Genomic DNA, 144,179 nt, shown 5'->3' on the forward strand with positions numbered 1-144,179 from the left:
CACTGTTCTCACATCACTGCAGTTCAGTAGAAACATCTGCAAGCTTCTGTTAGCACAGATTCAATATCAACTCTTATTACTTTAGCATTCAACACAACTGACTGCAGCACATCCAGATGTAGCTGATTACAGAAATATTCATTGTTTAGCACAAACACACAGCAGCATTCGTCTGGATTTTACATCAGCACCAGTCACTCGTACCAGTTTACACCAAACTTCATCAACCAGAGACCAGCTTTATATTTACCATCAAAAACACCTGCACATTTATTCAATCTTTAATATTCAGAAACTGTAAGTATTTAGTAAAGGTTGAATATTTAGTAATTGTATATACAATGGTACCTTAACTTAATGTTATTTGTTTCTGGGCGTGGCACTGAGTTTCAAGGTATTTTTCTCATAAGGCTGTTTGTGAAACCTGTTAATGTGTTTCATGGTTCTGTGGAACTGCATATATTTCATTATGTGAATATTTTATTATATATATTAAAAATAATATTATAATATTATATTCCATTACCAACAATTTATTCCTGTAGCAAATGTTGTTTACAATCACCATATTACATTTTTAGCTTCTAACTAATTCTGATTTGGAGTTATAGAAGTAAAAAGAGTCCATGTTGGTCTCCAAAAGTCTCCAAGAAGAAAAACAAGTGGATTAAATCCCTGATGTAATAACACACTGATGTAGATTTGGTCTCAATTTGAAGAAGAGAAGCTCAGGTAAGCAGCGGTTATGATTTTATGATGCTCTGTGGTTGATCTGGGTCGCGGTGCTGCTGTTTATTGTGCACTTTACTTTTGCAATGATAGCAAAGCATTATCATGATCACGGACAGCATTAATGTGAACAAAGCGACAGTCCCACACAGTTCGAGTTTAAGCTAAAAGTCGAGTTTAAAGGTACAAATTTCTCCATGAAAGGCGTCAAGTTTCAAAGATTTCAAGTTTAGGAGACGTCGAGTTACAAGGTACCACAGTATTTATTGAAGATTAAATATTCAGTTACTGTTTATTTATTGTTATTAATACTTATTTTTTCTCTTGTTTATATGAAGATTAATAAATGATATTAAAAATAAAAATGTTTTTAGTTTAGAAGAAATAAAACTACTTACTGACGCTGAGTTTGGTTCCTCCACCAAAAGTGTAGCACAGTGATACATTCCAATGAAGCCGTCGTACAAAAACCTCTGTTCCACTCCAGTGATTCCACACACACACACACACACACACACACACAAACACACACACACACACACACACACTACATGCTTCAGTGCTCTGTCAGTGTTTAAAGCTCTGTGAGTTTAACACTTCATGACTGAGAGCTGCTGACCAGCATCTTCACCCACATCAACCATGACATTCATCTCCATCTTCATCTGCACACTGGCTCTCTGCACTCAAGGTAACACGATGCTTTATGTTCTACTGGTGAGGAGGCTCTGCCATGTGGAGAAGATCCACTGGATGAACTTCAAACTCCACATGGTTCTTCATGTAGTGAACGTCTTTATTCTTCTTATTGTTTTCAGGATCCAGAGGTCAGGTGACTGTGACTCAGAGTCCTGCAGTAAAACATGTTGATCCAGGAGCTTCAGTCACCATCAACTGTAAAACCAGTCCTGCTGTTGCCTTTGGTGGTAATTTTTATTATTTAGCCTGGTATCAGCAGAAACCTGGAGAAGCTCCTAAACTCCTGATCTACTGGACTAGCAACAGAGCATCAGGTATTCCAGATCGTTTCAGTGGCAGTGGATCTGGATCTGACTTCACTCTGACCATCAGTAGAATTAATACTGGAGATGCAGGAGATTATTACTGTCAGAGTGCACATCATATCAGTAGCAGCTGGATCTTCACACAGTGTTATATGGTGGTACAAAAACCTGGGTGAGTGGAAGTGTACAGTAACTGCACTGCTGCAGCTGGGACCGACTGCAGGTGCTGAGGGGGAGGATGTGATACAGTACAATCATTCACTCTGTACAGGAAACACCTCACTCACTCACTACTTCTCCTAAATACAATCTTTATTATTATTAACATAATAACAACCACTTTATAGGTACACATTGGACTCACTGTGACCCTGATCAAGATAAACACAGAATGCAGGCAGCATTAGACTTTAAATCTACACTGTCTTTCATTTAAAGTAAAAGTAAACTATGGGTAATACACCTGCATTTTATAGTATGAGAGAGAGTACACAGAAGAAACCTGCACATGAAGAGCGTACCCCCTGTGGCACAGAGGCAGCATGAACGTTAGAGATGTGTGTGCATCAGGGCCATGAACAAGTAGGCCCTTGACAACTGGGACGCATGCACCTTGAACAAAGGACGTAGCCCCAGAACTGACTCAAGCTCATCATTGGAGATATTGTGTTTTACTGGATTGGTGGTGTAGAGCCGCATTCTGTGAATGGCCCTTAGTAGCCCCCCCTTTGACCTAATGGCCAGCAAGGCTGTTGAGATCCAGGTCTCACTCAGGGATTATTAGTAATGCTGATATTCACATAGTTGGAGTCAGCGCAAATCAGTAATGTTTTGATCCCCTTTTCTAAAGATAACTGGAGTGTGATGAGTATCAGAATCACTTTACTTGGCCAGGTATGTTACTCACATGTTGAATTTGTTTTGGTGATACACATAATAATACACATAATAGTACACACAATACACATGTATGACATATAAGGTATTTAACAGACCAGACAGCGCACAGACTGTTAACAAGTATTTAACCAAGGGAATAACTTCCAGTCACCAGGGGAGATTTTCTCATCTGTAGATGGTCTCTGAGAAATACACAATATTCCAGACACCAATAATTATTGTGTAATAAAAAATGTCTCAGTCTAATCCACTTTCAATCAACCCCTATTAAAGACTGGTGTCTGTTTTTCTTTGTCTTGGTTAAAAGGGTTGTGCAACAGCAGATAAAAGGTTTAGGAAATGCAGGCACAAGTCCTTGGGTTGAGGAATAATAAACTTTGAAAAAAGAAGCTGTAGTTCCAGAGGAGAGGAGAATTCCCGAATCCTAATGTCCGTAGGAAAAAGGTCTGGTACACTACATCTCCCCTACTCAGGTCAATGCTCTACCCACAGAAGAGGGTCGGACCGCAAGCAGGTGGAATGGCTGTGGATGTCAAGTGGTTAGTAGACACATTTTCTTGCTCACATCAATGGCTTGGTTCTGATAAGTTGCAGTATGAGTTATGAATCTATGCCAAAATGTGAGTGTGGTACTGTTAGGATCACCTACTCCTGTAGCTCTATGAGAACAGGGGTCCCATTTTCTTTCTTCTCTTCAGTGGAGTTAATGGGATGGTCTCGCTCACGTTTCTTTTGTCTAAATCTGACCATCCGTTTGCAGCAGTTACCTAATTCTGTCTGCAGCCTCTGGGTGCATTTAATGTAAATGTAGGTAATCGCACCAGTGAGTACATACCCTAATCCCACCATGGTTGCTAGGATCGTGTCTAAGAATGACCAGGAATGGAGGAGGGATTGGCTGGGTGTTCGAGGCTCTCTTTAAGAATGTTGTTGATAGGGTCACCTCTATGGCCTGTGGTCCATCAGTCTGGACAAGCTGCTCCAATTCCAAAGTATGCTTGGGTATTTCAAGCTTGCTTGCATACTGATCAGGTTTAAGGTGGTATAAGGCCAAATCATCGACATGCAGGATGGCATTGTTGGGTACGCTGACCCACAAGGTTTGGCTGGGCAATGTCATGCAATCAGTGGTGTCATTCGTTAGGAGTGCCTCCCTGGCTGGGGTTTTGACCAACCAGCAACTTCTGACTAATTTAGCTACTTGATGTTGGTGAGTCACAGTGGTTGCACAGCGGGCATCATTTATTATGGGCTTAAGGCCACAGATGCTGCTGTTGGTGCCATTATGGATAAATGGTTTGCTGGGACAGAAATAGTGGATCTCTTTGGTCAGGGTGCACATGCTTAAAATTGGGGCCAAATACAATCCTGTGTTATTGTCATGATAGGCCACAATTGGTGGAGTCTGGACTTTTATATGGGTCTCGCCTTGCCAAAACCCGACAACCACATAATTTAACCAGTAAATGTTTTTGATTGAGACTATCGGTAGGTTAATAAAATGTCAACTCACGGTCTTGGGGATTGACGTAGAGGGGTACAGCACTACCCAAGGTAAAGGCTAGGTGCGCTTGCAAATCAGTAACCATTTCCTAAATCTCCTGAGTCTGCAGAGAGAATACCTTGTACCAGGGAGAGGGATAACAAATAGGCAGGAATCCTACCCATGGCTAGGTTATCTATAGAAGATGCGATATCTTGCAACATATCAGACATTAACATATTCAGGAGGTGATTATGTTCATGATCAACCTGAAGCACAGACAGAAGTGAGTTTATGGTTTGTATGGTTTTGTTTAAGGCGGCAATATGGGTGTTTAAACAAACTAATGTTTTGTAGCTGTGCCCTTTGTTGGAGCAACTGGAGTCAAATATCAGGAATCTCAGCCTGCAATTCTCCAACGTGATGTTTGACACTGGCTACAGTAACAACGTTCACAGCCGAGGTTCCGAGGCCTAGAATTGATCCGATGGCTGTGGCTGCAGTTAACAATCCCCCAATTAACCTTTTGGATCTCATGTTTTGTCCACTCAATTCGGACTGAGTTACTGTAAAATCTTTGCAGCTGTTGTAACATGTGGGAGGTGTCTGTCTCTCAGTGTGCTTTATGGAAAGACATATTGCCCTGCGAGTGGTCTGCTTAAACTTTTTAGCTACTGTGGTACATCTAAACCCAGATATGATCTATTTAGCTAACTAGACCAATGACTGGGATTGAGGGATTAAGGCTCCCTTTATGTATCAGGGTTAGTGAGAATGTATTTACAAATTTAAAATGGTCGTCTTACATGAGAGATCACAACTGTAACTTGCCTAGAAACCCAGTTACCAGGTGACACTATTAACCCTGTGGAAGCGCTCACTGTTTGTAGGCGTTGGCCTCAGTCCAGTGTAATTGAAACCTCTGGGAAAGCTCCAGTGGTTACTTTTTAATCGCTAAATTCAAAAGTAAAGCAAGTTTGTGCCTGTTTGAAATGTAAATAACTTTGGATGCCTTATATGAAAATCACAATTCTAGAAGGGTGCAGCACTAAATTTATGAAGTAAAACCAACCAACCAAAAGCAGCTAATTATAATAAGTAGAAGTGAGAGAACATGGAGGTGGAAGTGAGATTTGCATGAAGACGGCTGAGTGATCTGCTTTCTCCCAGAATAGAGCAGCACTTTCACCAGATGTTCAACTTCCTTCATCCAAACTCACTGAAGCACAACACACAGCACTGAATCTCCAGCTAAAGATCTTCTCTCCTAACACTCATCATGATGATGAACTAGAAGAAAAGACCAGACAATGTCCAAAATCAAGCTTTATTTCAGCACAGCAAAACTACAGGAAGAGCAACAGGACACTGAACAGAGGAAAGACAGAAATGCAGCATTGTGTAGAACTGAAACTCCATTGTAGAAGCATGTGGAAGTGTCTCCATGTTCAGTTCTATCTGGGAGCTGCTAGCCTTCACACTGGTTCTTTCTGAATACGACGGGATGATCGACGCCACCGTGAGAGACCTTACAGCCAAACTCCTCCCCCTTTTCCCACTGTGCTTTGCTGAGGGTCAGGGTGCTGCCACGCCTCCAACTGCCCCCTTTCTGTTCTTCTGCTCCGGTCACCACCCCGTCCTCCAGCACTGTGCCGTCCACCGTCCAGCTCACCAGCGCCCCCTGTGGAGAGTAACCAGACAGCAGGCAGAGCAGCGAGGCCGATCCCTCAGACAGCTGCAGAGAGGAGGGAGGGAGCAGAGACACGGACGGCTTCACCGTGGGACCGGCTGTACAGGAGAAACAGAACAAAAAGTCCCATTTAGAAACGTTTCCACATCATTTCCTCCTTACTGCTTATTAAGCATCCAGACTGGAAACCTTCATCTGTGTTCAATCATCAATGCAGTGCTGCTGCACACTGTTCTCACATCACTGCAGTTCAGTAGAAACATCTGCAAGCTTCTGTTAGCACATATTCAATATCAACTCTTATTACTTTAGCATTCAACACTAGATGTACAGTCATGTGAAAAAGTTAGGACACCCCATGAGAACTTCTGTACTTTTGAACATATTTAAACAAATGGACATTTGAGCTTCATTTGAACAGTACTGAGAGATGGAGCTCATATCATTAAACAAATAAAACAACAAAAAATACTTTTAAACACAAGCTGTAAAATATAATGAATAAAAATGAAATTCATTGTGAGGAAAAATTTAGGACACGCCCACATTTATTACTACTTAAAATGTCTAAAATTAGAATCAGGTCACCACATCAGCTGTAATGATTAGAACATTGTTAGAGAACACTGGAGTTTTATTTAAAGCTCTTGATTGTTGAAGTGAGTGGTATCACCATGGTGAGATCTAAAGAGCTCTCTAAGGCCTTCAGAAGACATGTTGGGTGCAAACCAAACACAGTGTTTGAGCAGAAGAACCTCATATTAATTGTGGAGCATGGAATGTCATGGTTTGGGGCTGTTTTGCAGCAGCAGGGTCTGTCAAGCTCTCCATTATAGAATCCATGATGAATTCTTCACTGTATCAGAGGGTGATTGAGGAAAATGTAAGACCATCTATCCAAAAACTGAAGCTGAAGCGGAGGTGGACCAAGCAACATGACAACGACCCAAAACATTCCAGTAAATGTCTAACTGAGATTGTTTCAGACAAAGGGGGAAATAAACAGCTAGCAGGTTGTCCTAACTTTTTCCTCACAATCAATTTCCGTTTTTGTTCATTATGTTTAAGTGTTTAAAAAGGCAAAGGTTCTAATGGGGTGTCCTAACTTTTTCACATGACTGTAGCTGATTACAGAAATATTCATTGTTTAGCACAAACACACAGAGACCAGCTTTATATTTACCATCAAAAACACCTGCACATTTATTCAATCTTTAATTTTCAGCTGTTAATAAACATACTTAATTACAAAATATTAGGTACTGTATATTTATTATTAATAATTTAAATAAATGGAATAAATAAAACTACTTACTTTTTACAATGAGTTTGGTTCCTCCACCAAAAGTGTAGCACAGTGATACATTCCAATGAAGCCATCGTACAAAAACCTCTGTTCCACTCCAGTGATTCCACACACACACACACACACACACACACACACACACACACACACACACACACACACACACACACACACTATAAGAGCTGTAGTTCTGATCAGACTGGGTTCAGGACTTTCAGAGTCACTGAGACGCAGCACAATGATGAAGGTTCTGATTCTACTGCTGAATACACTCGGCCTCCTCACTCAACGTGAGATTCACTGTTTATTTACTATCTTCATATCAGTCCTCCAACATCAGCGCTCACCATCACCGTCTCTTTATCACCTTCAACTTTTCTCTCTTCTTCTCTTTAGAGTCGTTTGGAGAAATCATCATGACTCAGACTCCAGGATCTCACTTGGTTTCTCCAGGACAAACTGTTACCATCAACTGCAGAGCCAGTCAGGGCATTGGCAGCAGCCTCGCCTGGTTCCAGCAGAAACCTGGAGAAGCTCCTAAAGTCTTGATTTATTATGCAACTTATCGTCAGTCTGGGATTCCTGAACGTTTTAGTGGAAGTGGATCTGGTACAGAATTTACTCTAAAAATCACTGGAGTCCAGGCTGAAGATGCTGGAGATTATTACTGTATGCAGGAGTATAGCTTTCCATTCACACAGTGTTATTTACTGGTACAAAAACCTCCCTCAGCTGTAGAGGAAGTTCTCTGAAACACACACTGATCTGAGAACATCTGCAGAGCTGCTAAAGCTGCACTCCACTGAACATCATCATCTACAAAGCACTACAGTACTGAGCATGTTCCTCTCTTTGTGGTGTTCTCCTCACTGTGGAACAGGGATTCTCATCAGCACATGGAACATCTCACTAGTAAAATGAAGGTTTGAGATGAAGCAGCAGTGCTAGAAGAGATGATATGAATGAAACCATCATGACATGTTCAGTACATTCAGATAGATGTGATTAAGGTAAAGGTAAAATATGACCATGTGCTTGTTGGACATCCCAGTCCAAATCCATGTTCCCATAAAACCCTCCCCCTATTTTGCAGTTTTAACAGTCTTCACTCATCTGGAAAGTTTTCCACAAGACGTCAGGTTCTGATGCTGGACATGAAAACCTGCCTCACAATTGATGTTTCAACTCAGTCCAAAGGTGTTCAATAGGGTTTAGATCTGGACACTAGAGTTCCTCGTCATATCACGTCTTTATGGACCTTGCTTTGTGCATAGGGACATAGTCATGCTCAAACAGGAAGGGGCCTTCCCTAAACTGCTGCCACAAAGCAATAAGCATATCATTCATATAACTGGTTTTATACACCTGTTCGCAATGAGTGTGGCTGAAACACATGAACCTAATAATTAGGAGGGGTGTCCACATACTTTTGGTCATATAGTGTTCGGTCTGATCAATTCAAGTATCAGTTCATACAAACAATAAAATGTGCTGAGAACGATTCATCACTTAGATCAAATCTCCTGATTGGTCGTTTCATGATTGAATCGATTCCTTTCTACCCCATAAATCACTGAACACATAACACTGTGCAGAATTACAGATGAGCTACAGTCAGTAACAGTATACCTACAATGTGAACATATGGTAGATTCACCTAATAGTGGATATGAGGAGGAGGAGGAGGATCTTCATCTACACTCTCTGTACTCTGAAAATAAAAGCTGATCATCATTTGATGTGGTTTTAAACATAACCAGTTCTCACCAATATAAAATGAGAGCTGATGATCAGATGATCATGAGGATTCTACAGAATATTTAAGATGAAATACTGACTGGTTCCAGTTTCTGCTGTTGATGGTTAAAATGGTCTGTTTGTTCCACAGACCAGCATCTCAGTTCCAGCTCAGTTCAGCTAAACCTTGTAACTCTTTCTGATCATTTATTACAACTTTTATATCAAACTATCATCTGTCTTTATTTAGATAATATAGAGTATTTTAAATTATGTGGACACCCCTCCTAAATACTGAGTACATGAGTGCAGGCCACAATTACTATAGTAAATAAAGGGAGAATAAGAGACAGTACAGGAGATACTTCCATATGTAGCAGCTGATTGTTCTTTCACCATAAGGTGGCAGTATTGCATCTCTGAGTGACACATTCACACTGTTCCATTCCAGTGATTCTACACACACACACACACACACACACACACACACACACACACACACACACACACACTACATGCTTCAGTGCTCTGTCAGTGTTTAAAGCTCTGTGAGTTTAACACTTCATGACTGAGAGCTGCTGACCAGCATCTTCACCCACATCAACCATGACCTTCATCTCCATCTTCATCTGCACACTGGCTCTCTGCACTCAAGGTAACACAATGCTTTATGTTCTACTGGTGAGGAGGCTCTGCCATGTGGAGAAGATCCACTAGATGAACTTCAAACTCCACATGGTTCTTCATGTAGTGAACGTCTTTATTCTTCTTATTGTTTTCAGGATCCAGAGGTCAGGTGACTGTGACTCAGAGTCCTGCAGTAAAACATGTTGATCCAGGAGCTTCAGTCACCATCAACTGTAAAACTAGTTCTGATGTTGCACACTATAGTTCCAGTCAATATTATTTAGCCTGGTATCAGCAGAAACCTGGAGAAGCTCCTAAACTTCTGATCTACTTGACTAACAGCGGAGCATCAGGTATTCCAGATCGTTTCAGTGGCAGTGGATCTGGATCTGACTTCACTCTGACCATCAGTAGAATTGAGACTGGAGATGCAGGAGATTATTACTGCCAGAGTTACCATAGTAGCTGGATCTTCACACAGTGTTATATGGTGGTACAAAAACCTGGGTGAGTGGAAGTGTACAGTAACTGCACTGCTGCAGCTGGGACCGACTGCAGGTGCTGAGGGGGAGGATGTGATACAGTACAATCATTCACTCTGTACAGGAAACACCTCACTCACTCACTACTTCTCCTAAATACAAGCTTTATTATTATTAAAATAATAACAACCACTTCATTCTGATCAGGGTCACAGTGGTGTAAAGCTGGTGTAGATCACAGACACATTTACTTGCTCATTTAGTCCCAGGAGGATTTATAGCAGCCAATCCACCTTTTGCATTACAGAAGGTGAGGAGAATGTACAAGTACACAGAGAAAGCCAAACATAAAGAGAACATGCTAAACTGATCAAAGTGCCACCATAAAGAGGTGAGAATTGAATCCAGGTCTCCACAATACTAGCTGCACCACCATACAGCTTCTATAATGAAATATTAAACATTATGCTAAAACAGGCACGAGGAAGGAAAAACCTTTTATTATTTATTTAGCTCATGTTAATTAAAGATGTTCCAACACTGAGAGGACTTGAGTTTAGAAGAACTCTTAAAAGAGAATTAAACTGACAGCAAGTTCCAAGATGAAGCAGTAAACCAGAAGATGGTTCAGTTTAATCATACTGCATACTATAGTACACACTACTATAGGATTAGTATGCAGTATATACTGGGGCAGTAGGACATTTTGAACAGAGCTGCTGGCTTTGGTTGGGATTGGGGGCGGGTCTGGAGGTGGTAACTCCTGCATTGATAGGTGCACACCTTCATACCAAACCAATAGGATTGAACTTCACCTTATTACAGCTAACAATCAGCAGCTGGAGCTCATCTAGTAGAAACTACTTTATCTCCATGTGCTGTTTGATTCAGTTGGTTTGTGACTCGCTGCTGAATTGGGGAACTACAAGTTACAACCACATTAACATAGGAAACAAAAATCATGAAGAAAAGAATATGACTTATGTTTATTTGTTTTCTTTCTCAGAAGCTGGTTTATGGTGTTAGTTTTGGTCTCTACAGAGTTAGTAGTTTGGAGGTTTTGCTCAGATGTGAATAACATGAATCTTTATAGATTTAGTGCTGATTATTCTGAGCCCAAAATCTCATGAGAGTAAATAAGGAGGTTCAGTTTGTTCTCCACCATTTGCTTCATTATTGTGTGTACTGGTTTTACTGGTTGTGTTGGAGCTGAGGCACAACTGCTAAAAACTAAATCTGACATTATCAGCTCTATTCTTTCATATTTGTGAAGTGTTGCATAATCACACAATCTTCTTCTTCCTAACACATTACACCTGCTAACAACAGTAATGCTAGTGTTGTCGTGGATCTTTTGTTAGAATCGATCCGAATTCATCAGGAGGCAAGGTGACGTCCTTTTAAAAGTTTTATTCAGAAAAAGGTTGGTTCGTCCTCCAAGCCACAAAGCAGCTGCGTTCTGAAGCCTCTGAGTGAAGAGATGCAACAGACCACGTGTAGAGCGCGCACCCCCTAGTGGCCAGGTGTAGTACTACTCCATATAAGGTATTCCTTTTGTTCCAGGCTTCCACTCAGCCAGTTCTAACCGGTTTTATGCCACGTGGCGGTTTGGAACAACTCCAATCACATTCCTTGAATACCTAAATGTTTTTAGACCAATATTGTAATGCCCAATAATAATTTATATTATAACACTAGCTCAGCTCATATGAAAACATAGAAATTCAGTGTATTTATGACTGGTGTTTGGATGAAAAGTATTGAGTGTAAGGATGTCCATCTATTTAGCTTTAAACTCGTCCCTTTTTTTTGGACATCATGGTAAACGTAGGATGATGGTACTCACCTGTGTACTGCTGAGTTGTGAGTGTACAGTGGTACCTCGGTATACGTCCTTAATCCGTTCCAGAACCTTGGACTTATACCAAACAGGACGTATACCAAACAAATTTTCCCATAGGAAATAAGGGGAAAATGATTAATCCGTTCCCATGAAAAAAATCCTATTGTTATTGGCATATAATACGTTGATGGGGTTGTATAAAATAATTCATAAAACGGATAGTTCCGGTCCTAAAATCTGATTGGCTGAGCTGCGTTCAAAGCCGTTGTAAAATCCCAGATATAAGCGCACCTGTGACCACCTCACATCATTCCATATTAATACGCCACTGAAAAGTAAAAGTTCAAACTTGGTTGAACACTATTTAAGTCATGTACTATACACGGAAATGTCCAGATTAATATAAACAGTAATCCTGGTCATTAAGCAGGTGTTTCGTCCAAGAAATAGTGTAACAGTTTGCGAATGTAATGTTCGCCCTCATGTTGCCTAGCAACACGGGACACCGTTAACGGGACTACAGTACCTGTAGTACAGTACCTGAAAATTATATAACGCGTTATAGCTATAGAGTTATAGCGCTGTTTTTTTACTGAATGGTAGCAACTGGCATAATGACACTCGTGGCTTTGTCTCGGGAGAGGTAAACAAGGGTCGCATGCGGTGTCGTGACTGATTTTGACCCGTACAAGTTCTAGCACGCGAGTCGTATTCCAAACAAATGTCGTATACCAAGCTACATTTTTCACATACAAACAGGATGTATACCAAGTTGGACTTATACCAAAGCAGACGTATACCGAGGTTCCACTGTATTTAAAGAAATCAGGGAAATATCATTTTTTCTTATTTTTAAATCACGTGGCTTTAGCAATAAAAATAAGCTTCATTATGTGATAATATGGCGGAAACCGGAAGATAATTTCGACAACGCCACCCCCAGTGGGGTATAGGCCCCCGAGGGAAAAAGAGTTTTTAATTACAAACACCCCAAATTAATCACGGTTCCCACAATTCACATGATACCCGCACAATAGCTAACAAGTTCGTGCAATCAAGACAGAGACAAGGTTCTATTTCTAATCATATACATATTTATTTACTTTCGAACGTATTCCAAACATATTCTTAAATCTTTTGTTAAAATGGTTGCGCCCAAACACACACACACTCACTTAGTTACACACTACTGCGGGTATGGTTAGAGGTAGACCCACTAGAATAACACATCAAAATAACCAAACATAAAAGACATAAACCCACATACTAGAATAACACATCAAAATAACAAAACATAAAAAGACATAAACCCACATCTAAAAGATCAAATAAACAATATGATTAATACTATACAATACCCGTCAGGAATAGCTGAGCCCACGGAACCGGCAGTAAGGCAATTTACAAAACGGTGACAACACACACGCACAGTAAGCTATACACCCCAAGAGGGCACAGCAAAGCAGCATCACCAACCCAATAACTCGTGAAAACCGACAGGGAGGCCCACACAGGCCCCGTCAGCCCAACTACCACCCCACAGGATGTATATAAAAATCAAAAAGGAAATCAGCCAACAAACAATAAAATAAAATAAACCAAATCACCAAAACAACGTGCTCAATAATAAGCAGTTAATACCCACTTACCACCCCACACCCTCGCACAGACACTAATTAAAGTCAACCCACACACGCTGCCGCTTGCTATGGCGGCACACGGCCTCTCCCAATGAGGTACCGCCACCATCCAAAACGAGCGGCAGTGTGAAAATGTACTATAATAAAACACAATGGAAGCAAAACAGCAGCCGGAGTGAAGCCCGACGATGCAAAGCTGGTTATAGGCCCAGTAGAAGAGAGACGAAAGCACCTGGCATCCTACGAGGAAACAAATATTTCCAAATTAGCTAAGCTCATTAATAATTACTCTAACTCATAGTAGCAGCGATATAACAAAACTGCACTACTTACCCAGAGTCCGATACTAATATACACCAAGCCCGAATCCACGGCAAAACCAGATGAAGCCCAAAAGAGCCACTTCGGAACACAGGCCGCCGAATACAATTCCCTCCGAAGAGAAACGTGAAAGTCCCTGTCTTTGTCTCCACAAGAAAATCGCTCGCAAGCGAACAATCGCAACGAAACCAATCCGGATAGCCAGGCGGAACTGCGTGAGACAGCCCAAGCTTGCTCTACTGGTCGTGTCTGCTCCGTGAATTTAAAGACTACCGCTAACGCTGGACAACAAGCCAGCGTAATGACGTAACCCGCGATGCGACACGGCTGCAGCACACTTAAAGGTGCCAAAGCACCACCACAATCTACCCCCCGCACCTTTTATCGTCGACCCGGCGATACCACATATACGTCCCCATATCCAAATTAAGGTAACATCAAGAATTTGGAATCGCCCCGCCAGGCAGCCGGTACGGGTTGGAATGTTGCCCCGCAGTGGCCCGGGTGGTACGACGTGGCAATTGCTCACCCCGGCAAGGGCTGCGACCTGGCGGCCCAATGGCCGACGGGCCCGCAGCTGAACTACTAAAAGGGGCATCCTGACGGTTCCAACCCAACCCCTCACCTCCCCCTGGAGCATAACCTTGGGGGGCATAAGGCCCAGCTGGAACGTATGGGCCGATGTTACCTGCCTGCTCCCCAAGAAGAACATCTTCCTCACTAGACAGCTCCCCTAACCCAGTGGGAATTGATTCTCCAGGGTGGGTCAACCCCAAATGATTATCAGGGGCCTGAGGCCCCACCAGTTCTTTCAGCATACTGCGATGCACGTGCTTCAGTTTCGTCGGATCACCGACAGGGGCAATGGTATACACGGCCCCAGCTTCCAAAGGAGCACGCACAACCGTGTATACCAAAGAGCTCCACCGGTCTTGGATTTTATTTCGACCCCGCACGCTAAGGTCACGTACGTACACCGACTGTCCTACTTTTAAAGCAGGGCTCCGCACCCGTACATCATGCTTGCCTTTGCGGTATTCCGCCGCCGCTGCCAGACGTTCCCTAGCTCCCTCAAATGCCACTTGAAGCCGGGTCTGATGTTCCTGTATCCAATCACACACTCCTCCCTGAGCCGACGGCCGAATTCGGCCCAACAGAAAGTCCACTGGCAGTTGCGGCTCCTGTCCAAACATTAGGAAGTGTGGCGATTCTCCTGTGGACTGATGCGGAGTGGTGTTATAGCAGAATAGTACGTGTGGCAAACAAGTAGCCCAGTCGCGCTTACGAGAGACCGGCAGGGTGCGCAGCAAATTGTGCAACGTACGGTTGAACCGTTCGCATTGCCCGTTCCCAGCCGGGTGGTACGGGGTTGTTCGCGACTTCTGGATCCCGTACATACTGCACAATTGTTGGATTAATATGCCCTCGAAACAGCGCCCCTGGTCAGAATGAAGCCGACTAGGGATCCCAAACCTATAGAACCACTCCGTGATCAAGACCTGGGCCACGGTCGGGGCCCGCTGATCCCGTGTTGGAACTGCAATGGAGTACTTACTAAAGACGTCGGTAATTACCAAAACGTTCTCCACCCCACCCGTCGTAGGCTCCAGGACTGTAAAATCAACGGCGACTGTTTCGTTAGGCCGAGATGCCAACAAATGGCCCATAAACGTGGAGGCTGGCGGAGCCGTCTCCTTAGCCACCTGGCATCTAGGGCACTCCTCACACCACTGGCGCACCTCTACAAACATCCGTGGCCAGTAACACCGCTGCCGGACCAACTCGAGGGTCCGATTAACCCCTTGGTGGCCATGCTGTTGATGGAGTTGTCGCAGGACCTCTGACCGCAAAACAGCTGGCAGAAGCAACTGACGGCACTCCTCGCGACCACTGGGGTGCAGAACACGTCGATAAAGCACCCCTTCATTCTCAACTAACCGATCCCACTGGCGCAACAGGACGAGAGCCAAAGGCGAAAGGGCTTCCCGTTCTTCACGAGTTGGCCGCCTACGATCCTTCCAGAAGACCAGAACCGACTGAATAATAGGGTCACTCGCCTGTAAAGCACACAAATCTGGAGAAGCATGAGATGGCAATACCGAGACCACCAACTGGGAAGCTATAATGCGGTCTCCACAAGCTGCTACCTGTTGCAGCAACCTGGGGACCGCAGTCCCTGAGACCAGATCACCTGCCCCCTCTCCATCAGGTTGGTATTGCCGCGAAAGCGCGTCGGCATTACGGTTAGACTTTCCTGATCGATATTTAAGCTCAAAATCGAACGAGGCTAACTGCGCAGCCCATCGATGTTCTACGGCCCCTAGCTTCGCAGAGGCGAGATGGCTCAACGGGTTATTATCTGTATAAACTAAGCACTTCTGCCCCAGTAGATACTCCCGGAATTTCTCTGTAATCGCCCACTTTAGGGCGAGAAACTCAAGTTTCATCGAGCTATAATTGCTCATGTTTCGCTCCGTCGGCCTCAAGGTCCTACTGGCGTACGCCACAGGCCGAACCTTTCCATCCACCTCCTGAGAAAGTACCGCACCTAAGCCACTATAGCTTGCGTCTACTTCCAGGATGAATGGCCGGCCGAAGTCCGCATACGCCAGTACTGGCGCAGCAACGAGCTTATTTTTGAGCCCATCGAAGCTCACCTCGCACTCCCCCGACCAGGCGTCCTGAAACCGCTGTCCCGAGGCCCGTCTAGATCGGCTCCCGCTTAATTCAGCTACCAACCGATGTAATGGGGCTGCCAATTTTGCAAAGCCTTCGACAAAACGCCGATAATAGCTGGCGAAGCCAAGAAATGAGCGAAGCTCAGACGCATTGGTAGGTCGCCGCCATTTTGAAACTGCTTCCACCTTATCAGGGTCGGTAGAAACCCCCCGCTGGGAAATCACATGCCCCAAGTAACGAACCTCGGGCTTGAAAAATGCACACTTCCCCAACTTGGCCTTCAGTCCCTCTGCCTGCAACCGGGTCAAGACCATCTCCAGGCGTTGTAGATGTTGTGCTACAGTAGACGAAAAGATCACAATATCGTCAAGATACAGCAGAACAGAATGACACTGTTGGTCGCCAAACATACGTTGCATCAATCTTTGGAACGTGCTTGGCGCATTGCAAAGCCCAAACGGCATTCTGTTCCATTCGAACAACCCGAACGGAGTACAAAATGCCGTCTTGGCCCGATCCCCCTCCGACACTGGGACCTGGTTATACCCGCTGGCTAAATCCATTGTGGAAAACCAGCGGGCACCCCCCAACATGTCCAACGTCTCCTCAATTCGAGGAAGAGGGAAGGCGTCCTTCCGAGTCTTCGCATTTAACAAGCGATAATCCACGCAAAGCCGTAAGCTTCCATCCTTTTTCCTAACTAGAACCAGGGGAGAAGCAAATGGACTACTGCTCTCCCTGATGACCTTCGCCTGGAGAAGCTGGTTAATGTGAATTTTCACCGCCTCATAGTCGGAGGGGGCAATGCGCCGATAGCGCTGTCGAACCGGAGTCTGATCTAGCAGTGGGATATCATGGGAAATTAAGGTAGTACAACCCAAGTCTCCCTCATGGGCAGAGAAGACTGAGGAATACCTCCAAAGCAGTGCACGAACCTCTGCCTGTTCCTCAGCAGACAGAGGCGACAAATCCACAGCCCCAATTTGTTCCTCCACCGACAACAAGGCAGGCGGCTTGGAACAAATGGCGGCAGTAACCGAATGAACCTCCACCACATCTCATGGCAAGCTAACAATGGACACCGTGCTCAAAACTCCCAGCCTAGTACGGGGGTAAAGCAAAATGTCCGTACAACCAACGTTGACTACAGGGACCTGCACGGAGCCACGCGTCACTTGCACAAGAGCTGGAGAAACCAGCAACCCCCCTGGCAATCCCCAATCTGTGGGCTCAAAAAGCGTGCCAAATCCAGAATAAGACTCGGGACAGGTAGCCGGGATCAACTTCATAGTCCCCCCCGGAACCCGCCACGGCCTTCGACCCCCTACATTCACAGTGCCACTGGCCCCGATCATAGGCTGGACTTCAGCCTGATGGCAGTGCTGCAACGCTTTCACCACCAGCTGCGGGGCTGTAGACACAGATGGAAGATCGAAAAGCATAGGACCATGTTGCCCGAACAGTTCCTGGTAACACCTACTAATCACATTCATGCCAAGAACCCCTGGAATCTTAACGGCCATGCCCCCCGGGGGATCACGAACAACCAAAACACCGCAGCCACGCATACTTTTCCCACAGAGCTCGACATCTAACTCCAAGTAGCCCAAATATGGAATCTCTAGACCATTAGCAGCTCGAAGTTGTAACCAATGACATGATTGTAAGTGTTCCTGTCCCAGAGGTTCAAAATGGGCCAAGAAGAAACTTTCGGTGATAGTCGACACCATAGACCCTGTGTCAATAAGACATGGAACATAAACCCCACCCATCAAGACAAGCGAATGTGGACAGTTGGAAAGTAAGGCATTAGCAACGGTAAGAGGATCAACCGCAATGCCTGAGCCAAGAAAAGCCCCCTCCGGACTGTGACTCTTCAGTCCGGCGGGCGTCAGTTTTCCGATGGCTGATTCAGGTGGGGAGGTCGATGCTCAAGAGGCCTAGGGCCCCTATTAGGAGGGACTAGTGGGGGCCCCACCACTCGCTCCCCGTCACAGTCCCCAGCATAATGGCCTGATTGACGACAGCGTCTGCAGATAATAGATCCCTCCCGGGGGGATCGACCACGCCTCTGTGGCTCCCCCCGTGCAGCCACCCCGTAAGAAAGATTCTGAAGCTGCACCTGTTGTTGTTGCACCAATTCCATAAGCTTTGCCACATCAGCCTGTAATTTTTCCATGTCAGACCTTGTCGGGGGCCCACCGCGAGAATCACTACTCACGGAACAAGATGTACCAGGGACCCCAAAGACTCGATCACTGGAGGGTAAGGAGCAACTACGCGGCCGAAGGGGTCCAGCCAAACCCTCCCGTTCCCAACGCATGGCTTCCTTACGAACCTCAATCAGCGTGGCCAACGGTTTAACCCGAAGGAAGCTTTTCAAATCACGACGCAGAGCACCCTCACTAACATGTTCCACAAACTGATCACGTAGAATGACATCTACATTAAGAATCCCCTCAGGCGCGCTCCGTCTAACCTTATCCATTAGGGTCATCAAAGCGATTGAAAACTCAAGGAGCGACTCCCCCTCTTGCTGTTTTCTGGAAAAGAATGCCTCCTGCAAGGCAACATATGACTGTGGACAACCGTAAAGCTCCTGCAAAATGTCAAAAATGGCCTACCGGTTTTCCTTTTCCTCCCTGGACCTATATCGAATCTCTTCCCGCGCCTCGCCCTCCAAATGATCAAAAAGAAAATAGGCTTTGTCAACAATAGACAGGCAACGAGCCCGCATACAGGCCTCTGCTTCCTCCTTCCACACCTCGATACTTATACCTACATTTCCCCTAAACAATGGGCACTTCTTTTCCCTAGGGATAAAGACTAGACGTTCGGTAGTGGATACAGTTGGAACACTAGCCCTGGACGTACTCGCATCTATAGCTTGATCAGAACGAGCCGCCTTTAAGCGCTCGTGCTCAGCTCTCAACTGAGCCAACTGGTCCCTAAGTTGTTGCGTTTCCTCCGACATATTGTACAAAGGCACCCACCAATTTTAACGTATTCGAAAACTCACGAAAATGACCGAGCAGAGCTCCAAGAGGCTACAGGCTCCCAATACCGGCTGCTGTTCTGCTTCTAAAAAGAAAACTCACACCGCTCACTCAGCGATGGTCATTCATTCAACGCTCCTACACATACACTCATTCCTACACCAACCATATAACGACTTTATATTACAAAAAGAAAACAACAAATAACAGAACCAATGTCTCTGCTCTCATGCATATCCTGCCGACCAACGCCAAATGTGATAATATGGCGGAAACCGGAAGATAATTTCGACAACGCCACCCCCAGTGGGGTATAGGCCCCCGAGGGAAAAAGAGTTTTTAATTACAAACACCCCAAATTAATCACGGTTCCCACAATTCACATGATACCCGCACAATAGCTAACAAGTTCGTGCAATCAAGACAGAGACAAGGTTCTATTTCTAATCATATACATATTTATTTACTTTCGAACGTATTCCAAACATATTCTTAAATCTTTTGTTAAAATGGTTGCGCCCAAACACACACACACTCACTTAGTTACACACTACTGCGGGTATGGTTAGAGGTAGACCCACTAGAATAACACATCAAAATAACCAAACATAAAAGACATAAACCCACATACTAGAATAACACATCAAAATAACAAAACATAAAAAGACATAAACCCACATCTAAAAGATCAAATAAACAATATGATTAATACTATACAATACCCGTCAGGAATAGCTGAGCCCACGGAACCGGCAGTAAGGCAATTTACAAAACGGTGACAACACACACGCACAGTAAGCTATACACCCCAAGAGGGCACAGCAAAGCAGCATCACCAACCCAATAACTCGTGAAAACCGACAGGGAGGCCCACACAGGCCCCGTCAGCCCAACTACCACCCCACAGGATGTATATAAAAATCAAAAAGGAAATCAGCCAACAAACAATAAAATAAAATAAACCAAATCACCAAAACAACGTGCTCAATAATAAGCAGTTAATACCCACTTACCACCCCACACCCTCGCACAGACACTAATTAAAGTCAACCCACACACGCTGCCGCTTGCTATGGCGGCACACGGCCTCTCCCAATGAGGTACCGCCACCATCCAAAACGAGCGGCAGTGTGAAAATGTACTATAATAAAACACAATGGAAGCAAAACAGCAGCCGGAGTGAAGCCCGACGATGCAAAGCTGGTTATAGGCCCAGTAGAAGAGAGACGAAAGCACCTGGCATCCTACGAGGAAACAAATATTTCCAAATTAGCTAAGCTCATTAATAATTACTCTAACTCATAGTAGCAGCGATATAACAAAACTGCACTACTTACCCAGAGTCCGATACTAATATACACCAAGCCCGAATCCACGGCAAAACCAGATGAAGCCCAAAAGAGCCACTTCGGAACACAGGCCGCCGAATACAATTCCCTCCGAAGAGAAACGTGAAAGTCCCTGTCTTTGTCTCCACAAGAAAATCGCTCGCAAGCGAACAATCGCAACGAAACCAATCCGGATAGCCAGGCGGAACTGCGTGAGACAGCCCAAGCTTGCTCTACTGGTCGTGTCTGCTCCGTGAATTTAAAGACTACCGCTAACGCTGGACAACAAGCCAGCGTAATGACGTAACCCGCGATGCGACACGGCTGCAGCACACTTAAAGGTGCCAAAGCACCACCACAATCAGTAAGAATGAGAAACTATCTATGAAAGATTGATTGAACTTTTACCATGAAAAGATAAAAATTTTGCCACCTTGAGCAACAATGCTCGGCGTCACTCCTTCTTTAACAAGATGATTTAACATGAAGTAGGAATTCTTTCTGTTGTGCTCCTGCAAAAGTTCACCAGTAGTTTCTGTGGTAGTTTGGCCTTTTTCAGCTTCTTTGTTGAAACTTCTTAACCAGGCGTGAGGTGTTAACGTCCATGTCAGCTGGTCAGACACGTAGACTCAGAGGAACTTCAGGCTTTTTACCATCTCCACTTCTTCTCCATGGATGTGTAGGGGGAGGTGGTCTATGTCATTTGTTCTTTAAAGGTCAATGACGATCTCCTTTGTCTTAGAGGTGTTAAGAGCCAGGTTGTTGTATCTACACCATTAAGACAAATAAGCTACCACCTGCCTGTAGGCCATCTCCTCATTGTTAGAAATCAGTCTGACTATTGTTGTCACCTGTGAATGTAATTATTCTGTTGGAATTATGAATGGGGGTGCAGTCATGTGTAAAGAGTGTAAAAAGCATAGGGCTTAACACACAACCCTGCAGAGTTCCTGTGTTTAAGATGAGGGTGGAAGAGGTGTGGTTGCCAATTTTGACCTTTTGTGGACGTCCAGTGAGAAAATCCATAATCCATGTACACATTGAGGAATTCAGGCCCAGGCCCACCAGTTTGCTGACCAGTTAATGGGGGACGATCGTGTTAAATGCGGAGCTGAAGTCCACAAATAACATCTTCGCATAGCTGTCAGGTTCCTCCAAATGTTGCGGTGTGGAGTGCTGTTGTGATGGCGTCCTTTGTGGAGCGATTTGGTCGGTAGGCAAACTGATACATGTCCAGGCCAGGTGGGATGACTGTTCTGATGTGTGAAAGCACCAGCTTCTCGAAGCATTTCATGACTATGGGTGTTAGAACCACTGGACAATAGTCATTCAGGCATGATGAAACCGATTTCTTGGGTACAGGAACGATGGTGGGGGATTGTATCCTAGAACTGAAGCAGTGTATTCCTCCAGGTCTGTCCCCTCTGCAAACAAGTCCCAATTTGTGCTATCAAAGCAGTCCTGTAGCATTGAGGTGGCTTCCTCAGACCACACTTGTACTGTCCTGATATTTGGTTTTGTTCTGCAGATCTTTGGTCTGTAAGCTGGGATCAGAGTAAGAGAAATATGATCCGATTGTCCTAGATGTGCAGATGGAGAGGCTTTAAACATCCCTGAGATGTTTGTGTACACTTGGTCCAGAATGTTGTTCTCTCTTGCCAGGAAATTTATCCCAACAGAAACCCTGCATGCTGAATTCTGTAGAATGATTCTGTAGAAGTACAAAGAAAAACATCAACCATTGCTGCAGGGTAGAATTAGGCCGATTTCTAATTTTTATGAACATAATAATAATAAATACATTTTATTTATATAGCACTTTTCAAGATACCCAAAGATGCTTTACAATTTACATAGAAAAAAAGCACCTAATCATGAACATAGAAAAAACATAGAAGGTTAACTGGAGTCCCAGAGCCTAAGCAATGACTTTGTAACCTATTCCAGACTGGTAGATTTGAGTGACTTTGTTTCAGATCTGTATTTAAAGCTCTTTAGAATGTTACATCATGTGCTGCTTTTTGAGACCTTCTACCCTGCTTCACATTATCAGACAGGTTCTAGTTAAGTCATGTTTAGATTAAACAGGTCTGGCAGTAATTGTGTTAGTGAAATTCAACCAAGTTGTCAACTGAATTTAGTTAACTGGTTGATTTAGTAGCAAAGAGGACAATTACTTCTTCAGTGTGATATAGCTCTTGAATTAATCTTCATCTTTGGTAAATGAAATAATCAATTAAAATCTGCATTTTGTGTTTACTATTGTTGTATATTTTTACACAAACTGGCAAAATAGAAGAAACCTGACACCTGTTCGGGACTGCTCTCGGACGGCAACCTCAAAACGAAGGGTTCGTCGTTGTCGTTCGAGGACTCTTGCGGACTCACGATTCTGACCCACTTGCTTTTGGTGGGCCGTGAGTCTCCGGAGCTCTCCTCCTGGGGTGCAGCGGGGTCCTCTCCGGAAGAGTCTGTCTCGCGTGTCCCAGACTCATCGATTTCCTTTCGGAGGCTGCGGCGTGCGGCTTTGCGGACGGGTCAGACGCCGCTGCAGTGGGGGCGTTCGTCGTCTGGCTCCTCTCCCTCCTGCAGCCGACGGACCTGGGCGGCCTCCTGCACGTTGTTCAGAGGCACATAAAATTTTGCGGCCACCGCCTCTAAATGGCACATCGCCCGGTGGACAGCCAACCGCTTCTTTGGGCTGAGGTTCTTGGTCTAAGAACACGACGAAAGAGAGGAAAACAGACAGACAGACGGATACAGATGAAACTCTGCGACATGGTCACACGTGCATCGCGAAATCTCGAACGAGCGTGTACTCACGTGGTGCACCATGGACGTACGGAGGTTGCGGAATGTGAATTTTCCTCCGAAACCCATCCTAGTCCACTCGCTCTTGAAATATGTCAGTAGCTTCTCACACCTCCCACCTGCGGAGTTAAAGAAAAAGTAGCGGGACTCTGACCCCGCGAATTTATCCCGGGAGTGGATGACCCCTTCGAGCCACTCCAGCTCGGCATGGCTCAGGCTCAGCTGAGCATGACCGTAGGTGGAGGCCAACTTGTGTTCTTCCACCTGTGGAGAACAGGAAAACATGTTAGCGAGCCTGACCGTAGCATGCCACGGACCGGTCGGCCCTAGGAGTACCCCGACATGACACTCACGTCTATGGTGACATGTTCCCCCTCCACCTCGGCGTTCAGGACCTCCTCCACCTTCAGGTTTTTCATTACTCCGGCCCGGTGACCGGACACGGACACAAAGTATCCGGTCAACAGGCCGAATACCTGGTGGAGGTTCTGGTGGAACCGTCCTTGAGAGACTCTACGGAACAAAAAAAGAAACACTTCAATAGGGTTTGTTTTTGTCTCTCTCTCACATCTCGGAAACGATACGTGGGACCGCACTGACCGATCTTGGCGGGGAGGATGACACGGGCCTCCCTGCGGAAGCTCTTGAGGTCATCGTTGGACACGATGCTTTCTGTGGGGCAAGACGAGCAAGAGATGGTTATCGCTACTGTTTCGACGACCCTAGTGTAACGTGTTCTGACGCGACACTCACTGGTGGCTGCTTTACGGACGGCTTGTCGGTGACAAGTCACGTCCCTCTGAATATCTCTTAGGCGAAGCTTCACCTCATTCTTTAACCATATGAAATTCACACCGCTCAGTATGTTTGTCTTCCTGGATATGTACGACAGAAATTCAAAGAATTTCTTGAGACTCATCAGGTTCGAGCGGACGGTGGTGGACTTCAGCTTGTCACAAAAGTTCTCATGGGGTGTCCTAACTTTTTCACATGACTGTAGCTGATTACAGAAATATTCATTGTTTAGCACAAACACACAGCAGCATTCGTCTGGATTTTACATCAGCACCAGTCACTCGTACCAGTTTACACCAAACTCCATCAACCAGAGACCAGCTTTATATTTACCATCAAAAACACCTGCACATTTATTCAATCTTTAATATTCAGCCATCAATTGACAAACACAATTACTAAATATTAGTTACTGTATATTTATTATTAATAACATTTTTGATTTAGAAGAAATAAAACTACTTTTTACAATGAGTTTGGTTCCTCCACCAAAAGTGTAGCACAGTGATACATTCCAATGAAGCCGCCGTACAAAAACCTCTGTTTCCACTCCAGTGATTACACACACACACACACACACACACACACACACACACACACACACACACACACACACACACTATAAGAGCTGTAGTTCTGATCAGACTGGGTTCAGGACTTTCAGACTCACTGAGACGCAGCACAATGATGAAGGTTCTGATTCTACTGCTGAATACACTCGGCCTCCTCACTCAACGTGAGATTCACTGTTTATTTACTATCTTCATATCAGTCCTCCAACATCAGCGCTCACCATCACCGTCTCTTTATCACCTTCAACTTTTCTCTCTTCTTCTCTTTAGAGTCGTTTGGAGAAATCATCATGACTCAGACTCCAGGATCTCACTCGGTTTCTCCAGGACAAACTGTTACCATCAACTGCAGAGCCAGTCAGGGCATTGGCACTGAACATGACTGGTACCAGCTGAAACCTGGAGAAGCTCCTAAACTCCTGATCTATGCTGCAACTACTCGTCAGTCTGGGATTCCTGAACGTTTTAGTGGAAGTGGATCTGGTACAGAATTTAAAAATCACTGGAGTCCAGGCTGAAGATGCAGGAGATTATTACTGTCAGCAGGATTACAGCCTTCCACTCACACAGTGTTATTTTGCTGGTACAAAAACCTCCCTCAGCTGTAGAGGAAGTTCTCTGAAACACACACTGATCTGAGAACATCTGCAGAGCTGCTAAAGCTGCACTCCACTGAACATCATCATCTACAAAGCACTACAGTACTGAGCATGTTCCTCTCTTTGTGGTGTTCTCCTCACTGTGGAACAGGGATTCTCATCAGCACATGGAACATCTCACTAGTAGAATGAAGGTTTGAGATGAAGCAGCAGTGATAGAAGAGATGATATGAATGAAACCATCATGACATGTTATGTACATTCAGATAGATGTGATTACAGTGAATGTAGAATTCACTAGGGTTTAGATCAGGACACTAGAGTTCCTTGTCATATAATATCTTTATGTATCTTGCTTTGTGCACAGGGACATAGTCATGCTCAAACAGGAAGGGGCCTTCCCTAAACTGTTGCCACAAAGCTATGAGCATATAATTTATATAACTGGTTTTATACACCAGTTTGCAACAAGTGTGGCTGAAACACATGAACCTAATAATTAGGAGGGGTGTCCACATACTTTTGGTCATATAGTGGTCGGTCTGATCAATTCAAGTATCAGTTCATACAAACAATAAAATGTGCTGAGAACGATTCATCACTTAGATCAAATCTCCTGATTGGTCGTTTCATGATTGAATCGATTCCTTTCTACCCCATAAATCACTGAACACGTAACACTGTGCAGAATTACAGATGAGCTACAGTCAGTAACAGTATACCTACAATGTGAACATATGGTAGAGTCACCTAATAGTGGATATGAGGAGGAGGATCTTCATCTACACTCTCTGTACTCTGAAAATAAAAGCTGATCATCATTTGATGTGGTTTTAAACATAACCAGTTCTCACCAATATAAAATGAGAGCTGATGATCAGATGATCATGAGGATTCTACAGAATATTTAAGATGAAATACTGACTGGTTCCAGTTTCTGCTGTTGATGGTTAAAATGGTCTGTTTGTTCCACAGACCAGCATCTCAGTTCCAGCTCAGTTCAGCTAAACCTTGTAACTCTTTCTGATCATTTATTACAACTTTTATATCAAACTATCATCTGTCTTTATTTAGATCATATGGAGTATTTTAAATTATGTGGACACCCCTCCTAAATACTGAGTACATGAGTGCAGGTCACAATTACTATAGTAAATAAAGGGAGAATAAGAGACAGTACAGGAGATACTTCCATATGTAGCAGCTGATTGTTCTTTCACCATAAGGTGGCAGTATTGCATCTCTGAGTGACACATTCACACTGTTCCACTCCAGTGATTCTACACACACACACACACACACACACACACACACACACACACACACACACACACACACACACACTACATGCTTCAGTGCTCTGTCAGTGTTTAAAGCTCTGTGAGTTTAACACTTCATGACTGAGAGCTGCTGACCAGCATCTTCACCCACATCAACCATGACCTTCATCTCCATCTTCATCTGCACACTGGCTCTCTGCACTCAAGGTAACACGATGCTTTATGTTCTACTGGTGAGGAGGCTCTGCCATGTGGAGAAGATCCACTAGATGAACTTCAAACTCCACATGGTTCTTCATGTAGTGAACTTCTTTATTCTTCTTATTGTTTTCAGGATCCAGAGGTCAGGTGACTGTGACTCAGAGTCCTGCAGTAAAACATGTTGATCCAGGAGCTTCAGTCACCATCAACTGTAAAACCAGTTCTAATGTTTACTCTGATAGCCACGGTCAGCGTTTGGCTTGGTATCAGCAGAAACCTGGAGAAGCTCCTAAAGTTCTGATCTACTTGGTTAACAGCAGAGCATCAGGTATTCCAGATCGTTTCAGTGGCAGTGGATCTGGATCTGACTTCACTCTGACCATCAGTAGATTTGAGACTGGAGATGCAGGAGGTTATTACTGTCAGAGTGAAAATAGTGGTAACATCTTCACACAGTGTTATATGGTGGTACAAAAACCTGGGTGAGTGGAAGTGTACAGTAACTGCACTGCTGCAGCTGGGACCGACTGCAGGTGCTGAGGGGGAGGATGTGATACAGTACAATCATTCACTCTGTACAGGAAACACCTCACTCACTCACTACTTCTCCTAAATACAAGCTTTATTATTATTAACATAATAACAACCACTTCATCCTGATCAGGGTCACAGTGGTGTAAAGCTGGTACAGACTACAGACACATTTACTTACTCACATACTCTACACAGAGAAAGCCAAATATGAAGACAACATGCAAAACTGATCAAAGTAGCACCACCAAGACGTGAGAATTGAACCCAGGTCTCCACAATACTAGCTGCACCACCATACAGCTTCTATAATGAAATATTAAACATTATGCTGAATCAGGTACGAGGAAGGAAAAACCTTTTATTATTTATTTAGCTCATGTTAATTAAAGATGTTCCAACACTGAGAGGACTTGAGTTTAGAAGAACTCTTAAAAGAGAATTGAACTGACAGCAAGTTCCAAGATGAAGCAGTAAACCAGAAGATGGTTCAGTTTAATCATACTGCATACTATAGTACACACTACTATAGGATTAGTATGCAGTATATACTGGGGCAGTAGGACATTTTGAACAGAGCTGCTGGCTTTGGTTGGGATTGGGGGTGGGTCTGGAGGTGGTAACTCCTGCATTGATTGGTGCACACCTTCATACCCAACCAATAGGATTGAACTTCACCTTATTACAGCTAACAATCAGCAGCTGTAGCTCATCTAGTAGAAACTACTTTATCTCCATGTGCTGTTTGCTTCAGTTGGTTTTTGAATTGAGGAGCTACAACCAAATACAAAAAGTTACAACCAAATAATAAAAAAAAAAACACAAATAAGTCACATTCTTTTACTTGTTTAATAGTTTTATGGTGTTAGTTTTGGTCTCTACAGAGTTAGTAGTTAGGAGGTTTTGCTCGGATGTGAATAACATGAATCTTTATAGATTTAGTGCTGATTATTCTGAGCCTAAAATCTCATGAGAATAAATAAGGAGGTTCAGTATGTCCTCCACCAGTTGCTTCATTATTGTGTGTACTTTGTTAAGTCAAACACACCACTACTGACTGTGTTGTACCATACCATACTATACTCTCAAACTCTTTTCTGTCTTTGTCATTCATTGTGTCATAGCCGTAAAAACTCAGACTCAGCTTTATTGTCATTCAAAACCATGTACATGATTAGAACGAAATGCGGTTACTCAGGTCTTGATGTGTGTAAGATAATGAAATATGAATAACAAAAAAGTATAATGTTAAGTATAAAATAAAATTAAGACTTAAAAAACTGGAAGAAATAACTAAGATAAGGTATTTTAAATATTTACATTTACATTCACAAGTATTGCAGAAGAACTACAGCAGCTTTATGTGGAGCTAAAGTGCATGATTTCAAAATATAGCAGCAGCTCAAAGTGTATAGCAGCAGAAATGGCAGCACAAGTTCACAGGTGTTTAAGGTAATTGGTGCATAGACAGTTTATTAGGGGTGGAGCAATTTAGCAGTCTGACTGCATCCGGAAAAAAGCTGTTTTTCAGTCTTGTTGTTTTTGCTTGGATGCAGTGCAGCCTCCTTCCAGAGGGAAGGGGGGTGAAAAGTCCATGTGCGGGGTGGGTGGGGTCACGGAAGATGCAGGCGGCTCTTTCTTTAGACCTGATTGTGTATATGTCCCCGATGGGTGGTAAGCTGCATCTGATGGTCCTCTGTGTGCAGACTTTACCACTCTCTGCAGCGCCTCCTTTTCTGCCACAGTGCAGCCAGCATACCACAAAGTGAGGCAGGTGGTCAGGGTGCTCTTCACAACACAGCTGTAGAATGACCTGAGGATGTCTGTCATAAGGAAAGCCAAACAACGCCTGTATTTCCTGAGGTAGCTGAGGAGGGCAGGTCTTCACACAGTGTTGGTACGCCAGGTGAGCATGACAGACAGGTTTACCCTGAGGTACTTGACGAAGGGGACCATCTCCACAGCTACTCCATCAATGAGTAGAGGAGGAGGGGTTGTACCAGTCCTGCGGAAATCCACAACCATCTCCTTGGTCTTCTGAACATTGAGGTTGAGGTTGTTGTCTCTGCACCACCATATTAGGTCCTCCACCTCCTTCCTGTAATACCGTGTCATTCGCGAACTTGACCACAAGGTTGATGGAACAATAAAATTATCTTGAAGTATCATAATACTAACTTAACTCATCAAATTCACAGAGTCAGGAAAAAATAGAAGAATGGGATGTGAAAGCAATCCATAATAAATGCTACATGTTCCATGAGCCTTTAGAAAAGAAAATAATAGATTGCCTTGCAAATTCTCATTAACCTGTGGACCCCCCAAGGTCCACCTCCAAGCTACAAAGTATAATGCTGCAAGCAGTAGCAACATTCCAGCCTTTATTTCCACCAATTATGGTGAAAAGCTTGAGACAGTCCAATCCAGAGATGTAGGCCTCCAGTCCAGATTTTCTTTAACTCTTACTGGTAACCCCCTCAATTATGTCACATGTAAAAAGGAAGCTAGTGGTAATACCACTGTAGAAAATGAATTAAAATCAGAACCAACACAATTCTGAACTAATAACTAATAAGAAATAATTCAAACAACACAATATAGAGCAATGAGGAGTGAATAAGGACTTTTCTTTATCAGGAGAAAATCAGGCCCATCAACTCTCATACGACGAATTCAAATTAAAAACAGGGTTGTTCTACATGAGAAATCCCAAAAGCAACTTGTCCGGAAACCTAGTTTCAGTCAAACAGTTCAGTGACACCTGCTTTCGTGATTGCTGGGACAGCTAAGAGTAACTACAAAGTACCTTAACCCACATGGGAGAGACTCAACGATCAGTTAGAGACCTAAACTGTTGTGTCAACATTTCGACACCCTGTTAAGGTGGCACTAGGCTCAGTATTCTACCTTGGGATAGACTCAAAATTGACTAGCTTGAACTTTAAAAACTGAGCATTTTAAAGATTGGCCCCTTGAACCTATACCACAGACCAAGGTGTACCAGGTGACACAGAGCACTTCCAAAGGGTTAATAGTGTTGGTGTGTGTTGACCTTAGTCCAGTGTAATTGGAACCTCTGGGGAGCCTCCTGTGGTTATAATGGCTACGTGTTATAAGTGTAACAGTAGCTGAAATAATACTTTTAAATTCTTACAGACACATTTATTTGAATCCGTATATGTTTGACATGATTTATATTGTTTGTCGGTGCACATTTAATGTGTAACACCATCCTAGTGTTTTAATGGTGGCACACTAAAAGCTAAATGCAGAAATGATGTAAGTTTGTGCCTGTTTGAATTGTAAATCACTTTGGATGCAAAATAAAAAATCACAATTCTAAAGGGGTGCAGCACTAAATTTATGAAGTAAAACCCACCAACCAGAATCAGCTAATTATAATGAGTAGAAGATAAAGTGAGAGAACATGGGGGTGAAAGTGAGATTTGCATGAAGACGGCTGAGTGATCTGCTTTCTCCCAGAATAGAGCAGCACTTTCACCAGATGCTCAACTTCCTTCATCCAAACTCACTGAAGCACAACACACAGCACTGAATCTCCAGCTAAAGATCTTCTCTCCTAACACTCATCATGATGATGAACTAGAAGAAAAGACCAGACAATGTCCAAAATCAAGCTTTATTTCAGCACAGCAAAACTACAGGAAGAGCAACAGGACACTGAACAGAGGAAAGACAGAAATGCAGCATTGTGTAGAACTGAAACTCCATTGTAGAAGCATGTGGAAGTGTCTCCATGTTCAGTTCTATCTGGGAGCTGCTAGCCTTCACACTGGTTCTTTCTGAATACGACGGGATGATCGACACCACCGTGAGAGACCTTACAGCCAAACTCCTCCCCCTTTTCCCACTGTGCTTTGCTGAGGGTCAGGGTGCTGCCACGCCTCCAACTGCCCCCTTTCTGTTCTTCTGCTCCGGTCACCACCCCGTCCTCCAGCACTCTGCCGTCCACCATCCAGCTCACCAGCGCCCCCTGTGGAGAGTAACCAGACAGCAGGCAGAGCAGCGAGGCCGATCCCTCAGACAGCTGCAGAGAGGAGGGAGGGAGCAGAGACACGGACGGCTTCACCGTGGGACCGGCTGTACAGGAGAAACAGAACAAAAAGTCCCATTTAGAAACGTTTCCACATCATTTCCTCCTTACTGCTTATTAAGCATCCAGACTGGAAACCTTCATCTGTGTTCAATCATCAATGCAGTGCTGCTGCACACTGTTCTCACATCACTGCAGTTCAGTAGAAACATCTGCAAGCTTCTGTTAGCACATATTCAACCATGACCTTCATCTCCATCTTCATCTGCACACTGGCTCTCTGCACTCAAGGTAACACGATGCTTGATGTTCTACTGGTGAGGAGGCTCTGCCATGTGGAGAAGATCCACTAGATGATCTTCAAACTCCACATGGTTCTTCATGTAGTGAACGTCTTTATTCTTCTTATTGTTTTCAGGATCCAGAGGTCAGGTGACTGTGACTCAGAGTCCTGCAGTAAAACATGTTGATCCAGGAGCTTCAGTCACCATCAACTGTAAAACCAGTCCTGCTGTTCCTAGTAGTAGTTATTTACACTGGTATCAGCAGAAACCTGGAGAAGCTCCTAAACTCCTGATCTAGCAGACTAGCAGCAGAGTATCAGGTATTCCAGATCGTTTCGGTGGCAGTGGATCTGGATCTGACTTCACTCTGACCATCAGTAGAATTGAGACTGGAGATGCAGGAGATTATTACTGTCAGAGTTACCATGAGATCAGTGGTAGTGGTGTCTTTACACAGTGTTATATGGTGGTACAAAAACCTGGGTGAGTGGAAGTGTACAGTAACTGCACTGCTGCAGCTGGGACCGACTGCAGGTGCTGAGGGGGAGGATGTGATACAGTACAATCATTCACTCTGTACAGGAAACACCTCACTCACTCACTACTTCTCCTAAATACAAGCTTTATTATTATTAACATAATAACAAACACTTCATCCTGATCAGAGTCACAGTGAGTCCAGTGTGTACCTATCAACACAGTGTAATTTCTAAGAATTTTTAAGGTCTAGTGCTCCCTTCATTCTGTCTTTCTTTTAAAGTAAAATTTAAATGTGGGTAAAACACCTTCTGCATTTCATACAAAGTGTGAGAGACAGTACCCAGAAGAAACCCGCACATGAAAAGAACATGCCAAACTGCAGAATGACTCAGAGACTTACTGTGAGAAATGTATGAATAGACTCTATAGAATCAAAACTGGGTGGGCCGAATCAAGAAAAAAATTTGATTAATCAGAAAGTAGGTCGTAATTTGGCTGTTCCATTCTTTTATATTTTATATATTTTGTGAACGTGCAGGGCTCGGTGAGGAGGTATTTCTTACCTCTGGTTGACTTGCAAGTCAGACTATAGGACAGCCACTCCCCTTTTTGTAGTGGGTTGGATTTGCGGGTTGGAATTTGAGCCTTTGATCTAATCTGTCATGTTTTTTCTTATGTGGGGCCAGTATATCACCTGTGTGAGTGCTTGGTAGGTTGCTGTGACACCTCTATAACCTACGCATGGGGAGTCATGGGCATATTATTGCATCATCCCCCTGTGGCACAGAGGCAGCATGAACATTAGAGATGTGTGTGCATCAGGGCCATGATCAAGTAGGCCTCTGATGACTGGGACGCATGCAGTTTGAACAAAGGATGTAGCCCCAGAACGGAGTCATCTCATCATTGGAGATATAGTGCTTCACTTGATCTGTGGTGTAGAGCCGCAGTCTGTGAATGGCCCTTGGTAGCCCCCACTTTGGAATGCCCTTTGACTTTCTTTCAGTGTACTAGCATATTGTACTTGTCTACTATGTGTTCACAAGCCTTGAAAAGTTCTCTATGGTTGACAGGCTTTCATACAGCTAAGTGGCAAGTAGTTGGAGTCTGTGCAGATCAGTAATGTTTTGATCCCTTTTTCTAAAGCTAAATGAAGTGTGATGAGTATCAGAATCAGAATCACTTTATTTGGCCAGGTATGTTACACATACGTTGAATTTGTTTTGGTGATACACTATCACCAAGAAGTGTTACAGCTCTAGGAAAAAAAGCTGTTAGCATGTCTGGTTGTGTTCGTTTTGATTGCCCCGATGGAAGAATTTTAAAAAGGTGATGTCCAGGATGAGAGGAGTCTGCTGTAATTTTGCCAGCACGCTTCAGCACTCTGCTGTTGTAGATGTCCTGGAGTGTTGGAAGACTACATCCAATGATCCTCTCCGCTGTCCTGATTATATGCTGGAGTTTGGCTCGTTCTTGTGATGTGGAGGAATCAAACCAGATGGTTATGGAAGCTGTAAGGATGGACTTGATGATTGCTTGCTGTGTAGAACTGGATGCAAGTGAGGCCTGCAAATCTTTAGATGTTTGGTTAGAGCAGACACTCTTGGGAGGGTTAAACACTGTTCCAAAATTTCTCCATTTGTGGATAATAGCTCTCACTGTGGTGAACTGGAGTCCCAGCACATAAGCAATGGCTTTGTAACCTATTCCAGACTGGTAGTTTTTAGTGACTTTATTTCAGATCTGTATTTAAAGCCCTTTAGAACGTTACATCATGTGCTGCTTTTTAAGGCCTTCTACCCTGCTTCACATTATTAGACAGGTTCTAGTTGTCATGTTTAGATTAAACAGGTCTGGCAGTAATTGTGTCTGAGTGTGGCTAGTGAAATTCAACCCAGTTGTCAACTGAATTTAGTTAACTGGTTGATTTAGTAGCAAAGGGGACAATTATTTGTCCACACAGTGATATAGGTTTTGAATAAATCTTTATCTTCGGTAAATGAAATGATCATTTAGATTCTGCATTTTTTTTTTACTATTGTTGTATCTTAATACATATACTGGCAAAATAGATGAAATTGGGAAGAGGGCAAATACCTTTTTCTTAGCCGTGTATGTTGCTGAAACACCTGAACTAGGAAATAACTAGGAGGGGTGTTCACATATTTTTGGTAATATAGTGTTGTGTTGCTACAACAGAACATGTATCAAGTAAAATCTAAACTTAACTGAAACTAAAAACAATCCCAAAACCGGACAGAAGCTTTCACTAATCAATCATGAGGCCGAAGGAATAAGGTTCTATATGGCTCTGCTCCCAGACCGTTATTATGGGAATTGTTGATAACATCTCATAGTTTTCCCAGAACCTTCAGTTCACCAAGATACGCAAAAGCAAGTTTAACTGGTGACCTGCCTAGACCAGACTTGACCGCTAAAATATGCAAATAGCATCTAATAAGTAACATCTGTGTTAATATGTAAAAAACAAGTTTCTTAAGCGGGTCAGGGTGACCCAGACTGTTCAAGTGAACAGAAAAATCAGCAAGCAGGTTAAGATGAGGTGACAGACAATAAACTCCTCATATTCCAATACAGGTGTTAATAAAACTAGGACGGATTTTGGACTCAACAGAAGATGTGTGGAGTTTAAGGGTAACAGCCTTTAAGAAGTCGTTTCTTTTTTCCACACTAACACAGATATAAAATGATGGCAGATCTGGAGCAAACTTTGCTGAACTAGAGATGAAGTGAAATATACATGAATATGAAAGTTCTGCTTTGTTCAAAATTATCAAATTCAAATTCACTTAAACATGAGTTTCATCATCAGAACTTTAGCCAGAATCACCTACTAGTGCTTGTAAGCATCTCAACACAGGAGCTGCACCAACTTTTTCCTCTTTGTTTACCTCGAGATGTTCAGTCCTCACAGCTGGAATATTTGCTAGAAATCCATCAGATTATTTTAACACGTTTGATGCATCTAAAACAATATCAAGTGGTGTAGCATAAAACATAATCATCTAATACATACTGTATGTTCACATGTACTATGTATGCTTTGTCTGTTATATTGACTTGTGACTTGACTGTATTTTGTAACTTGTGAACATCTCTGCTGTGATGGGTGTGTGGGAGACATTTCAAGTTAATGCCTAAATCTTCAGAATTGACGTCCAACAAATGTATGTGGAGGTGTCTACATACTTCTGACAATGTTTAACCACCCTAAACCCTTATGAAATAAATCAGCTCTTGTTGAACATCAATGCCTAACAAATGCCTTTTAGCTGAACTGGCAGAAATGTTCAAAATCAAACTCCATTTGTTTTGTGGAAAACCTTTCCAGAAGAGTGGAGACTGTTATTCCCTCTCTATATTGATGACTGTGGTTTTAAAATACATTGTCCTGCATGGACATGATCAGGTGTTCACATACTTTTGGTCATGTAGTATATTTTTAGTTTTTCTTTATGTAAATCTTCCATGTGTTTTAGCTGACAGTTCTATGACCACAAGGTGGCAGTATTACATCTATGAGTGACACATTCAGGAATTTCATCATTCTAATGAAACCACAGATAAAAATGACTAAAGATCAAAGACTTCTGATAGATGCAATTTTAAAGGATTTTCTAATGTTCTTCACACCTCAGACAGAAGTGTAATAATGAATGAAGGAGCATAAATATGTGGACGTGCTGTTTGAGAGTGGAATCACCTCTGAACTTTAACTTTTGGTTTGGAGAAAATATCTAGTGTTGGTGCTACTGATGTTCTCCTTATTCACATGTATTTACTCTGAGGTCTGATCTTTCCTCCTGAAGGTGAATAAAAGAACGTGTGTATGTGTGATGACCTGCAATGCTTCATTTCTTCATGATTTCTCAGTGTTACAGCAAGAAGTGTTTATTCACATTTCTAAAGGGGTGCAGCATTAATTTAAGAAGTAAAACCAGCCCCCCAACAACCAACCAAAATCAGCTAATTATAATGAGTAGAAGCTAAAGTGAGAGAACATGGGGGTGAAAGTGAGATTAGCATGAAGACGGCTGAGTGATCTGCTTTCTCCCAGAATAGAGCAGCACTTTCACCAGATGTTCAACTTCCTTCATCCAAACTCACTGAAGCACAACACACAGCACTGAATCTCCAGCTAAAGATCTTCTCTCCTAACACTCATCATGATGATGAACTAGAAGAAAAGACCAGACAATGTCCAAAATCAAGCTTTATTTCAGCACAGCAAAACTACAGGAAGAGCAACAGGACACTGAACAGAGGAAAGACAGAAATGCAGCATTGTGTAGAACTGAAACTCCATTGTAGAAGCATGTGGAAGTGTCTCCATGTTCAGTTCTATCTGGGAGCTGCTAGCCTTCACACTGGTTCTTTCTGAATACGACGGGATGATCGACACCACCGTGAGAGACCTTACAGCCAAACTCCTCCCCCTTTTCCCACTGTGCTTTGCTGAGGGTCAGGGTGCTGCCACGCCTCCAACTGCCCCCTTTCTGTTCTTCTGCTCCGGTCACCACCCCGTCCTCCAGCACTCTGCCGTCCACCATCCAGCTCACCAGCGCCCCCTGTGGAGAGTAACCAGACAGCAGGCAGAGCAGCGAGGCCGATCCCTCAGACAGCTGCAGAGAGGAGGGAGGGAGCAGAGACACGGACGGCTTCACCGTGGGACCGGCTGTACAGGAGAAACAACAAAAAGTCCCATTTAGAAACGTTTCCACATCATTTCCTCCTTACTGCTTATTAAGCATCCAGACTGGAAACCTTCATCTGTGTTCAATCATCAATGCAGTGCTGCTGCACACTGTTCTCACATCACTGCAGTTCAGTAGAAACATCTGCAAGCTTCTGTTAGCACATATTCAACCATGACCTTCATCTCCATCTTCATCTGCACACTGGCTCTCTGCACTCAAGGTAACACGATGCTTGATGTTCTACTGGTGAGGAGGCTCTGCCATGTGGAGAAGATCCACTAGATGATCTTCAAACTCCACATGGTTCTTCATGTAGTGAACGTCTTTATTCTTCTTATTGTTTTCAGGATCCAGAGGTCAGGTGACTGTGACTCAGAGTCCTGCAGTAAAACATGTTGATCCAGGAGCTTCAGTCACCATCAACTGTAAAACCAGTCCTGCTGTTCCTAGTAGTAGTTATTTACACTGGTATCAGCAGAAACCTGGAGAAGCTCCTAAACTCCTGATCTAGCAGACTAGCAGCAGAGTATCAGGTATTCCAGATCGTTTCGGTGGCAGTGGATCTGGATCTGACTTCACTCTGACCATCAGTAGAATTGAGACTGGAGATGCAGGAGATTATTACTGTCAGAGTTACCATGAGATCAGTGGTAGTGGTGTCTTTACACAGTGTTATATGGTGGTACAAAAACCTGGGTGAGTGGAAGTGTACAGTAACTGCACTGCTGCAGCTGGGACCGACTGCAGGTGCTGAGGGGGAGGATGTGATACAGTACAATCATTCACTCTGTACAGGAAACACCTCACTCACTCACTACTTCTCCTAAATACAAGCTTTATTATTATTAACATAATAACAACCACTTCATCCTGATCAGGGTCACAGTGGTGTAAAGCTGGTGTAGATCACAGACACATTTACTTGCTCATTTAGTCCCTTATGATGTTAATAATCTATTGGTGGACAGATGGAGACACGTTGAGCTGCATTAGTTTATTTGAGAGTCGTTCAGGGATGATGGTGTAGAGAGAAAAGCTGAAGTCCACATACAGAATACAGGTGAACATGTGAGAGCTCCAGATGCTGTAGGATGCAGTTCAGGACCAAAATAATGGTACTCAATAATGGGTGGAGTGGGTCGTGCAGAGCATCAGTCATGGATTTCAGATCATCCAAGATCATGTTTTTAAATCACTTCATGATACTTCAGCTTTGTTGCTTTAGTACACTTTTTAACCAAAGTGTAGAAAATACAGAATATTCAGATCATATTAACATCAGAAGCTCTAAACCTGAGAGGACTTGAGTTTAGAAGAGCTCTTAAAAGAGAATTGAACTGACAGCAAGTTCCAAGATGAAGCAGTAAACCAGAAGATGGTTCAGTTTAATCATACTGCATACTATAGTACAAACTACACTGTAAAACCAAATAAGTTCAGAAAACTCAAAACTTTTGTTTAACTGATTACCTAAGAAAATTTAAGTTTATGTAATATATTTTTTAAGTATACTGTACTTAACAATTATATTTTCAGTGAACTCTTTTTTAGTGTTCATTTTAAGTTTTCTGAACTTATATATAATATTTACAATTTACAATATTTTAAGTTCTACATACTACATTAGTGTTAGTAATATAATTTGATTAAGGTCCACCAACTTAACCATAACAAAATATATGATAGTAGACAACTTATTGCTTTTAGGAAAAAAAGATAAAAGTGTGTCAAACTGCTAGTCAATCTTAGTCAAGATCATTTAAACCAATGAATTAAAAAATGAATGAATTAAAAATTTTAAGCATGTAATTCACAAAACATGAAATAACACCAATGTAAGAATAAGTTATTTATTAAAGTTATAAAACACTTTAAAAACAAACTGCCATTCCAAAGGCAATAACACAAAAAATAGGCTGCCATTCCAAGGCAATAACAACTGTTAGAGCTCGAAATATCTTCTATAATTAAATATTTCACAGTAAACACTCAACAGATAATGACACTGAAAATGTGAAAGAAATTATCTTGAGGTAAACACAAAAGAGCACTTCTCCCCCCCTGAACATCATTTATACCTACACAGTTGTATTGAAAGCAATCAATATATAACCTTAACACCACCTCCTTATTTCTACACACATTGTACATTCTATTAGCTCCACTTACCATATAGGAGCACTTTGTAGTTCTATAATTCCAGACAGTATCCATCTGTTTCTCTGCATACTTTGTTAGCTTCCTTTCATCCTGTTCTTCAATGGTCAGGACCCCACAGGACCACCGCATAGTAGGTATTATTTAGGTGCTGGATGATTCTCAGCACTGCAGTGACACTGACATGGTGGTGGTGTGTTAGTGTGTGTTGTGCTGGTATGAGTGGATCAGACACAGCAGTGCTACTGGAGTGAAACAGATGGAGAAACAGTCTGGAATTGTAGAACTACAATGTGCTTCTACAGGGGTTGGACAAAATAACTGAAACATCTGGTTTTAGACCACAATAATTTATTAGTATGGTGTAGGGCCTCCTTTTGCGGCCAATACAGCGTCAATTCGTCTTGGAAATGACATATACAAGTCCTGCACAGTGGTCAGAGGGATTTTAAGCCATTCTTCTTGCAGGATAGTGGCCAGGTCACTACGTGATGCTGGTGGAGGAAAACGTTTCCTGACTCGCTTCTCCAAAACACCCCAAAGTGGCTCAATAATATTTAGATCTGGTGACTGTGCAGGCCATGGGAGATGTTCAACTTCACTTTCATGTTCATCAAACCAATCTTTCACCAGTCTTGCTGTGTGTATTGGTGCATTGTCATCCTGATACACGGCACCGCCATTGGATGCACATGGTCCTCCAGAATGGTTCGGTAGTCCTTGGCAGTGACGCGCCCATCTAGCACAAGTATTGGGCCAAGGGAATGCCATGATATGGCAGCCCAAACCATCACTGATCCACCCCCATGCTTCACTCTGGGCATGCAACAGTCTGGGTGGTACGCTTCTTTGGGGCTTCTCCACACCGTAACTCTCCCGGATGTGGGGAAAACAGTAAAGGTGGACTCATCAGAGAACAATACATGTTTCACATTGTCCACAGCCCAAGATTTGCGCTCCTTGCACCATTGAAACCGACGTTTGGCATTGGCACGAGTGACCAAAGGTTTGGCTATAGCAGCCCGGCCGTGTATATTGACCCTGTGGAGCTCCCGACGGACAGTTCTGGTGGAAACAGGAGAGTTGAGGTGCACATTTAATTCTGCCGTGATTTGGGCAGCCGTGGTTTTATGTTTTTTGGATACAATCCGGGTTAGCACCCGAACATCCCTTTCAGACAGCTTCCTCTTGCGTCCACAGTTAATCCTGTCGGATGTGGTTTGTCCTTCTTGGTGGTATGCTGACATTACCCTGGATACCGTGGCTCTTGATACATCACAAAGACTTGCTGTCTTGGTCACAGATGCGCCAGCAAGACGTGCACCAACAATTTGTCCTCTTTTGAACTCTGGTATGTCACCCATAATGTTGTGTGCATTGCAATATTTTGAGCAAAACTGTGCTCTTACCCTGCTAATTGAACCTTCACACTCTGCTCTTACTGATGCAATGTGCAATTAATGAAGATTGGCCTCCAGACTGGTCCAATTTAGCCATGAAACCTTCCACACTAAAATGACAGGTGTTTCAGTTATTTTGTCCAACCCCTTGTATGTCTTTATCATAAATTGTGGCTATTCCTCCACCACGACCGCTAAGACGTGGCTTATGTTCATAACTGTAACCCGGAGGAGATGCTTCATTTAAACCTAGATACTCATCAGGTCTAGCCCAGGTCTCAGTTAAACAAAGTGCACTAAGACTATTATCTGTAATTATTTCATTTACAATTACTGTTTTGCATGCAAATGACCTGATATTTAGAAGTCCTAACTTTAGTTTAGCTTTACTATGGTTTTCATGATGCTAATTTAGATAAATTTTAATTAAGTTATTATGACATACTTTTTGATTTAGTTTTGGCTTACACCTGCCACGGTAAATAGACACTGTCTCAACGGTTTGTGACCTAAGGATTCCGGGTGACGTCCGATGGCGACTCGCAGACAGTTGGTTAGGCCTGTTTGTCTGCTGCCTGGTCTTGGCTCTGGATAGTCATTTAACACTATCTGCCGCTACACTAACGCGGTGGTAAAGCCTGTCACCTATGCTGCAAGAAATGCGAGCAGCACTCTCCCACGTGGGGTGGACACCATCCCGCTTCAAAAGACCAGGCCTTTCCTCAAAGGTGGACCAGTTATCTACAAAATCAATGCAGTTTTCTGAGCACCATTTAGACATCCAGCGGTTCAGCGACAACAACCTGCTGTAGGTTTCGCCACTGGGTCGAATCGGTAAGGGGCCAGAGCACACTACTGCCTTAGACATCGACCTAGCTAACTCACACACCTCTTTAACATTACTCTTAGTAACCTCAGACTGCCCTAAGCGAACATCATTAGTGCCGACGTGGATAACAATCTTCGAAAATCTACGATTAGCATTAGCCAGCACTTTCAGATTTGCTCTGATGTCAGGCGCCCTGGCCCCCGGAATACAGGTGACTATGGTCGCTGGTGTCTCTATGGGGGTTGCAATGCGCACGTGTCGGAGCTGAGAATCTCCTATAACCAGAGCACTTACATTAACAGGCTTCTCAGCGGGTGGGTCACTGAGTGGGGAAAACCTGTTGGACACGTGCAACTGAGATGGTCGGTGCTTTGCCCTACGACTATGTCGCCTAGACGTCACCCAGTCGCCCCGCTGTGAGGGCTCTAATGCCGGAGTCTGGGGTTCTACACCTGAACTGCTGGCATTCGGGACTGCTACAGCTGAATCTAAGCACTCACTAGTAGTAGTCTGTTCTAATGCCCGAATGCGCCCTTCTAACACTGAGATCTTCTCCGTCAGACTAACAACTAATCTACACTTATCACATGTAAAGTTATCACTAAACACGGAGAAGGAATAACTGAACATGTTGCACTCGGAACAGGGATATAAAGCTCCTGCTGGGGCCATAATAACAGAGAAAAGTACTTAGCTTTAGTAGATGAGTTGAAGTTGATGTTTATGTTGGTTTCACCGGCGCTTCTGCTGGTAGTCACAGAAAAACGGCTTTAATTCCGGACGAAACAGGCGATGATGAGCTGGAATATAAAACCAACAACCAAACAACACAAACGCGCTTCGTTCGGACAAAACGGCTGTAATTCTAAAGGAAAACGGTGTTTATGCGCTCATGTACAAAACAAACAAACAGAACGCGGTTCCTACAGACAGAAAACGGTTATAACTCCCCACAAAACAAAAGGTGTTTAAGCGCTGAACTACAAAAACAAACAAACACGCTTTGTTTCCGACAAAACCGGCTGTAATTCTAAAGGAAAACGGTGTTTATGCGCTGGTGTACAAAACAAATAAACAGAACGCGCTTCCTAAGAACAGAAAACGGCTTTAATTCCGGACGAAACAGGCGATGATGAGCTGGAATATAAAACCAACAACCAAACAAACACAAACGCACTTCGTTCGGACAAACCGGCTGTAATTCTAAAGGAAAACGGTGTTTATGTGCTGGTGTACAAAATAAATAAACAGAACGCGCTTCCTACGGACAGAAAACGGTTATAACTCCCCACAAAACAAAGGTGTTTAATCGCTAAAATACAAAACACAACCAAACACAAACGTGCTTCGTGCGGACAGAAAGCGGTTTTAATTCTGGATGAATAAGATGTTTATTCGCTGAATTACAAAACAAACTAAAACAGGCTTCGTTCGGATGCCGGTAGCAGAAGTTTTCACAAGCAAGGATTTATGTTAGTAAACACAAGCGCTTTTTTACGATAGACAAAATAACACTCTATATCAACTACGCGCGAAAGATTAACGTTTAAAACATACGTATATAAAAAGTTATTTAGTCACGGTGTCGTGACTGGAATACGACTCGCGTGCTAGAACTTGTACGGGTCAAAATCAAACAAAGGTCGTATACCAAGCTAAATTTTTCACATCCAAACAGGACGTATAACAAGTTGGACTTGTACCAAAGCAGACATATACCGAGGTTCCACTGTATTTAAGGGAAAAAAAACCAGATCTTAGATGTCAATACTGTGAAATAAACATATGGGAGATTTTTTTTAACTAAAGTCAATTATTGATAATTACATTTGATTTCCAATCACTTGCAATGCGTGTTTAAGACAAAGTTTCTGATTCTCAGTGTTTCACATGACAGTGATTTATAAGAGTGTAAGAGACGAAAATCCTGAAAAAAATGGTGTACAGATTTTTAATTGTGTCCATGTGATATAGCCACCACAGTGAATATAACGGTGCTTTATGGTAAATGTCTCAAGTCATCTCATGAATCTGACACAATACAGATTACAGACAGTATAACTGGCATTCTATATCTCCAATAACATTTTACTGTGTTTATTTTATGATAAATCACTGTCAGATGTGTGTAATGCAGGTCTAGGGTCAGTGTAATGGGAGCATGGTTGCCAGACACCTATGGAGGTCATCTTACAGATGGCAACAACAAAAGCGCTTCAATAACCAAAACTAAAAAATATTAACTACATTGGGATTAGCTAAACACTTAAAGCAAACATTAAGAAAATTTATTCAATTTAATATAATCCATTGTCATTTTATTATATATTCATTCATCAAACTCAGATTTTATTGCAGACTTGGCAACCCTGAATATTTGGAGACACTCCCACATGCAGTGACAATGAGCTACTATTGGATATATTCAAACAGACTCATTTGAATAGAATTTTAACTAGTAAAAAAATATTTTCTGATATCAAAAATTGAATTCCTGATATCGAGTAAAGGAGGATTTAAAGCTAAAACGACTTCCCATATTATCCTGCTATAAGGTTCATTTTTTTCTTACACTTGTGAGCACATTTCACTCTAAACTGCTCTGATAAGCCTCTGATTTTATTGTTCCTGTAACACGTTTCCCTGCCTGGATCCGGTACAATTTGTACTTGACTTTTTTATTATTTTTTTATTCCCTTTTTGACTTTTACTAACAATGTTTATTATTTATAATGTTACAAATATTGATTCAGTATTGTTTTCTGTTTCAGAAATGAACAACCATCTCCACGATCACATGAAGAGCTGCAGTGATGTTAAATATGATGCGCTGGTGAAGATTAAGACTGAACGTGAGAACCTGACGCCCACCAGAAGCTCCAGTAATCAGCAAACGTCCTCTGGTCCTGTCAGCATTAACACGTCTCACCAGGGGAAACAGCAAGAAGGAAACATCTGCTCACAGTGTGGGAAGAGCTTCAGGTTCCAGAGTGATCTCAAACAACACCAGCGCATTCACACTGGAGAGAAACCGTATCAGTGCTCACAGTGTGGGAAGAGCTTCAGGTCCACGAGTAATCTAAAAAAACACCAGCGCATTCACACTGGAGAAAAACCGTATCAGTGCTCACAGTGTGGGAAGAGTTTTAATCAACAGAGTAATCTCAAAACACACCAGCGCATTCACACTGGAAAGAAACCGTATCAGTGCTCACATTGTGGGAAGAGCTTTGGTTTCCAGTGTGAACTCAAAATACACCAGCGCATTCACACTGGAGAGAAACCCTATCAGTGCTCACAGTGTGGGAAAAGTTTTAATAGTCGGAGTCATGTCAAAACACACCAGCGCATTCACACTGGAGAGAAACCGTACCAGTGCTCACAGTGTGGAAAGAGTTTTAATAGACAGAATCATTTCAAACAACACCAGCGCATTCACAGTGAAGTGAAACCGTATCAGTGCTCACAGTGTGGGAAGAGTTTTATTGCACAAAATATTCTCACAACCCACCAGCGCATTCACACTGGAGAGAAACCGTATCAGTGCTCACAGTGTGGGAAGAGTTTTAATCAACAGAGTAATCTCAAAATACACCAGCGCATTCACACTGGAGAGAAACCGTATCAGTGCTCACAGTGTGGAAAGAGTTTTAATACACAGAGTTATCTCAAAACCCACCAGCGCATTCACACTGGAGAGAAACCATATCAGTGTTCACAGTGTGGGAAGAGTTTTAATCAACAGAGTGGTCTTAAAACACACCAGCGCATTCACAGTGGAGAGAAACCATATCAGTGTTCACAGTGTGGGAAAAGTTTTATGAGACAGAATTATCTCCAACAACACCAGCGCATTCACACTGGAGAGAAACCGTATCAGTGCTCACAGTGTGGGAAGAGTTTTAATCAACAGAGTGATCTCAAAACCCACCAGCGCATTCACACTGGTGAGAAACCCTATCAGTGCTCACAGTGTGGGAAGAGTTTTAATACTCCGAGTGGTCTCAAAACCCACCAGCGCATTCACACTGGTGAGAAACCATATCAGTGTTCACAGTGTGGAAAGAGTTTTGCTAATTTAACAAATTTTAAGAAACACAAGTGTGACACTTTGAATTGTACCGAATAAACAAACGGTAATTTCTTTGGGAATGTGGTACAAACCAAGTGTTCCTATTAATGTAGCAGCAGCTGTAATGTTTAGTATGTGCAGCTGTTTCTTTTTATTTTAATAAATGAACCCACAGTCTCTGCAGTCGGGTGGTACAGTGGCTTAAGAGGGTTTCCTCACACCTCCCAAAAACATACCAGTATGTGGACTGACTGATATAAATCCTTCTTGTGAGTGAGTGAAAGTTTTCCTTTAAAATTCTACATGTAAAAGCTCCTTTTTTTTACTTTAAATAATCTTTAAAACATTTTCTTTTATAAATGTGGAATATTTTGTGGTCACTGATTTTTTATGTTTTTATTGTATTTAGTTTTTCTATTGAAATAAACATTAGTGATGTTGCAGGTTTATAATGAATTAATATGATTGTAATGGTAATAATAGCAGTTTTATTTTAATAAAGAGATATTTGATATGTTGCTGTTATTAGTGTCACTTCTCTATAAATGTGGCTATGAAATAAAAATGCTTTAGCCTAACTGCAGCGGTGCTAGCACACAGACTTAGGCTAAGCATATGTTTCTGGCTGGTGAAGGCGTCAGGCTCTTTCAGATTGCTGAAATCAAACTGGAGTAAAACTCTACTGAAGGACACCTGAGAGGACTTCTAACTGTAGTGACCAGCTTGAAACAGCAACTTACAGAGAACTTAGACTTGTGAAGACGAACACTAAACCGAGTCGTTCTAAAGGTTTAAATTTAATTCGGTGGATCTCGGAAGATTCTTTTTTTCTAGACCTCAACTTCTCTTCCACACGTTTCTTTTCCTTTCTTCCCTGAACTGGGTAAGGTATTTTTGTTGCTCTGAAAGAGGGCAGACTTTTGGCATCTCTAGCTAAAGAAACTAGTAAAAAGAAAAGAAGGTAAGAGCCAATAAAAGAGCACAAAATAAAAAATAAATAGCCAAAAATGGCCAGAGCAGATGTGGTGGCAGCCTACCTCACTGGCATCAGCTTCTAGAACCAAGGATTAGATGGTTAAAAGAAGATCGTAATGGTAAAAGGGTGCCGTACAACTGGGATATGACCAGTAAAGTGGCAGAGGAATCAGCTAGTAAAATACTTGGTGTAGACAGAGGAACAAAGTAAAAGAGACTTCGAGGTGGAAGTGCAAAAAAAATTAACTTGCCAAAAAATAACTGGTATCTCCAGAAAGGTGAAGAGAGTGGACAGAAGTACGAGGAGATGTGGAGTAAGGCAGAGAGAGGAGTGATGAAGGCTGAGTAAAGGATGTATGGTGAGCTGAATAAGAAGTTGGAGACTAAGGAAGGTAATTGGAGGGATTTACCAGACAGTAGAACAGAGTTAGAATAATAAAGGATGCAGACGGGAATGTGCTGATAAATGAGGACAGTGTTCTGAGAAGATGGAAGGAGTTTATTGAGATGATGATGAATGAAGAAAGCTGGAGAGAGAAGGTTGGAGAACGTACAGATAGTGAGCCAGAGAGTGCCTTGGATTAGCAAGGAGGAAGTGAGGGCAGCTAAAAAGAAAATGAAGAGTGGAAAGGCAGTTGGCTCAGATCACATGGTGAAGACATGAAGATGTTTAGGAGAGATGGTTGTGGAGTTTTTAAGCAGATGAACAAAATGATGGAATGTACGAGGATGCCTGAGGAGTGAAGAGGAAGCGAAATTGTTCCAGTTTTTAAGAATCAGGGTGATGTGAAGAGCTGCAGCATCTACAGAGGAATAAAGTTCATCAACCTCAGCATGAAGATCTGGAGAAGAGAAAAAAAAAACTAGGTTGAGAAGATAGGTGAGGATTTGTGAGCAGCATTATGGTGTGTTGATGGAGAAGTAGTGGAAGGCCGGACTCAGAGCTGGTCCATGATGCAGTTCCCCCTCCACTTTGAACCTCACTGCTGGTCTTCATATGATACGGTGTTAAGGGCAGGAATGAGGAAGGACGGACTACATGACTGGTGAGGTCTGGTACGGTGTAGGACCTGAAGGCGGTGGCACTGACTAAAATACAGGAGAGGGAGTTGGAGGTGGCAGAGATGAAGATGCTGCAGAGATGAAGATGCTGCAGAGATGAAGAACAAGTTCATTAGAGGTGCAGCACAGGAAGGATATTTCAGAGACAAAGTTAGTGAGGTGAGTTTGAGATGTTTGAGATGTTCAGAGGAGAAATAAAAGTTACATGAGGAGAAGAGTTGTGAGCATGGAGCCACCAGGCAGGAGTAGTAGAGGAACACCAAAGAGGAGGTTTTAGGGTGTGGTGAAGGAGGAACGCAGGAGTAGTAGAGGAACACCAGAGAGGAGGTTTTAGGATGTGGTGAAGGAGGAACGCAGGAGTAGTAGAGGAACACCAGAGAGGAGGTTTTAGGATGTGGTGAAGGAGGAACGCAGGAGTAGTAGAGGAACACCAGAGAGGAGGTTTTAGGATGTGACGAAGGAGGAACGCAGGAGTAGTAGAGGAACACCAGAGAGGAGGTTTTAGGATGTGGTGAAGGAGGAACGCAGGAGTAGTAGAGGAACACCAGAGAGGAGGTTTAGGATGTGGTGAAGGAGGAACGCAGGAGTAGTAGAGGAGCACCAGATAGGAGGTTTAGGATGTGGTGAAGGAGGAACGCAGGAGTAGTAGAGGAGCACCAGAGAGGAGGTTTAGGATGTGGTGAAGGAGGAATGCAGGAGTAGTAGAGGAGCACCAGAGAGGAGGTTTAGGATGTGGTGAAAGAGGAATGCAGGAGTAGTAGAGGAGCACCAGAGAGGAGGTTTAGGATGTGGTGAAGGAGGAACGCAGGAGTAGTAGAGGAGCACCAGAGAGGAGGTTTAGGATGTGGTGAAGGAGGAATGCAGGAGTAGTAGAGGAACACCAGAGAGGAGGTTTAGGATGTGGTGAAGGAGGAATGCAGGAGTAGTAGAGGAACACCAGAGAGGAGGTTTAGGATGTGGTGAAGGAGGAATGCAGGAGTAATAGAGGAACACCAGAGAGGAGGTTTAGGATGTGGTGAAGGAGGAATGCAGGAGTAGTAGAGGAGCACCAGAGAGGAGGTTTAGGATGTGGTGAAGGAGGAATGCAGGAGTAGTAGAGGATCACCAGAGAGGAGGTTTAGGATGTGGTGAAGGAGGAATGCAGGAGTAGTAGAGGAACACCAGAGAGGAGGTTTAGGATGTGGTGAAGGAGGAATGCAGGAGTAGTAGAGGATCACCAGAGAGGAGGTTTAGGATGTGGTGAAGGAGGAATGCAGGAGTAGTAGAGGAGCACCAGAGAGGAGGTTTTAGGATGTGGTGAAGGAGGAATGCAGGAGTAGTAGAGGAACACCAGAGAGGAGGTTTAGGATGTGGTGAAGGAGGAACGCAGGAGTAGTAGAGGAACACCAGAGAGGAGGTTTAGGATGTGGTGAAGGAGGAATGCAGGAGTAGTAGAGGAGCACCAGAGAGGAGGTTTAGGATGTGGTGAAGCAGGAATGCAGGAGTAGTAGAGGAACACCAGAGAGGAGGTTTAGGATGTGGTGAAGGAGGAATGCAGGAGTAGTAGAGGATCACCAGAGAGGAGGTTTAGGATGTGGTGAAGGAGGAATGCAGGAGTAGTAGAGGAACACCAGAGAGGAGGTTTAGGATGTGGTGAAGGAGGAACGCAGGAGTAGTAGAGGAACACCAGAGAGGAGGTTTAGGATGTGGTGAAGGAGGAATGCAGGAGTAGTAGAGGAACACCAGAGAGGAGGTTTAGGATGTGGTGAAGGAGGAACGCAGGAGTAGTAGAGGAACACCAGAGAGGAGGTTTAGGATGTGGTGAAGGAGGAATGCAGGAGTAGTAGAGGAGCACCAGAGAGCAGGTTTAGGATGTGGTGAAGGAGGAATGCAGGAGTAGTAGAGGAACACCAGGGAGGAGGTTTTAGGATGTGGTGAAGGAGGAATGCAGGAGTAGTAGAGGAGCACCAGAGAGGAGGTTTTAGGATGTGGTGAAGGAGGAATGCAGGAGTAGTAGAGGAGCACCAGAGAGGAGGTTTAGGATGTGGTGAAGGAGGAACGCAGGAGGTTGATGTGATGGAGGAGGAGGTTCAAGACAGGACGAGATACCGAAGTGCATCACAGAAATGATCCTGATATTCATCACAGCTGAAGAGACTCGATATTCTCTAAACTCTCTCCAGTTTAAAGCTGCAGCTACTTTCTTACCTAATAGCATCTGAGTCCATGATGATGTAAAGCTTGCTCGATTGTGGACAGTGTCAGTCATGTTTCAGCAGCTTCTAACTCATGGCAGACTCATTATTATTAATCTGTCATCATATCTGAGGTAAATGTTAATGTTCCCAATATGGCTGACCACACTGAATTGTGTTAGCATACATGCTAAGTCTAAATTCTGTCATTGTAGCTAAATAAAAAACATTAGTTATCTGTCATCATATCTGAGGTAAATGTTAATGTACTCAATATGGCTGACCACACTGAATTGTGTTAGCATACATGCTAAGTCTAAATTCTGCTATTGTAGCTAAATAAAAAACGTTATTAGTTATCTGTCATCATATCTGAGGTAAATGTTAATGTTCTCAATATGGCTGACCACACTGAATTGTTTTAGCATACATGCTAAGTCTAAATTCCGTCATTGTAGCTCAACAAAAACCGTTATTAGTTATCTGCCATAAGATAATCCTTTATTAGTCCCTTAGTGGGGAAATTCACAGTGTTGCAGCAGCGAAGGGACAGTAAAGCACAAAAAATAGACAATAAAAAGTACAGTGTATAACAATAATAATAAAAATAAATATATTTGAAAAAATATTTACAAATAATTACAAATAATTGCACATGGGAAAAAGTTGCACATTGTTATGAATAATAATTTAAAGTGTGTGTGTGATCTGTCTGGAGCAGTGCTGGTTATACAGTCTAACAGCAGCTGGAAGGAAGGACCTACGATACCGCTCCTTCACACATTTAGGGTGAAGCAGCCGGTCACTGAAGGAGCTGCCCAGTGCTGCCAGAGTCTCATGCATGGGGTGGGAGTCGTTCTCCAGCATGGATGCCAGCTTGTTATAAAGTTATAAATATGCTGAAGTTATGAATAAAAAACAGTTTTTTTATTATGTAATACAAAGTAAAAGTGTCAGTTTAAAAGTTGTAGTGTGTAATGTGGGTTACACTTGATAAAATACAACTTGTTTTGGAGCAATTTGATGAATATTTTAAAAGCTATTGAAGTTATTAATATGCTGAATACTTTAAATTCTATTGAAGTTATGAATAAAAATCAGGTTTTTATTATGTAATACAAAGTAAAAGTGTCAGTCTCTGCTTGTTAAGTGTGATGGCACGAACGATGTTAGGACCATTTCTGGGGCCAAACGCAACTTTACTCCCAATCGCAAACGACTATGGCTGAACCTGTGAACCTTTTTACCTTTACTTCTTTCTTTAGTGAGGCACCTTTGAGGGTTAAAAAAGGTCTAAACTCTTTTAACTCACTCAAATAGAGTGATGAGTGTAAGTGTTCTTCCAGGTGGTATATTCAAGGGTAGAGTCCAGGCATCCATGAAAAAGATGATTTACGAAGTTGAGCTGAGTTAGAAGGTAGACGGATTAGCCAGGTTCGCTAATTAGCATTTAAAGATGATATGTCATGTTCTGACTGAGGTATTTGTATAATAAATGCACAGGACTGCTATAACTTTGGACGTAAATGATGAAAACCTAAATATGAAGGCTTTTGTGGGATTAGTAAAGTTAATAGCTAATGATCTGCCACTTCGTAGCTAGGTAGTGCTAGCGCTACAGAAATATCTTTAGGCTGCTATTTTAAATACAGCACTGATAAGGTCTTGAAGATGTGTTAGAGACAGCGAGGATTAAATTTTGTTCAATATAGGTGCATGTTGAGGGTCAGTCAGTGAGGTACAGCACCTGCGAGTGCCCAATCGGCAGAGACAAGTGCCCTCATATGGCAGCCTTGTTGATTTGGGTTGAGAGAAACGTGTCCTGCACTGACCTGGAATGCTCGTGGAAGAGGGCGAAGACATCGAAAACGGACGAAATTGCAGCCAAGCGGGTGTCTGAGATGACACCATCCACAACACGAGGTTAGTAATTAATTTGCAAGTGATGCTGATGTTGCGTGGTTTATTTGCTTAACGCTAGGTGGATTAAAGCAGTGTTTTCCCTAACCCGGTCCTAGAGGACCCCTTGCCCTTCACATTTTAGTTTTTACCCTGCTCCCAACACACCTGATCCAACTAATCAGCTGATTAACAAATCCCTTTTGGAGACGAAGCTGGTATGGTAGAGCAAGAAACTACTAAAATGTGCAGGGGTCCTCCAAGACCACTGGGTTAAAGCCGTTGTGAGAATAAATAGTATTTATTAAACAATGCTAACATAGTCACATTGTTCTGTGGTATTACTGAACAATCATGAATTTAAGCTTTATCTTCATATTGACATTTTAGTTGGCCAGACAGAGATCTTTTCTGAATCCTTAAAATATTGTTAATCTGATATACTGCATGAAGAGTGTGGTGTACACTGTGAGTTTAAAAGACGGTTGGTAGTATTACTTATTTTATTTCAGCTGGAATCAAAAGACCTGTCACACAGGAGGACAAAGAATGGGCACTGGCATCTTTGTCACAACTTGGGCGTTTCATTGGAATGGGGTGGATTTTGAGTCCTGAACCGCCTCAGGTACGAATTCTGTCTCTTGCAGTTTGATTTGCCCACCATGTTTCCAGAAACATCACGTGCTATGTTAAGTCATTAACGATTTGGTCATTATGCAATTTAGCAGATGATGAGAAGCAGCAGATCGAGGCAGCAACAGTTGGGTAAGCAAAGAACCCTTTATGGTAAGAAAGTGCATTAATAAAAACTGCTGTGGCCCTGGGAACTCAATGCACTGCAACATACAATGTATGCAGATAGACAAAACACAAATTAAGAATATATCAATTTGACAACCTATGCACTTCATTTAGAAAACATGCTGCAAATTCATATGTTGTGATGTGTTGTCTGAATTTGCTGCAGATTTTCTAAATGCTTTGTATGGGCTGTCGGGTAGATGTTTTCTTGATTTGCTTTCATTTTATGTCTAAAGTATTTGCATGTTTTCTTAAGTCATAATGCATTGAGCTCTTAGCATCACTGTACAAAATAAGATACAAGCTGAAATAATACAAAACTAGTAATTGCAACTTGCCTTTTTTTAAAATAACAGGTCGGCATTTCGCAAGAAACGTATCACGGCAAGCAACTTTGGTGTGGTCATGGCAGCAGTCAAGCGGAAGTCTTACCCCCCCCCCCCCCCCCCCCCCTTATTCAAAACCCTGCTTGGCCATTACAATGTCAAAGACGGATCTAAAGTAAGAAGTGGATAAGTGATTTAACTTATCAGTGTATCTAAGATTAAGTGACAATTTTTGTGTTTTTATTAAAGGCATGTGATTGGGGAATCCTCCATGAGCCAAAGGCAAAGCAGCAGTACACAGAGCGCACTGGTGTCGGTATCCAGGAGAGGGGACTGTTCCTGTCTGATAGAGGCCTGCTTGGTGGATCTCCAGATGGGACAGTATCTGGAGATTGCATTATTGAGGTGAAATGTCCATGGTCGGCCAGAACCAAGACTATTCTGCAGGCAGCAGAGAGTCAGGACTTTTTTCTGGAGTTGGAGGAGGTGACTGGTTCCCTAACACTAAAACCAACTCACCACTATTGGCATCAGATCCAGGGCAACCTACACCTGACTAGAGCTAACTGTTGTCATCTGCTTGTATGGACTCCTTTTGACTTTGTGATTCTGCCAGTGCTCGTAGACCCAACATGGGTGGTTAACATTGACATCCTGGAAACATTTTATAAAGAGTGTTTCCTACCACACATTCTGTCACAGACTTAATTAATTTGCATTTGTAATTTATTGGACAAATTGATTAATTAAATTGATTAATTTATAATTAATAATAAATTATGTATTGTATAATTTATATATGTTTTATATATATTATTATAATTATAATACTTAATAAATAGACTTTAGCACTGACCTGTTGAAGCAATATGAGACACAGCACTGTGTTATATTGATAATACGAGGGACCCGGATGTGATGTTTCATGAGGTCGATACATCACGTCTTAACAAGCCCATAGGCTAGGCTTAAACTTAGAAAGGTTTTAATGTAAAAAGGTTTAAATTGTGGCTGAAATCGAAGTAAAAATAAATAAACAGACACAAGGAGAATGGTTTTACTGTTGTGCTTTATTAGTTTTATTAGTGCACACATTGATCTTCAGTATTTACCCAGAACACCTTTCTGAGGTCGACGTGGAGCTTTTTCACGTTTACAGTAAACAGCACCCGGTTCTGTTCTTCTGATTTTGCGGCCGCGATCTCGAGTGCCTTGTGTGATCTTCTTCTCTTGCATTGTGTCCTCTGGGTCACCTCGACCTATCAGCTGCTTTCTTTCCTCATCCAGAGGTTGGTCATGTTTCAGCACAACAGTGGTTGAGTCCTTCTCATCAGGGTGGACATTCTTCATCTCAACGACCTCAGCTTTTGCTTTCACGTGCACCTCGTTTATCATTTCAGATCCTAAAATAAAATAATGATATAGATCAGATCCCACAGTGGCTTCAGTATGTGGACGCATGTTGATCTTTTTTACTTTTATTTACCGTAATTATCCTTCTTTTTGTAATTTATCTTCCGGCTGCGTCCCCGGGTTCCTCTCCTGGTCTTTTTTCTCCTGCCGTGTTCTCTGGTGATACCACCATCATCACCTTTGCTGAATAAATCAGCTTCAGTGTCTCTTCCGCTCTCCTCAGACTCAATCAGGCTGGTTTTCTCCAGGTTCTTTAGGGCTTCAGCCTCAGCCTCGAGCTCTCTGACAGGCAGAAGCATCTCAGCAACGTCCCCAGTTTCATCCAGGCTGGTGTTAACCAGGACTTCAGGCTCAGCTTCGAGCTCTCTGACAGGCAGAAGCATCTCAGCATCACCCTTGGTCTCATCCAGGCTGGTGTTAACCAGGGCTTCAGGCTCAGCTTTGAGCTCTCTGACAGGCAGAAGCATCTCAGCAACGTCCCCGATTTCATCCAGGCTGGTGTTAACTTCAGGCTCAGCTTTGAGCTCTCTGACAAGCAGAAGCATCTCAGCATCACCCCTGGTCTTACCCAGGCTGACATCCATGGTCTCATCCAGGCTGAACAGAGAATTGGCCTCAGAGTTGAGCTCTTCCTCAGGCTAGAGCATGTCAGTTTCAATCCTGGTCTCATCCAGGATGACGTCTCTAGTCTCATCCAGGCTGATATTTGTCAGAGATTTGGCCTCAGCTTTGAGCTCTTTCTCAGCCAGGAGCATCTCAGTATTGCCCCTGGTCTCATCCAGGCTGGAGTGTAGCTCCAGACCCTCGTCCCCTTCTGGCTGCTGGGGCACTTGGCCCTCCAAAGCCTCCTTCAGCATCTTTCTTGCTTTGGGCTTACGGTTCTTCTTAAAGATATTCTTCCACTTTTTCTTTCCCTTTTTCTTGTCTGCAGAAGAAAGATTATCATCCCAGGGTTTATCCAGGCTGATATAACTGGGCTTATCCAGGGGATGTATATCAGAGAATCGGCCTCCGAATCGAGCTCTTCCTCAATTAAGAGCATGTAAATATTGTGCCTGGTCTTATCCAGGCTGGAGCATAGCTCCAGACCCTCATCCCCTTTTGGCCCTCCAGAGCCTCCTTCAGCAGCTTTCCTGCTTTAGGCTTACGGTTCCTCTTGAAGATGTTCTTCCACTTTTTCTTCTCTTTTGCCTCGTTTATGTTGGGCATCTCCGGCTCGGCGAAGCTGGAAGAGCCCTGGCAAAATATCGGAAACCAAGTGAACAGATGATCTATAATCGCAACTGTTCTCTTCGCTGTCTAAACACAGAATGATGAGAATGCAGTAGCGCGCTGCCTTATATACACTTCTACAGGTATGACATCACAGTAGAATAAATAAAATAATCATTTAAAACATATTTCTGATTACATGTAACATTTTCCAAACAGATGAGACGCTCGCAGATTAAAAAGTTAAAGCGTGGTTTATTAAAGAAGATGATCTGTCAAGTGGGGGCTGATTGGTTGGCGTAATCACATAATCAGCAATTGTATTTTGGGAAATGTCGTCCAGAAAGTAGGCAGATCCATGCTTGAAGACTGACTAGGGGCAGCTGCTTGGTTAAGAGGCGTGACATTACACAGGGTGTCTTTGTTTGTACTTTTTAATGTGAAACTTTTAAAACAAAATTTGCATTAATTTTTCACAGCCCAATAATACATGAAACTGTACCAAATAGATAATTCAGTTCATTTAAATTCTTACTGTCTCTCAGAGTAATTGTACTGTGTTTTATTTATCAGTCCAATCTCAGTACAGAGATCAGATTCTCCAGTACTCAGCTGTATCTCCATGAAGAGTGATAGATCTATGGATCTTCCTCTGTGGTTTAGACATATAGATCCTTTATCTGGACCCATGTAAGAGCTCCTCACAGTTCAGTATATAATGTGTATAGTGTGTGTGTGTGTGTGTGTGTGTGTGTATTGTTTATATAATCTAATCTATACAGTGGGGAAAATAAGTATTTGATACACTGCAGATTTTGCAAGTTTTCCCACCTACAAAGAATGGAGAGGCCTGTAATTTTTATCGTAGGAACACTTGAGAGACAGAATCTTAAAAAATCCAGATAATCACATTGTATGATTTTTAAATAATTAATTTGCATTTTATTGCATGAAATAAGTATTTGATACAATGGAAAAACAGAACTTAATATTTGGTACAGAAACCTTTACAGAGGTCAGACGTTTCCTGTAGTTCTTGACCAAGTTTGCACACACTGCAGCAGGGATTTTGGCCCACTCCTCCATACAGATCTTCTCCAGATCTTTCAGGTTTCGGGGCTGTCGCTGGGCAACATTGAGTTTCAGCTTCCTCCAAAGATTTTCTATTGGGTTCAGGTCTGGAGACTGGCTAGGCCACTCCAGGACCTTGAAATGCTTCTTACGGAGCCACTCCTTAGTTGCCCTGGCTGTGTGTTTCGGGTCATTGTCATGCTGGAAGACCCAGCCACGACCCATCTTCAATGCTCTTACTGAGGGAAGGAGGTTGTTGGCCAAAATCTTGCTATACATGACCCCATCCATCCTCCCTTCAATACGATGCAGTCGTCCCGGGATTACACATCCCCTTTGCAGAAAAGCACCCCAAAGTATGATGTTTTTCAAGGCTGGAATGGGCTACATTTGGCAGCCCTTTATTACTTACTTTAGAGATCTCCCCGAGTTGGTGGTTGGGGGGGTAACCCCTTTTTATTGTATGTTTTTTTATTGTATGTATATTTATATAGATGTCTGTATTTGTGTTTCCAATCTTACTTCGAAAAGAGATGACTTTTGTATGACTTTGATATGTATTTTATGCTTTTGCTGTTCATCAATAAAAAGATCGGGGGGGGGGGGGGGTTGATATGAGTCATTTCTGAAATGTTTTAGCTGGAACTGATTTGTAGGTGTGGATGTTTGTGTTTGTTTTTACTGTGTTTGTGTGTGTGTGTAACCTGTTCTACCTGAAACTCGACTCTACATGTTTGTTTTTGATACTGAAAGTATTTAAAGCGTCTCTGAAATGTTTTCGTTGGAAGTGTATTTATTATAATTTATTATTTAGAAATAAATAATTTATTATTAAAGTATTTACAGCATTTCTGAAATGTTTTCGCTGGAACTGATTTGTAGGTGTGGATGTTTGTGTTTGTTTTTACTGTGTTTGTGTCTTGATACTGAAAGTATTTGGAGCGTCCACACCTTCACACAGAACATTTTTATAACAGAGATACAAAAAAGATCTGTAATTATTGTACAGAGCAAATTCAGATAAATAAAAAAATAAAGGTGGTCCTATAATGTTTTGATTATGAGTTATTATATATGGTGCTACACTGTTTATATATATGTGGCTTTCTCCCTGTTATAAAGGGTTTGCTTAAACTTTTCAGTAGAATTTCGGAAGGATTTTCAGGATAGATATTTGGGATATGGGGGGTGGGGAGATTTATCTGTTATGTTTTTTTTTTTGGGTGCCCCTCCCCTTGCTCTCTCTCTCATCATCTGCCAATTTATCACATTTGTCAGATTACCTTGTGCCCAATTAATTTCCTGATCAGTTTTTATAATGAACCGGAAAGTAGATCACGAGGTTAGGTTCATTTCCTAACATGTTAAGGGACTGCAGTCTCCTCTTAAAAATGTGAAAGTATTTTCCCATCTTAAACAGATGAACGCAGACATTGTTTTTCTCCAGGGAAACACATCTGTCCAAAGTTGAACACACCAAGATTCTGCGCTAAACTTGCTCCTCTTTTATTGGAAATGTTTAATGAATCCTTTCAATATGGTAGACTACCGCCAACAATAACTCAAGCTACTATTGCAATTTTGTTAAAGAAAGATAAAGACCCCACTTCTTGTAATTCTTACAGACCGATAAGCCTTTTGTGTTGCAAACATAAAATTTTAGCCAAAATACTGGCCAAGTGTATTGAAAACATCTTACCGTTGATTTTTTTCATTGAGTGGGATTATATGTTTTTCATTTTGGTTGAATTTGGGTTTGGAGACCGGCTTATCTCCTGGGTTAAATTGCTCTACACCTCACCACAGGCAAGTGTAAGCACTAATTCGATTTGTTCCCCTTGTTTCCCCTATATCGTGGGACTCGCCAGGGTTGTCTTTTATCCCTGTTGCTTTTCGCCTTGGCATTGGAGCCCTTGTTTATTGCCCTTTGGTATTCTAAGACAAGATTTAGAGAGTAAAATCTCCCTTTATGCTGATGTCTTATTGCTGTACCTCAGAGACCCCCTGGAAACTATTCCAGTAGTTGAATCCATACTGAAAGAGTTTGGCGCTTTTCAGGATATAAATTAAACTTTCAAAAAAGTGAGTGCTTTTCCTTTTTTTAACTCATGCTGCCATCCCTTTCCGTGTTTTACCAGAGGGTTTTAGGTACTTGGGTATCAACGTCACTGATAACATGCCCACCATCCTGCGTGCAAATTTTTCCCTTAATTGCTAAAATGTACGGCGATGTTCAGAGATGGAATTCTCTCCTGCTTTCTGAGTTCAATGTGAAAAAAAAAATAGGTAGGATATTCATTTTTAATTTTAATGCCTTCCTGTATACCTGCCCAAATCTTTCTTTAAAGGTATTGATGAGACCATCACCAGTTTTCTTTGGTCAGGAAAGGTTCCTCAGATCAGGAGGTGGTCTATCCTACAGAAACCCAGAACGGATGGCGAATTAGCACTCCCCATTTTTTTTTTTCCATTACTACTTGGCTGCCAATGCCCAAAAGATCTGCTTTTGGCTTCATTTACCAGATACAGGATGGTGTAGACTAGAATCTTTGTCCTGCCATTCTACCTCCCTGTCTGCCTTGGTTTTTTCATCTCTGCCGTTGTCCCAACAACGACACACAAGACAATCCTGTGGTTCTGTTGACGTTGAGAATTTAGGCTCAGCTTAGAGGCTTAAGCAAATCTCAAGCTGCTTCAGAGCTGACTCCTATTAGTCAAAATCACTTGTTTACTCCTTCTCTAACTGACTCCACCTTCTTACAATGGTCTAAAATGGTTGATCACTAGCTTTCGTGACATGTACGAGGACAATGTTTTCTGTAGTTTTGAAAAGTTAGGTACCAAATTCAACCTCCCCCCCACAAATTTCTTCCGCTACTCACAAGTCCGCCCAAACACTTTTCACTTCTTTTACCCTAAAGCCAGAGAATAGACCCTGGGAGGCGGTATAAAAACTGAAACCTGACTCAAAAGGCTTGCTATCAAAAATAAATAATTGCATAGCGACTCCCCGTCTGGAGGTGGATTTCGATTGTTATTAGCCAGACGAAGGATTCTCTTGAGCTGGAAGTCGCTGTGGCTAAAGGATATAATTGTTTCTCTTAATCTGGAGAAGATTAAGTTTAACCTGAGGAGCTCTGCAAATAAATTTGATAAGATTTGGCAGCCCTTCATTACTTACTTAAGAGATCTTCCTGAGTTGGTGGTCGGGGGGAGTGGAGGGGTAACTCTTTTTTATTGTATGTTTTTTTTTATTGTTTGTATATTTACAAACAATGATAGCTCGGGGCCAGTGATAGCTCGGTGGTTAAGGTACTGGACTAGTAAGCAGAAGGTTGCCGGTTCAAGCCCCGCCACCACCAAGTTGCCACTGTTGGGTCCCTAAGCAAGGCCCTTAACCCTCAATTGCTCATCGTGTTCCGCTCATTGTGTAAGTCGCTTTGGATAAAAGCGTCTGCTAAATGCTGAAAATGTAAAATGTATTTATATGTATGTCTGTATTTGTATTTTTAATCTCCCTTTGAAAAGAGATGACTTTTGTATGACTGTGATATGTATGTTATGCTTTCGCTGTTAAGACATCAATAAAAAGATTTCTGAAATGTTTTTGCTGGAACTGATTTTTAGGTGTGAATGTTCGTGTTTGTTTCCTTCTGTTTTACTGCCGGAAGTGTTTTCTTATGAAGCTTGACTCTACCTGTTTCTTCTTAATACCGAAAGTATTTGGAGCATCCACACACAACATTTTTATGAGAGAGATACAAAAAAGATCTGTAATAATTGTACAGACCAAATGCAGATAAATAAAACTATAAAAATCTTGTATGATTTAATTTAAAGATGCAAAACATTTACAGCATTGAGCGGACGCTTTTATCCAAAAGGACTTACAGTATACAGTCTAAGCAAATGAGGGTTAAGGGGCTTGCTCAAGGGTCCAACACTGGTGTGGTTTGAACCAGCAGCCTATTATTATAATGAGACAGAAACATGGGTAATAGATTTATTTTAAAATGTGAGGTGTAAATAAATTCAAGTATCCAAAACTATTTATTTACTGCTGTCAGATGTTTGTGTATAAAATTTTAACCGCTGTAATACCAGATTCATATTCAAGGTTCTTTCTTCTCGTTCTCAATAATTAAACATAAATTAATAAAATTTCAACTCACTCTGCAGTGAACAAGAAACAACATCAAATTAAATGTTCTTAAAAAGTTCCTCCGTGGTTTTCCGGGTTATGTCAGAGCCAGAGTAGACGTGTGGTGGCACCGCTCCTGCAGACTGCACACATTTCGTTAATATAAAGCATCTTCTACCTGTTTTTGAATAGTAACAAGTAGGAGATAAGTTACAGAATTATATCTGTATACGTGATGTAACGCAATTTGAAAGAAAAAACTACTTTGAAAACGACTTCTGGAACCCAAACATCCGCCATTGAGCGAATGTTTTCAGCTAAAACAGCTACAACGGGTAATGCTAATATGGGCACAGAGCATCATTGCTCTCCTTCAGGGGGCCCGATGTGTCCCCGTTCCGCTAGTACAGGGGTGTCAGAACTCACGGCCCGCGGGCCAGATCCGGCCCGCCACGTCATTTTCATCCGGCCCGCGAGAGGTTTAACGACTGTATGATTGTTGTGATGGTTCGAGTCATTACAGAGACGCACTTATAATTTAATGAGTTTAATTTAACTCCTGCGCCTTTAAGAGACAACTGGTGTCATCGTAGTCATGGCAACTAACTTTAACCTTCGCTGAGAAGCCATGTGACTTTTACGCCAGAAGAACGCAGGGTAGCGTAGTCAGTAACGTAAACAATAATAATAAATACAGATAATTATTTTGCTGTATAATACAGAAGCATTGTTTGTAGTGGCGTTTATATTCTCAGTTGTTTGTAAATGTTTACTGAGTATACCACAGTGTTTTAGTTACAAATTTACCGTAATTAACTGTTACCTTTACTATAGCAATAAGTATCTTATTAATAAGTATCAAAATGCTAACTCATTAGCGCTATTTTATGTTTGGTTAAATCTTATAGTGTACCAGATGTAACACTTAACTACAGCTGTGAGCTTTTACTGTATTTGTATTTTTGTACTGTATTGTTTTTATTGTTTGTATTTTTACTTCATTTTGATGCACACAGTGTATCACACAGCTGGGAAGCAAATAAAACCGACTGTATTCTGAAGAGAGCTGTCTGTCTGTCTGTCTGTCTGTCTGTCCAGCTGAGAAAGGGGGATAAGTTATTAGTGAGTGCAGAATAATTGTCTTAAAATACACTGTAAAATCCTAAATAAACTGCATCTTTCAAAATGCATGCTGATTTTGTGACCTGCAAAGTGACACAGCCGGCCAGTAGATGATGCTAAGAAATATTTACACATAATTCTAAAATGTACAAGAAGATAATTATGAAAATTAAGCAGAAGGAGAAAATTTTATGAAAGTGAAAACAAGTTTGTGCTTTAGGAAGAAAAACTGGTGCATCTCTTGTGCTATGAGGCCGTGTCTGTGGTAAAGGAGGACAATATAAATGCAGAATTCAGCCTCTAAGACAGACTGCAATCACAGAAGGATACGTTACAGTCGGCCCTTTGAGGGCCACCATAATGACGATGTGGCCCTCGGTGAAAATGAGTTTGACACCCCTGGGCTAGTACATCAGAGGAAGAAGCCTTTAAAAAAAAGCCTTCAGTTTAAGCCTTTAAAAATCTTGTTCTAGATCACAATGGCAGCTCCATTATTTTTTTCAGGTTTTCTTTTTCAAATTCCTGTTTTACTTGTCAATGTTTACGCCCCAAATTGGGATGATGTAGCTTTTATGAATGGGCTTCTCTTTCCTGACCTGGATACACATAAAATTATTTTTGGAGGTGATCTTAATTGTGTTGTGAATCCCTTGCTTGATCTTGCACTATGATCTCTAACTCAATTGATTTTTTTTAGCTACTAATAAATCCGAACTAATATCCAACTCCATCTTGTGAGAATCGCTGAAGGCAATTTTAAGGGTTAAAATTATTTCATATGCGGCGTATGAGAGAAGGAAGAGATTAAAACGGATGGGGGACCTGTCCATATCTATATCAACAGATTATATATATAGATTATATATAGACATATATATTATATATATTTATAGACATACAGATAGTGACTCCCCGTCTGGAGGCAGATTTCGCAATCAGGGCCAAATGGGAAGAAGTTTTGGGGTGGAGTTAAGAGAGGAGTGGTGGTCAAGAGCCTTAAAAATGAGCCGTTTCTGAGATGTTTGTTCTTGATACTGAAAGTATATGGAGCGTCCACACCTTCACACAGAGCCTTAAAATCATAAAAAATATTTTGTTTCTACCTGAGAGAAAACAGATTTATTTCTTACAGCAGACCATTTTATTATAAAAATAAGATAATTAATGAAGGTTTTCAGTATCAGGACATAGTTCTGGTAACTCTCTGTCTTCAGTAGCATCAGTTTATATGTTTAATTATTGTACAGACACTTATTATCAGCTAAACACATTATGGTGAATAATATATTTAACTGAAATGTACAGAATATGTTTTATAAAATCATGTCACTGATCAGTACAGGTGAAATTTCATTCTTACAAAAAAGTATATTACTGTTTCATATACAGTGGGGCCAAAAAGTATTTAGTCAGCCACTGATTGTGCAAGTTCTCCTACTTAGAAAGATGAGAGAGGTCTGTAATTTTCATCATAGCTACACTTCAACTATGAGAGACAAAATGAGAAAAAAAAATCCAGGAAATCACATTGTAGGATTTTTAAAGAATTTATTTGTAAATTATGGAGGAAAATAAGTATTTGGTCAATAACAAACAAGCAAGATTTCTGGCTCTCACAGACCTGTAACTTCTTCTTTAAGAAGCTCTTCTGTCCTCCACTCGTTACCTGTATTAATGGCACCTGTTTGACCTCGTTATCTGTATAAAAGACACCTGTCCACAGCCTCAAACAGTCAACCATGGCCAAGACCAAAGAGTTGTCGAAGGACACCAAGAAGAAAATTGTAGACCTGCACCAGGCTGGGCAGAGTGAATCTACAATAGGCAAGCAGGTTGGTGTGAATAAATCAACTGTGGGAGCAATTGTAAGAAAATGAAAGACCATAAAGACCATTGATGATCTCCCTCGATCCCGTGGGGTCAAAATGATCATGAGAACGGTGAGCAAAAATCCCAGAACTACACGGAGGGACCTGATGAATGACCTGCAGAGAGCTGGGACCAAAGTAACAAAGGGACCATCAGTAACACACTACGCCGAGAGGGACTCAAATCCTGCAGTGCCAGGCGTGTCCCTCTGCTTAAGCCAGTACATGTCCAGGCCCGTCTGAAGTTTGCCAGAGAGCATATGGATGATCCAGAAGAGGATTTGGAGAATATCATGTGCTCAGATAAAACCAAAATGGAATTTTTGGTAAAAACTCGTCATGTTTGGAGGAAGAAGAATGCTGAGTTGCATCCCAAGAACACCATACCTACTGTGAAGCATGGGGGTGGAAACATCATGCTTTTGGGCTGTTTTTCTGCAAAGGGGACAGGACGACTGATCCGTGTTAAGGGAAGAATGAACGGAGCCATGTATCGTGAGATTTTAAGCCAAAACCTCCTTCCATCAGTGAGAGCATTGAAGATGGAACGTGGCTGGGTCTTCCAGCATGACAATGATCCCAAACACACCGCTCGGGCAACGAAGGAGTGGCTCCGTAAAAAAGCATTTTAAGGTCCTGAAGCGGCCTAGCCAGTCTCCAGACCTCAACCCCATAGAAAATTTGTGGAGTCCGTGTAGCCCAGCGACAGCCCCAAAACATCACTGCTCTAGAGGAGATCTGCATGGAGGAATGGGCCAAAATACCAGCTACAGTGTGTGCAAACCTGATGAAGACTTACAGGAATCGTTTGACCTCTGTCATTGCCAACAAAGGTTATGTTACAAAGTATTGAGTTGAACTTTTGTTATTGACCAAATACTTATTTTCCACCATAATTTACAAATAAATTCTTTAAAAATCCTACAATGTGATTTCCTGGATTTTTTTTTTTCTCATTTTGTCTCTCATAGTTGAAGTGTAGCTATGAGGAAAATTACAGACCTCTCTCATCTTTCTAAGTAGGAGAACTTGCACAATCAGTGGCTGACTAAATACTTTTTGGCCCCACTGTACTGATGTAAATGTAAACATACTTACAGTCTACTCTACTTACTTCCATGTGTACTTGTGTTATATTTAAGCTGCTGGAACAATGTAATAAATGTTATCTTATAATTTCATAACAGAGATACAAAAAATCTGTAATAATTGTACAGACCAAATGCAGATAAATACATTTATTAAAATCTCATCTGATTTAATTTAAAGATGCTAAACGTTTACAGCATTTAGCAGAAGTTTTTATCCAAAGTTACTTACAGTACACAGTCCAAGCAAATGTAATTAAGGGGCTTGCTCAAGGGTCCAACATTAGTGGGGTTTGAACCAGCAGTGTGTGTGTGTGTGTGTGTGTGTGTGTGTGTGTGTGTGTGCACTGGTATTCATCACATTGAGGGGACATGAATCTGTTTACACAGTCACGTCGTGGGGACCTCTTGCAGTGTGGGGACCTAAAGTCTAGTCCCCATAAAGGAAACCTATTTTAAATGGATACAGGAGGCCTACTAATGGTGCCTGTGTGGTTTTTAGCATTGGCTCAAAACGCATGTTTTTCGGTGAATGTGTGAGTGTGTGGGTTGTGCTCAGTTGCGCCCCCTTTTTTTTATAGCCGGAATCACACACACACACGGATTCCAAATAAGGTTGGGAACCACCCACTTCCTGGTCCCCATTAGGAACGATTTCAGACATTTTCAGTGTTAAAGATGGATATTCACACAGTGGACAAAAAAAGAAGATTATATGCAGGAGAAACCAGCTAAGAAGCTAAGAACTTATATAGAGGACCAAAAATGAAACACAAGGTAAGCATATTTGCATGTCAAACCAGTATAACAATTGTTCAACCGTCAAATTATGTTAATTAGTTCTGTTAGTGAATAGTTATTTGTTCTTTAATACCAGTTCTTCTCCTTCTCCAGCCATAACATTAAAACCTGACCTGTCCTGCTATTAAAGAACATGTAAATGTATTAAAGAACAGCATGAAAGGGGGTAACAAAGCATGTAGAGAAACAGATAAACTACAGTCAGTAATTGTAGAACTACAAAGTGCTTCTATATGGTAAGTGGAGCTGATAAAATGGACAGTGAGTGTAGAAACAAGGAGGTGGTTTTAATGTTATGGCTGATCGGTGTAAATGAGTGCAAATAAAGCTTCTTGTTTATAATTGGGCTGTGACAGTGCAGTGGTTAAATAACAATGACTGCGTGTTTTTAGATATATTTAGATATTTATATTAATTTTCCATTAAATAAATTTAAAAATGACAACAAATTTTTGGTAACTTAAAAAGACAGAAAACTGTTAGTTTGAAATGTCTGTGTGCGGCTGCAGTCTCCATTGGGGCCTTTAATTTGAAACAGGTGTAGCATTACTTCACTAATGAACCTGGTTTTCAGTCTCTGTTCTGTGGGTAGAAGTAGAACTCGGAGCTTTAACTGTAAGGCAAGTTTGTTACAAAATGAAATTAAATGCTTAAATGTTTGGGCAGGAAAAGTGAAAGCAGGCATTCTTACGCGTATTACTGCCAGGCAGAGAAAAAAACTTCAGTATGTCGTTTTAACAAGGACATTATAAATGATTTCGTTACAACATGTGTTCTACAGCGAGTGTTAGTAGTTTATGTTTATTTGTACAAAACTAATCTGTGTGTATTGTGTTGGTTTCTAGCGCGTTTCAGTGTGTTCAGGTGTAGTTTACAGAACAGGTTGTTTGGTGCGCGTCTGCAGACGCGTCACTAAGTCCAGTGTGATGCGCTAATAAGTAAAGATAAGTTTTATACCCACAAACCTAATAAACAACATGAACATGATCGAATGGACTTTAAGATAACATTTAACCTTTTTGGCCAGACTCTGAACAAGAGTGTATCTGCAGATGCACACTATATACAAACAGATTTGTACTGTACTGTATAATTAATGCAAAACCCTAATAAATAACACATATAAATAATATATTATTATAATTTTAGTTTTTGTCCCTTTTTCTTGCATTGTTGCTTAATTGCACCTCATATTTTAAAAAACTTTTTATATGCATATTATATGCATAAGGCATATAATAATAACTTTAAAGACCTAGACTTAATCCAGTACAATAATTGTTTTGTTTTTTTCTGCAGTTTGAAATGAATGTGAAGACTGCTCATGGAGAACACGAGTATGTTGCACAATACATGGTGTACAGACTGGCTCATATTGCAGGATAAGAATAAAAATTAAAATGCTTAAAGAACCAAAATACCAAATGCATTAAGTCTAATTATCTATGAAAATATGTTTACAGGTGGCTACAAAAGCACCCAGTGATATAAATGTAGAAGATATCAGCAAGTCCTGCCATTTAAAAGTTCATATGCAGAAGCACAACGGAAAAAACTGACCAACAGGTACATTGACCAGTCAGGCATTCTGTTAAAAGTTGTCATAAAGTGTTTAATTTGTGTGATTACTTAAGGGAGCCCAATAAAAATAAATATTTAAAATTTGTACAGACGCCCAGCATTGCAGCTAGAGCCGTGGTGGAGGACGACTCCCAATCCTCTGTCCTGTCCAAGACTCTAAGATCCAAGATGAATGATGCTTCTGTTTTAAACAGCACTCCTCTACAGGTACATGCACATCCACATCATCACTTTAAGTTAAAACTACAGGCTCTCTTTTGTCATATATTTTAGTATTTTGGGGTTTTAATTAATTAAAAGAATGTAATAAGTTAATTGTGATGATAATCTAGTAAGAATAATTGTTTATTGTGATGTATCTACAAGGTAGGTTCTAGGGGAACATATAGGGCAGATTTTAACTTTCACAGGGATTTTTGTCTTGTATAATTATCACTTTATTCTGAACACTTACGGCGTCCCCACAACACACCTTCAGTTAGTTTCTGAGTACAAACTGTGTGTAGAAACTGACTTGGTCCCCACAATGACTGTAACATTGTGTGTGTGAAAGGTCCCCGCAAAGCCTGTTTTATTTAATATGTGTGAACACAGACTGCTTGACTGGGCAAAAGATAATTTTTTTATTATTATAAAATTATTTTCTAAAGTCTGGTGCATGTTTTTTGATATAGTTATTTTAAATTGTGTTTACAGACACCCAGCATTGCAGCTAGAGCCGTGGTGGAGGACGACTCCCAATCCTCTATCCTGTCCAAGACTCAGATGGATGATGCTTCTGTTTCAAACAGCACTCCTCAACAGGTACATGCATGTCCACTACTTGACTTTTAGTTTTACAGCGTCTCTTTTGTCATATATTTTAGTATTTTGGGTTTTTAGTCAGTAAAAAGAATGTAATAAGTTAATTGTGATGTAAATCTAGCAAGAATAATTGTTTATTTTGATGTATCTACAAGGTAAGTTCTAGTGGAACATTTAGGGCAGATTTTAACTTTCACAGGGATTTTTGTCTTGTATAATTATCACTTTATTCTGAACACTTACGACGTCCCCACAACACACCTTCAGTTAGTGTATGAGTAGAAACTGTGTGTAGAAACTGAACTAAACTGGTCCCCACAATGACTGTAACATTGTGTGTGTGAAAGGTCCCCACAAGGAATGGTAACATTGTGTGTGTGAAAGGTCCTTTCACACACACACACACACACAATGTTACAGTCATTGTGGGGACCTGTTACATACACGCACAATGTTATAGTTACTTGTGGGGACCTTTCACACACACAATGTAATAGTCACTTGTGGGGACCTTTCACACACACAATGTTATAGTCATTGTGGGGACCAGTTTAGTTCAGTTTCTACACACAGTTTCTACTCATACACTAACTGAAGGTGTGTTGTGGGGACGCCGTAAGTGTTCAGAATAAAATGATAATTATCCAAGAAAAAAATCACTGTGAAAGTTAAAATCTGCCCTATATGTTCCCCTTGAACCCCTTGTAGATACATCACAATAAACAATTATTCTTGCTAGATTATCATCACAATTAACTTATTACATTCTTTTAAATAACTAAAAACCCAAAATACAAAAACATGACAAAAAAGTACTTGTGTATTTGAGATCATCAAACATACAGTGGGGCCAAAAAGTATTTAGTCAGCCACTGATTGTGCAGGTTCTCCTACTTAGAAAGATGAGAGAGGTCTGTAATTTTCATCATAGGTACACTTCAACTATGAGAGACAAAATTAGAAAAAAAAATCCAGGAAATCACATTGTAGGATTTTTAAAGAATTTATTCGTAAATTATGGTGGAAAATAAGTATTTGGTCAATAACAAACAAGCAAGATTTCTGGCTCTCACAGACCTGTAACTTCTTCTTTAAGAAGCTCTTCTGTCCTCCACTCGTTACCTGTATTACCGGTTTGACCTCGTTATCTGTATAAAAGACACCTGTCCACAGCCTCAAACAGTCAGACTCCAAACTCAACCATGGCCAAGACCAAAGAGCTGTCGAAGGACACCAGGAAGAAAATTGTAGACCTGCACCAGGCTGGGAAGAGTGAATCTACAATAGGCAAGCAGGTTGGTGTGAATAAATCAACTGTGGGAGCAACTGTAAGAAAATGGAAGACATACAAGACCATTGATAATCTCCCTCGATCCCGTGAAGTCAAAATGATCATGAGAACGGTGAGCAAAAATCCCAGAACTACACGGAGGGACCTGATGAATGACCTGCAGAGAGCTGGGACCAAAGTAACAAAGGCTACCATCAGTAACACACTACGCCGAGAGGGACTCAAATCCTGCAGTGCCAGGCGTGTCCCCCTGCTTAAGCCAGTACATGTCCAGACCCGTCTGAAGTTTGCCAGAGAGCATATGGATGATCCAGAAGAGGATTGGGAGAATATCATGTGGTCAGATGAAACCAAAATGGAACTTTTTGGTAAAAACTCAACTCGTCGTGTTTGGAGGAAGAAGAATGCTGAGTTGCATCCCAAGAACACCATACCTACTGTGAAGCATGGGGGTGGAAACATCGTGCTTTGGGGCTGTTTTTCTGCAAAGGGGACAGGACGACTGATCCGTGTTAAGGGAAGAATGAACGGGGCCATGTATCGTGAGATTTTAAGCCAAAACCTCCTTCCATCAGTGAGAGCATTGAAGATGGAACATGGCTGGGTCTTCCAGCATGACAATGATCCCAAACACACCGCTCGGGCAACGAAGGAGTGGCTCCGTAAAAAGCATTTCAAGGTCCTGGAGTGGCCTAGCCAGTCTCCAGACCTCAACCCCATAGAAAATGTGTGGAGTCCGTGTTGCCCAGCGACAGCCCCAAAACATCACTGCTCTAGAGGAGATCTGCATGGAGGAATGGGCCAAACTACCAGCTACAGTGTGTGCAAACCTGGTGAAGACTTACAGGAAACGTTTGACCTCTGTCATTGCCAACAAAGGTTATGTTACAAAGTATTGAGTTGAACTTTTGTTAATTGACCAAATACTTATTTTCCACCATAATTTACAAATAAATTCTTAAAAAATCCTACAATGTGATTTCCTGGATTTTTTTTTTCATTTTGTCTCTCATAGTTGAAGTGTAGCTATGATGAAAATTACAGACCTCTCTCATTTGTCTAAGTAGGAGAACCTGCGCAATCAGTGGCTGACTAAATACTTTTTGGCCCCACTGTATATGTAAATTTACTGATAAATTAAGTTTTAAATTTAGGATTAAGTATTAAAGTTTTTCTTATTATGATTTCTTGTTTTGTAAATGAAAGACACAAATCTTGACAATTCCAGTGAGCTATTTGATTCTTCATCAGAAAGTGCAGATGATTACATACCTGATACGACTTGTGATAGTGACATTGACACTAGCCTTAAACCAAACCAAAAAACAAAGCACAATACACTGGATGTCTCTGGCTCAGAGAGTTCCACTGTCTGTGACTCCACAACATCAGACAAAATGACCTTTGACGGGCACAGCTTTACACCTGAAGCCACTGGAGCAGAAGAAGAACTTGGTTCAAGTAAGAACATAAATGATCTAATAGTTGTTAGCGCAAGTCAAAAAAGTGGTGGACGAAGAGTGTACAACAAAAAACATTACTGCTTGTATTGCTCTAAGCCGTATGCCAAGATGGCAAGGCACCTCGAACATGTGCATGAAAATGAACCCGATGTGGCCAAAGCTCTTAAGCTTTCCAAAGGGTTTCAGGGAGAGGAAGAAACAGCTAGATTATATTCACAACAGAGGACACTACGCTCACAATGCTGCAGTTATGGAGTCAGGACAGGGGAAACTTGATGTTGGGCAGCACTTGTTAAACAAAAGGGGAAATTAGACAAGAATCAACAGTATGTGAGAGAGCAGATGCGAGAAATGGGAAGGCTGGTTCACAATGCCAGAAAAGTCACCACCTTAAAGAAAATGGAAGATCTTATGAATCCAAAAAATTACATGGAGACAGTCAAAGCTGTCAAGTTGACATGTGGGTATGACGGTGAAACAAACAAGTTTTTGACCCCATCACTAGCAAACAAACTTGGAAATATCCTGATTAAAGTAAGCAAACTTTTAAAAGCTCAAGGTTTCATCTCAAACAACCAACATCTTGTGAAGAATGCCAGTGAGTTGTAAGACATCCATCGGGAAAAGTAGAATGAGCTAATATCAGCCACGGCATTGAGGAACATAAGGTAAGCAAAGTGGAACGTACCGACTCTCATGCCTTTTACTGAAGACATCCAAAAAATGCATGCATATCTCAGTCAAGTACAAGATGAGTGGTACATTTCACTCTCGGAAAGTCCCTCTGCAAAAGCCTGGATGGAGCTGAATAAGGTGTGCCTGGCTCAGGTTATTCTCTTCTCAGGGAAGGAGAAGTTGCCAGCATGCTCTTATCTGCATTTTTATCAAGAGACACTTCTGATCACCATGAGGATGTGGACTGGGCACTGTCTGAAGAGGAAAAAAAGCTCTGCAGACACTTCTCAAGGATTGTCGTCGGGGGGAAACGTGGTCGCCCAGTTCCAATTCTTCTGACTCCAAAAATGTTTTGTGCATTAGAGATCCTTGTTAATAGACAATGGTTATATGTTTGCAAGACCAGAAGCTATGACACATTTCAGAGGATCAGACCGTCTCTGTGGCTTTGCAAAGGTGTGTGGTGCAAAGAGTCCCACTGACATCTACCAAACTGAGAAAGCATGCTGCAACCCTTTCAACTGTGCTAAACATGATAGACACAGAAATGGACCAGCTTGCCAATTTTCTTGGACATGACATAAGAATCCATCGTGAGTTCTATCGACTGCCTGAGAAGACCCTACAGCTCGCCAAGATCAGCAAAGTTTTTCAATGCCGTGGCTGATATCAGCTCATTCTACTTTTCCCGATGGATGTCTTGAAACTCACTGGCATTCTTCACAAGATGTTGGTTGTTTGAGATGAAACCTTGAGCTTTTAAAAGTTTGCTTACTTTAACCAGGATATTTCCAAGTTTGTTTGCTAATGATGGGGTCAAAAACTTGTTTGTTTCACTGTCATACCCACATGTCAACTTGACAGCTTTGACTCTCTCCATGTAATTTTTTGGATTCATAAGGTCTTCCATTTTTTTTAAGGTGGTGACTTTTCTGGCATTGTGAACCAGCCTTCCCATTTCTCGCATCTGCTCTCACACATACTGTTAAAAGTATGTGAAGTCATTTCCCAATGTTTCTTTACATGGTTGTGTAAAGGGCACAAGTTTCCCCTGTCCTGACTCCATAACTGCAGCATTGTGAGTGTAGTTTCCTCTGTTGAGAATATAATCTAGCTGTTTCTTCCTCTCCCTGAAACCCTTTGGAAAGCTGTGCCTGTCAGAGGTCATTTTGTCTGATGATGTCGAGTCACAGACAGTGGAACTCACTGAGCCAGAGACATCCAGTGTATATCAAAAGATCAGCAAAGTTCTAATGGCTCTTGAGCAAGGAAGATTAGCTGAGTTTCATGGCAAGAACTTGGATAAAATTGGGCTAGATCCTGATGGTATATTATTTTATTTTACTTTTTGTATTTGGTTTTTGCTTTCTTGCTTTTGTTGAAGTCCCAGTGAATAAAGGGTTTAAGTACTGTTTGATTACTTAGCTAACTAATGCCTGTGTGTATTCTACAGACTGTAAGTGAGGGGGATAAATTGTCGTCATTATAGTGTGTTTTTATAGAATGTAAATATTATTAGGGGGCATATGGGCTTGGGACTGGGACTTCTGTGTGGGAAGCCACAGTGTTGTTAAAAATATAACTCATGGTGTAACCTAATCAAACAGTGTAACACAGTGTCAGTCTTACTTACAAGAAACAGACCCACTTTGAAACATTAAACACTAAAGCCAGTAGCCTGCTCAGGTAGGACAATTGCAGACAAATTAAAGCAGGAAAAATGGTCAGGGTCAGAGCATCTCCAAAACAGCAGGTTTGGGGTGTAACAGTATGCAGTGGTTAGTACTTGAGTCTGGTCCATGGTAGACCATGGAGTGTTCATGGTAGAATCAAGTAATTTCGAGGGTTTACTTTCTTACTGTACTCTTGTAAAAAGGTGGTGGGATGTATTAAGCCGCAGTCAAAGTCAGTTCTCGAAGGTGATGTTTTGGCAGCAGGAAAAATGGGCAACAGTAAGGAACTGTGTGACTTTGACAAGGACCAAATTGTGATGTCTGTGATGCATCTCCAAAACAGCAGGTCTTGTGGGTTGTTCCCAGTAAACAGTGGTTAGTACCTACCAAAAATGGTCCACAGTAGGCTTGGTGTCAGGGTCATGTGCACCCAAGGCTCATTGGTCTTGTGTAGTTTATGTTTCGATGGGTCAGAGCTATACAGGTGTCACTAGTGGGACTTACATAATATTAGGCGGGTTTTAATTTTATGGCTGATCTGTGTATTTATAGCTATTATGAGAATTTGATCCTAATAATCTTTGTCTATGGCAGAATGGACAAACAGTGCAAAGGTAAAACTGCCCATAAGAAGAAAACACCTTGGCTGCAGACAGAGGTGCAGGCGGTGGAATGGCACACGAATCGCTTCATCACATCTTGTATCGTACCAGCACAGCGAGACTGTGAGAAGTGTTTAAGGGCTGAACCAGAAGCTCCTAAGAACCGTGACTGGCAAAATCTGAAATTCTATGTTTATAATCGTATTACGGCCTACAAAAGAAAATTGCAATACAGATAGTTTAAAGATCATTGAGTCTCTGGTATGGCAGTTTTTGTTTACATTCACATGTTCTGATATTGCAGTTTTTGTTTGCATTCACATGTCTCAGCAAGACACACACATGCATACGTCATAAAGGTCTACTGAACAGAAATAGAATTATTTGCTATTTTTTAAAAAGCATTTGAACATTTTGCAATATATTGATTTTCTTTGAACTGTCAATAATACACTATATTGCCAAAAGTATTCGCTCGCCTGCCTTCACACGCATATGAACTTGAGTTCATCCTGAAAAACTTACCATATACAGTGGGGGAAATAAGTATTTGATCCCCTGCTGATTTTGTAAGTTTACCCCCTTACAAAGACTTGAACAGTCTATAATTTTTATGGAAGGTTTATTTTAACAGAGAGAGACAGAATATCAAAAAAAAAAAAAAAAATAAGTATTTGATCCCCTACCAACCAGCAAGAATTCTGACCCCCACAGACCGGTTATGTGCCCATGAGGCGCACAAATTAGTCCTGTCCCTATATAAAAGACTCCTGTCACAGAATCAGTTTCTTCTGTTCAAATCTCTCGACCCCCATGGGCAAGACCAAAGAGCTATCAAAGGACGTCAGGGACAAGATTGTAGACCTGCACACGGCTGGAATGGGCTACAAGACCATCAGCAAGAAGCTTGGTGAGAAAGAGACCCCTGTTGGTGCGATCATTCGAAAATGGAAGAAATACAAGATCACAGTCAATCGCCCTCGCTCTGGAGCGCCATGCAAGATCTCACCTGGTGGGGTAAGAATGATTCTGAGAAAGGTGAGGTCAGTCCAGAATTACACGGGAGGAGCTTGTCAATGATCTCAAGGGAGCTGGGAGCAGAGAAATGCTGGATATGACCCCAAGAACACCATCCCCACCGGGCATTTCTCTGCCTCCAAACACGGCGAGTGGAGTTGATGCCAAAGAGCTCAATTTTGGTCTCATCTGACCATATCACATTCTCCCAAGCTTTCTCTGAATCATTCAGGTGTTCATTGGCAAACTTCAGACGGACCTGTACATGAGCCTTCTTGAGCAGAGGGACTTTGCGGGCACTGCAGGATCTCAATCCATTACGGCGAAGTGTGTTACTAATGGTTTTCTTGGTGACTGTGCTCCCAGCTCCCTTGAGATCATTGACAAGCTCCTCCCATGTAATTCTGGACTGACCTCACCTTTCTCAGAATCATTCTTACCCCACCAGGTGAGATCTTGCATGGAGCTCCAGAGCGAGGGCGATTGACTGTGATCTTGTATTTCTTCCATTTTCAAATTATCGCACCAACAGTGGTCTCTTTCTCACCAAGCTTCTTGCTGATGGTCTTGTAGCCCATTCCAGCCTTGTGCAGGTCTACAATCTTGTCCCTGACGTCCTTTGATAGCTCTTTGGTCTTGCCCATGGTGGTGGAGAGATTTGAACAGAAGAAACTGATTCTGTGACAGGAGTCTTATACAGGGACAGGACTAATTTGTGTGCCTCATGGGCACATAACCGGTCTGTGGGGGTCAGAATTCTTGCTGGTTGGTAGGGGATCAAACACTTATTTCACTTAATTAAATACAAATTAATTTATAACTTTTATTTAATGTTTTTTTTCTGTATTTTTTGTTGATATTCTGTCTCTCTCTGTTAAAATAAACCTTCCATAAAAAATATAGACTGTTCAAGTCTTTGTAAGGGGGTAAACTTACAAAATCAGCAGGGGATCAAATACTTATTTCCCCCACTGTAGAAGCACTTTGTAGTTCTACAATTACTGACTGTAGTCCATCCGTTTCTCTACTTACTTTTTAACCTGCTTTCACTCTGTTCTTCAATGGTCAGGACCCCCACAGGACCACCACAGAGCAGGTATTATTTGGGTGGTGGATGATTCTCAGCACTGCAGTGACACTGACATGGTGGTGGTGTGTTAGTGTGTGTTGTGCTGGTATGAGTGGATCAGACACAGCAGCGCTGCTGGAGTTTTAAACACCGCACTGTCACTGCTGGACTGAGAAGAGTCCACCAACCTAAAATATCCAGCCAAAAGCCCCCGTGGGCAGCGTCCTGTGACCACTGATGAAGGTCTAGAAGATGACCGACTCAAACAGCAGCAATAGATGAGCGATCGTCTCTGACTTTACATCTACAAGGTGGACCAACTAGGTAGGAGTGTCTAATAGAGTGGACAGTGAGTGGACACGGTATTTAAAAACTCCAGCAGCACTGCTGTGTCTGATCCACTCATACCAGCACAACACACACTAACACAACACCACCATGTCAGTGTCACTGCAGTGCTGAGAATCATCCACCGCCTAAATAATACCTGCTCTGTGGAGGTACTGACCATTGAAGAACAGGGTGAAAGCATGTTAAAAATTAAATCTTGAGTTTTGCAATTTAAATGTCTTTAATGCCTGTATAGTTTTATAAGTAGCATTATTTTAGTGGTAATAATTGTCCAGTGATTGAGTAGTAGCTGATTCTGGGTGGTTCACTGTGGTACAAAAAAATTCATGACAAAGAATTAAAGAAAGAAACACTTAAACAGTGAAAAATAAAATAGTTTGATTTGAGTTAAAAAAGTATCCAGACAATAATTTACTACTCTTCCAATCCACTGTACATGAGTAGAGATAGACTTTAACTTCATCTATTAATATTTTTTTTTAATTACACTGATATTGGCTGTAAATCTAGAAATGTCAAACATAAATCTTGCTATGTTGTCGAGATGACTACATGCACATCACTAGATGTTCTATGCAAAGACTACATAATCTATGAACAAGTAAGCTAAGCTAAATTTAAACATTTTAATGTGATTTATGGACTATTACTGCATCTTTTGATTTTACATAGATGTATATTAAACCTTTTTGTTTAAAAGTAAGATAATCTGTAGATTAGCTTGAAATAATTACATGCCCTTTAATGGTAATATAAATGAATTGTAATTAACTCAATGTTCTTGCAAGGTCCCCACTAATCACATTGGCATTTGTGTGTTTTATGCTAATATTATGTAAATGAGGTCCCCATTAGTCATATTTATAAGATTTTTCTAAGTCCCCACTAAACACGGTCCTGACATGACTTCTTAAATTCTGATGTTTGAACGCGTGTATGAGCTAAGAAAAATCTGTTTAGTGTGCCTGATTTTTTTCAGCCCTCTAGAGGCTGTAGAAAGGGTGGTCCCCGCAAGTGATGTTCATAACATTGGTCCCCATCTGACATGAAAACGCGTATGTGTGTGTGTGTGTGTGTGTGTGTGTGTGAGAACCAACTTATATACACACACATCACTGTTCCTCACCTATTACAAAACTTATCTAAAATGTGTTTTAATATAATAAAGATAAATCTATAATTATTTTACTGCCCAGATAAATACAGTCTCATAAGTGCAGATTTTCAATTAATGTAAAATTTATAGTTGCTGTAAATACAATTATTTTTATTCATCCAACTTATTTGGGCTCAGTGCATAATTTTACAAAAAATGTTTTAATGATTTTGAAGTCTTTGCTATTATTATAATAAGACAGAAACATGGGTAATAGATTAGTTTTAAAATGTGGGGTGTAAATAAGTTCATATATCCAAAACTATTTATTTACTGCTGTCAGATGTTTGTGTATAAAACTTTAACCACTGTAATGTCAGATTTATATTCAAGGTTCTTTCTTCTCATTCTCGATAATTAAACATAAATAAATACAATTCCATCAACTCACTCTGCAGTGAAGAAGAAACAACATCAAATTAAATGTTTTAAAAAAGTTCCTCCATTAATTCTGAGTTCACTGTTTCTTACATCAGAGCTAAAAAATACCTGAAGAGAAACAACAACTGTTTACCTGCATTACAGTTTGTAGTTTACCTGAGCAACCACTTACTACTTTCTGTACCACCTACTACACCTGTATTACAAAATAAAAAATAAAAAATACTATTAATAATTACAAATTATAACAATTACATATAAAAACAATGAATAAATGTAAATTTAATAATAAAGAGTGCTGTAAGGACCTAGTGACATGTACTACTAACTACACCTGTATTACAAAATAAAAGTCCTAAAGCATGAGTACAGTAATAATTTAAATGGTGGTTCCCTGATTCTATTATTCATGACGCAACATCATTTTTTTGTCAAACAAATTCACACTAAGCCACTCTGTTGTTCCACATGCAGAATGAGGACACAAAGTCATATAAATGAGACATTTAATACTTAAATATCAGTGGAATTCTGTAACAAGTGCTGATGCATGACAGATGTTGGTGTTTGCACCTTTCACTGACTGGATGGTCCTTTTTATTATTATATTTATTTATTTATATTTATTTTATATATTTATTGGAGCAAAAACAAGCAATTAGGATTTTCCTATCTAGTTGTGGTACGTTCTGTACCTGAACTCTGCTCTCTTATTTATGTTTTTTTCTGCATGTTTAGGGGTTTAGTCCATTCCAGCAAAAGACTCAACAGTACAACATACTGTGTGTTCATGACCAAATTGACTCGTACTGATTTAAGATTAAAATGGAAACCACTCAAACTAACAATGAATGATATTAAGATAGATAGATTGCGTTTTTCATGATCTTAATGTGAACTTAATGTTCCTTTAAAATAATTACCACATAAATCACTATTATACGTTTATATTTATATCTGCAGTCAGATCCAAACAACAGGATCAGATTCTTCAGTACCCAGCCATATCATCATGAACAGTGACACTTCTGTGCATCATCCAGTACTGAAAGATGGAAAACCATCACCTGGATGCAGGTAACATGACACAACTGTTCCATTGTGTGAGGAAATGTTTACACAAGAATGTAAGGAATTCTTGTAATAATTGTTTTTGAACTTTGTGGCTCTTCTTCTTTTATTCTATCTTAGCCCATAACTCTTAAAATCATCTAACTCACAATGACAGTAAAGATTAATTGAAGATAGACTTGTTATCATTAAAAACTTTCTGTGCACTATTAACTCTACAAACCCATTTCTAGAAAAGCTGAGATATTCTGTGATCAGCAATAAAAACAAGAATCTCTGTGACATAAACATTACAAAGTTACAACAACAAAAAAACAACAAAATTACAAAGACTGTTAGCTTTTAGCAACACACTTAAAGAAAGTTGGGCCAGAGGCAAAATAAGATTTACAGAATACTCAGGTTATAGTTTTAAAATATTGCATAATAAGCAGGTGAAGTGGTAACACAGGGTATCATGATTGGATATAAAAAATATCCAGCAAATGTTCAGTCTTTTTTCTTTTGGGTCGGCTCACTAAAAACAGCCGGCTTTTTCGGCTCCCAAGTGGCTCATTAGATTTTTTTGTTGCTTAAATTAATTTATTACCAAATTACATGTAAAGTGAATTACTAATGTAAAAAAAACATTGTATCAAATGTTTATGATTTAAATGGCTTTATTTATATACTCAACATGGAACAGAGTGCTACAACAATAAATTACAAAAACAAAGACCCATCTCGATTAGACAAAAAGGTCTGATTGTGTATATTATTTGTAAATTTGCATCTAGAGTAAAACACAACATCAACAAAGCATCACAATAAAATATAAATGAAAATGTGCAAAACAAAAAGAAAAAGCAGCATCCAGGTGACAGTATTTGAAAGTATTTAGCAAAGATTGGCATTAAGAAAAACCAAGGAGCTCATCTTTGATGGGTTGATCCTGTTTCTCCATTCTGTTATGATCTGCCCTGTTAAAAAAGATTCTCTCTGAGGGGACAGATGTTGCTACAATACACAGTCTATGTAACATCACATGTACAGGTGCTGGTCATAAAATTAGAATATCATGAAAAAGTTTATTTATTTCAGTAATTCCATTCAAAAAGTGAAACTTGTATATTATATTCATTCATTACACACAGACTGATATATTTCAAATGTTTATTTATTTTAATGTTGATGATTATAACTGACAACTAATGAAAACCCCAAATTCAGTATCTTAGAAAATTAGAATATTGTGACAAGGTACAATATTGAAGACACCTGGTGCCACACTCTAGTCAGCTAATTAACTCAAAACACCTGCAAAGGCCTTTAAATGGTCTCTCAGTCTAGTTCTGTAGGCTACACAATCATGGGGAAGACTGCTGACTTGACAGTTGTCCAAAAGACGACCATTGACACCTTGCACAAGGAGGGCAAGACACAAAAGGTCATTGCTAAAGAGGCTGGCTGTTCACAGAGCTCTGTGTCCAAGCATATTAATAGAAAGGTGAAGGGAAGGAAAAGATGTGGTAAAAAAAAGTGTACAAGCAATAGGGATAACCGCACCCTGGAGAGGATTGTGAAACAAAACCCATTCAAAAATGTGGGGGAGATTCACAAAGAGTGGACTGCAGCTGGAGTCAGTGCTTTAAGAACCACCACGCACAGACATATGCAAGACATGGGTTTCAGCTGTCGCATTCCTTGTGTCAAGCCACTCTTGAACAAGAGACAGCGTCAGAAGCGTCTCGCCTGGGCTAAAGACAAAAAGGACTGCTGAGTGGTCCAAAGTTATGTTCTCTGATGAAAGTAAATTTTGCATTACCTTTGGAATTCAAGGTCCCAAAGTCTGGAGCAAGAGAGGAGAGGCACAGATTCCACATTGCTTGAGGTCCAGTGTAAAGTTTCCACAGTCAGTGATGGTTTGGAGTGCCATGTCATCTGCTGGTGTTGGTCAACTGTGTTTTCTGAGGTCCAACGTCAACGCAGCCGTCTACCAGGAAGTTTTAGAGCACTTCATGCTTCCTGCTGCTGACCAACTTTATGGAGATGCAGATTTCATTTTCCAACAGGACTTGGCACCTGCACACAGTGCCAAAGCTACCAGTACCTGGTTTAAGGACCATGGTATCCCTGTTCTTAATTGGCCAGCAAACTCGCCTGACCTTAACCCCATAGAAAATCTATGGGGTATTGTGAAGAGGAAAATGCGATACGCCAGACCCAACAATTCAGACGAGCTGAAGGCCACTATCAGAGCAACCTGGGCTCTCATAACACCTGAGCAGTGCCACAGACTGATGGACTCCATGCCACGCCGCATTGCTGCAGTAATCCAGGCAAAAGGAGCCCCAACTAAGTATTGAGTGCTGTACATACTTTTCATGTTCATACTTTTCAGTTGGCTGACATTTCTAAAATTCCTTTTTTTGTATTGGTCTTAAGTAATATTCTAATTTTCTGAGATACTGAATTTGGGGTTTTCATTAGTTGTCAGTTATAATCATCAACATTAAAAGAAATAAACATTTGAAGTATATCAGTCTGTGTGTAATGAATGAATATAATATACAAGTTTCACTTTTTGAATGGAATTACTGAAATAAATCAACTTTTTATATATATATATATATAAGATGTGGGTAGACTGAACACTTGGTCTCCCACCAGCTCAGTGGGTCTGAACTTCTCTGTAAAAGGGGTTCCTCGTGTCCAAACTTTACTGCTTCCTCTCACTCATTTTCCTCACCTTTCCAGCGTGTAATGTCTGGCTATGTGAAGCGCTCTGTAAAACTTCATCAAGTTCTCTCGCTCTCTCTCCCTCCTGTTTGTGTGCTCACTGTTTGTGTGTGTGTGTGTGTGTGTGTCTGTAACCCTGCCCCTCCTGCTCAGTGTAAACACACAAACGCCACCACACCTCTTGACCAATCACGTGCGGCTTTAACAGAAAAGAAAACGGAAAAAAACTTGAATCGGCTCCCAATCTCTTAGAGACGGATCGTTCACGGCTGACCCATCACTACTTTGTAATCAAACACGAACCTTGACTCACAACTTCACTCTGCTGTTTTTATAGCAACTGCATCATTTATTCCAAAAAGATAAAAGTTTAAAACCAGCTTTTTACCATTTTTAACATCAACAAATTAAATAATTAAACTTAGTTATTTTACTACATTAAAACTAGTAATAAAATAAAACAATTATTTTAAACATAATGAAAAAGAAACAAAAAAACCCAAAACATACTAAATAAATAATCCAGTTTTTTTAGATTCTTAAAGCCTTTAAAACTAAAAAATACACTTAAGTAAAATGTGAGGTGATTTAAGTGAATTCCTACAGCAGATGTTTAACATACTTTGCAAAAATATACTAAACATCTATTCAAAACCAAGCATTTGAGAAGTTTTATTAAATGATTGCAAGTAAACTTTTATCATACTATCATTTTAGTTCAAATTAAATTTAATTGAATAAAGTATGACATTCATATATTTTTAATATAATTTGAAATAAGTACAAACATTTGCTAGTTTATTAATAGTATACTAAGATAAATACATTTAAGTACATTTGTTCACTAGGGACAATTTGTTATTCATGGCTGATCTGTTTATTAATTTACTTTTTTTTGGTATTTTGGACATATTACATACAAATTACGCTTAGAAAATTTTAAGTTAAAAGGGCAGGTGTATCCTTAAGGTACTGGACTAGTAATCAATAACTCGCTGGTTCTAGCCCCACCACTGTCAGGTTGCCCCTGTTGGGCCCTTGAGCAAGGCCCTTAACCCTCAATTGCTTAGTCAATATACTGTAAGTCGCTTTGGATAAAAGCATCTGCTAAATGCTGAAAATGTAAATGTTGTAGCATCTCTTTAAGTTCCGAGAGTAAAACCACCAGTTATTTTGGTGTGTTCACAGTTTCCAGAAGTGGGCGAGAGCTACAATACAACAGAAAATGATCAGACATGCAGGGTAAAATCACAGTGATGTGATAATAAGGTAGTGTTCTTCTATACATGAATTGTGTCTACATTTATTGTTCTTACTATAATCACAGGTCTGACTCCACATCTGCTGGACCTGAAGTCCAGAAGAAGCTCAAATTAAATCTGATAAAGAAGTTTCAGTGTGTAAATGAAGTGATCACAAAGCAGGGAAACCCAACACTTCTGAATGAGATCTACACCGAGCTCTATATCACAGAGGGAGAAAGTGGAAAAGTCAATAATGAACATGAGGTGAGGCAGATCGAGGCAGCATCCAGGAGAGCAGCAACAGAGCACATGCCCATCAAATGTAACAACATCTTTGAACCTTTATCAGACCAAGATGAACCTATCAGGACTGTCCTGACTAAGGGTGTCGCTGGCATTGGAAAAACCGTCTCTGTACAGAAGTTCATTCTGGATTGGGCTGAAGGGAAAGAGAATCAGGACGTCCACCTCATATTTCCACTTCCTTTCAGAGAGCTAAATTTAATGAAGGACCACAAACTGAGTCTGATGGATCTCCTTCATTTCTATTTTCAGGAAATAAAAGAAACTGACATTTCCAGCTTGTACAAAGTTCTGTTTATTTTTGATGGGTTGGATGAGTGTCGTTTACCTCTAGATCTCCAGAACTCAGTGAGATTGAGTGATGTAAATGAATCAGCATCAGTTCATGAGCTGCTGATGAACCTCATCAAAGGGAATCTGCTTCCTTCTGCTCTGATCTGGATCACCTCCCGTCCAGCAGCAGCTGATCAGATCCCCTCTGAGTGTATCGATCGAGTGACGGAGGTACGAGGATTCACTGATCCACAGAAGGAGGAGTACTTCAGGAAGAGGATCAGTGATCAGAGTCTTGTCAGTAGAATCATCTCACACCTGAAGTCATTAAGAAGCCTCTACATCATGTGTCACATTCCGGTCTTCTGCTGGATTACAGCCACAGTTCTAGAGAGGATGTTTGGTGAAGCAGAGAGTGGAAAGATCCCCAAAACTCTGACTCAAATGTACACTCACTTCCTCATCATTCAGACCAACGTCATCAGAAAAAAGTACATGAAGAATCAGGAGGAAGGAGAAATGATCCTCAAACTGGGAAAACTGGCTTTTGAGCATCTGATCAAAGGAAACCTGATCTTCTATGAAGAAGATCTGATGGAGTGTGGCATTGATGTTCAGGAAGCCTCAGTGTACTCAGGTGTGTGTACACAGATCTTCAGAGAGGAGTTTGGACTTCACCAGAGTAAAGTGTACTGCTTTGTTCATCTCAGCATTCAGGAACATCTCGCAGCTCTATATAAGCACCTGACCTTCATGAATGAAGAGACAAATGTTCTTCAACAGAGTCTGTCCTCAAAACTGAGAATGCTGAAGAGAAAACAAATCTCAGATCTACACAAGAGTGCTGTAGATCAGGCATTACAGAGTAAGAATGGACATCTAGATTTTTTTCTTCGCTTTCTTCTGGGTCTCTCACTGAAGTCCAATCAGAATATCTTACAAAGCTTAGTGACACAAACAGGAAGTGACTTTCACAACAAACAAAAAACAGTTCAGTACATTAAGGAAAAGATCAGTGAGAATCCCTCAACAGAGACATCCATTAATCTGTTCCACTGTCTGAATGAACTGGATGATCATTCACTAGTTCAAGAGATCCAACAATACATGAAATCTGGAGAACTAAAACAAACTAAACTCTCTGATTCTCAGTGGTCAGCTCTGGTCTTCATGTTACTGACATCAGCAGATGACCTGGATGTGTTTTACCTAATACGTTATACCAACCAGTACAGCTCACCAGATGAAGTTTTTCTGAAACTGATGCCGGTGGTTGCAGCATCCAGAGCAGCTCGGTGAGTAATACTGAAGATTCCTGTTAGACTGTAATTCTGATGTTATAGTATTCATAGATGATTATTATATAACCCCAAATTTGAAAAAGCTTGGGTAGTACAGTGTAACAGTTTTGATGTTCAACCTTATACCATCACTATTAGTAAATCAGGGTCCAACTGGCCTGTCATATGCCATGCTACGATGTAATCATTCTCAACAAAAGAAAATATCAGCAATGTGTGTATTGTAGTCATGTACCAAAAACAAACAATATAAACCGCACATAAAACACAAAACTTTTTACCACAGTTTAAATATACATACACTATACTCCTTTACAAAATGTCCATTGATGTGACAAAATGACTTGGTGTCACACTGCTAGCCTTGGTGTGCTCATATGTGCCACGCCCCTCTTCTCCGTGAGCACACTCACTCCTGCCATGCCTCACTCCTGATTGGTCCCCCTGAGCAATCAGCCCCAGCTGTTCCTAATCAGGGACCAGTTTAAAAAGGAGAGCTGAGGAACAGGCTGGCAGGGGTTATTTTGGTTTATGGTGGTTATTTTTGACTTGTTTGTGTTGGACTTCCTAGGTGATTACTTTGGTTTCTTTTGACTCTGGTTTGCTCTATGTTTCTGGCACTTGTTTGTAGTCAGTTCCTAGTTTGTGTTCCTAGCCTGTGTTTAGCCAGTGTTCCTAGCCTGTGTTTAGCCAGTGTTCCTAGCCTGCGTTTAGCCAGTGTTCCTAGCCTGTGTTTAGCCAATGTCCCTAGCTTATGTTTAGTTTGTGTTCCTAGCCTGTGTTTAGCCAGTGTTCCTAGCCTGTGTTTAGCCAGTGTTCCTAGCCTGTGTTTAGCCAGTGTTCCTAGCCTGTGTTTAGCCAGTGTTCCTAGCCTGTGTTTAGCCAGTGTTCCTAGCCTGTGTTTAGCCAGTGTTCCTAGCCTGTGTTTAGCCAGTGTTCCTAGCCTGCGTTTAGCCAGTGTTCCTAGCTTATGTTTAGTTTGTGTTCCTAGCCTGTGTTTAGCCAGTGTTCCTAGCCTGTGTTTAGCCAGTGTTCCTAGCCTGTGTTTAGCCAGTGTTCCTAGCCTGTGTTTAGCCAGTGTTCCTAGCCTGTGTTTAGCCAATGTTCCTAGCTTATGTTTAGCCTATGTTCCTAACCTATGTTTAGTCTGTATCCCTAGTTTATATTCCCAGTCCGTGTTCCCAGTCTGTGTTCCCAGTCCGTGTACCTAGTTCATGTTCCATACTCTTGTCATTCCCTTGTTTAGTTCATTAATAAATATCTTGCCCTACATCTCTGCGTGTGTGTCCGCCCCCTTTGTCTTGTCTTTGTTTAGTCCTTAGCCCCACCGTGACACTTGGATCGATCTCACCACTTAGTCCTTTTGTTGATAAGGTAGAGATACCAATATTGATGCAGATGGGCTTAATACATTGGAAATCCTGAAATCCAATGAACTTTTCTTTCATACAGCTCCTTTGCAATATTTTGCATAAGTCCAGCAATAATCCACCCAGTTCTTATGAGCATGGGGTTAAGATCTCCAAAGCCATGAAAAATACAAATCCGTATTTAGCATGAAATCAGCTTTTTCTCAGTTCAAATCTACCAAACAACATGAAACAGACCGCTTTGTTTTCTTTCTCTTCTGGTCCAGTGTTCTTCTTTTATCCCTTTTTCCCCGACTCTCTATCTCATTATCAGTTCCTACTGGCCAGTGCCGATATAACAATTAAATTCATTATGGAACAGCAGGGAAATCGGGTTACAAAAGCGTTTACCACTTTGTAATGTTGCTGTTCCTTTTCACCACTTAAAAGAGGTTTTGGCACCGAGGAGACCAAGTGATAAACACATCTTAAGATATACAACAGTACGGCATCAAAATCCTCCACACATTTACTAACACATCATATCATGACAGACCCTGGTACTGACACACCCTCATACCATGACAGACCCTGGTACTGATACACCCCCATACCATGACAGACCCTGGTACTGACACATCTCCATACCATGACACACCCTGGTACTGAGAAGGCGCAGGGGTGGAGCTTCTTTTCTGGGCCCACTCTCTGGGACAGTACTGCCCCAACCCCGACATCAGACGCATCCACTTCCACAATGAAAGTATGGGCAACTGCAACACGGGAGCAATGGTAAGGAGAGCCTTAAGCCTGTTAAAGGCTTGTTGGGTGCACCGTCCATTTGAACGGACCCTTTCCAGTAAGGACTGTTAAGGGAGCGGCGACCGTGCTAAAGTCCCGTATGAATCGGCTAAAAAAATTTGTAAAGCCCAGAAATCTTTGCACTTGGAATCTTGGAACAAGGAGTTGGCCAATCCTCCACAGACTTGATTTTAGCCAGATCCATTCGGAAAGCACTCTGGGAAACAATGAACCCCATAAACGAAATTGATGGGGCTTGGAAAACAGACTTCTCCATCTTGACAAACAGATGATGGTCGAGAAAAAGCTGGAGAACCTGGCGGACGTGCCTCACATGTTCTTCGATGGATCGGCTAAAAAGATAAACATAGACGTATCTATCAGGGGCCTTTTGCAAGGCCTTATTGATAAAGCGTTGGAAGACCGCGGGGCATTCATTAACCCATCACTAGATATTCGTAGTGTCCCATGGGCATAATGAACGCATTCATCCCCCCGCCTGATCCGGATCAGGTTATACACGCTGTGTAGATCAAGCTTCGTAAAAATTCAAAAGCCGTGGCCATCAGCGGCAGCGGATACCGATACCTAGGAGGAGAAGTACCAGGAAGCAGATTTATTGCGCAATCAAAGGGTCGGGGGGGGGGCAGATCAAGGGCTATCGCACCAGGCGATTGCAGCGTCGATGACATACTAGCTGGCAGCAAGCATGTGTCCTGACACCTTGTTCCCCAGGCAAAGATTGATCCAGTTACACAATCAATTTGGGGATTGTGCTTTTTAAGCCATGAGTGTCCCAGAACCAGAGCTGTGGGACCTGGGTCACCAAAAAGGTGATCCGCTCCTCATGGTTTTCCAGACGCATTGTGAGAGGACGCGTCTGGTGAGTGATGGGACTCCCGGCTACCGCTCGGTCATCCACAGCGTAAACTGCAATGGGAATCCGTAATGGCTGGAGCTCAATCGCCAACCTGTGTACCAGGCGGCGATCAATAAAGCTTTCCACTGCACCTGAATCGACACAGACCCGAGGCCCAAAGTAGCACTGCACCAAGGGACAGATCATGGTCAGGGATGGTGGATCGGCTCACCCTCGAGAGTGGCCTATTCGTTTAACTGAGCCCTGGCCCTCAAGGGGGAGTCAGAAGATGGTGGTGTGGCCCCCTGGGTCACTCCCAGTTGCATGGGTTCGGCGCTGCGGTCAAACAAAGGGTGGATGAGACCCTCGCTCTCGAGCCCGTTGTCGGAGTCTGGTGTTGATAGAGGTGGCCAGGAGGTAAAAGGCCTTGAGTGAGGTGGGAATCTTTAATTTTCTCTCCCAGCTCGCGATGGAAGATAGCAGGTAGCGCCCCCTCATCCCAGCCACATTTGGCCACTAGAGTGCGAAACTCAATCACGTAATCAGCGACTGAGCGCCTCCCTTGGGACAGCTTGAGCAACCGCGGCCCCACCTCCCTCCCATTGGGTGGAAGAAAGTGTCCTTCAGCGCCTCCCTGAAGGTGCACTCTCGGGGGTGTTCTGCTCCCATAGGGCCGTGGCCCACTCTAGGGCTTTGCCGGAGAGGAGGGATATAATGAACGTGACTTTTGAGCGCTCTGAGGGAAAACGGGAGGGCTGCAGCTCAAATGTGAGGGAGCATTGCAGGATGAATCCCCTGCATTTTTTTGCCTCCCCCGAAAAACGTTCGGGGTGGATTGGGGGTCTCTACTCCTGTTGACGTTACTGGGTGAATAAGAGGCTGGGTCTGGCTGTCTGAACTGGCACCCAGCGTTGGTAACAGCTGGGCGATGTCAGTCACATGTTGCACCAGTTTGGTGAGCGCCAGCTTGTGCCTCCCTAAGGCTACCTCCCGGTGATGTAAAACATCAGAGATGTGGGACTTTCCGCTGGGTCCATTTATGTTTTCACCTTTCTGTTATAAAGAGAGGCTTGGGACCCAAAGATGCAGATAAAATATATTTTTAATTAAACAATAAATAATATAAATCAAAACATAAAAGAAGGAGAACAAAATACAATTCAGGAAAAGCCTGAATGATGCCTCTGGCGCCTCTGGCAACTGAAAAAGAGAAAAATACAAAAGTGGAAAAAAATTAAAAAAAAACTGTGCTACCTGGTAGCAAGTACAAAGAGATAACCTTGCACTATAAAGGGCGCAGAGGGAAACGGATCCACTGATACTAATCCGGGATCGCAAAAACAGTTTCGGTAAAAAGCCGAATCAGCATTGTCACCAGCTTGGCTTCCGCTGCTGCTGGAAAAGAGCCGATCTGTAGAGAGAGAACAAAAAATAATATTATTACAAATGAGCGGATTCGAACCGGAGCTGCATGGGTGGTAAAAGCAATTGCTTAACCCTGTGAGCCAAACCGGCAGAGATGAACCTGTTTGAGGCTTCAAGCTATAAGGTGCTGCTTGAACGGCTGCTAGGCTACCGCTAGCCTTCTGCTAACCATGCAGACAGTGGCTGCTACAAATACCGAAAGAAACCGCAGCTCGAGGACTGCACGAAGTCGCACCAGCTTCCCCTAACAGGAAAACCAAAACCCTAATTTACCTCGGCCTTTCAACCTACACACCCAAACACCCTAGTAGTGCCCGGAGTAACCAGACTTTCCCTAAAAAAAGGGAGCGACCTGTGCAACCATACAATGGAAACAAAAGACAAAGTCAGGCGACGCTCACTTAAATAGGCAGAACGCAGCAGGTCGTTCACACTAATTAGCTGGTCTCCTATTAAAGGCAAGGCTGTTTGGCGTTCTGTAACGCCTGCGACGCTGGGAACTGAAGGTACATTCACCAGATGCTGCAGGCACCCTAACAGTAACTTTTGTTACGTTGTGTTTTGTATCTTCTGTCTTGTATGATGTGCTGGTTTATACCCAGTATGTTATTTTATTTTATTTTTATTATGGATCTGCATGTGTATAGAGTTTAAAACTTTTACAGATTAAGTCAAATATACCTAAACATGTCGAGAATTCTTCATTGTGTTCTTTATTCTGGTAAAAATAACATATATATTTTTTATTAGACTTTTTTATCAGCTCTAGGCTTTATTCTATAACATAAGTTATTATGGTAAACGTTTGCATTACATGATGCTTTTATTACAATTCTCATGTGTACTAAAGTATTGAGTATGAGCAACAATATATAGTGGATTTAAAAAGCAAGCATTTCAAAAATGTGTTTTACAACAATCATCTCAATCATAAGTAAATGTAGTTTTCACAATGGTGCACTTATAGAACATATAAAATGAAGATTTTTTAGTATTTTAGTAGAATTTAGTAGAAAGTTGGTACCTTAGTTACTATATTTATAACAGTTTCAATCTACCAGATTTAGTTATTAGATCAATAAATTGCCTGCACTAGTGTTAGTGGATCAACTATCATGTTTTTTTCAGGCTTGGTTTGTGTGAACTAAAAGATAAAAGTTATGAAGCTCTGGCCTCAGTGCTCAGCTCAGAATCCTCCAGTCTGAGAGAACTTCATCTGTCTGATAATAAACTAGGAGATTCAGGAGTGAAGCGTCTCTCTGCTGTACTGGAGAATCCTCACTGTAAACTGGAGATACTGAGGTAAGATCATCTCTCTGAGAATCACACATGAGCTGCTCCTCACTAACAAAGCTCTGTTGAAGCTTTAGCTCTAGCCACTCTTTTTCTACCTGAAACCTTCAGAATTTTACATCACTGTTTTTGTGATCCACCATGTCAGCACAGAAACCTTCAATTCTGATAAAACCAGCAAATTAACACAAAAAGAAAAATGTGGTTTATATCCAACCAAATAATCAGAACCCTATAAATAAAGCAGCACCAAAACACAACCACGCCCTCATAATTACCATTTTATACCTAATAATGAGGGTGAAAGATCTAAAAGAAACCAGAGACCTGAGATCAGCCACATCTTCTTATTTTATTTGTACTTTGTTGATTTTACTGTTTCACAGAGATTCATCCACACTGATTGTAGACTGTAGTGACTCTGTAGATGATGAAGTTCCTCTAGAACTGAGAGAATGAAGAGTGGATCATTGTTCTCTCTGCAGGTTGTATAATTGTGGTGTATCAGATGAAGGTTGTTCTGCTCTGGCTTCAGCTCTGAGATCAAACCCCTCACACCTGAGAGAACTTCATCTGTCTGATAATAAACTAGGAGACTCAGGAGTGAAGTGTCTCTCTGCTGGACTGGAGAATCCTCACTGTAAACTGGAGATACTGGGGTAAGATCATCTCTCTGAGAATCACACATGAGCTGCTCCTCACTAACTCATCTTCTCTAATAGTGAGACTGAAACAGAGGATTTAGGTTTAAATGGAAGTTGTGTCTTTACTAAATAAAGAGTGAAAATGATCTGTTATAATTTAGTTTTTAGTTTAGTTTAGTTTATTGTCACTTCCATCATTTACCTTCAGCATATACAGAAGTGAGATACTGTTTCTCTACAGATTATAATGCTCAATCAACAAGCAGTAACACTGTGTAACAGTCACTCATAATTATTGATTATTATTAATAATAATAATATTATTAATAATAATAATAATAATAATATTATTATTAGACAAAACTAACCATTAATATAAATATAACACTATTAGCTGACCCCCTCACTGCCTGGTGAAAACATAAAGAACAATAATAAAACCTAAATGAATCTATTAAAGTTTTCATCATGAAGTCAGAGAGGAGGAACCAGTCTGGTACAGTAATTCAGTAATGGAGACAGAGAGGAGGAACCAGTCTGGTACAGTAATTCAGTAATGGAGACAGAGAGGAGGAACCAGTCTGGTACAGTCATTCAGTAATGGAGACAGAGAGGAGGAACCAGTCTGGTACATTAATTCAGTAATGGAGACAGAGAGGAGGAACCAGTCTGGTACATTAATTCAGTAATGGCGACAGAGAGGAGGAACCAGTCTGGTACAGTAATTCAGTAATGGAGACAGAGAGGAGGAACCAGTCTGGTACAGTAATTCAGTAATGGAGTCAGAGAGGAGGAACCAGTCTGGTACAGTCATTCAGTAATGGAGACAGAGGGGAGGAACCAGTCTGGTACAGTAATTCAGTAATGGAGACAGAGAGGAGGAACCAGTCTGGTACAGTCATTCAGTAATGGAGACAGAGAGGAGGAACCAGTCTTGTACATTAATTCAGTAATGGAGACAGAGAGGAGGAACCAGTCTGGTACATTAATTCAGTAATGGCGACAGAGAGGAGGAACCAGTCTGGTACAGTAATTCAGTAATGGAGACAGAGAGGAGGAACCAGTCTGGTACAGTAATTCAGTAATGGAGTCAGAGAGGAGGAACCAGTCTGGTACAGTCATTCAGTAATGGAGACAGAGAGGAGGAACCAGTCTGGTACAGTAATTCAGTAATGGAGACAGAGAGGAGGAACCAGTCTGGTACAGTCATTCAGTAATGGAGTCAGAGAGGAGGAACCAGTCTGGTACAGTCATTCAGTAATGGAGACAGAGAGGAGGAACCAGTCTGGTACATTAATTCAGTAATGGAGTCAGAGAGGAGGAACCAGTCTGGTACATTAATTCAGTAATGGAGACAGAGAGGAGGAGCCAGTCTGGTACATTAATTCAGTAATGGAGACAGAGAGGAGGAACCAGTCTGGTACATTAATTCAGTAATGGAGACAGAGAGGAGGAACCAGTCTGGTACAGTAATTCAGTAATGGAGTCAGAGAGGAGGAACCAGTCTGGTACCGTCATTCAGTAATGAAGTCAGAGAGGAGGAACCAGTCTGGTACAGTAATTCAGTAATGGAGTCAGAGAGGAGGAACCAGTCTGGTACAGTAATTCAGTAATGGCTGCTCATGATCTTCATCTTCATCATCAAGGAAAAATCCAGCAAATCATCCAGATCACTTTTACTATCAGTACATTCAACTGTCACAGTTGACAGTTGACCAATCACCTGTAAAAACAGTCACCAATAAAAACTGCTGCTGTTCTTTGTTCAGCAGGTGAACGAGCATAAATCCCAGAAACATGAACCATGTGCCCACTTGGAGAGAGAAGCACAATTCTAACTGCATAATTTGGAACAGGGTATAACCATGTTTGCACCTCATTTTAGGAAATGCATGTCTAGTAATCGCCAATGTGTACTAATGCTTTATTAGCTAACTAGCACAACATATCAATTATGTGTAAACAAAATATGTCAGACATACCTGCACTCTTATGGATTAAAAGATGCTGTAGCTTCATTTTTTAAGTAAAGCCTTAATTGGTTAGTAAAAATCAGTAATTTTTTTTTACTGTTGATATTAGTTCACGATTAAAGGTGAACTATAGTTCAAGTATATATTTTTTTTTTTAAAAGGTTTGAACATTCTGCTATAGAGCTTCACACAGTCACTATTAAGTTTTTATTCATACACCCCTGACGTTTAGGTAGGCTTGATACAATACACAACGGTGCCGTCCAGGTATATTTTTTGTAAATCACAGTATTTTGTGTAATTCTTGAGTTTGATTTGATGGTTGAATATAGTAACAATTCTGATTATAAACAGTGAGGATCTGATCATTGTTCTCTTTGCAGGTTAAATTATTGTGGTGTATCAGATGAAGGTTGTTCTGTTCTGGCTTCGGCTCTGAGATCAAACCCCTCACACCTGAGAGAACTTCATCTGTCTGGAAATAATCTAACAAAATCTGATATGACACTCCTCTCTGATCTAAGGCGTGATGACCGATTCAGACTGGAGGTTCTGAGGTGAGTAAGAACTATTCACTACTCACCTGTTTGAGATAGTTTCTAGTTTCTGGGTTAAATCCTCTCTGTACTGATTAGAACTTTGTAACATAAACACTGAATTTATAACATTTATAAGAAATGAAATGAAATTACAGTGGACCCTTGACTTACAAATCGTTGACCATACGTACATTTTGGGTTATGAACGATCTTTTTCAACTTAATGTACAAATACATTTCAGATAATGAACTGAAATTCACTAAACACGTGACATCACGAACAAGTTGACTCTGACCGTCTCTCTCTATATATACAGTGAGCGGACACTGTTTTTTCTTTATATTTTGTAAACTTCAATATTAAAATGGCCTCAAAGAAGACGCAGAAAAAGCACAGTGGTGAGAAAATGAATCTATTACTATTTGTTGAGTTACACCTACAAAATACAACACTATTGAAATTAGGAAAGGAAATAATAGAGAAATGAGAGTTATTGTTTTTTCTAGTAGATGCATTTTATATAAAAAGGAAATGTATTATGGTGTATGGTACAGCATACACCATAATACAGCACGTACTGTACTGATATGTGATGTGTGTTTATGTGCAGTACTACTGTGTATTGTTATCATTTAAGATTGAAGTAAAAATATTCTTGTATTTATAACAAAAACGACCATTTAAGACATTAGAAAGGTTAGGATAAAGGGGGGGGAGGGGGGTGTCTGTCACAGATTAACCATATTTACATTATTTCTTATGGGGGAAATAGGTTTAACTAACAAACATTTTGACTTAAGAACAGCCCTTCAGAAACAGTAAAATTTGCCAAGGGTCTACTGGATAATAATTGATTAACAATTGATAATTGATAATTGATAATGAACTCAGTCCAGATAAGACCTGTAAACCAACATTAAGGGCTAACTGCCAAACAACTGTACATAAATATCTTATCTTACCATAGAACTTCATTCTAGTCTATGTTCTACAACCCCAAATGGGGCGGCACGGTGGCTAAGAGGGTAGCACTGTCGCCTCGCAGCAAGAAGGTCCTGTGTTCGATCCCCAGAGGATCCAGGTTATTTCTCAGTGGATTTTGCATGTTCTCCCTGTGTCCACGTGGGTTTACTCCGGGTGCTCTGGTTTCCATCCAGAGTCCAAAGACGTGTAAGTGAGGTAAACTGGAGATACAAAATTGTCTAAGACTGTGTTGGATATAACACAGTTGGAACTGTCATGAATGTAACCAATGTGTAAAACATGACGTTAAAATCCTAATAAACAAAACAAACAACCCAAAATCTGAAAAAGTTGGGACAGCATGGAAAATACAAGATTTTGACTTTAATTTGATTTCAGACAGGATGAACCTGAGATATTTCATGTTTTATCTATTCAACTTCATTTCATTTATTAGTAAACATCTATTCCTGCATATCAGGCCTGCAACACATTCCCAAAAAAGTTGGAACAGAGGAAATTTAGGGCTAGTAATGAGGTGAAAAAACTAAATAATGATGTGATTTCAAACAGGTGATTGATTGTAATCATGGTTTGGTACAAAAGCAGCATCCAGGAAAGGCTGAGAGTCTCTGATGAGCAGATATGATCAGAGGATCTCCAGTTTATCAACAAATGTGTAATGAATGATTGAAATGTTATCAGCAACAAGTCCAAAAGCCATTTTTGAAATGTGTTGCAGGCCTGAAATGCAAGAATGGATGCCCAGCCCTTCCTCAAGAGACTTAACAGCCTGCCGCCCGTCCATCTCCTTAGAGCAGGGGTGGGCAAACTTTTCGGCTCAAGGGCCACACTGGGTTTTAAAAATTGACAGACGGGCCGGGTGGGTGCGGGGGTTTGGAACTAATATAAGTTCACATTTAAACCTTTATTTTCGTGATTAAAGGATTAATTTTTGAATATAAATGAAACACCAGACTCATCCTTTTATGTGCACATTTACACATGCGTGAATGTGATTTTTTTTTATGCATTTTTTTAAATTATTTTTATCTTTGTTTCCACTTGGTGTATCGCCGTCTAAACAAAACCAATTCAGCCTTTAAAGCAGCACTTTCAACATAAGTTAATGGTTTATGTGTAACATTTTAAACCAGTCAAGTGGTTTGATCATGCTGGGGTGATAGTAGGGTTGCCAACCGTCCCGTAAAATACGGAATCCTTCCTTATTTGGAAACTAAAGGCTGCGTTCCGTATTGAATTGATATGGGACGCACTTTATTCCGTATTTTTTATCAATGGTAGAGAAATGCAGCAGATGAGACAGAGACGGGGCGATCTGTATGAAACAGAAGGAAACTGCTGCTACCGTGGGAATTAGAAAGCGTTTGGTTATTATTCTTAGTGTTCACGTTTAGTCTCAGTAACGCCATGTGTGCGCAGGGATATCAGCATAACAGCCTGTTCATTACACCGCTGTTTGAGTAGCGCAGTGAGCAGAGCGCGTGGCTCATGTTTTTCCGCCCTAGGTTCGAATTATGTAAAAATGTTGTTGCACTATGGTTACATGATTACATGATGTTCTTTATGGATGTTGGTTTGCCTAAAACATGGTTCTGGTTCATTATTATTATAAATAATAAAAATAATAAATGGTAAACAGCAGAATCCATGTTCCTATGACGGTGTGAGACACATTATATATTTCATAACATAACCGCCTGGCGTGCGCCATCTAGTGGAATCAATTAAAACGCAAGTTTAGTGCAGGAAAAAGATTTAAATTAATGCGGTTTTAGGACAGTTTTGTAAATACTCAGCGGGCCGGATTAAACAGCCTAACGGGCCGCATGTGGCCCGCGGGCCGTAGTTTGCCCACCACTGCCTTAGAGGGAACAGAGCTGAAGACTGTGGAGAAATGTATGTACCTGGGCAGTGTCATTTCAAATGATAGATCAATGACAGGATTTGCAAGCCAAGCCCTGGGCAGACTGCGAGTGTGTGCTGAATCAACACAACATCTGGCAGTTGATCAAACTCAACATATACTAATCAGTTGTTTTCACCAGCCTCCTCTATGGATGTGAGACTTAAACCTTGTACAGAAGACACCTTAAACTGCTGGAGCACTTTCACATATGGAGCTTGCATTCAATCCTGGCCATTAAATGGCAGGACAGGATCACAAATCTTGAGGTCCTAGACCAAGCAGACCATCAGCATCAAAGCTATGATCCTGAATCCTGGAATAGCCCCCAAGCAGCTTGAGGAGTTCCCATTTTGCACTCCATAGCCACCTCCAAGCCAACCCCTGCACATAGATGTAATTGTCAAATGACGGACCACCAGGAAAGGAGATTTCCTCCATTGATAGTCAGGCACACCTGTTTTCAATCTCATCACCCAGCATTTAAAAACCCCTGGTATCTCTCAAGTCTTCACTAGATCATCTAGTTGATGTTACTGCTAACAGTGCTCAGCTCTACTGGGTTTTATCCTAATTTTCCTGCTCACCAACCTCCCCCTTTTATTTTTTATTTTTTTGACATCCTGCTTCTTCTTGTTCTTGGACGCAGTCTTTCCCCTCTCCTGGATCTCCAGTTCCTCACCACCTTACTCCACTCCAGTGTTCCCACCGGTTCCACCTGCCTCCATCCCAGCCCCCTGGTTCCTTTGCTGCCCCTTTCCATGTTGCTCCTCCTATTTTGGTTTCTTTGTCTTAAAGTCCCGTTAAAACTTACATCTGTGTCCGTGGTGTGGTGTTTGCTAAAAAACCTTTATTGTTGTTCCTAAAAAACCTTTATCGACTTATTGCCAACCCGTAACAGTTGCAAGATATCTGTGCTCTGCTCAGATTTAAATTGTAATATTATATGTATACTATTATATTGATAATTGGTAAATTATTTACATTTTAATATAAAAAATAATAAACAGAAACATTCATATCTTAACAAATATAAACATGATTCTTAGCACAGTCAATAACATTTAGCTAAACAAACACAATACACAAAAGCATCAAAAATGTTTTGTTTTCTAACATGACAGTGAGAAGAAGAGAGAACATGTGAGGTGATGAACTACAGATCAACCGTTCCATCATGTTTCCATCATTAAATATGAGAACACAGGACTGTTATTAATTTATTCTTTTTTTTATTTTCAGGTTTTGGTGATAAACTCGAAGATTAAAAGCAGAGATTATTTCTGACCATAGAGTTGATTTACAGATGTGATTAAAACCTTTTCTACAGTTTCCCAGTCATGTCATGATGTCTGAATCCTGCACAGTTTCATTTTCTCATTCACATCCTGTACAGATGTTTTAATCACAAGAAGAAAGTGTTTATGATGCTGAATAGATTGTTATTATGATCAGACTCTGGAGACACAGCGCTCGTCCTGTACATTCAACATCTAATTCACTCACATCAGTCACAGATTCATCTGATATTATTAAACCACATTCTGATTTTAATCATGTGTACAGTTATATACATGAAATCATGATTAATTATTGATTTGTATTGAATCCTGGTGTATATTAATGTGTATAAAACAATAAAACTTTATTATATCAGCATCTGTTGTTTGTATGTTGTGTAAAGTGTGAAGCACAAATGTATGGACATGTTTTGTGTTGGAAATGTTCCTGATGAGCTGAATTCTAGAGAACAATAATCCATTAAACATGAGTAAGAGAGGCGACCAAGAGACCAGAAGGAGGAACAAGACAGTAAAGAACTGTAGCACAAGATTATTATTATTATTATTATTATTATTATTATTATTATTATTATTATTATTATTATATCCAGCTGTAACAAAGTGTTTATATTTATGGTAGAAAAAGAAAAGATGAAATTAAACTGAATTTTTTTTACCTGGTTACAGTTAACTGTTTGTGCTACATATTCAGTTTGATCAAAAATCATCTGACAGGAATTAATTTAATCTCATTTTTATTATAAATCATGATAAATCCTCACAAATACTAGCGCTTATACACTTTTATATATAAACAGAGTAAAAATAAATACCTCACCTTCCATTCCTTCTACATCCTGAAGTAAAAATATAAATAAACTGAGGTAATAAGTTTATAATTAATTAACTAAATTATTACATGTGATTTAATTATTACATTATCTTTTTAATCCTCTGGTAAAGCAGAATAGTTTATCACAAATTAGTTCTTGTAAGTGATAAGATTTAATAACACCGCAGCCGTTCATCTCCCACATCGAAAAGCTTTGGAGTCGAATTGATCCCTAAATGAATCGATTCATGAATCAAACGCATAAAAATGTACGGGAGTCGATTCCTTAATTAATCGATTCACCTATGGAATCGGGAGTCAATTCCAGAGAGTCGTTTTAAAGCTTCTAGTGCTGAACTGTACAGCTGTTCGTCCCAACGAGTCAGAATAAAGTTACACACACACACAACCTTAATGCTACATCCTGATGTAAAATGTGTTTACCTTGAGCATCTCTCATCCTGACTTCATTAAAAGTTTACACTCTCTCACACGCAGCACCATCATAAAACCTGAACGACGTTTTCCTGATTGTTAAAATGTGTTTATATTAAGAGTGTTTCAAATTTAAGAAGACATCTTGTTGAAAACCCACATCCTGTATTCAGAGGTCATAAAAATATGCTTACATGTTAAACTTTATTAAAATTACTTTACATTTTAAATACTATTTGAACAATTTTAATAGCATTTACTTATAAAACTACATAATTATTGAAGAAGATGAAGGACGGTTGCAATGGACGTGAGATTAATCACCCAAGTCAACTTCTGCATATGTGTGTTTGATCCTAACACGTACTATTCACATCTGAACATTAGCAGGTTAGGAAAGAAACATTTTAAACCCTGGTTGAAATACACACTGGCTTAAGTTCTGAAACTGAGTGGTCAGTGATTGGAATGACAAACCCCACATCCTCAGGTCAACACAAACCTGCTTATGAAACATGTTGGTGCAGATATTACAGAAATCTCCTTTGTTCGTGCCATGATACACTACCACAAACATGTGTTGTGAAGAGCAGACGTTGATAGATCCCTGTTCTTTAAATAAAACAGGGTGCCACTCACACCTGATTATCGTCCCATTGATTGAAAACACCTGACTCTAATTTCACCTTCAAATTAACCTCCTAGAGGTTCACATACTTTTGCCACTCACAAATATGTAATATTAAATCCTTTTCCTCAATAAATAAATGACCAAGTATAATATTTTTGTCTCATTTGTTTAACTGGGTTCTCTTTATCTACTTTTAGGACTTGTGTGAAAATCTGCTGATGTTTTAGGTCATATTTATGCAGAAATATAGAAAATTCTAAAGGGTTCACAAACTTTCAAGCACCACTGTATATGAGATTTTACGTCAGACTAGTATTAGTGAGAGCTTAGATGCAGCTGTAGCAGTCCCAAATGCCACTAGTTCAGATGTAGAGCTTTAGAGCCCTCACAGCGGGGCGACTGGGTGACGTCTCGGCGACATAGTCGTAGGGCAAAGCACCGACCATCTCAGTTGCACGTGTCCAACAGGTTTTCCCCACTCAGTGAGCCACCCGCTGAGAAGCCTGTTAATGTAAGTGCTCTGGTTATAGGAAATTCTCAGCTCCGACACGTGCGTATTGCAACCCCCATAGAGACACCAGCAACCATAGTCACTTGTATTCCGGGGGCCAGGGCGCCTGACATCAGAGCAAATCTAAAAGTGCTGACTAATGCTAACCGTACATTTTCTAAGATTGTTGTCCACATCGGCTCGAATTATGTTCATTTGCAGCAGTCTGAGGTTACTAAAAGTAATGATAAAGAGGTGTGTGAGTTAGCTAGGTCAATGTCTGAGGCAGTAGTGTGCTCTAGTCCCTTACCAATTCAGCCCAGTGGTGAAACCTACAGCAGGCTATTGTCGCTCAGGAATGGTGCTCAGAAAACAACATTGCTTTTGTATATAACTGATTCAATTTTGAGGGAAGGCCTGGTCTTTTAAAGCGGGATGGTGTTCACTCCTCGCGGGAGGGTGCTGCTCGCATTTCTAGCAGCATAGGTGACAGGCTTTACCACTGTGTTAGTGTAGCGGAAGATAGTGGTAAATGATTATCCAGAGCCAAGACCAGGTAGCAGACAAACAGGCCTAACCGACTGTCTGTGAGTCGCAATCGGGCGTCACCCGAAATCCTTAGGTCCCAAACTAAATGAGCATCACAAAACACTAGTTGTTTGTTTGTTTGTTTGTTTATAAGAATTTTAACGTCATGTTTTATACTTTTGGTTACATTCATGACAGGAACGGTAATTTATATTCACACAAGGTTCTTCAGTTCACAAGGTTATATTGAACACAGTCCTGGACAATTTAGTATCTCCAATTCACCTCACTTGCATGTTTTTGGACTGTGGGAGGAAACCGGAGCACCCGGAGTAAACCCACGCAGGCACGGGGAGAACATGCAAACTCCACCCGACTGTACCAGCCATGATTTTCTAAAATTCTTTAATGATAAGGGGTCAAAATCACTTAGCAATATAAAGTATCAGTTCACTTTGAGCAACATGGGTGATAATAGTGACTTATATAACAAGATAATCCAACTAAATTCCTTCAATCCAAACTTCCAAACTGAACTAACAGCCCAGGTGAAAAATGAGCTGAGAAAAATCAAGATGAAGAAAGCTGCAGGTCCAGATGGCATCAGTGCCAGGCTCCTCAAGTCCTGTGCAGATCAGCTGTGTGGGGTAATCGTGTGTGGGGTGTTCTACATGAGTCTGAAGCTGGGAAGAACTACAGCTGTGAAAAACATCTTGTGTGGTACCTGTGCCGAAAACACAGCACCCATCTCCGCCCTCTGGTGAGCCCATCCATGGACCCTCTTCAGTTTGCCTACCAGCCTGGTGTCGGGTGGATGATGCCATCATCTATCTTCTACACAGAGCTCTTCCTCACCTGGAGAAACCTGGGAGCACTGTGAGAATCACCTTCTTTAATTTCTCCAGTGCTTTTAACACCATACGGCCGGGGCTCCTGAAGGACAAACTGGATCATGTTGGAGTGGACAGTCACCTGTCAAACTGGATACTGGACTACTTCACCAACCGACCACAGTATGTGAGGGCACGGGACTGTGTGTCTGATATGGTGGTCAGCAGCACAGGGGTTCCTCAGGGACGGTTCTGGCACCGTTCCTCTTCACCCTGTACACGGCTGACTTCATGTACAGCTCACCGGACTGTCACCTCCAGAAGTTCTCTGATGACTCAGCGATTGTCGGACTCATAACTAATGACGAGGACAGCGAGTACAGAGAACTGATCCAGGACTTCGTGAACTGGTGTCTGCTGAACCACCTCCAGTTAAACGTGGGGAAGACCAAATAACAGGTGGTGGATTTCCGCAGGTGCAGATCCACCTTGCCGCCGGTGAACATCCAGGGAATGGACATTGAGAGAGTGGACTCTTATAAGTACCTGGGTGTTCACCTCAATAACAAACTGGACTGGTCAGTTAACACTAACGCACTCTATAAAAAAGGTCAGAGCAGACTCTACCTACTCAGGAGACTGAGGTCATTTGGAGTGTGGGGGGAACTCCTGAGAACTTTCTTTGACACAGTGGTGGCGTCAGCCATATTTTATGGAGTGGTATGCTGGGGCTGCAGCATATCTACAGCGGACAGGAAGAGACTGAACAAACTCATTAAGAGGGCCGGCTCTGTCCTGGGGAGCCCCGTAGACCCAGTGCTGGTAGTGGGGAACAGGAGGATGTTAGCCAAGCTGGCATCCATGCTGGAGAATGACTCCCACCCCATGCATGAGACTCTGGCAGCACTTTCAGTGACCGGCTGCTTCACCCTAAATGTGGGAAAGAGCGGTACCGCAGGTCCTTCCTTCCTGCTGCTGTTAGACTGTATAACCAGCACTGCTCCAGACAGATCACACACACACTTTAAATTATTCATTATTCATAACAATGTGCAACTTTTTCCCCATGTAATTATTACAGTGTGCAATATTTTTTCTGAGTTTTCTACTTTTTTATTATTATTATTAGGGATGCATCAATACAATTTTTTCCCAACCAAGTACGAGTACAAGTACATGTATTTTTGTACTTGCCGATACGATACCTATTTAGAATACCGTTTTTTTTTTTAAACAAAAACACACGTGAGAAGTGACGAGAAGTTTAATGATACCACGTCCAAAAATGCACGTCAACAAGTAGCGAGAGATCAAAGTGTTTGTGCGCTGATGTGATGAAATCAAGGAGGAAAAATAAATAAATCTGAGTGGATTTGGCAACACGAATAGCATGGTTGTTCTCTCGCACTGGATCCTGCATTGTCATTTGCTGTTCGACATGTCACTCATTCCCAGTCACACATCAGGACAAAAATCATGTAGTGTGAACCAGGCGTGCACTAGGCACACTGTATCAGATGTTTAGTATCGGAGCCTCGTTTGCGAGTACGAGTTAATGAGCGCAGTATCGGGCAAATACCCGATACCAGTATCGGTACTCATGCATCTCTAATTATTATTATTATTATTATTGTTACACATTGTACTTCTTATTGTCTATTTTTTGTACTGAGTGCTTTACTGTCCCTTCACTGCTGCAACAATGTGAATTTCTCCACTGTAGGACTAATAAAGGATTATCTTATCTTATCTTGTCTTATTCTCTCACTGTTATGCAATTTCCCTTTTCTTTCCTTTCTTTTTCTTTCTTTAGTTTCTTTTCTTTCTCTTTTATTCTTTCGCTTTCTCTTTTTCCTTTGCTCACCCTTACTGTTCGCACTGATTTAACGGTGCGACGGCGGCTACTGTCTAAGGACAGCTTTAATGCAGTGCTGCACAGCTGAGTCTGGTTGGCACTGATTGGTGCTGGGGATTAGAGTTCTCAACCCCAAATCCACCAGCTCTTCGCCTGTGCTGCCTAGGCCCCCTGCTGGTGGCCGACTGCATTGGCGGCACTCTTACAAAGACATTTAGTAAATGGTATGCGTCTAGGGTTAGGGGTTCATTAGGGTTAGGGGTTAGGGATGGGGTTATGGGTTTGTGTCCCAGTGCACAAAGAAAGGTCCATAAAGACATGATCGGGTGAGTCTGGTGTGGAAGAACTTGACTGGCCCACACAGATCCATGACCTCAACCCCATCAAACAACTTCAGGATGAACTAGAATGGAGACGGTGAGCCGGCTCTCTCTTCAACATCACTGTCCAAGAACCTCACAAATGCTCTTCTGGATCAATGGGCAAAAAACCACACAGACACACTCCAAAATAAAAGCTCATGTAGGTGTCCCAATACACACAACGTCCACACACAATGAAGGCTGAAAAGTCCTTCAGGCCTCAGTAAATAAAATCTACATACATTTGTAGATTTTTAGTATTTGGCTGCATGTTGATGACTTTATGAGTTGAGAATTTAATCACCCAACTTTGGCAGGAGAAACACTTGATATGTGAGTGATTTTAATATGATTAAAAGTTATTTTATATATATATATATATATATATATATATATATATATATATATATTTTTTTTTTTTTTTTTTTTTTTTTTTTTTTTTTTAATGAATATAAAGGTTCCTTTCACAAACCATGGGTGTGATCGAAAACCTAGTGAGCTGCCTTGCTGTCTTAAGAGGATTCTAATCAGTCAATGACTTATAAGGCAGGTTATTCGAATGCGCTACTCAGACAGCTATAACATTGGGTTTTGCTTACTAAGCTAACAGTTAGCATCTTGCAATTCAAACCAATGGGATGGGGTGGCACAGCGTCTAGCATGTCAATATAACATCTCCCTCTGTGTACCGAAAACGGTTACATTCGCTGACAAGCCCGAACTTGCAAATAAAAACACTCATACAATTTTATACAAGTTAAAAACAATAATCATTTATTTACGTTTGAAAATAACTCTTCTGTGAGAAGAGCTGCTACACTGAATGCTGGGATTGCCTTGATCACTAAGGCAGTGTCGGATGCTCACTACTTCTTCAGTCAAAATATCATTGAAATTTTAAGTTGCCTCACTAGTGAGGATATTAAGGCATCTAGGATTTCGAAGAGCCTCATTCTCGGGAGCATGTAGGATGACGTAAAATGCGTCTATGTAGAGAGAGAACTTGTTCCTTTTTTGTTTACTATTTGTATAAACTTGAACATTTACAACAACATCCCGTCTTACTCGACACTTCTACAGGCTGAAAAGGGACTCATGTAAATCAGAATGCAAAAAATGATGGTGACTTATCTACACTGATTAGACTGGAGGTTTTTAGAAGCGTCCAATCCTGTGATCAAGAAGAAAAGTGTAGATCGTACATAAGAAATCATGTTTAATGACGAGAAGCAGCTTGAGCATGAGTGGAAACTAAAAAGCTTGATTTTCTTCATCGATTGGTACCTGCCTGTCCAGACTTCTTAGCTTCTTCAGTTCTTTAGTGACACATCGATGATGAAGCAGATACTGATGGTCCTCCTGTTTCTGACAGGTAAGTGTGGTACTTCATGGTTTTACTGGTAGAAAATGGATGAATACATGAATGAGTAGATGGATGAATTAACAAATGGAGAAATAGTATCATTTATGGCTTTATGAAGGGGGGGGGGTGTTGATAAAGAAATTAATAAATACATTAATAAATTGATGAAAAAAATAAATTGGATAATAAATGCATGACAGTATAAATAGTTTTGTCTAGATAGATAAATAAATGAATGAATTAATTCTTGATGAATGTAAATTACCAGTATTAATACAGCTGTGCCTTAAAACTTGACGTCATTGAAGTTTTAAGGTATTTTTTCCCCATAAGGATGTTTGGGAAACCTGTTAATGTATCAATGGTTCCATGGGTCTGCATATACAATATTTTAGACTAATGTAAAATAATGAGGTTTTTAACAATAATAATGCATTTTATTTACAGGCGCCTTTTAAAGCATTTAAGGGGACCTTACATCTTACAGATCAGTTAAACAACAATACACAGACAATACAATTAACATTGAACAATCAAGTGAATGAATTGTAGGCTAGTTTGAATAAGTGAGTTTTTAGGTGGGATTTGAAGGTGGAGAGGGAATCAATAGCTGATTCAAAATAAGAGTAAGCAGGAACAGTTACTGTGGAAACCCGACATTTCTCGCTAAAGAAAATCACCGTACTGGCTCCTCGTCCTGTGACGCGAGCTTCGCAGATGTAAACAAACCCGGGTGGAGTGCACTGATTTAGCTGGGAGAAATCACCACGTTGTTGCCATGTCTCCGTCAAGTAAAGGAAGTCATATCCATGATCTTTCAGGAGATCATAGACCAGAGGACCTTTGCCGGATAGCGAACAAATGTTAAGTAACTCAAAGTGGAGAGAGTTCAGGTCAAGTTCAGGTCAATGCTGCCTCATCATCACCCACTGCTGCGTTGTCTTCACTGGCTTCCTGTAGCTGCACATATTTAGTATTAAGCCAAAAATGGACCCCCAACTACCTTCGAGTTCTAATCAAACCCCACTCAGTACCACGCAACTTTCGAGCCACTAGTCTTGCTCGACTTGATCCTCCACCCAGGATTCGAGGAAGACAAGCATCAGCATTAAGGATCTTCTCCGTACCAGCACCCAAGTGGTGGAACAAACTTTCTCTGTCTGTCCAAACATCTGTTGTCTCTCGCTGTCTTCAAAAGACGATTAAAAACTTTCATCACATCTTTACTAAACACTCAAACTGACCTGCACTTACTTATTAATGCTCTTATTCATTTATTGCAGCCAACAACAACAACAAAAAAAAAACTTTGGTTCTAACAGATTTTGGCAGATGAATGATCTTTCACTCTAGTACGTAAACTAGAGTAAGGTAACGTTCACTATAGAAGCACTTCTGTAAGTCGCTCTGGATAATGAAGACAATGTAAATGTAGTGAGAGGTTAAATATGTTTATGAAGACCTCCGTTAGTTGGCTCGCACAGACCTTTAGTGTCCTTCCAGAAACTCCATCTGTACCTGCTGCGTTGTTGGGATCCACTCTCTGTGGGGTGGTTCTTACCTGATGACACTTTTCAGCATGTGGTGTGATGTGGGAAGCAAATCTGCTGTTTTGCTTATCAAGGCAACAGAAGAACTTGTTTAACACATCAGGTAGATGGGTGTCATCACTGTCCTGCAGGGTGTTGGTTTTGTAGTCCGTCAGTGCTTTGATTTCGTTCCACATGCTGCAGGGGTTGATGTTCTTAAATTGCTCCTCAATGAGCAGCTTTTGACGCAACAGTTGATGTAGTAACCCCGCCCCCCAGAGAAAATAAATAAATTAATTAAAATACAGCCATTACAATAGAAAATAAATATGACATTTTTTACAACTATAATTTAAATAAAAATGCCAAAAGGTAGCACATTGAGATATTGTGTAAATGGCGGCACCCAACACTGACAGTGTATAACAGGGGTGCCCAAATAATTCCTTATAAGGGGCCAAAAGTTAACCTCAGTGAAGGACCACGGGCCAAAACTAAAAGGTTATGTTATTTTAATATTGCAATAAATTAAAATATATTAGGTTTTTATTGTTAAATAAAATTGGGTTATATTTTAATAAACAGTGATTTTATTGATTTCAGTGGATGATAGAAAATGTTTCTTTTTAGGAGCAGAAACATTTGAACAAATGAAATTTGTAAAGAAAAACATGCAGAGCAAAATATTATTATTCACCTTTCTCTCCTCGCCACTTTACTTTGAGAACAGGTGTGCATGTTTTGTTTCCTAATGCAGACAGATGTTATACTCCTTTAGTACATCTACTCTCTGTCTGAAGATGAAGGAGAAACTTCGGTTGAATCTATTTTGGTAAAAAAAAAAACACGTTTTTAATTATTTGTTTATCTGTATGTCACGCTCCATGATTAACAGCCTCACTCGTGTCATTATAGATTACCTGATCTCTGCTGAGAGGAGCTCCACAGCGCCCCCCTCTCCAATCCACTGTCTCATGTAAAATTGTGGTCAGCTAATGAATTGCAGCTAGCATTATAGGCAGTTAAACACCTGTTGAAAGAAAATTACTGACAACAGTAAACCCTACGTTGATCTAGAAAGGCGGGCCAAAATAAATAAACTAATTGGGCAGCCCTGGTGTATAAGATAGCATGAAAAGATGCCCTAAATGAGTACAATCATGCCCTTATAAAAGCCAAATCTACTTATTTAATTCACTTTATAGTTCACTTTAAATTTACTTTATAATTCATTTTACTGTATAATTTATATTTTACAGCTGTTATGTATAATCTTTACCAGCCTTCAGTGTTGTTGTGGTTATACAGATACTTGTTTGTATAATGTGAATCTCTGTAGTGTGTATTATTACTTTTGTTTATGTAACTTGCTACTGAGGCCTTAATTTCCTTCTAGATTTACATTTTACATTTAGTCCTGAATGCTATTTTGGTTGTGGACTCGAATAGCTTGTGGGAAAAAGAAAAAAAAAGTGAAAATTGTAAAAAACAAAACATTTTAATCATGTTTATATTATATAATGAATGAATGAATAAATTGATGAATGAATGAATCTGTTGATGCATGCTCAATAATCCAGGTACACAAATCCACAAAGTTGAATCAGTTCATCTGGACACAAGTTTGTTGTAGAGATACGTTTCGTCATTCAATCCGAATGACTTCTTCATTCTCTCACCATCTTACAACGCTGTAATTGGAGCGTTACCCCAATCATGTGTGAAAGACACACATGACCATTGTAATTAATGGTCATTGTGAATTGCACATTGTTATGCAATGGGCAGTGATCAGTCATTATGCAAATCAACTGCATATAAGGTCGGGGTATTCAACACCAGCTCAGACTTAAGAAGTCATTCGGATTGAGTGACGAAACGTATCTCTACTACAAACTTGTGTCCAGATGAACTGATTCAACTTTGTGGATTTGTGTACCTGGATTATTGAGCATGCATCAACAGATTCTGACTCACTTCGGCAAGGATTGCCTCAAACTCGTACGAGAGTACGAGAAAACGGCACGTAAGATGGCTGACTACAGGAACCACCTGCGATTTAACATCAGATGCAGACAGAGCAGGATCACAACTAAGAGCCTGCAACTCAGATCTTCTGTCAAAGGTCACCGAGCTAGCAAGATCATTCAGAAGGCACAGAACCAGCTATTGAATGAACGGGTGAGACAAACTAACTTCACAATCGATGTCTTGAAAACTAGAGAGGAGCAGATTGTACAAAGACTTACATCACGTCTTGATAAGCCCACTCTCCAACAGGTGATTAACTTCACACAGAAGGCTCGTCTAGGACAACATGAAAAGTCAAAAACCAGGCAGCGGAAAAAGTTTGACTTGCTTGCTGCAGGACAGAAACACCAACAGACCATGGATGGCCGAAAGAGGAATGAAGGGCAAACACACGCTGGTGATGTGGACAAGTGGGTGAAGAACTTGTCGGACAGACAACTCACACAAGCGGAGAAAGACATCTTGGCTAAGGGGTTGAATTTTGCTGTTACACCAAAGCAAGTCCCACTAGTGGAACTGATCACAGCCACAGAATCAGCAATCCGCAACAACAACATCTCCGACCTGGAATCGGAACAGTTGCAGATGAAAGTGTCAGCTTGCCTGAGTAATGCAAAGCCACCGCCATCCAACATCAGCAGAGATGAGAGGTATGCACTTACTACACTTAGTAAGGACAATAACATCATCATGTTCCTGCTGACAAAGGTAGATGTACTGTTCTATTAAACCAGATAGACTGTCATGAGAAAGTGATGTTGTTACTTAGTGACACTAACACTTATGAGCTGCTGAAACGAGATCCAGGTAGTAGCTACAAGAAAAAGGTGATAGATTGTCTGAAAGTTTTAGAACAGAACAATGCTATTGACAGGGCTTTGTACTATAAATTATATCCGGGGGAGGCTACACCTAGTCTGTATGGGTTACCTAAGATACACAAACAGGATGTACCTTTACGACCCATTGTTTGTATGATTAACTCTGTGACTTATAACATTTCTAAGTTTCTAGCATCGATTCTCAACCCGTTGGTAGGTAGCACGGAACACCACATTCAGAACACCATGGATTTTGTGGACAAGGTGAAGGGCGTCATCATTGAGACGGATAAAACAATGGTCTCGTATGATGTTACATTCCTCTTCACGTGCATTCCGGTTGCTGAGGCAGTGGAGGTGGTCCGTAGGAAACTACAAGGCGACCCCACCCTGAGCACGAGGACCACCCTTACCACGGATCAGGTGTGCACACCCCTAGAACTGTGTCTTCAGTCCACCTACTTCTTGTACAGAGGACAGTTCTACAAACAGAAACATGGGTGTGCTATGGGGTCCCCAGTCTCACCTATTGTTGCAAACCTGTACATGGAGGAAGTGGAAAAGAAGGCACTAAGGACCTACTCAGGGACACCACCGAGTCATTGGTTCAGATATGTGGACGACACCTGGGTTAAAATAAAATCAGAGGAAGTACCACATTTCACGGACCACATCAACTCGGTGGACAAACACATCAAGTTCACAAGGGAGGATGCAAGCGACCACGTTTTAGCCTTCTTAGACTGTAAAATTGCTAGTAAAGATGGGGGACGATTGAAAGTAAATGTTTACCACAAACCAATGCACATGGACCAGTACTTAAGGTTTGACTCCCATCATCCTTTGGAGCACAAACTAGGAGTCATCAGGACGCTGCACCACCAGGTGAACAGCATCCCCACAGACACTACGGCCAAGGATAGAGAGAAATCTCATGTCAAGAAGGTCCTGGGTGAATGTGGTTATTCCAACTGGGCATTCGTAAAAGCGGGGAAAATGCCCAAACACTGCTCCAGTGGATCGAAGGGAGGAGAAGAACAACTGCGGACTAAGCGCAAACCAGTGGTGTTTCTGTATGTGGCGGGAGTATCGGAACAATTAAGACGGATATTCTCCAAACACCGTGTTTCAGTTGCTTTCAAACCCCAGAACACGCTACGCCAGAAATGAGTTCACCCCAAGGACCGGGTTCCTCGACACAAACAGAGTAACGTAGTGTATGCTGTTAGGTGCCGGGAGGATTGTCGGGAACTGTACATCGGGGAAACTAAACAGCCACTGGTGAAACGGATGGCCCAACATAGAAGATCTACCTCTTCTGGCCAGGACTCTGCGGTTAACACCCACCTGCAAGCCAGCGGCCATTCATTTAATGATGAAGATGTGCAGATCCTTGACAAGGAGGAATGCTGGTTTGAACATGGAGTCAAAGAGGCCATCTATGTGAAGAGGGAACGACCATCTCTGAACCGGGGAGGGGGCCTGAGAGTACATCTCTCACCATCTTACAACGTCGTAATTGGAGCTTTACCCCAATCATGTGTGAAAGACACACATGACCATTGTAATTAATGGTCATTGTGAATTGCATATGGACCTGATCACCGGTTCCATTGTTATGCAATGGGCAGTGATCAGTCGTTATGCAAATCAACTGCATATAAGGTCGGGGTATTCAACACCAGCTCAGACTGAAGAAGTCATTCGGATTGAGTGACGAAACGTATCTCTACAACAAACTTGTGTCCAGATGAACTGATTCAACTTTGTGAATGAATGAATCTGTTCTACAGGAGTCTCCGCCCTCATGCCTCTCGCCCAGCATAAATACTACCTGATCCAGCAGAGTAAAACATGGTACGATCCTCAGACCTACTGCAGAGCTACGTATAACGACCTGGCTACCATCAGCAGTGATGCTGACATGGCTAGACTTCAAACTGAAGCTCAGATGAACCAGTTCACCTCTGATGCCTGGGTTGGACTGTACAAACAATCACATGAATGGCGCTGGTCCTACAGAAATGAGAGTCTAGGAGCTGTAACGTTTTGGTCTTCTACTGAGCCGGACAATCTTGGAAACAAACAGGAGTGTGCTCGTTTTACATACGATGGTATTTGGCATGACAGAGAATGTGGAGACTCGTTTCCCTTTGTGTGCTATGATGGTAAGTGGGCTTGTTATTGTGTTTAATATATTTATTTAGTGTACAGATTATTTACTGGACTAAAATAATGCATGTTAATATTTTAATGATGTGTGTTTAAATCTCACAGAGAGGAACACTGGGACCAGCAGGTACATTTTCATCTCTAACAGTAAGAGCTGGTTTGAAGCTCAGCGTTACTGCAGACTGCATCACACCGACCTGACCAGTGTGAGAGATGCAACTGAAAACTCTATTATACGTGGTATGACCCTTGATTCTACTTGGATTGGTCTGTCCAGGGTCACCTGGAAGTGGTCAGATCAGACCAGCCTGGGCAACATTACCTGGATTCTGGGAGAACCTAAAACTGATGTAGCGTATAAAGATTGTGGTTATTTATCTAATTTTCAGGCTGCTGATGCTCTGTGCTCCGACCTCAAACCTTTCTTCTGTCACAGAGGTGAGTTCAAGTCGTTCTCAGTGTCGTATTTAATTCAGAGTCATTTTAATAAACTTTATCATTTCAGTTTCATCTCTGTGTGAACAGATGTAACAGGTCATGACCAGATCCTGAGGTTCAGGGTTCAGTCGGATCAGAACATGAACGATCCTGCAGTACAGGCAGCGCTCCTGGAGAAGGTGGGTCTTCTCCAAATTCTGTTAATTTCAGCAGCGGGAACCTCAGTGTTCATCGATCTCTGATCCACAGACTGTACCGTAATCATTATCATCACATCAGCATGAGTTCCTAATGAATCATCTTCTGTTCTACAGGTCCAGCAGAAGCTTAAGGAGAGAGGGGTGGAGGGGAACATCAAGCTGAAATGGAGGGAACAACCTGGTGGAGAGGTGTTCCAGATAATGAAAGGAAATTTAAAAAAGTGAAAATTGTAAAACAAAACATTTGAATAATGTTTATATTATATATTATTATTATTTCCATGCTAGGACATGCATATTCACAGAATTTATTTTTGGTAAAATGCTATACTCTATTAATGATTGAACTGAAAAACTTAATGTTTTAATAATTCTGGAAGTTTTGGATGGAAGTATAAGAATTTGAATCAAATGCCTGCCCCTATGAAACCACACATCTGTGGAGACCTAAACACCAGAACAGGGGAAAATTCCAAAAAGTGGGTTTAACAAACTTTGAACTTAACCATGAGCGCTGAGTTGAGTTATCTCGCCGTGACATAGCCAGAGTTTTTCATTCGTTAGCCTCACTGACAAGTGGTTTTCTTAAGGCTACACAGCTGTTTAGTCCCAATCCCTTGAGTTCCCTTCACATTGTGCGTGTAGAAATGCTCTTACTGTCACTATTAAACATCCCTGAGTTCTACTGGAGTTTTTCTACCATTTGATTTCACCAAACGTTTAAGTGATCGCCGATCACGATCATTCAAGATTTATTTCCGACCACATTTCTTCCTCTAAGATGATTTTGCATGAAATTATATAAATGTTGTTGTTTTTTTCCTCTGTTTTATTGTTATTCCAATACACACAAAGGAAATAAACATGTGTATAAAAAAACAAACAAAAAAAACAAAACGTGTAACTGCAATAATCTTCTGAAAGATTTCCGAGGTGCCAAAACTTTTGGCCATGACTGAATACGAATTTTTGCAACAATTGTCTCACAGCGAGCAATTAGATTGTCTAAACAACAAGTATGAGATGCTATAGCTGCCCTAGAAAGCGCTATGCAACATAACACACAACACAAACACAGAACAGACCTGTGATGGTGTGTCGACACATAGATACCAACACTTGATCCATCAGCTCCTAACTTTGGTTTACATGATGGTGACATAGCCAAGTTAGTGAGAGATGGCGGTGTTGTAGATGATTATACCGTAGTGCCTAGGAGTAGCTTTAACAGTGTTGTGCTACACAGATCGTTGAATTTACGTGATGCTCCATCCACAGACATGAACTCATATATAGGTATATCCTATGTACACAATATACTATCAGAAATGGTGTCGTTCTCCAGGGTGTTGGCTGGTGATAGTGGTGTTATTGACATCACCCTAAGAGGTGGTAGTTTAACATCTGATGTTAATACTGTGTTGTCTTCGAGATTTATAGATGCTATTGAAAGGATTATGCAGAGTAACAAAAGCATTAAAACAGATGATAGTTTGGTGTTGACTGTCTCGATAGCCATGAGTAAAAATTGTGATGTTCATCAGAAGGTGAGTGACCTAGCACACAATCAGGTGATCGAAATGAACAGACAAACATCTGATATAACTTGTGTTTTGCAATCTGCATTGATTTTTTTCTGAACCCACATGCCCCACATAACCCAGCAAATCGTACATCTATTGTGACTCTGAGACACGATTTAAAGACGGAAAGCACAAAGCTAATTTTGTCTGTGCAATTACATATGATGGTCTTTTAAGAGTTCTTCTAAACTCAAGTCCTCTCAGGTTTAGAGCTTCTGTTGTTAATATGATCTGAATATTCTGTATTTTCTACACTTTGGTTAAAAGCAGCAACAAAGCTGAAGTATCATGAAGTGATTTAAAAACATGATCTTGGATGATCTGAAATCCATGACTGATGCTCTGCACGACCCACTCCACCCATTACTGAGTACCATTAATTTGGTCCTGAACTACATCCTACAGCATCTGGAGCTCTCACATGTTCACCTGTATTCTGTATGTGGACTTCAGCTTTACTCTCTACACCATCATCCCTGAACGACTCTCAGATAAACTAATGCAGCTCAACATGTCTCCACCTGTCCACCAATAAATGATAAACATCATAAGAGACTAAATGAGCAAGTAAATGTGTCTGTGATCTACACCAGCTTTACACCACTGTGACCCTGATCAGGATGAAGTGGTTGTTATTATTTTAATAATAATAAAGCTTGTATTTAGGAGAAGTAGTGAGTGAGTGAGGTGTTTCCTGTACAGAGTGAATGATTGTACTGTATCACATCCTCCCCCTCAGCGCCTGAAGTCGGTCCCAGCTGCAGCAGTGCAGTTACTGTACACTTCCACTCACCCAGGTTTTTGTACCACCATATAACACTGTGTGAAGACACCACCACTATGTGCACTCTGACAGTAATAATCTCCTGCATCTCCAGTCTCAATTCTACTGATGGTCAGAGTGAAGTCAGACCCAGATCCACTGCCACTGAAACGATCTGGAATACCTGATGCTCTGTTGCTAGTAACATAGATCAGGAGTTTAGGAGCTTCTCCAGGTTTCTTCTGATACCAGTGTAAATCAACACCAGCATTAACACGAGAACTGGTTTTACAGTTGATGGTGACTGAAGCTCCTGGATCAACATGTTTTACTGCAGGACTCTGAGTCACAGTCACCTGACCTCTGGATCCTGAAAACAATAAGAAAAATAAAGACGTTCACTACATGAAGAACCATGTGGAGTTTGAAGTTCATCTAGTGGATCTTCTCCACATGGCAGAGCCTCCTCACCAGTAGAACATAAAGCATCGTGTTACCTTGAGTGCAGAGAGCCAGTGTGCAGATTAAGATGGAGATGAAGGTCATGGTTGATGTGGGTGAAGATGCTGGTCAGCAGCTCTCAGTCATGAAGTGTTAAACTCACAGAGCTTTAAACACTGACAGAGCACTGAAGCATGTAGTGTGTGTGTGTGTGTGTGTGTGCGTGTGTGTGTGTGTGTGTGTGTGTGTGTAGAATCACTGTAGTGGAACAGTGTGAATGTGTCACTCAGAGATGCAATACTGCCACCTTATGGTGAAAGAACAATCAGCTGCTACATATGGAAGTATCTCCTGTACTGTCTCTTATTCTCCCTTTATTTACTATAGTAATTGTGACCTGCACTCATGTACTCAGTATTTAGGAGAGGTGTCCACATAATTTAAAATACTCCATATTATCTAAATAAAGACAGATGATAGTTTTATATAAAAGCTGTAATAAATGATCAGAAAGAGTTACAAGGTTGAGCTGAACTGAGCTGGAACTGAGATGCTGGTCTGTGGAACAAACAGACCATTTTAACCATCAACAGCAGAAACTGGAACCAGTCAGTATTTCATCTTAAATATTCTGTAGAATCCTCATGATCATCTGATCATCAGCTCTCATTTTATATTGGTGAGAACTGGTTATGTTTAAAATCACATCAAATGATGATCAGCTTTTATTTTCAGAGTACAGAGAGTGTAGATGAAGATCCTCCTCCTCCTCCTCCTCATATCCACTATTAGGTGAATCTACCATATGCTCACATTGTAGGTATACTGTTACTGACTGTAGCTCAAGTGATGAATCGTTCTCAGCACATTTTATTGTTTGTATGAACTGATACTTGAATTGATCAGACCGAACACTATATGGCCAAAATTATTAGGTTCATGTGTTTCAGCCACACTCATTGTAAACTGGTGTATAAAACCAGTTATATAAATGATATGCTTATAGCTTTGTGGCAACAGTTTAGGGAAGGCTTCTTCCTGTTTGAGCATGACTATGTCCCTGTGCACAAAGCAAGGTCCATAAAGACGTGATATGACGAGGAACTCTAGTGTCCTGATCTAAACCCTATTAAACACCTTTGGACTGAATTGAAACATCAATTGTGAGGCAGGTTTCCATGTCCAGCATCAGAACCTGACGTCTTGTGGAAAACTTTCCAGATGAGTGAAGGCTGTTGGAACATCTCACTAGTAGAATGAAGGTTTGAGATGTGCTTGTTGGACATCCAAGTTCAAATCCATGTTCCCATAAAACCCTCCCCCTACTTTGCAGTTCTATGTGCTGATGAGAATCCCTGTTCCACAGTGAGGAGAACACCACAAAGAGAGGAACATGCTCAGTACTGTAGTGCTTTGTAGATGATGATGTTCAGTGGAGTGCAGCTTTAGCAGCTCTGCAGATGTTCTCAGATCAGTGTGTGTTTCAGAGAACTTCCTCTACAGCTGAGGGAGGTTTTTGTACCAGTAAATAACACTGTGTGAATGGAGAGCTGTGAATCTTCTGACAGTAATAATCTCCTGCATCTTCAGCCTGGACTCCAGTGATTTTTAGAGTAAATTCTGTACCAGAGTAACTTCCACTAAAACGTCCAGGAATCCCAGACTGAAGAGTAGTTGCATATCTAATCAGGAGTTTAGGAGCTTCTCCAGGTTTCTGCAGGTACCAGGCGAGGTCGTTGCTAATGCCCTGACTGGCTCTGCAGTTGATGGTAACAGTTTGTCCTGGAGAAACCGAGTGAGATCCTGGAGTCTGAGTCAAGATGATTTCTCCAAACGACTCTAAAGAGAAGAAGAGAGAAAAGTTGAAGGTGATAAAGAGACGGTGATGGTGAGCGCTGATGTTGGAGGACTGATATGAAGATAGTAAATAAACAGTGAATCTCACGTTGAGTGAGGAGGCCGAGTGTATTCAGCAGTAGAATCAGAACCTTCATCATTGTGCTGCGTCTCAGTGACTCTGAAAGTCCTGAACCCAGTCTGATCAGAACTACAGCTCTTATAGTGTGTGTGTGTGTGTGTGTGTGTGTGTGTGTGTGTGTGTGTGTGTGTGTGTGTGTGTGTGTGTGTGTGTGGAATCACTGGAGTGGAACAGAGGTTTTTGTACGACGGCTTCATTGGAATGTATCACTGTGCTACACTTTTGGTGGAGGAACCAAACTCAGCGTCAGTAAGTAGTTTTATTTCTTCTAAAGTAAAATAGATTTTTAAATTATTAATAACAATATTAAAATATACAGTAACTGTAATATTTAGTAATTGTTTATGTCTATTGACAGCTGAATATTAAAGACTGAATAAATGTGCAGGTGTTTTTGATGGTAAATATAAAGCTGGTCTCTGGTGGATGAAGTTTGGTGTAAACTGGTACGAGTGACTGGTGCTGATGTAAAATCCAGACGAATGCTGCTGTGTGTTTGTGCTAAACAATGAATATATCTGTAATCAGCTACAGTCATGTGAAAAAGTTAGGACACCCCATGAGAACCTTTGTCTTTTTAAACATATTTAAACATAATGAACATTTGAGCTTCATTAAATGTTAAAAATTACTTTTAAACACAAGTTGTAAAATGTAGCTGGTATTTGTTTTTTGTCAGAAATAACCTCAATTAGACGTTACCTATAACCATCTACCGTCTCTGACATCGATGGGGAGAAAGTTTTTCTCTCTCCTCCATGAAGAATTTCTTCAGCTGTGTGAGGTTTGAGGGGTTTCTTGCATGCACAGCCCATTTTAAATCACCCCACAGCATCTCAATAGGATTAAGATACGGGCTTTAACTTGGTCATTCCAGAACTCTCCATTTCTTTCTTTTGATTCATTCCTTGGTGGCTTTACTGAAATGTTTTGGGTTGTTGTCATGTTGCATGGTCAAACCTTTGCTTCAGCTTCAGTTTTTGGACAGATGGTCTTACATTTTCCTCAAGCACCCTCTGATACAGTAAAGAATTAATCATGGATTCTATAATGGAGAGTTTGCCAGACCCTGCTGCTGCAAAGCAGCCTCAAACCATGACATTTCATGCTCCACAGTTGGTATGAGGTTCTTCTGCTCAAACCCAACATGTCTTCTGAAGGTCTTAGAGAGCTCATTAGATCTCACCATGGTGATAACACTTACTTCCACAATCAAAGCAAACCAAACTAATGTCTGTGCTTTAAATAAAACTCCAGTGTTCTCTAACAATGGTCTAATCATTACAGCTGATGTGGTGACCTGATTCAAATTTTAGACATTTTAAGTAATAATAAATGTGGGGGTGTCCTAACTTTTTCACATGACTGTACATCTGGTGTTGAATGCTAAAGTAATAAGAGTTGATATTGAATATGTGCTAACAGAAGCTTGCAGATGTTTCTACTGAACTGCAGTGATGTGAGAACAGTGTGCAGCAGCACTGCATTGATGATTGAACACAGATGAAGGTTTCCAGTCTGGATGCTTAATAAGCAGTAAGGAGGAAATGATGTGGAAACGTTTCTAAATGGGACTTTTTGTTCTGTTTCTCCTGTACAGCCGGTCCCACGGTGAAGCCGTCCGTGTCTCTGCTCCCTCCCTCCTCTCTGCAGCTGTCTGAGGGATCGGCCTCACTGCTCTGCCTGCTGTCTGGTTACTCTCCACAGGGGGCGCTGGTGAGCTGGACGGTGGACGGCACAGTGCTGCAGGACGGGGTGGTGACCGGAGCAGAAGAACTGAAAGGGGGCAGTTGGAGGCGTGGCAGCACCCTGACCCTCACCAAAGCACAGTGGGAAAAGGGGGCGGAGTTTGGCTGTAAGGTCTCTCACGCTGGCGTCGATCATCCCGTCGTATTCAGAAAGAACCAGTGTGAAGGCTAGCAGCTCCCAGATAGAACTGAACATGGAGACACTTCCACATGCTTCTACAATGGAGTTTCAGTTCTACACAATGCTGCATTTCTGTCTTTCCTCTGTTCAGTGTCCTGTTGCTCTTCCTGTAGTTTTGCTGTGCTGAAATAAAGCTTGATTTTGGACATTGTCTGGTCTTTTCTTCTAGTTCATCATCATGATGAGTGTTAGGAGAGAAGATCTTTAGCTGGAGATTCAGTGCTGTGTGTTGTGCTTCAGTGAGTTTGGATGAAGGAAGTTGAACATCTGGTGAAAGTGCTGCTCTATTCTGGGAGAAAGCAGATCACTCAGCCGTCTTCATGCAAATCTCACTTTCACCCCCATGTTCTCTCACTTTAGCTTCTACTCATTATAATTAGCTGATTTTAGTTGGTTGGTTTTACTTCATAAATTTAGTGCTGCACCCCTTTAGAACTGTGATTTTCATATAAGGCATCCAAAGTAATTTACATTTCAAAGGTACAAACTTACATCATTTCTGCATTTATTGAATGAAGAGTTGTGTGCAACCATTAAAGCACCAGGCCGGTATCACATACTGAAGTTGCACTGACAAACAATATAAAGTCCAAGGCGTCAATCTCCAAAGTGCTCAATCTTAAAGTAGACGAGCTGGAGCACAACACCTTGAGTCATTTCCAAAGGTAAATACTGAGCCTAGTGCCACCTTAACTGGGTGTCTAAATGTTAAAACAACAGTTTGGGTCTCTAACTGATTATTGGGTCTCTCCCACGTGGATTAAGGCACCCTGTAGTCACTCTTAGATATCCTTATAATCATGAAAACAGGTGTCATGGAGCTGTGTGACAAACTGGGTTTCCTGATGTAATTTTTTTATGTAAAATTGCATTTTTAAATTTTGAAATACATTCTCACTAACCCTGATGCAAGACCCATGCTAATCAAAGCAGTTATAAACTTCCCAACATCAGCGATTAATGGCAGAGCGTAAGTTGATCGAGGCAGAGGAAGAGTTGTAGAACAACCAGCAGAAGAAACCCACCGATTTCCCAGGGGAAACCACATTACTCATCTAATGTAGGCGACTGACTGACTGGGAAGATGCTCTTCGAGACAATGGGAAACAGGAACCAGCTCCTAGGCTCCCAAAAGCATGCCCTCCTGACATCAGTTGATCCTGACCCTCCCCATCCCACTCGAATCAACAAGGCTCGTCCAAACCAGGTTAGGGAAGCTTCTCCTCAAAGAAGCGACCCAATGCCCAGTCACTACCATGCCCAAGGTCTAACCGATTGGGACTTAGCCCGATTCGAGCCAAAACATGACGGGTCCAATAATGTAAACACTTATCTTACGGATATTGATTATAACTTGCTGAAATTACCTTGTACAGTAGACGATAGGATATATCTGATCAAGGTAACCTCAAATAGAGAAGTCAGTAGTTTTATCAAGCGCCAACCTGACTATTTCCACAATAGATATTTACTCTGTAAGGCACTGGAGGACGAGTTCTCCAACCCTGTGTCGCAAACTAGCTTGACTGCAGCCCTGTTAGTTAAACAAGGTAGACAAGAGTCACCCGAACAATATTACTATTACAATTATTGTATATCCAAAACTTTCATTTCACCACTAGTCATTACCTAAGCGTATCTGCCTGTCCGTGCAGGTTAATCAGCAGGGAATTGTGGGATTTGGCTCTGAAAGGGCATCAGCAAGCTTCAGGCAAACAAGCGGAACCTCGTAGTGTGTTGAGTCAGGGAATATGGGTCAAGATCCCACCAAACTCTTGTATATTTACATGATCTTACTGGCTTCCACTATACTCTATTTTAACATGATCACAGGGTGTGGTGTACATAATTTTATTAAAACATGACATGTATATAAACTTTGGTTTGCAGTGATGTGAATTCTTTCTCTTAGCAAACCTAAAGACGATTCAATTATACAAACAATAATCCGAACCTCTACAAGGCACCCCAGCACCAACAGAAGAACTGCAGAGTGGCAGATAACAATAACACATCCAGTAGTTTTCTTATAAGACTCAAATTTGGTGAGAATGCAACACTATAAACAAACCAATATCCAAATAGACAGCTTCACAGGGGCAAATTTCCTACATATGGCTAAAGTTCTGCCAAGTTGGCCCCCAATCCTAACACACAAAAGGTAATTTTGTCTCTAGGAATCAACAACAAGGATCAACATTTTGAAAAAACTGCCAAAAAACAATTACAGGAACTGTGGAGAGCTGTGGATTTCGCATTCCCCAATGCAGCCATATATACACACACACACCACTCAGTTTTCAGATTTATTACCTGAAAGAGATCAAAAGGAATCTGAAACTCTTAAATACTCACACTGGCATAACCCCAAAATCCGTGGCCCTAGTCCATCTCACATTTGGACCCATGAGCGTCGTCCATGTGTCTCCACCTGAGACTTGTTTGAACTTCTGAAGGACCTCTTTGCACACTGGGTATAGTCACAGGTGATAAAGAAACACCCCAAATACACCCCAAATAACCCATGTGGAGGTTCCGGCCAAAACTAAGGATACCTAAAGTGACTGCTCTGGGTTGTCTTATCAGCACAAAGTTTAATGACTTTGAGCTCCGAGTACCAATTATAGGGCCTATCCTGCCACCACTGCTCCTCGACCAACCCGAGTCAAAAGTAGCTTACACTAAACCCACCAAGGCCACAATGATCTGTTCTACCCTAATTGAGGACAACTCCGTGTGGCGAGTAGACTTAGCTGACAGTGATTAGATGATGCTGCAAACGGTGAATGTCCTTTCTGTGCCTGAAACGCCCTCGACCTCTACTCAGGTGAACCCAACAGGGGTGTCTGCAAGGACATTATCTGAGCCGGAATATGAACCGTACTCAGAATTCATGTCCCAGGTCGAGCAAGTGTGCCAAGAGGCAGAAGCTTTGTGAGATTCACCTTAAATATCAGACCTTGTCTGCCAAAGACTCTTTAGACTTTGGCCTAACCACAATACACACTGTATTCCAACAGTCCCTAGCGCTCCACCAACTTACATGCGCCAATACAAAATCCCCCTGGCATCATGCGAACCAGTACAGGAAATTTTTGACAACCTGCTAGAGAAGGGCATTGTTTGACCATGCAGTAGCACCTACTCTGCCCCTCTCTCGCCTGTTCTAAAGACAAACAGCAAGTGGCACTTGACAATTGACTACCGCAAGTTTACAGCGGGTCCTGCTATCCAGATGGCCAATGACCCAGTTAGAGCAGGAGCTGCCCAAAGTTCAGAACACAAGGTATTTCTCTACCATCAACGTAGCCTCAGGGTTTTGGACCATCCCAGTCCACATAGCAGACCAATATAAACTGGTGTTTACCTTCTCAGGCAGGCAGTACACATTTACTAGGTGCCAATTTGGCTATGCCAACTCACCAGCAGAGTTTAACATCTTCCTTAACAAGGCATGTTCTGAAACTTGTGAGAGCAGCACGCTTATATACAGTGGGGACAAAAAGTATTTAGTCAGCCACTGATTGTGCAAGTTCTCCTATTTAGAAAGATGAGAGAGGTCTGTAATTTTCATCATAGGTACACTTCAACTATGAGAGACAAAATGAGAAAAAAAAAAAAAAATCACATTGTAGGATTTTTAAAGAATTTATTTGTAAATTATGGTGGAAAATAAGTATTTGATCACCCACAAACAAGCAAGATTTCTGGCTCTCACAGACCTGTAACTTCTTCTTTAAGAAGCTCTTCTGTCCTCCACTCGTTACCTGTATTAACGGCACCTGTTTGAACTCGTTATCTGTATAAAAGACACCTGTCCACAGCCTCAAACAGTCAGACTCCAAACTCAACCATGGCCAAGACCAAAGAGCTGTCGAAGAACACCAGGAAGAAAATTGTAGACCTGCACCAGGCTGGGAAGAGTGAATCTACAATAGGCAACATGGAATCAAAATGCTCATGAGAACGGTGAGCAAAAATCCCAGAACTACACGGAATTAATGACCTGCAGAAGGCTGGGACCAAAGTAACAAAGGCTACCATCAGTAACACACTACAGAAATTGAACTTTTTGGTAAAAACTCAACTCGTCGTGTTTGGAGGAAGAAGAAAAACCCAAGAACACCATACCTACTGTGAAGCATGGGGGTGGAAACATCATGCTTTGGGGCTGTTTTTCTGCAAAGGGGACAGGACGACTGATCCGTGTTAAGGGAAGAATGAACGGGGCCATGTATCGTGAGATTTTAAGCCAAAACCTCCTTCCATCAGTGAGAGCATTGAAGATGGAACGTGGCTGGGTCTTCCAGCATGACAATGATCCCAAACACACCGCTCGGGCAACGAAGGAGTGGCTCCGTAAAAAGCATTTCAAGGTCCTGGAGTGGCCTAGTCAGTCTCCAGACCTCTACCCCATAGAAAACTTGTGGAGTCCGTGTTGCCCAGCGACAGTCCCAAAACATCACTGCTCTAGAGGAGATCTGCATGGAGGAATGGGCCAAAATACCAGCTACAGTGTGTGCAAACCTGGTGAAGACTTACAGGAAACGTTTCACCTCTGTCATTGCCAACAAAGGTTATGTTACAAAGTATTGAGTTGAACTTTTGTTATTGACCAAATACTTATTTTCCACTATAATTTACAAATAAATTCTTTAAAAATCCTACAATGTGATTTCCTGGATTTTTTTTTCTCATTTTGTCTCTCATAGTTGAAGTGTAGCTATGATGAAAATTACAGACCTCTCTCATCTTTCTAAGTAGGAGAACTTGCACAATCAGTGGCTGACTAAATACTTTTTGGCCCCACTGTACAGATGAACCTGGAACATGACTAGACTAGACTTTTAAGAACAGAACTCCGTAAAATGTCAAACCAAAAACACAAAGACCCAAACAACAGTAACACACAACTTCTTTACTGTGAAACCCTCAAACAATATAAACGTACACTCACAACCAAAAAAGCTGGATTTAATTTGAATAACAAATTAATAAGTAAATAATAAATTAAAACATAGAGAACAGGAGGAACTGGCCATTCAGGATGGGGATATCTGGACAACCTATTTCCAATCATTCTTTAAAAATGTAGCATTAGGTTCAAATCCTGAACAAAATCAAATTATTAGTAAACTAGCAGAACTGGAACGGGCTATTAAAGACCACCAGAATCCTCTCAACTCTCTCATTACTGAGCAGGAACTTAAAGTGCCATGACTGAGCTCTTGTGTGCCACGCCCCGCTCTCCCTGTGAGCACCCCCATTCCTGATTGGTTCGTTTGAACTAATTGGCCCCAGCTGCCATAGATTTAAGAGGTTGGCAGGAACAAAGACTTTGGGGACTGTTTTGTAACCATGTGGGCTGTTTTTTAGCCTTTGTTTAACATTTAGTTCTGTTTAGCCCTGTTAGCCTGTTTAGCTTGTTTAGCCTTTTGTTTAACTATTGTTACATTTATTGGTTGTTTCGTTTTGCTGTGAACAACGTGTACTGGTGAGTCAAATGTTTATGTATATTCGATAAGTAAGAAATACAGATTCCTTATTATCTAGATAAATAATAGTGACTTTACTGATGTTATCAAATGTCCTCTTACAGAGAAAATTCAGAAAACAGTGTTCATTCCTTATCCGAGGAAGATGTTCTTCTTGCAAAGTTTTCAGCCCTGGAGGACTTTGTTGTTGATGAATTATGTCAACTGAGATGAGAGTTTGGTGTCCTGTGCAAAGAATTCGATGCGTTTAAGAAACAGTTTTTTTCCCCCCCAAAGAACGTTTATTTAACATAGTTTATTAAAAATTGTTAATTTAATTTTTGTAATTTTTTTTAACAGATTTCAGGAATGACAGTTTTCATGTGTATTTCGTAAACAAATTTGTTAAAATAATGTACTTATGTTGTGTTTTGTTTTTTAAATTTCAACTTACACTGTTGAAATAGTATAGTGATAAAATAAAAAGCAGGAGAAGATGTTCTAAGTAAATTTTGTGTTTTTGCATCCATATTCAGGTTTAGGGGGTTAATCCTATTCTTTTATACTTTTAAACTCGAAACGTTTAAGGTTGGGGTGCTAACTGTTTCTGCTATGGCCCCCTTAAACCAAAAACGACTCCCACAAGTGCAAATCGGTCCCTTTATTTAATGTTAAAGGTCCGTTTTATAGAATCGGATCATTATACATCACTAGTGGTTATATAGTTTGAAAAGGTTTAGTGAATTTTTTTTTTTTTTTTGCAGTGTCGGATTAAAAGAAAAACTCACACTCGAGGTCCTAAGGATGAAAAAATGGCTGCTTTGCCAAAACTGCTGTAAAAATATCATACATTAATAATTTTTTTTTTACTTTAACTGAGTCAAACTTTTGAATCTACTTATGCTTAAAATATGCATACCAAATAATAATTATGTTTTTGAATTTTTTAACCCTTTACGGGTCAGTTTGTTTACATAGCACCACTGTTTTATTTTTATCAGAAAATAAACCAAAAAAATAAAATAAAATAATTTCCCTAAAATTGGTAGGTATATGTCTAGGGTATAAAAACAGTCTACAAGCAATGCACAGGTTGCAGACTACACACAAGAAAAATTTAACTTTAAACACAGAACATACAAACTACAAGAAGACTACATATATATATAGCTATATTGCACCAAGATGGCGGCGCGCATGGACGCAGCGGCACAGTGCTCTCACTCTCTGTGTTCTTTTTTGTTGTTTTTGTACGTGTTATGTCTCGTTCTTACTACTTTCTGTCGGGCAAGAAATACATACAGCCGGCACGATGGTTACAGTTAGCCATTTGTGCTAAATATTCAGTTTGATCAAAAATCATCTGACAGGAATTAATTTTATCTATTTTTTATCATAAATCATGATGAATCCTCACAAATACTAGAGCTTATACACTTTTATATCTAAACAGGTTAAAAATAAATACCTCACCTTCCATTCCTTCTACATCCTGAAGTAAAAATGTAAATAAACTGAGGTAATAAGTTTATAATTAATTAACTAAATTATTACATTTGATTTAATTATGCATTATATTTTTAATCCTCTGGTAAAGCAGAGTAGTTTATCACAAATTAGTTCTTTTAAGTGAGAAGGTTTAACACTGCAGATGTTGATCTTCCACATCGAAAAGCTTTGGAGTCGAATTGATCCCTAAATGAATTGATTCATATATCAAACGCCTGAAAAAGACCAGGAGTCGATTCCTTCATTAGTCGATTCTGTTACGCTCTAAAAAGTTCGTAAGTCGATTCCAGAGAGTCGTTTTAAAGCTTCTAGTGCTGAACTGTACAGCTGTTCGTCCCAACGAGTCAGAATAATGTGTGAATATTTTACATTAAATTCTGACAATGAATCCTAATAAATGAATATACAGAGACACGAGTATCCAAGTTTTAATCATGTCAGACTTCATTTCTGTAACCAGATAAAAAAAATATTTTTTATTTTGTTTTCTTGTTAAAATGTTTTCTTGATAAATGTTATAATTGTGAACAACCCTGAATAACATTATTAGTAACTTTGTGGAGAACTACAGAATTAATTTTGTCTGATATTAAAGTTGTTATTTACGTAACCTGTGAGTTTTTAACGCTAGCAGTGAATGCTAGCTGATGATAATGTGTTAGCTAGCTAACTAGCCAAGCAAATACTTAAGAAATGTTTGTTTCACAATAACACAAAGGTTAAACATCTGCGAGGTTAAATATGCAGAATTAACGTTGGTGCTGGTAGATTTACTTACACATGTCTGAATACAGATGTACATTTACTTAGATACAGTTGATGGATTCACCTCAATTCATCTGTAATGTTAGTGAAAGGTTAAACTCTCCTTAGGAAGGAATACATGTGGCTTTGGGGTTGTTCAGGCTAAATATTATTATTATAATTATGTTATAATTTTATCATCCCTTTTAAAACTAAAGATTGATATTAAAGGATCTGATGAAGACACCAAAAAGCTTATCTGGTGAAGGGTGACCAACCAGACCCTCTTCACTGGAAACAGAAATGCAGCTGTTTGAGGATTTGAGTAACTGTTGGTTTGAATGAGAACAAAATCTGTTACATCTTATACAGACGGTTATTACTGTTCATTACAAAGGTTCTATATAGACGTGATTTAGTATTCAAAGCATGAACAACTTTTAATGAGGACATGTTTTGAAGCAGTGCATGATCTATACTGTAATAACCGTTATGTTCATCATGTTGTAGAACCTTTGTGTTGGAGAACAATGTGCAGGGGGCGGTGACCCCCATTCATGTAAAAAAGTGAGAGAACCTGAAGCAGAAATACAAAATAATCTTCAGTAAAATATCAGTGAAGATTTTATTACTACATGTTAATTTCCTTGTACTGTGTTTATGAATTTTGTAGGAACTCGAGTGCCCCCCTACTGGGGTGAGAACAGAGAGTAGTGAAGCAACAGCAGCATCCTAGAAATGTTCTGCTGACATGGATGAGACAATAGATGGGAGGCCATCGATTACCCCACCGACCCTTATTACCTCTTCTGACCAGGGTGCTGCTGAAGCTTCACCCCCCTCTGTTAGGCCAAGAAGCACAGAGACCCCAGCCAGAAAGAGATGAAACAGTTCCACTAGACCAGCTGATGAGAAACGCATGCAAACATCCTTAATATACATCACATGTGTACTAGTGTTGAAGCACTTAACTGTCCAGAAGTGTTGCTTTTACAGACGTCTAGTGCACTAGAAAGTATATTAGACAATTTAGTGCACTATGTAGGGAACATAATTAATTACATAATTAATTATGTTCCCTACATAGTGCACTAGATAATGTATTTTGTAATACACTATCTAATGCACTATGTAAGGAACACAAATCATCATCTCGTTATACTTTCTAGTGCACTATGTAGTGAACATGAATGCGTTATCTAATACACCATCTAGTGCACTACATAGGGAACATAAATTCATATCTAAAATACTATCTAGTGCACTATGTAGGGAACCTAAATCTGTTAACTAATACGCTACCTAAATCATTATGTAAGGAAAATAAGTCTATTATCTAGTACACTATCTAGTGCACTAAGTAAGGAACAGAAATCTACCTTTCACACTGTCTAGTGCACTACATAGTGAACATAACTTTATTATCTTTCACACTATCTAGTGCACTATGTAGTGAACATGAATCTATTATCTTTCACACTATCTAGTGCACTATGTAGTACACATTAATGTGTTTGTGATGTGAACAGTTAGCTTAATAGCTCAGTTAGCAGCTCCTAAAAGTTCTGTTATCACCCATATCCTGGGGGTCGAGGTCTGGGTCCGGGGGTACCTCCCTGAAATGAGTTTTTGTAACTTGTTATGTCTGCTTTTAGGACTTTTGGAGTGAAAGATTCACTTTCATCTATTGATGAGTGAATGAAGTAAATAAAGAGCAGATTAAACCAGAGCTCGATCATCACTCATTCATCTTTAAATGAAGAATTTCCTGACATGTAATTAAATATGATGTCAGTGATGTGAGCAGCTTTCATATAAGCCAACAAACATGGTAATACTCTGGTCCTCACCACTGTGGCAGTAAGAGCTGGACTTAATCTGAGCCTGATCCAGAACAGTGGCTTCACTTCATTACTAATAGAAATGTGAACTAATACTTTAACCGTGTTAAACATGTTTAAGAAAGAACAAAAACATCAGTGAAATGTCTAGAATTCAAGTTTATTGTTGTTTAAATGAAACAGACTACAGTCAACGTGACTGAAGATCTGGGGGGTCTCCTCAAGATCATCTCTTTAATACCATGGACAGGGATCTTCTGTGGTTGTTGGACTGCACTGGTGAGGATATCTGAGCAGCAGAAGTTGATGTAGAGCTGTGTGACACTACAAACATAATACACTCATATTAGACAGTGTTTAATGTTCACAATCACTGACTGTATTTAAACATTTAGAGTATTAAAGCGATGCTATAATACATTAGCAGTGATGTACCATGATGCGCTGGTGCTGGTCTGCTAGTCTCCTCTCATCTACTGTCATTTACAACACAGTGTACGATGTGCTGGAGCTTCCTGTGGTTCTGTTCCGATGGTCTGACAAGCAGTTGTGGCTCTACAACCAGCAGTTGTGGTTCCTCAGCCAACAGTTGTGGTTCTTCAACCAGAAGTTGTGGTTCTACAGCCAGCAGTTGTGGTTTTTCAGACAGCAGTTGTGGTTCTTCAGCCAGCAGTTGTGGTTCCTCAGCCAGCAGTTGTGGCTTTACAGCCAGATGTTGTAGTTCCTCAGCCAGCAGTTGTGGTTCCTCAGCCAGCAGTTGTGGCTCCATAGCCAGCAGTTGTGGCTCCTCAGCCAGCAGTTGTGGCTCTACAGCCAGCAGTTGTGGTTCCTCAGCCAGCAGTTGTGGTTCCTCAGCCAGCAGTTGTGGCTCCATAGCCAGCAGTTGTGGTTCCTCAGCCAACAGTTGTGGTTCCTCAGACAGCAGTTGTGGTTCCTCAGACAGCATTTGTGGCTTTACAGCCAGATGTTGTGGTTTCTCAGCCAGCAGTTGTGGTTCTTCAGCTCGCAGTTGTGGTTCCTATGCCAGCAGTTGTGGTTCTTCAGACAACAGTTGTGGTTCCTATGCCAGCAGTTGTGGTTCCTCAGCCAGCAGTTGTGGCACTAAAGCCAGCAGTTGTGGTTCTTCAGCCAGCAGTTGTGGCTCTACAGCCAGCAGTTGTGGTTCTTCAGCCAGCAGTTGTGGCTCTACAGCCAGCAGTTGTGGTTTCACAGCCAGCACTTGTGGTTTCTCAGCCAGCAGTTGTGGTTCCTCAGCCAACAGTTGTGGCTTTATAGCCAGATGTTGTGGTTTCTCAGCTAGCAGTTGTGGCTCTAAAGCCAGTAGTTGTGGTTCTACAACCAGCAGTTGTGGCTTTACAGCCATCAATTGTGGCTCTAAAGTCAGCAGTTGTGGTTCCTCAGCCAACAATTGTGGTTTTTCAACCAGCAGTTGTGGCTCTAAAGCCAGCAGTTGTGGTTTTTCAGCCAGCAGTTGTGGCTTTACAACCAGCAGTTGTGGTTCCACAGCCAGCAGTAGTGGTTCCTCACCCAGCAGTTGTGGCTTTACAACCAGCAGTTGTGGTTCCACAGCCAGCAGTTGTGGTTCCTCACCGAGCAGTTGTGGCTCTACAGTCAGCAGTTGTGGTTTCTCAGCCAGTAGTTGTGGCTCTACAACCAGCAGTTGTGGCTTTACAGCCAGCAGTTGTGGTTCTACAACCAGCAGTCGTGGTTTTTCAGAAGCAGTTGTGGTTCCTCAGCCAGCAGTTGTGGTTCTTCAGACAACAGTTGTGGTTCCTTGCTGAACTGAGATGAAGTGAAATATACATGAATATGAAAGTTTTGCTTTGTTAAAATTGATATCAAATACAAGTTCACTTAAACATGAGTTTCATCATCAGAACTTTAGCCAGAATCACCTACTAGTGAAGCATCCCAGCACAGGAGCTGCACCCACCATCACCTCATTGCTACCTCCAGATGTTCAGTCTTTAAAACTGAAATATTTGATACAGATCCATCAGATTATTTTAACTTGTCTGATGGATCTGAAACAATGACAACCGGTGTAGCATAAAAATAAACAACTAATATATATGTTCACATTAAAAACACACATTTACTATATATGCTTTGTCTGTGTTATATTGACTTGTGACTTGACTGTATTTTGTATCTTGTGAACATCTCTGCTGTGATGGGTGTGTGGGAGACATTTCCAGTTAATGCCTGAATCTTCAGAATTGATGTCCAACAAATGTATGTGGAGGTGTCTACATACTTCTGACAATGTTTAACCATACTAAACCTTTATGAAATAAATCAGATCTTGTTGATTTGTTGCTTTTGTGGAAAACCTTTCCAGAAGAGTGGAGACTGTTATTCCATCTCTATATTGATGACTGTGATTTTAAAATACAATATCCTGCATAATCTTGATCAGGTGTTCATATACTTTTGGTCATGTAGTATGTTTTTTGTTTTTCTTCATATAAATCTTTTATGTGTTTCAGCTGACAGATCTATGACCACAAGGTGGCAGTATTACATCTATGAGAGACACATTCAGAGATTATCATTCTAATAAAACCACAGACAAAAATGACTAAAGATTGAAGACTTTTGATAGATGTAATTTTAAAGGATCTTCAAATGTTCTTCACACCTCAGACAGAAGTGTAGTAATGAATGAAGGAGCATAAATATGTGGACATGGTTGGTGTTGAAAGGAACAATTTGAAATAACTCCTTCACAAAACCTTCATATTACTGTTTGAGAGTGGAATCACCTCTGATCTTTAACTTCTGGGTTGGAGAAAATATCTAGTGTTGGTACTACTGATGTTCTCCTTATTCACATGTATTTACTCTGAGGTCTGATCTTTCCTCCTGAAGGTGAATAAAAGAACGTGTGTATGTGTGATGACCTTCAATGCTTCATTTCTTCATGATTTCTCAGTGTTACAGCAAGAAGTGTTTATTCACATTTCTAAAGGGGTGCAGCATTAATTTTAAAAAGTGAAACCAGCCCCCCAACAACCAACCAAAATCAGCTAATTATAATGAGTAGAAGCTAAAGTGAGAGAACATGGGGGTGAAAGTGAGATTTGCATGAAGACGGCTGAGTGATCTGCTTTCTCCCAGAATAGAGCAGCACTTTCACCAGATGTTCAACTTCCTTCATCCAAACTCACTGAAGCACAACACACAGCACTGAATCTCCAGCTAAAGATCTTCTCTCCTAACACTCATCATGATGATGAACTAGAAGAAAAGACCAGACAATGTCCAAAATCAAGCTTTATTTCAGCACAGCAAAACTACAGGAAGAGCAACAGGACACTGAACAGAGGAAAGACAGAAATGCAGCATTGTGTAGAACTGAAACTCCATTGTAGAAGCATGTGGAAGTGTCTCCATGTTCAGTTCTATCTGGGAGCTGCTAGCCTTCACACTGGTTCTTTCTGAATACGACGGGATGATCGACGCCACCGTGAGAGACCTTACAGCCAAACTCCTCCCCCTTTTCCCACTGTGCTTTGCTGAGGGTCAGGGTGCTGCCACGCCTCCAACTGCCCCCTTTCAGTTCTTCTGCTCCGGTCACCACCCCGTCCTCCAGCACTCTGCCGTCCACCGTCCAGCTCACCAGCGCCCCCTGTGGAGAGTAATCAGACAGCAGGCAGAGCAGCGAGGCCGATCCCTCAGACAGCTGCAGAGAGGAGGGAGGGAGCAGAGACACGGACGGCTTCACCGTGGGACCGGCTGTACAGGAGAAACAGAACAAAAAGTCCCATTTAGAAACGTTTCCACATCATTTCCTCCTTACTGCTTATTAAGCATCCAGACTGGAAACCTTCATCTGTGTTCAATCATCAATGCAGTGCTGCTGCACACTGTTCTCACATCACTGCAGTTCAGTAGAAACATCTGCAAGCTTCTGTTAGCACATATTCAATATCCACTGTTATTACTTTAGCATTCAATACCAGATGTACAGTCATGTGAAAAAGTTAGGACACCCCATGAGAACTTTTGTCTTTTTGAATATATTTAAACAAATGAACATTTGAGCTTCATTTGAACAGTACTGAGAGATGGAGATTATATCATTAAACAAATAAAACTGAAAAAAAAAATACTTTTAAACACAAGCTGTAAAAATGTAATGAACAAAAATGAAATTTATTGTGAGGAAAAAGTTAGGACACCCCCACATTTATTACTACTTAAAATGTCTAAAATTAAAATCAGGTCACCACATCAGCTGTAATGATTAGACCATTGTTAGAGAACACTGGAGTTTTATTTAAAGCTCAGACATTAGTTTGGTTTGCTCTTGATTGTTGAAGTGAGTGTTAACAACATGGTGAGAAATAAAGAGCTCTCTGAGATCTTGAAGGGATTTAAAAAGATCTCAAAGCAATTAGAAAATAATTACAAGTAGTGAACCTTTAAAACAACCGCCAACATGGCAAGGTCAGTCCATCCTAGCTAATCTAGCTCAAGAGCAGACCGCAAGATGTGTCAAGAAGTCTCCAATAATCCTACAATGTTGTCACAGGACCTACAGGTAGCTCCTGCCACAGCTGATGTCAAGGTTCATGCACCTACCATCAGAAAGAGACACACACTTTGATTTTTATGGGAGGTGAGCAAGAAGGAAACCCTTGCTGTCAAAAAAAAAACATCAGGGCAACTAAAGTTTAACAGAGAAACACCGAGTCAAAGACCAGGACTTCTGGAATAATGTGCTTTGGACAGATGAATCCAAAGTTAAATTATTTGGGCACAGTAACAGAAGATATGTTGTGTTGAAATACTGTGTTTGGTTTGTGCCAAAGAACCTCATATCAACTGTGGAGCATGGAGGTGGGAATGTCATGGTTTGGGGCTGCTTTGCAGCAGCAGGGCCTGGCAAGCTCTCCATTATATAAACCACGATGAATTATTTACTGTATCAGAGGGTGCTTGAGGAAAATGTAAGACCATCTGTCCAAAAACTAAAGCTTAAGTGGAGGTGGACCATGCAACATGACAACGACCCAAAACTTTCCAGTAAATCCACCAAGGAACGAATCAAAAGTAAGAAATGGAGAGTTCTGGAATGGCCAAGTTAAAGCCCAGATCTTAATCCTATTATGATGCTGTCGGGCGATTTAAAACGGGCTGTGCATGCAAGAAACCCCTCAAACCTCACACAGCTGATGAAATTCTGCATGGAGAAGAGAGAAAATCTTTCTCCCAGTCGATGTCAGATGGTAGATGGTTATAGGAAACATCTAACTGAGATTATTTCAGCCAAAGGGGGAAATACCAGCTATTAAAACAGAGGGTGTCCTAACTTTTTACTCACAATCAATTTCCGTTTTTGTTCATTGCGTTTTACAGCTTGTGTTTAAAAGTAATTTTTAACATTTAATGAAGCTGAAATGTTCATTTTGTTTAAATATGTTCAAAAAGACAAAAGTTCTCATGAGGTGTCCTAACTTTTTCACATGACTGTAGCTGATTACAGAAATATTCATTGTCACTCGTACCAGTTTACACCAAACTTCATCAACCAGAGACCAGTTTTATATTTACCATCAAAAACACCTGCACATTTATTCAGTCTTTAATATTCAGCCATCAATAGACGTACACAATTACTAAATATTACAGTTAATGTATATTTATTGTTATTAGTAATTTAAAAATGTTTTTAGTTTAGAAGAAATAAAACTACTTACTTTTTACAATGAGTTTGGTTCCTCCACCAAAAGTGTAGCACAGTGATACATTCCAATAAAGCCGTCGTACAAAAACCTCTGTTCCACTCCAGTGATTCCACACACACACACACACACACACACACACACACACACACACACACACACACACACACTATAAGAGCTGTAGTTCTGATCAGACTGGGTTCAGGACTTTCAGACTCACTGAGACGCAGCACAATGATGAAGGTTCTGATTTTACTGCTGAATACACTCGGCCTCCTCACTCAACGTGAGATTCACTGTTTATTTACTATCTTCATATCAGTCCTCCAACATCAGCGCTCACCATCACCATCTCTTTATCACCTTCAACTTTTCTCTCTTCTTCTCTTTAGAGTCGTTTGGAGAAACCATCATGACTCAGACTCCAGGATCTCACTCGGTTTCTCCAGGACAAACTGTTACCATCAACTGCAGAGCCGGTCAGAGCATTAGCAACTACCTCCACTGGTACCTGCAGAAACCTGGAGAAGCTCCTAAACTCCTGATCTATTACGCAACTAATCGTCAGTCTGGGATTCCTGAACGTTTTAGTGGAAGTTACTCTGGTACAGAATTTACTCTAAAAATCACTGGAGTTCAGGCTGAAGATGCAGGAGATTATTACTGTCAGCAGAGTAACAGCTTTCCCTTCACACAGTGTTATTTACTGGTACAAAAACCTCCCTCAGCTGTAGAGGAAGTTCTCTGAAACACACACTGATCTGAGAACATCTGCAGAGCTGCTAAAGCTGCACTCCACTGAACATCATCATCTACAAAGCACTACAGTACTGAGCATGTTCCTCTCTTTGTGGTGTTCTCCTCACTGTGGAACAGGACACCTGACCATGTTCTTTTTCAAAATCCCAGTCCAAATACATGTTCATTAGTACAAAGGTGCCAAAACCTAAATCTAAAAATGTCAAAATATAAGAATATAAACTACACCTTTAGATTTTGTTCTTATAGACTGCATGTGTGCAATAGTGCGCTGTACAAATAAAACAGTACCATGTGTAAATTTGCATATCAAATAGCACCATTTGAGGATTGATTGTTTCATGGGTACTATGAGCTCTCTGTCCTCTTCTTGCACCAGTGAGAGTAATTATAGATTAAAATAGCAGTGGGCAGAAATGACCTCGTGTATCTCTCTTTATTACAGTGGAGTTGGTTGAGTCTCTCACTGAAAGTATTTTGCTGTTTAATCAGCAGGTCGTGTATTGGGTGTGAGGTGTTGTCCATTTTACTGATCAGCTTGTGCAAGATACTTAGCTCAACAACTAGCTCTAGAGTCTCCAGAGCAAATCCCAGAACAGAGCCAGCTTTCCTTATAAGCTTGTTCAGCTTCTCTGAGTCGTTGGCTCTGATGCTGTTTAGAAAATTGCACTTTCTTAAACAGACTGATGAAACATTTTGTTGCAGACAGTGAAAGACCTGAGTTTCCATAGAAAATAAAGTCTGCTCTGGCTCTTTCTGTAGACAGCCTCTGTGTTACACTTCTAGTTCAGTCTGTCGTCAAGATGAACACCCAGATATCTGTAGCCCTCCACTACCTCTACCTCTTCCTTTAGGATAAAGAGAGTTTTCAAAACATCTCCTTCATCTTGGCCACATTTAAGAGAAGGTGGTTTTTCCTAGACTATGAGACAAAGTGGTCAACCACTGCTGAGTCATCTGACAACGTTTGTAGATGACAGAACTCAGACCTGTACTTGAAATTATACAGCGTTATACAGCATAAAGAGGAAAGGTGAGAGTACAGTCCATGTCTGCCTGCAGTCCTGACCTGTCCCCAATAGAGAATATGTGGAGAATTTCGAAATAAAAAATGCCACAATGACGACCCTGTACTGTTGCACATAATAAGACGTGTTTGCAGGAAGAAAGAGACAAAATAAAAGCTGAAACACTAAATCACTTGGTCTCCTCTGTGCCAAAACATGTTGTAAGTTTGGTGAAAAGGAACGACAACATTACAAAGTGGTAAATGCTTTACTGTCCCAACTTTTTTTGGAATGTGTTGCAGGTCTGAAATGCAGGAATGTATGTTTATTAATAAATGAAATAAAGTTGCCCAGAAAAAACATGAAATATCTCAGGTTCATCCTGTCTGCAATCAAACAAAAGTCAAAGTAAATTTAAGAAAATCTGTTTTTTTTATTATTTGCATTTTCCCTACTGTCCCAACTTTTTTCTGATTTGGGGTTGTAGAAGAAATAGATAAATCAGCAGATTTACTGTTCCTACAATTTAGGAAGTACAGAAGTTCCTTGTAAAAAGCATGGACATTTAAGGCCATATGCCAATCAAAAACAAATTGCGTATGAGATGTAAGAGGAACAGCAGGATCCCGTGCAGGGCTTCCTTCAGGTCCTGAATTAGCATTATAATGTTGTGAACGTGGTCCACTAAGAACTTGCTCCAATCTTCTAATAATGTTTTGCCCATTCGTGGGTGTACCATGTGTAGAAGAAGCAACAGAATGAGAAGGCACAGAAGTGTTAACAGAATAATGATATGGAAGATCGTAATCACGAGGTCAAGTGGGAATTTCCAGCACAAGGTCAGTTTCAGTGATGGAATTATTAAAACAATTTAAAAGAATGGTTCTGTAATCAGCACCTGTCAAATTAAAATGTAAAGTTAAAGTTCTCAAACTATCCCGAAAAGCCATAGATATCTTAGGTGAGGGCAAGAAGTCCAAAATATTTTTCAAATCTGACTCTGAAATTGAATTACTAACCTGGACCGAATTGCCCGCATTCTCCACCATTTGTTAGAACATTAAGTTTAAAAAAAAAAAAAAAAAAAAAAAAAAAAACCTGCTGCTCAGATCTTCTACTCCAGTGTCATTTGTTGAATATGAGAGAAACTGTCCCTGACAAGTGTGCACACTGAAAGAAACTCATCACACATAGTTAGAGTAAAACTTCTAGTTAATTATATGAAAAGAATGAGCTTATATAGTTGGTGTCTAAGTGAGAATGTGAGCCAGTGTCCAGGCAAATTGAATTTTAATTGTAGGGCACAAAGAGAATTATTTAGAAACATAACCTAGAGCAAAGTTAATGGTTATGGTGCTGGGGTTGTTAGGATCGAAGGGGACATGAAACTTGTTTAAACAGGTACTGTGGTTAAGTATTGCTAAAATAAGGACCTCTGTTGCAACACTGAAATAAGAGAAAAAGGACAGGTGATCAAAAGTTTATGGATAAGTTGGTATTTCACCTAATACTCATTATCCACCTTATCACAAATAATCATTTAGCTGTGGGGGCATGAATAAAAGTCTATTTATCGAAGATCAGCATTTTCAGTTTGGTCTAAAGTCTCAAGAAAATGCAGCAGTTGAAGGTGCAGCATTAAATTTTAAGAGTGTAACCAGACCCCCAACAAACACCCAAAATCAGCTAATTATAATGAGTAGAAGTTAAAGTGAGAGAACATGGGGGTGAAAGTGAGATTTGCATGAAGACGGCTGAGTGATCTGCTTTCTCCCAGAATAGAGCAGCACTTTCACCAGATGTTCAACTTCCTTCATCCAAACTCACTGAAGCACAACACACAGCACTGAATCTCCAGCTAAAGATCTTCTCTCCTAACACTCATCATGATGATGAACTAGAAGAAAAGACCAGACAATGTCCAAAATCCAGCTTTATTTCAGCACAGCAAAACTACAGGAAGAGCAACAGGACACTGAACAGAGGAAAGACAGAAATGCAGCATTGTGTAGAACTGAAACTCCATTGTAGAAGCATGTGGAAGTGTCTCCATGTTCAGTTCTATCTGGGAGCTGCTAGCCTTCACACTGGTTCTTTCTGAATACGACGGGATGATCGACGCCACCGTGAGAGACCTTACAGCTAAACTCCTCCCCCTTTTCCCACTGTGCTTTGCTGAGGGTCAGGGTGCTGCCACGCCTCCAACTGCCCCCTTTCAGTTCTTCTGCTCCGGTCACCACCCCGTCCTCCAGCACTCTGCCGTCCACCGTCCAGCTCACCAGCGCCCCCTGTGGAGAGTAACCAGACAGCAGGCAGAGCAGCGAGGCCGATCCCTCAGACAGCTGCAGAGAGGAGGGAGGGAGCAGAGACACGGACGGCTTCACCGTGGGACCGGCTGTACAGGAGAAACAGAACAAAAAGTCCCATTTAGAAACGTTTCCACATCATTTCCTCCTTACTGCTTATTAAGCATCCAGACTGGAAACCTTCATCTGTGTTCAATCATCAATGCAGTGCTGCTGCACACTGTTCTCACATCACTGCAGTTCAGTAGAAACATCTGCAAGCTTCTGTTAGCACATATTCAATATCAACTCTTATTACTTTAGCATTCAACACAACTGACTGCAGCACATCCAGATGTAGCTGATTACAGAAATATTCATTGTTTAGCACAAACACACAGCAGCATTCATCTGGATTTTACATCAGCACCAATCACTCGTACCAGTTTACACTAAACTTCATCAACCAGAGACCAGCTTTATATTTACCATCAAAAACACCTGCACATTTATTCAGTCTTTAATATTCAGAAACTGTAAGTATTTAGTAAAGGTTGAATATTTAGTAATTGTATATACAGTGGTACCTTAACTTAACATTATTTGGTTCTGGGCGTGGCACTGAGTTTCAAGGTATTTTTCCCATAAGGATGTTTGTGAAACCTGTTAATGTGTTTCATGGTTCTGTGGAACTGCATATATTTCATTATTTGAATATTTTATTATATATATTAAAAATAATATTATAATATTATATTCCATTACCAACAATTTATTCCTGTAGCAAATGTTGTTCACAATCACCATATTACATTTTTAGCTTCTAACTAATTCTGATCTGGAGTTATAGAAGTAAAAAGAGTCCATGTTGGTCTCCAAAAGTCTCCAAGAAGAAAAACAAGTGGATTAAATCCCTGATGTAACAACACACTGATGTAGATTTGGCCTCAATGTGAAGAAGAGAAGCTCAGGTAAGCAGCAGTTATGATTTTATGCTGCTCTCTGGTTGATCTGGGTCTCGGTGCCGCTGTTTATTGTGCACTTTCCTTTTGCAATGATAGCAAAGCATTATCATGATCACGGACAGCATTAATGTGAACAAAGCGACAGTCCCACACAGTTCGAGTTTAAGCTAAAAGTCGAGTTTAAAGGTACAAATTTCTCCACGAAGGGCGTCAAGTTTCAAAGATTTCAAGTTTAGGGGACGTCGAGTTACAAGGTACCACAGTATTTATTTAAGGTTAAATATTCAGTTACTGTTTATTTATTGTTATTGATACTTATTTTTTCTCTTGTTTATATGAAAATAAATGATATTAAAAAAAAAAAAAAAGTACTTACTGACGCTGAGTTTGGTTCCTCCACCAAAAGTGAAGCACAGTGATACATTCCAATGAAGCCGTCGTACAAAAACCTCTGTTCCACTCCAGTGATTCCACACACACACGCACACACACACACACACACACACACACACACACACACACACACACACACACACACACTATAAGAGCTGTAGTTCTGATCAGACTGGGTTCAGGACTTTCAGAGTCACTGAGACGCAGCACAATGATGAAGGTTCTGATTCTACTGCTGAATACACTCGGCCTCCTCACTCAACGTGAGATTCACTGTTTATTTACTATCTTCATATCAGTCCTCCAACATCAGCGCTCACCATCACCGTCTCTTTATCACCTTCAACTTTTCTCTCTTCTTCTCTTTAGAGTCGTTTGGAGAAATCATCATGACTCAGACTCCAGGATCTCACTCGGTTTCTCCAGGACAAACTGTTACCATCAACTGCAGAGCCAGTCAGGGCATTGGCAGCTACAACCACTGGTACCAGCAGAAACCTGGAGAAGCTCCTAAACTTCTAATTTATTATGCAACTAATCTTCAGTCTGGGATTCCTGGACGATTTAGTGGAAGTGGATCTGGTACAGAATTTACTCTAAAAATCACTGGAGTCCAGGCTGAAGATGCTGGAGATTATTACTGTATGCAGGGTAGCAGCGCTCCCTACACACAGTGTTATTTACTGGTACAAAAACCTCCCTCAGCTGTAGAGGAAGTTCTCTGAAACACACACTGATCTGAGAACATCTGCAGAGCTGCTAAAGCTGCACTCCACTGAACATCATCATCTACAAAGCACTACAGTACTGAGCATGTTCCTCTCTTTGTGGTGTTCTCCTCACTGTGGAACAGGGATTCTCATCAGCACATGGAACATCTCACTAGTAGAATGAAGGTTTGAGATGAAGCAGCAGTGCTAGAAGAGATGATATGAATGAAACCATCATGACATGTTCTGTACATTCAGATAGATGTGATTACAGTGAATGTAAAATACACTATAGGGCCAAAAGTATGTGGACACCTGAACATGTGCTTGTTGGACATCCAAGTCCATGTTCCCAGAAAACACTCCCCCTAGTTTGCAGTTCTAACAGTCTTCACTCATCTAGAAAGTTTTCCACAGGACGTCAGGTTCTGATGCTGGACATGAAAACCTGCCTCACAATTGATGTTTCAATTCAGTCCAAAGATGTTCAATAGGGTTTAGATCAGGACACTAGAGTTCCTCATCATATCACGTCTTTATGGACCTTGCTTCGTGCACAAGGACATAGTCATGCTCAAACAGGAAAGAGCCTTCCCTAAACTGTTGCCACAAAGCTATAACCATATAATTTATATAACTGGTTTTATACACCTGTTTGCAACAAGTGTGGCTGAAACACATGAACCAAATAATTAGGAGGGGTGTCCACATACTTTTGGTCATATAGTGTTCGGTCTGATCAATTCAAGTATCAGTTCATACAAACAATAAAATGTGCTGAGAACGATTCATCACTTAGATCAATTCTCCTGATTGGTCGTTTCATGATTGAATCGATTCCTTTCATACTCCATATGTACCAGCTGATTGTTCTTTGACCATAAGGTGGCAGTATTGCATCTCTGAGTGACACATTCACACTGTTCCACTCCAGTGATTCTACACACACACACACACACACACACACACACACACACACACACACACACACACACTACATGCTTCAGTGCTCTGTCAGTGTTTAAAGCTCTGTGAGTTTAACACTTCATGACTGAGAGCTGCTGACCAGCAGCTTCACCCACATCAACCATGACCTTCATCTCCATCTTCATCTGCACACTGGCTCTCTGCACTCAAGGTAACACAATGCTTTATGTTCTACTGGTGAGGAGGCTCTGCCATGTGGAGAAGATCCACTAGAACTTCAAACTGCACATGGTTCTTCATGTAGTGAACGTCTTTATTCTTCTTATTGTTTTCAGGATCCAGAGGTCAGGTGACTGTGACTCAGAGTCCTGCAGTAAAACATGTTGATCCAGGAGCTTCAGTCACCATCAACTGTAAAACCAGTCCTGATGTTCACTATAACAGTGACTGGAACTTTCATCTTTTAGCCTGGTATCAGCAGAAACTTGGAGAAGCTCCTAAACTCCTGATCTACAAATCTAACATCAGAGCATCAGGTATTCCAGATCGTTTCAGTGGCAGTGGATCTGGATCTGACTTCACTCTGGCCATCAGTAGAATTGAGACTGGAGATGCAGGAGATTATTACTGTCAGAGTTACCATGAGATCAGTGGTAGCTGGATCTTCACACAGTGTTATATGGTGGTACAAAAACCTGGGTGAGTGGAAGTGTACAGTAACTGCACTGCTGCAGCTGGGACCGACTGCAGGTGCTGAGGGGGACGATGTGATACAGTACAATCATTCACTCTGTACAGGAAACACCTCACTCACTCACTACTTCTCCTAAATACAAGCTTTATTATTATTAACATAATAACAACCACGTCATCCTGATCAGGGTCACAGTGGTGTAAAGCTGGTATAGATCACAGACACATTTACTTGCTCATTTAGTCCCTTATGATTTGAGGACTTGAGTTTAGAAGAACTCTTAAAAGAGAATTGAACTGACAGCAAGTTCCAAGATGAAGCAGTAAACCAGAAGATGGTTCAGTTTAATCATACTGCATACTATAGTACACACTACTATAGGATTAGTATGCAGTATATACTGGGGCAGTAGGACATTTTGAACAGAGCTGCTGGCTTTGGTTGGGATTGGGGGCGGGTCTGGAGGTGGTAACTCCTGCATTGATTGGTGCACACCTTCATACCCAACCAATAGGATTGAACTTCACCCTATTACAGCTAACAATCAGCAGCTGGAGCTCATCTAGTAGAAACTACTTTATCTCCATGTGCTGTTTGCTTCAGTTGGTTTGTGACTCGCTGGTGAATTAAGGAACTACAAGTTACAACCACATTAAAAAAGAAACAAAATTAATTAAAAAGGAAAAAGAATATGACTAATTTTATTTAGTTTTAAACATGTGATTTAGTTGTTTCTCTCTCAGAAGCTGGTTTATGATGTTAGTTTTGGTCCCTACAGAGTTAGTAGTTTGGAGGTTTTGCTCAGATGTGAATAACATGAATCTTTATAGATTTAGTGCTGATTATTCTGAGCCTAAAATCTCATGAGAGTAAATAAGGAGGTTCAGTTTGTTCTCCACCATTTGCTTCATTATTTTGTGTACTGGTTTTACTGGTTGTGTTGGAGCTGAGGCACAACTGCTAAAAACTAAATCTTACATTATCAGCTCTATTCTCTCATATTTGTGAAGTGTTGCATAATCACACAATCTTCTTCTTCCTAACACATTACACCTGCTAACAACAGCAATGCTAGTAATGTTAGCTACGTTCAATAATTCAGAAAAATTCGGTGTTTATATAACTGGTGTAAAAATGTCCATTCATTTAGCTTTACTAAAACATTATATACATATAAAATAAGTGCTCCAAAGGCCTTCTTGAAGCTTGTGTTTAATTTTAAACAATGGTGTTTAGAGTAACATTCATAACACTTTTCATTCCTGTATGATTGAGGGCGTAAAGATTTTAGAGAGATTTAACAGAATTAGAAGTAGATATTACAGTAGCTTTTTCACAAATAAACACATTTAACAGATTGTAAAGATGATCTGATTATACAACCCCTGGCAAAAATTATGGAATCACCACTCTTGGAAGATGTTCTGTCAATTGTTTAATTTTGTAGAAAAAAAATAAATCACAGACATGCCACAAAACTATCATTTTTCAAACTGTCAACCTTCTGGCATTAAGAAACAATAAAATAGAATAAAATATATAATAGTTGTGGTCAGTCACAATTGCTTTTTTTAGATCAAGTAGAGGAAAAAAATATGGAATCACTCAAATCTGAGGAAAAAATTATGGAATCACTCTGTAATTTGTAGTTTAAAAACAAAACATCTGCAGCAGATTAGATTTGCTAATTATTCTTCAGTTTAAAAAGAGTGCTTACACCTCGGAGAGCTGTTGCACAAAGCAGATTGTCATGAATCATGGTTCCAACACAAGATATGTCAGTTGAAACAAATGAGAGGATTATAAAACTCCTTCAAGAAGATAAATCATTGTGGAATGTCGCAAAAGATGTTGGTTGTTCCCAGTAAGCTGTGTTTAAAATCTGGACCAAATACAAACAAAATGGGAAGGTTGTAAAAGGGAAGCATACTGGTAGACCAAGTAAGACATCAAAGCATCAAGATAGAAAACTTAAAGCAATATGTCTTGAAAACAGAAAATGCACAACAAAACAAATGAGAAACAAGTGGCCGGAAAGTGGAGTCAATGTCTGTGACTGAACTGTAAGAAATCACCTAAAAGAAATGGGATTTACATACAGAAAAGCCAAACAAAAGCCATCATTAACACCTAAAAAGAAAAGAACAAGGTTAAAGTAGGCTAAAGAAAAGCAATCGTGGACTGTGGGTGACTGGATAAAAGTGATCTTCAGTGAAGATCGCGAATCTGCATTGGGCAAGGTGATGATGCTGGAACTTTTGTTTGGTGTCTGTCCAATGAAATTTATGAAGATAACTGCCTAAAGAAAACATGTTAATTTCCACAGTTGTTGATGATATGGGCCTGCATGTCGGGTAAAGGCACAGGGGAGATGGTCTTCAATAAATGCCAAAGTCCACATTGAAATTTTGGAAGCTTTTCTTATTCCATCAGTTGAAA

General features: G+C 41.0%; 2 protein-coding genes, 2 long non-coding RNA genes, 1 pseudogene and 5 gene segments (V, D, J or C); 7 read left to right on the top strand and 3 right to left on the bottom strand.

Moving 5' to 3' along the window:
* The first annotated feature begins 7,219 nt into the window (after nucleotides 1-7,219).
* LOC134317488 (Ig kappa chain V region Mem5-like) lies at nucleotides 7,220-118,888 on the top strand. The segment is given in 4 exon segments: nucleotides 7,220-7,402; nucleotides 7,509-7,803; nucleotides 117,028-117,062; nucleotides 118,414-118,888. Coding segments are annotated over 4 exon segments (702 nt in total).
* LOC134317528 (Ig kappa chain V region Mem5-like) lies at nucleotides 36,706-117,009 on the bottom strand. The segment is given in 5 exon segments: nucleotides 36,706-37,068; nucleotides 113,999-114,018; nucleotides 114,545-114,553; nucleotides 116,371-116,674; nucleotides 116,781-117,009. Coding segments are annotated over 5 exon segments (705 nt in total).
* On the top strand, nucleotides 37,262-45,512 carry LOC134318106 (zinc finger protein 239-like; the record flags this gene model as incomplete). Its single annotated transcript, XM_062998865.1, has 4 exons — nucleotides 37,262-37,310; nucleotides 44,248-44,309; nucleotides 44,409-44,921; nucleotides 44,991-45,512. Coding segments are annotated over exons 1-4 (1,146 nt in total), but the record flags the coding sequence as incomplete, so codon positions are not given.
* LOC134317932 (uncharacterized) lies at nucleotides 65,460-73,840 on the top strand. Of its 3 annotated transcripts, none has more exons than XR_010013301.1 (6): nucleotides 65,460-65,477; nucleotides 66,801-66,838; nucleotides 66,965-67,067; nucleotides 67,173-67,289; nucleotides 67,779-67,886; nucleotides 73,583-73,840. It is a non-coding gene; the product is annotated as an uncharacterized LOC134317932 (long non-coding RNA). The 3 variants fall into 3 exon arrangements; XR_010013299.1 differs by lacking the exon at nucleotides 65,460-65,477 and adding an exon at nucleotides 66,047-66,116; XR_010013300.1 differs by lacking the exon at nucleotides 65,460-65,477 and adding an exon at nucleotides 66,185-66,287.
* LOC134316993 (protein NLRC3-like) lies at nucleotides 77,498-97,896 on the top strand. Of its 2 annotated transcripts, XM_062997617.1 has the most exons (7): nucleotides 77,498-78,641; nucleotides 82,542-82,595; nucleotides 82,681-84,468; nucleotides 90,037-90,210; nucleotides 90,687-90,860; nucleotides 93,202-93,375; nucleotides 97,491-97,896. In XM_062997617.1, exons 1-7 carry the CDS (start codon nucleotides 78,577-78,579, stop codon nucleotides 97,498-97,500), a joined length of 2,439 nt encoding a protein of 812 aa, XP_062853687.1. In that variant the 5' UTR covers nucleotides 77,498-78,576; the 3' UTR covers nucleotides 97,501-97,896. The 2 variants fall into 2 exon arrangements, with proteins under 2 accessions (XP_062853687.1, XP_062853697.1); XM_062997627.1 differs by lacking the exon at nucleotides 82,542-82,595.
* LOC134318031 (uncharacterized) lies at nucleotides 105,313-107,486 on the bottom strand. The gene is made up of 3 exons (XR_010013320.1): nucleotides 107,307-107,486; nucleotides 107,084-107,210; nucleotides 105,313-106,625 (listed from the first exon to the last, which is right to left on the bottom strand). It is a non-coding gene; the product is annotated as an uncharacterized LOC134318031 (long non-coding RNA).
* Nucleotides 118,889-131,728: 12,840 nt separating the features above from the next.
* On the bottom strand, nucleotides 131,729-132,213 carry LOC134325531 (immunoglobulin kappa constant-like). The segment is given in 2 exon segments: nucleotides 131,729-131,995; nucleotides 132,190-132,213. Coding segments are annotated over 2 exon segments (291 nt in total).
* Nucleotides 132,214-134,234: 2,021 nt separating this feature from the next.
* LOC134317780 (immunoglobulin kappa variable 3-15-like) lies at nucleotides 134,235-134,748 on the top strand. The segment is given in 2 exon segments: nucleotides 134,235-134,286; nucleotides 134,393-134,748. Coding segments are annotated over 2 exon segments (408 nt in total).
* A 4,781-nt stretch (nucleotides 134,749-139,529) lies between these two features.
* Nucleotides 139,530-140,134, top strand: LOC134317725 (immunoglobulin kappa variable 6D-21-like). The segment is given in 2 exon segments: nucleotides 139,530-139,672; nucleotides 139,779-140,134. Coding segments are annotated over 2 exon segments (408 nt in total).
* Nucleotides 140,135-141,166: 1,032 nt separating this feature from the next.
* The window catches only part of LOC134325539 (immunoglobulin kappa variable 4-1-like), a 4,857-nt pseudogene continuing 1,844 nt past the window's right edge, over nucleotides 141,167-144,179 (top strand).

This window comes from Trichomycterus rosablanca, chromosome 1 (genome assembly GCF_030014385.1).
Source record: "Trichomycterus rosablanca isolate fTriRos1 chromosome 1, fTriRos1.hap1, whole genome shotgun sequence".
NCBI lineage: Eukaryota > Metazoa > Chordata > Actinopteri > Siluriformes > Trichomycteridae > Trichomycterus > Trichomycterus rosablanca.

What these genes read in the sequence shown, in the direction of transcription:
- LOC134316993 (XM_062997617.1), top strand. Translation starts at nt 78,577, where the DNA reads ATGAACAGTGACACTTCTGTGCATCATCCAGTACTGAAAGATGGAAAA. An exon ending in AAAATGATCAGACATGCAGG is followed by an intron (nt 82,596 to 82,680) that starts GTAAAATCACAG and finishes CTATAATCACAG; the next exon opens with GTCTGACTCCACATCTGCTG. An exon ending in GCAGCATCCAGAGCAGCTCG is followed by an intron (nt 84,469 to 90,036) that starts GTGAGTAATACT and finishes TGTTTTTTTCAG; the next exon opens with GCTTGGTTTGTGTGAACTAA.